This window comes from Bos javanicus, chromosome 21, assembly GCF_032452875.1.
Source record: "Bos javanicus breed banteng chromosome 21, ARS-OSU_banteng_1.0, whole genome shotgun sequence".
Lineage (NCBI taxonomy): Eukaryota > Metazoa > Chordata > Mammalia > Artiodactyla > Bovidae > Bos > Bos javanicus.
The window spans coordinates 68,391,623-68,499,465 of record NC_083888.1 but is presented as its reverse complement, the minus strand read 5'-3'; the positions used below and the strand labels follow the sequence as shown (position 1 = coordinate 68,499,465).

General features: G+C 58.6%; 2 protein-coding genes and 1 long non-coding RNA gene across 14 annotated transcripts; 1 reads left to right on the top strand and 2 right to left on the bottom strand.

Annotated features, from left to right (window-relative positions):
- Positions 1–4,201: 4,201 nt before the first annotated feature.
- ADSS1 (adenylosuccinate synthase 1) lies at positions 4,202–23,541 on the bottom strand. Of its 6 annotated transcripts, none has more exons than XM_061395535.1 (13): positions 23,269–23,525; positions 17,320–17,422; positions 14,284–14,346; positions 13,523–13,618; positions 13,251–13,317; positions 11,947–12,054; positions 11,764–11,845; positions 11,014–11,140; positions 10,378–10,532; positions 9,568–9,696; positions 8,952–9,049; positions 7,777–7,926; positions 4,202–5,768 (listed from the first exon to the last, which is right to left on the bottom strand). In XM_061395535.1, exons 1-13 carry the CDS (start codon positions 23,458–23,460, stop codon positions 5,762–5,764), a joined length of 1,377 nt encoding a protein of 458 aa, XP_061251519.1. In that variant the 5' UTR covers positions 23,461–23,525; the 3' UTR covers positions 4,202–5,761. The 6 variants fall into 6 exon arrangements, with proteins under 6 accessions (XP_061251519.1, XP_061251518.1, XP_061251520.1 ...); XM_061395534.1 differs by having other exon boundaries at positions 9,572–9,696; positions 23,269–23,524; XM_061395536.1 differs by lacking the exon at positions 4,202–5,768 and adding an exon at positions 7,340–7,705 and having other exon boundaries at positions 9,572–9,696; positions 13,523–13,573; positions 23,269–23,541.
- A 25-nt stretch (positions 23,542–23,566) lies between these two features.
- LOC133234669 (uncharacterized) lies at positions 23,567–26,913 on the top strand. Its single transcript, XR_009732242.1, has 2 exons — positions 23,567–24,879; positions 25,645–26,913. It is a non-coding gene; the product is annotated as an uncharacterized LOC133234669 (long non-coding RNA).
- On the bottom strand, positions 26,516–55,058 carry INF2 (inverted formin 2). 7 transcript variants are annotated; one of them, XM_061395524.1, is made up of 23 exons: positions 45,216–47,713; positions 42,075–42,474; positions 40,799–40,914; positions 40,564–40,723; positions 40,084–40,117; positions 39,164–39,305; positions 38,242–38,383; positions 37,364–38,080; positions 36,798–36,943; positions 36,660–36,721; positions 35,958–36,060; positions 35,777–35,862; positions 35,158–35,258; positions 34,184–34,254; positions 33,980–34,087; positions 33,586–33,656; positions 32,810–32,930; positions 32,155–32,319; positions 31,945–32,047; positions 31,660–31,821; positions 30,366–31,010; positions 29,877–29,933; positions 26,516–27,373 (listed from the first exon to the last, which is right to left on the bottom strand). In XM_061395524.1, exons 1-22 carry the CDS (start codon positions 45,795–45,797, stop codon positions 29,878–29,880), a joined length of 4,293 nt encoding a protein of 1,430 aa, XP_061251508.1. In that variant the 5' UTR covers positions 45,798–47,713; the 3' UTR covers positions 26,516–27,373; position 29,877. The 7 variants fall into 7 exon arrangements, with proteins under 7 accessions (XP_061251508.1, XP_061251509.1, XP_061251510.1 ...); XM_061395525.1 differs by having other exon boundaries at positions 26,516–29,933; positions 30,375–31,010; positions 45,216–47,712; XM_061395526.1 differs by lacking the exon at positions 29,877–29,933 and having other exon boundaries at positions 30,375–31,010; positions 45,216–47,712.
- Between the last annotated feature and the right edge of the window lie 52,785 nt (positions 55,059–107,843).

Here is a 107,843-nt window from a genome sequence, read left to right as displayed (position 1 = left end):
TATTTTTTTAACTGAAGGATAATTGCTTTACAGAATTTTGTTGTTTTCTGTCAAACATCAACATGAATCAGCCATAGGTATAACTCTGGACACTCATTTATTTCTTCCTTTAAATCACCAGTGGTCTGAGGAGGATTCACTTTTTTGGTGTTTCTTTAACTCCAGAAACATTTTGTACTGGGGTATGGCTGATTAACAGTGTTGCGGCGGTTTCAGGCGACTAGCAAAGGGGCTCTTGCCTGGAGAATCCAGGGACGGGGGAGCCTGGGGGGCTGCCGAGTATGGGGTCGCACAGAGTCGGACACGACTGACGCGACTCAGCAGCAGCAGCAGCAGAGGGACTCAGCCATACGTACACGTGTGTCCGCTCTCCCCCGGTGCCCGCTCCCGTCCAGGCTGGCGCGCAGTGTGGAGCAGAATTCCATGTGCAAACTTTTCTTTATTTCTTAATTAGGAGGAACGTCTCGCCTTCACAAGTGGGGAGTGCCTTACACTGGGCCGTTCTGGGCCCTGCTACGTCATTTGGAGCAGGGCTGAGGTCATGTTGGGCTCTGACCGGACAGTGAGGCTCCGTCCCACCCAGGCCTCTGCCGGCTGCCTGCCTGCCTGACCCTCGTCCTGCCTGCTGGCCCAGGGGCCATCCAGCATGTCCCTCTGTAGCCTGGATTTCTGGTGACAAAGCCGAGGGCCTCTATCTTACAGGACACGCCCCTCACAGCCCTGGACACTGACCCCGCCTGGAAGGAATATGGGCGGGGCCAGCCTCTGGTCCAGGTGCCCCTTCCCGCCTGGCCCGGTGGGTCTGGAAGACCAGGTCCGGAGGGGGCTTTGGCAACGTTTCCCCTGTCGTGTGGCACTATTCCTGTTAGCCATCTGCAGTAACTGTGACTGAAGAGACGCTTGATTGGTTTTATCCTAGAAATGGACGAAATTCCCAGGAATATTGTTTTTAATCTTACAGATCTTGGGAATTAAAAAAAATTTCTTTGGGTTCAGATTTGAAACTGCCTTAGACTCTTTTCAGTCACAGTAAATATTCAATAGGTGCAAAACATTGTGATTAAAAGAGAATCTTAATAGCTCTTCTATTTCAACTTAATTTTAAGAAATATTTGTGGAGGGCCTGGTCGATGTTGGATTCCTTTTCTAGAGGTGCTAGTAACAAAGCTCTCAGACTAGGGGCTTAGACAATACACATTTCTTCTCTTTAGTTCTGGGAGTTGGAAGTCCCAGATCGAGGCAGGCAGAGCTGACTTCTGAGGCGTCTTCCTCATCGCCTTCTCTTGCAAGGATATCAGTCAGACTGGATTAAGGCGAAGCCATAAGACCTCTTGAAAACTTAATTACATCCTGGTTTCTCAAAAAGTTGAAAATAGGAACTGCCCTGTGATCCAGCAATACCACTTTGATGTATACAAAGGACTGAAACCAGTGTCCTGAGGGGCTGTGCCCCGTGCTCACCACAGCATGTTTGCAGGACATGGAGACAACCGAAGTGTTCGTCCCAAGTGTGGGTGAATGAATGAAGAAATGAGTGCTATTTGGAATTACATATAATGAAATATTATTCAGCCATAAAAAAGGCTACCCTGCCAACTGGAACAGCATGAATGAACCTGGAGGACATTTTGCTAATTAAGTTAGAGAAAGACAAATATAGTAAGTACTGTGTAATTGCACTTACACGTGGAATTCAAAATCATCATAGAAGCAGAGTAGAATGGTGGTTGCTGGGCGCTGGCATTGGGGGAAATGGGGAGCTGATGGTCTGAGGGTACAGACTTCCAGTTATAAGATGAAGTTCCAGGGTTCTAATAATGTACAGCACGGTGACTCTAGTTGACAAGTATTATGTACTTGAAAGTTGCTAAAAGTAGATCCTAAATGTACTCACAGTAACAAAAACAGCAAAACGGCAATTATATGAGGTGAAGGATGTATTATCTCCTTATCATAGTTTGCAATATGTATGTGTATGAAATCATGACATTGTACACCTCAATGTTATAAAAATTAAGAAACAGAAACCTCATTTAAAAAAGAGTCAGAGGGACTTGCCTAGTGGTCCAGTGGTTAGGATTCCAGGCTCTCAATGTAGGGGGCCTGGGTTTGAACCCTGGTTGGAGAACTAGATCCCACATGCAACCAAGAGTTCAAGCATGCTGCAACTAAGACCTCGTGTGCTGCAGCTGAGGCCCAGCACAGCCAGACAGACAAATCGACATTTAAATAAAATACAATGGAGTCAGAGAAAATCCCCGGCGGTCCAGGGGTCAGGACTCTGCACTTTCACTGTCGAGGTTGAGGGTTGGGTCAGGGAACTAGGATCCCACAGGCGGCATGGTCAAAAATTTAAAAAAATAAATTGGAGCCAGGAGGCCAGAAGAGGGAGCAAGCACACCCTGTGTGTGTGCCGTGTGCTCAGTCGCTTCAGACTCTGCAACCTATGGACTGTAGCCCACCAGGCTCCTCTGTCCATGGGATTCTCCAGGCAAGAATACTGGAGCGGGTTGCCATGCCCTCCTCCAGGGGATCTTCCCGACCCAGGAATTAAACCCATATCTCTGGCATCTTCCTGCAAGGAAGAGTGTGCCTTGCGTTAATTTACTAATAGGAGGAGAAAGGAAGGATATCTCCACTCCTGGCAACAAGCCAGCCGGTGAAAGACCGCTTACATGCCAAATTCTCAGTTTCCACCGATGGACTCTGCTTAGACGGGCCCTTCCTAATTCTCCCTTCTCCTCTATTAAAGAATTGCCTCTTCTTTGTTCTCCAGACTTGCCTGTGGTTTGCCGTAGATTGCATGTTCCAAATTGCAACTCTTGGCTGTTTTCAAATAAACCCATTTTGCTGGTCTCTTTTATTGTTGTAGGTCAACAGTGTATAATTAAGGTGTGCATTATATGTGCCAATCACTTGTTCTGTGTCGACTATATCTTGATATATGTTGGATCATAAGAAAAGCAAGAGAATTCCAGAAAAAATCTACTTCTGCTTCATTGACTACACTAAAGCCTTTGACTCTGTGGAGCACAACAAACTGGAAAATTCTTCAAGAGATGGGAATACCAGACCATCTTACCTCCTGAGAAACCTGTATGCAGGTCAAGAAGCAACAGTTAGAACTGGAAACGGAACAACAGACTGCTTCCAAATAGGAAAAGGAGTACGTCAAGGCTGTATATTGTCACCCTGCTTATTTAACTTATATGTAGAGTTCAGTTCAATTCAGTTCAGTCGTTCAGTCATGTCCAACTCTTTGTGACCCCATGGACTGCAGCACGCCAGGCCTCCCTGTCCATCACCAACTCCCGGAGTTTCCTCAAACTCCTGTCCATTGAGTCGGTGATGCCATCCAACCATCTCATCCTCTGTTGTCCCCTTCTCTTTCGTCAATCTTTCCCAGGATCAGAGTCTTTTCAAATGAGTCAGTTCTTCGCATCAGGTGGCCAGAGTATTGTAGTTTCAGCTTCAGCACCAATCTTTCCAATGAATATTCAGGACTGATCTCCTTTAGGATGGACTGGTTGGATCTCCTTGAAGTCCAAGGGACTCTCAAGAGTCTTCTCCAACACCGCAGTTCAAAAGCACCAATTCTTCTGCGCTCAGCTTTCTTTATGGTCCAACTCTCACATTTATACTTGACCACTGGAAAAACCATAGCTTTGACAAGATGGACCTATGTTGGCAAAGTAATGTGTTTGCTTTTTAAGATGCTGTCTAGCTTGGTCATAACTTTTCTTCCAAGGAGCAAGCACCTTTTAATTTCATGGGTGCAGTCACCATCTGCAGTGATTTTGGAGCCCCCCAAAATAAAGTCTGTCACTGTTTCCACTCCCCATCTATTTTCCATGAAGTAATGGGACCAGATGCCATGATCTTAGTTTTCTGAATGTTGAGTTTTAAGCCAATTATTTCACTCTCCTGTTTCACTGTCATCAAGAGGCTCTTTAGTAGAGTACATCATGAGAAACGCTGGGCTGGATGAAGCACAAACTGGAATTAAGATTGCCAGGAGAAATATCAACAACCTCAGATATGCAGATGATACCACCCTTATGGCAGAGATTGAAGGGGAACTAAAGAGCCTCTTGATGAAGGCTAAAGAAGAGAGTGAAAAAGGCTTAACACTCAACATTCAAAAAACTAAGATCATGGCATCTGGTTCCATCACTTCATGGCAAACAGATGGGAAAAAATGGAAACAGTAGCAGATTTTATTTACTTGGGCTCCAAAATCACAGTGGATGGTGACTGCAGCCATGAAATAAAAGATGCTTTCTCCTTGGAAGAAAAGTTATGACCAACCTAGACAGCATCTTAAAAAGCAAAGACATTACTTTGCCAACAAAGGTCTGTCTAGTCAAAGCTATGGTTTTTCCAGTAGTCATGTATGGATGCAAGATTTGGACCATAAATAAAGAACTGATGCTTTTGAACTGTGATGCTGGAGAAGACTCTTGAGAGTCCCTTGGCCATCAAATCAGTCAGTCCTAAAGGAAATCAACCCTGAATATTCATTGGAAGGACTGATGCTGAAGCTCCAATACTTTGGCCACCTGATGCGAAGAGCCGACTCATTGGAAAAGACCCTGATGCTGGGAAGATTGAGAGGAGGAGAAGGGGGTGGCAGAGGATGAGATGGTTGGATGGCATCACTGACTCAATGGACATGAGTTTGCTCAAACCCCAGGAGATGGTGAAGGACAGGGAAGCCTGGTGTGCTGAAGTCCACAGGGTTGCAAAGAGTCAGACACAACTTAGAGTGAATAGGAACAGCAATCACATGATTGTTAATTCTTTTTAAGTCCTTGCCTCCAAATACAGTCACAGTCACAGTCTGAAGTGCTAGGAGTTGAGGTGTCCACGTGTGAATTCCAGGGGGACACAGTCTAGCCCATGACTGGTCCCACCCTCTGTGTTAGGCCCTCGGGGTGGTGTTGGGCAGAGCCAAGTGGGTCCCTGCCCTCTGGTGGGACAAATGTTACCAAAGGGGAAGTACAAGGGGCTGTGGAAGCAGAGTAAGGAGACCTACCTTGCCCAGGGTGGGGGGACACCCCAGGAAAACTGGCTGGCCGGGAACTAAACTCATGCAAAGCATCTGTGGAATGGCATAGTTTGATCTTAGAAAGTTGGACGTTCTGGAATTGAATACACATCAGATGAGGAAGGAACATGCTTTGTGTTTTCCCAGAAGAAGTGCAGCAAAGTTCCCCTTCCGACAAATGCAGAGGGGCAGGGCCGGCTGGAAGTGTTTTCGCTAAAATGTTTAATCACAGTTCCCCCAGGGTCCTACAGTTTTGAGTGCTAATCATCTCAGTTGCACAGCATGGTTGTACTACTTTGAGTGACTGTTAGATTGGGAAACAGTTTACATATAGTGCCGCTGTGTGTCCTTACGTCCACTGGAATGCACGGATGGTCAGTGTGTCCAGTCCCACCCGTTGCCATGGTGACCCGTCGCCCTTCCCCGCCCCCGGCAGAAGTGATCGTCGCTCTGCATCCCTCCCTGCAGGGCAGGCTCGCTCTGCGCACAGCCCTTTGTGTCTGGCTTTCCCCCTCAGCTGGCTGGTTCCGAGACCATCCAGGGTCCCGCACCCCTCCGTGGTCTCCTCCTCCTGTTGCTGAGTGTGCCCGTGTGCAGGTGGACCACAGTTTTTGTTGCCCTGTGGACGGGCACATGGGCTGTGCCGGGTTTCGCGCTGATGAAGGCAGGTGCTCTGAACATTCTCTTCCAAGGCTTCTTCTGGACATTCATGGGTCAGTGCCTAGGAGTGGAATGGCTCAGTGGTAGGGTGATGAACATTAACCTTCTGAGCAAAATGGCTTGAAAAACACAGTTTATCGAGCAACATCCTTGAATCACTTACTTATCTTTTCCCCACACATTCAGTTGAGACCAGTGTAAGCTCCTCTTCCCTGGGGGTCTGCTGTTGGTGCCAAGGAGAGAGGGCACCAGGTTATAATTGCTCAGACCCTCACAGCACCTGATACCGAGCGAAGGCGGCTAACCTCAGCCCCCAGCCTCCTGTCTCGGCCACACAAGGCCAAGGACGCCGGTGCAGCCGAGGATGGTGCCCTCGAGTTCGGTGTCTGTTCTGTAAAACTTCTGCAGATACTCAGACATACCGCCTGCGGCTGCCTCCGCAGGATGTGACCCAGAGCTGGAAGGGAAAAACAACTTGTACTGGAGTGAAGGATTTAGCGGCAGCTTTCTAATCTAAGTTGCAGGCGGAGCTTGCTGAGCCGGGAGTGCAGCTTTTTACACAGAACAAAGTGATTTCTCTTTCTTCTGAAAAATGCCCACTCTGGTTGATTGCCCAGAGCATGCACCCCTCTGTTGTAGCAGGATGGGATGAGACGGTCATCTGGTCACGAGAAGCACAGTCCCTGGGGGCAGGGAGGAGAGCTGGGGTCCACCTCCCCCTTCCCTAAGAGCTCACCCTGCCGCGGGGCTCTCTCCTTCCCCACCCTTGCTCTGTCGTGAAGGGAAACAATTCTCGGGAAACGCCAAGGTCCGTTTCTTCTGGTGGTTCTCACTTCTAGCCCTGCTGCCCGAGGAAGCTGGTCCACACATGTGCTCCTGCATTCTTTCAAATCACCGAAGGCCATTCTTGGCCGTTTGGAAAAGCTCACTAGCATGTGTGAAGCCATACTCCCAATATGTGGCCTGTTCACCTAACATGCTGTCACAAGAGTCTGGGGCTCCAGGGTGCAAGCCGGTGACACTGGGCCCTGCAGAACTTCCTGGGGCTGGCGGGGTCCGTGGGAAGCAAGCCGGGTTGGCACCTGCCCAGTGTCAGTGAACCCAGATGGCATCCTCAGCTCTAGAAAGTGAGGGTTTAAGCCTGGCAGACTCCTAGTCTCTCCATGTGTACAAACCCTTCTCTCTCTGAAATGATACCAAAAGGCCAATTATTTTTCTAAACTGACCACAAACTCTGAAGCGTTGAATGAGCCGAGTACGGCTTCCAGTTGAGCACAGACCTCAGTAGGGTCTCTGCAGGTTCTGCCAGCTGAAAAGCGTCTTCTTTGCCCAGGGGACACAGGGCGGGGCAGAGGCTGTCCCACTGAAAGGCAGGGACTGCCATGTGGGGAAGGGCTCTGGGGTCTAGAGCGAGTCTGTGGGGAGACGTTCCATTTTGGAAAACGTGCTTCACGCCCATGGTCCTCCTTCCCTGGGCTGCTCCCATTCTGTTGTCTGAGCAAACAAACAGCTTGGCTTCCTGACAGTGAAAACGTGAGTCACCCCGGCCGCTGATGCTGCCGAGTGGGGCCTTTCAGCAGCTAAAAGTCGAAGCAATGGTGACGAAGTCAGAAAAAGACCTGCACGGCTTACTGCTGCTCAGCGGCTGCGGGATTTGTTTATTGCTCAGTGGCTCCAGCTGCACAGGCAGCCATGCGACAGTTCATGAGCCAGAAAAGGGCTCTGGTTTGAGCTTATGTGAAATAGCAGGATTTTTAAAAATGTACATGACACTGGCCTTCAGATGTTTCAAGTTGTAGAAATCAGAGGGTTGGGCTGAAGGCTTAAAGAAAAACACAAAAGTACAGAAAATAGCTTTCAAATCTCTTTGTTCATGGCGTTGGTTCTGCCGGCCGAGGAAAGGACACGACGCGGGCCACGCCGCTGCGGTCAGCTCCGGCTTTGTCTAAAACAGCTGGATCATCGAATCTCTGGACTTGCCGACACCAACCCATTTCACTGAAAGGGGAAGGGGAGGCTCAGCCTAGGGCGAGGCCGGCGGAGGGGGTGGCTGGACACAGGGCACCCACCTGCCACGCCGACGTGGTTCTCCACGAACCGGATGTAGCTCTGGGCCTGCGGGGGGAGGTCCTCCCACTTCCGGGCGCCCGTGGTGTCCGCCTTCCACCCTGGCAGCGTCTCGTATTCCACCTCCACCTTCTGCAGGATCTCCTGGTTGGCTGCGGATATGGGCTGGGTGAGCTGCGTGCCGCCGACGTCCACACGGCCACGGGCCTGGGACCCCCAGCCCAGGGTCTGCTTGCCCCAGCGTTCGGGGGCAGAGAAGGCAAGCAGCCCTGCCTGGTTTTCTCAGGGCTGGGGGCTGGTTCTGGGATGCTTCCTGCTCCCCTTCCAGCCCAAGGGACACACCACCCTGGACACGGATTCCAGGGGACACCTCAGCTAAGGAATTCTGAGGCCCCCGCTTCTAAGGGGATTTGAGGTCCTGCAGTGTTAGGGTTCCTGAAGGATCTATGTTCCCCTCCTCAGGGCAAGGATCCCACTGGGTCTGGACTCCTGGCCTCACAGCAGACGCCAACCACCCCTGTGGTCAGAAATTGCTGGAAGGAGCTGTCCACCGCAAGTACATGCCCTGAGTCCCAGCGCTGCCCTGCTGTGTCCTCTTGGAGTTCAGAGTCAGTTGGTCTGGGGGACACTGGCCGAGAGGACACGTGGGGCTCCCACAGCCGAGAGTCTGCACACACATGCTGGGGGGCTACGGGGGCAGCTCGCCCACGGCCGCCGGTGCGGGTGGGGTCATCCGTGACCCCAGGCCAGGCACACAGGAAAACATCACTGCCTTTACGCTTTTTAGAAGGGACACTTGCTTGGTCACAGAAACTTCAGGGAGACCTTAAAAAATCTAACCAAAGACGTGTTTTCTTAGGTCAACATCATCATCCTATTTGTCCCAAGTTTTGAGCATCCACAGCCCGTGTCTGCTATTTCAGGTGAGTCCCCAGCTCCCGGGAGGTGGGCCTTGACCCTGGGGGTTCCCCAGGGTCTTGGGTTCAGGCTGGCCCCTGAGTCCCTCTGAGCTGTCCCCAGAGTGGGGACGCACAGGCCTCCGCTCGGGGTGAGAATCTGCCACGGACAGAAGTGGGAAGAGCCTCCGACACGGGCTGCCCTGCGTGCCCGACGCACACACATCGTCCCTTCCGCCCAAGACCAGCGGCCAAGGGCAGAGGGGCGGCGGCGCCCGCACCTGGGAAGTAGGGGATCCGCTTCCCGCCAAGCTTGTACGCCACGCCGACCTTGATCTCGTCCAGGGCGTCCAGGATGTCCAGTTTCGTCAAGGCCAGCCTGTCCAGAGCACAGGGAGAAGCCGAGGGCGGTCAGCCGCCGTCGCTGCTCCCGCCCAGCCCCACCCCTCGCTCCTCTGTTTGCAGGACTAGGACAGAGGATGGCAGAGCCCCGACGGTTAGGCCGGGAGCCCAGCACTGCCCCGTCCCCACGGCCCAGCAGAACAGGGGTCTGGATGAGTGCAGGCCCTCTGCTCTGGGCTTGCTCCCCGGCTCCAGGAGAACCTCTGCACTGCTTCCGGGGGCGGGCCACCCTCTGGCCTCTCGATGCCTCCTTCCCTGTCTATGCTCAAGAGCCAAGGCAGGGCCAGCCCCAAGGCACCCTGGACGGCCCTCCCCATCACCCCCCGGTGGCCTCGCTGTGTGGAAGGGTTTCCCCGGGGCGAGGTCACCCTGTGTGGGGAGGACTGTGGCCCTGAGCCCTGAGGCCCGGCTGCCCGGCTCCTGCGGGGTCTGGGGAGTTGGTCTGGGCCTCCGGGGGATGGGCACCCCGGGGGGCGGAGGGCGCCTCAGCACTACCCACGCGGTGAATCCGTTGACCATGTGGGCATATCTCAGGATCATCAGATCCAGCCAGCCGCAGCGCCGCTTCCTGCCCGTGGTCACGCCCCACTCGTGGCCGCGGCTCTGCAGCAGCTCCCCGATCTCCTGCGGGCGACAGGGAGGGCCCGGGGGCTGTGGGGATGGAGCCTGAGCCAGCTGCCCACCCCGCCCTCCTGCGGCCCCCTGACGACCACCCCTCCTCACGCCCGCTCGCTGCCCCAGGCCCTGGGCACGCCTGCCCCAGCTGAGCCTCTGACCAGGCCTGCCCTGGCCTCCTGGGCAGCTGAGAGAGGATCTACAGACCCCGAAGCTGCCCTCGAGCAGGCTGTGTGCTTATTCTGTGCTTCTTTCTCCGGGGTTCATAACCCTGTCCAGCACATCCCCTTCCTGCTCTGGCCCTCGCTTGCCTGCTCAGGACAGGAGCCTCGTGTCCCTCCAGCCTTGTGGGCACAAGGCCGGGGAGAGGAAGGCGGGGGCCGTCCTGAGCTTCCAGAGACACCCAAGAGGCTGGAGGGCAGTTTGCTGGGGAGTTTGGTGGGCGCTGCTCCACCCTGCTCTTATCCAGCTGAGACCAAACCCAGGCTCGCTCAGCCCCAGGAGGAAGGCAGCCTGGGCACCCAGGCGGGGCCAGAGAGAAGGCTCTCAGCGTCCTTCCTGAGCTGGGGGATCTGCGGGACAGCCACACGGCAGTTGGGGGGCGGCTGGAGCTGCAGCCTCAGCATCTTCTCTGCGGCCTCCCTGGTCCCTCCACCAGGCGCCCGTGGTCCCCCGGGGATGGGGACTCACGTTGATCTGCTCGGTGGGGAAGGCGCCGATGCCCACGCGTGTGGTGTAGGCCTTGACCACACCGTAGACCTCGCCTATGTTCTGGGGCGGGATGCCCAGGCCGGTGCACACGCCGCCCACTGTGCAGTTGGAGGATGTCACGAAGGGGTAGGTCCCTGCGAGACAGAACCAGCTGGGCTGCCACCCCACAGGAGCCCTGGCGAGGGGTTGCCCCAGTGGCCCCAGGGACCACCCATGGGGCGTGGCCAACACAGGGTGTGTATGAGCTGGAGGGGGTGGGGAGGGGGAGGGCCCCTCGGGTTTGGACAGTTCAGGTGGCCTCGGGGCTGGTGTGTCCCTGGGCCTGCGACAGTGGGGACAGCGGGGACTGTGGGGATAGAGGCCCAGGTGGGGCAGTCAGGGCTCCCGGGCCCAGCCAGTCTCTCCCTCATCCCCGTCCCTCACCCCTCATCCCCATCCCCGTCCCTCATCCCCAGCCTAGCCTCCCTTCGCCCTCCTGGCTGAGGTTGCAGGAACAGGGCAGTAGCACTGGTTCCCGGGCACAGAGGGCAGCCTGGCACGGAAGGCGAGCCCACCACAGCTGTCTCCTCGGCAGACAAAACAGGCAGGGCCCACGGGGCTCTGGCTGGGACGTACCGAAGTCAATGTCAAGGAGGGCTGCGTTGGCACCCTCCACGAGGATCTTCTTAGGGGGGCCATGGAGCGCCTCATACATGAAATAAACGCCATCTCGGACCATGGGGCGGATCCGCTCGGCGAAGCCCTGGAAGAAGGGGCCAGGATGCAAGAAGGGGGTCCACCCGGCTCTGGCCTCCTCCTCACAGCCTCTGGCTTCCAGCAAATTCCTGCCCAGCGAGGCCCTTGGTCTGCACGCATCCCTGTGGGTCCATCCCTGTCTACATCTAGAGCCCCAGACGAGGCTGGAGGAGCTGGGCCCTGGAGATTTCCAGAAGGGCTCCATGTGGACATCCTCCTGTCTCCCGCCTGCTCCGTCCCTCTAGCCCTGAGCTGGGACACCTCAAGCTCCTGCCCGCGATGGATGGGGCTGGCCTCTGTCCCCCAGCATGTCCATCCCACCCGCTCCGTCCCTATAGCAGTGAGCTGGGATGCCTTTGCCTCCTGCCCCAGACCGACAGGGTCTGCCTATGGCCCCCGGCATGTCCAGGGACGTTTCCTCAGAGAGGACTCAAGGGGCCAGGCCAGCGGGTGAGCCCCTGGCCTCCTGAGAAGACCGCCAACCGGGGTCCCCCACAGGAGGCCTGTGGTCCCCGAGCCCAGCCACCGGGAAATAAGGCCCCGTTCTAGGCGTGCCGCGGCAGCGTGCACAGCTGTGGAGGGACCCTCAGTGGGGCTGGGCCTGCCCGATGCCGGGGTGCTCAGCTCTACCTTGAGCCTTTTGAGTTGACCTTCAACGTCCACTTCCAAACTGGGGAACATGGACTGGTGCTGGCGTGCCAGGTTCTTGAATCTGCGGAAGCAACAGTGACTGCCACCCCGTCTGCCCAGAGCCCCGCGCCCGCCTCCCTGGCCCGGCTTCCCCCAGCCCAGGGCCGGGGACGGGTCAGGTACCGGGAGGAGAACTCGTCGAAGTCAGACAGGAGGTCGCAGATGCGGAGGCCGGTGCGGGCGGCCTTGGACGAGTAGGCCGGCCCGATCCCCTTCCGGGTCGTGCCGATGCTGTAAGACAGGCCGAGGGCCGTGAGCTTGGGGGGCCCAGGCAGGCCTGCTGGAACTGGGGGGGAGCCTGGAAACCGGGGCCCCCAGCCAGCTCTCAGCGTCCACTCCCCTAAACCAAGGTCGAGCCGGGCGATGCCCGAGGGCCCTTCCGAGCTGCAGCCCCAAGGGCCGGGCTGCCGTGGGAACCCCTGGATGCCTCTGACAGCACGCTCCAGGACTGGGAGCTACGGGGGCGGCGCGTGGGTCCAAGTCCCGGCCCTGGCCCTGCCGTGGCCCCCGAGGCCCAGTGCCCGGCGGTGCCCTCCCTGGCCCGGCTGCCTTCTGCCCAGCACTGAGGCTGGTGCTCTGGGCACCTGCCATCTCCTCAGAGCTGGAACCTGTCAGTGCCACCCTGTACCCACTGCCGACCACAGCCCAGCCCAGGTCAGCGAGCGTGGATGCTCAGCATTGCCACCTGTATGTGGCCAAGCCCTGTGTGTGCACTTGTGCATGAGCGTGTGTGTGCATGTGTGTGCGTGCATGTTCCGATGTGAGCATGTGTGCACTGCGTGTGAGCGTATGTGTGCATGTGTGTGCATGTGTGTTCCGATGTGAGCATGTGTGCACTTGCGTGTGAGCGTGTGCTGTGCCTACATGTGTGTGCGTGTGTGTCCCTCTGTACGAGTGTACACGGCCGTGTGTGTAATCTATGCACATTATGTGTGTGCGTGTGTCCCTCTGTACGAGTGTACATGGCCGTGTGTGTGTAATCTATGCACGTGCATGCACTGGTTGTGCGTGTGTGCACACGTGTGTGAGAGGCAGGATTCTGGCCTGCTTTGCTCCCATCCCGGCTTTGACACTGTCCCTGGCCCACTGCAGTGAACATCTCTGGAGAACCAGTGACTGGCCATCCAGGCGGCTAGGCAGGCTTTGGCGCCCGCTGGAGCTTCGGTCAAGGCTGGCCTGGGATTCCAGCAGGGGTGGGGGGCGCAGCAGGTGATGGACGGCACGGGCGCTCCTGGGGGTTGCCCTGGGGAGGACCGCATGGCCCTGGGAGAGGTGGCTCGCCTGAGCTTCAGGGTTGGGGAGGCGTGGGGTGAACTGACGGATGCTGTCCTCAGGGCTCCTGGTGGACGCACGCACCCCTGCACCCAACACGCCCCCAGCTCTGTGGCCGCGGACTTGGGGCGGGGGGGAGCGCAGACGCCACTCACTTCTTGCCCTCCTGGGCCTGCCGCTGCACCTCCTGGAGCCCGTCCACCGCCTGGTGAAAGTCAAACACTGCCGGCCGGGCAGGCAGGAGCATCGCGGGCGAGAGAGACAGAGGGTTACAGGGCCTCTGGGGACACCACAGGCCCCTCCCCCAGGCCTCAGCTTCTCCATCTGCCTGTGCTGGCAGTCATCCTGACCCAGCGCGGCCTTGGAGAAGGCCTGGGGGGCCCGGGGTCACTTGTTCACAGGCGGGCAGGGAGGCCCCGGGACTCACCAAGGTGGGCCCGGTCAGAGATGACGAGCCTCTTCTCCCAGTCCTTCAGGCCTGCAGACACGGCATGCGGTTGGTGACGGGCCCTCCCCCGGGGACCTGGAGACATCCACCCGTGTCCCCACGGGCGGCTGTGTCTCCTCACGGGCTCCGTACCGGCGCCTCCCAGAGCCCACATCCCGGGGCCAGGGCCTGCTGGCTCCTTTCGCGCCTGCGCTGAGCCTGGGCCCAAGGCGGAGGCTCTGTTCCGTCCAGGGCACCTCAGGGATGCAGTGTCACCCACCTGCTTCTAGACAACCACCGGGGGCCCACCTGCCCGCACGCCTGGCCAGCGGCCTTGGTCAGTGCCTGCCCGCCTCCTGCCCCTGAGCAGCCCCCAGGGACCACACCCTTCCCTGCAGGGATGTCGGCCCAACCGTCCCCAGTCTCGGGACATCAGGGTCGTAGCCCAGCCTCAGGGCTCTGTCCTGGAGAGCCCGCGTCTGCAGCTCGTGGCGTCACCGGCCCCCAGTGTCATGAAAGCTCACCTGCAACAGGGAGGCTGTGGACTGAAGCCAAAGGCTGGGCCCCTGGACTGACTGCCTGCGCTCAGGCTTCCGGTGTGAGCAAGGCCAGCAGGCCCGGGCCGGGACCCAGGGTGGAAGCCGCGCCACCCGCCCGCCTGCCACTGCCGTCGGCAGAAACCACACGGGGAGCACCGCCAGCTCGGCCGCGGGAGCATGCACGGCCCCCTGGCGGCGCGGCTCCGCGGGGACATGACCTACCTTTCTTCTCGTTCTTCTCTGCCTCTTCAAACAAGCCCGGCAAGTGGACGACCACTCCATTGCCTGAGACACATGGACACGAGATTGGATTGGGTCACAGACAGAGGGACTCCACACTTAAAACGCCGTGAAACTCACGCCCTTGCACTGACAGCTGCCTCGTTCATGATGGCTAAGATGGGGAAACAGCCCAGCTGTCCGTTAGTGGACATCAATGATGGATAAAGAAAATGTGGTACAGCCACACAACGGGATTATTATACAGCCGTGAAAAGGAAGAGCGTGCTGCCACAGGCTGCCACACAGATGGATGTAGCACACTACATAAAGTGAAGTAACTGTGGAAGTGCTCGTCGCTCAGCCGTGTCTGACTCTTTGTGACCCTGTGGATGGTAGCCAGCCGGGCTCCTCTGTCTATGGAATTCTCCAGGCAAGAATACCGGAGTGGGTAACTATTCCCTTCTCCAGGGGATCTTCCCCACCCAGGGACGGAACCTGGGTCTCCTGCATGGCAGGGCAGATGCTTTACCATCTGAGCCACCAGAGAAGCCCCCTGTGAAATAAATAATAAATAAATAAAGTGAAGTAAGTCAGACACTAAAGGCCACTCTCTGTATGACCCCCTTGTATGAAGTCCCCCCTTGTACAAGGTCCCCCCTTGTACGAGGTCCCTGGCGGAGTCAGACTCGCAGGGACAGAGGGCAGGGTGCTGGGGGCCGGGGGCGAGGGGAGGGAAAGGGGATGGAGAGCTCAGGGGGGACAGGGCTCTGCAGATGGACCTGCTGATGCTGCATGACAATACTAATGTACTTGATGCTACTGAACTGGACGGTTAAAAGTGGTTAAGATGGAAACTTTTTTTTTTTTTTTTGCCATGAGAAGGAGCTTAATAATTCTCATTAAGATGCTAAATTCCCAAGATGCAGTTCGGAAGAAATGAGTGGTTAAATTGCACGCTGGGCCAACGTTCCCCGATTGTCACATAGCTCGCTGTCAGCTGTGTGGTGGGTCGGGGTCAGCTCAGATGTGGTCAGCTCACATCTGGTCAACTCAGACCTGCCTGTCCCCTCCTAAGACTTGGCTGTCAGGCAACTGAGCTGCCCAGGCTTCTAAGAAGATTCCGCATTTCAAAAAAAATCAGTGCACAGATCTGGGGTTGCCAACTGTTTTGCCACAAAAGGGCATTTACAAAAAAAGTGTGTGGCCACTGTTTCATCAAATAGAGGGAATCTGAATACCAGAAAGGAAGTAGGGCATAAAATTTAGAAGAAAATACATGAATTTACATAAAATAAATTCTGTATTATGAAAGATGGAAAGTTTATATTATGTGTACTCTATCACAATAAAAAATGGTCCAAACAAAAGCCTTCATTTACAGAGACAGCAGATGAGGGCTGCTGGGGGAGGTGTTCAGGAGGGAGAAAGTGTCTGAGCTGGGACGGATGCACCATCCTACCCTCCCGGGGCGCATTTCATGGTGCCTAAGTTATACCTCAACAGAGCTGTCGTGCTTGATTTACACAGAAACGGGAAAGCAGGAGGTGGGGACAAACACAGCCTCCAGCTGTTTGGTCTCGGGAGCCAGGCCTCCCCATCCCCGTAAAAGTGAAGGGGGTTCTGCAGAGGGCAGGCACCAAGCCCAGCCAAGGAGGGGGCTCACCACGGCCACGAGCTCACTGGGGGCCCAGGCTGAAGCCAAGGCTGCCCCTTCCTCTGAAACCAAAGCCTGCTGGGTGGGGCCCCCGTGGCCTTCCTGGGTGGTGCGTCCCCCGGGGGGCCAGGATTGGCGGAGGGAGACAGGACACAGGTCCAGACGGGAGTGGCTCAGAGGCGGCAAGCCACACCAAGCTCGAAAGGTCATCTAAATGCCAGGAGCCTCGAGATGGCCACGGGGCGGGGCCTGGCGGGGGTGCCGCGTGAGCGCTGGCACGTCCCGCCCTTGCTGAAGGGCTCCCATCAGTGTCTGGCCGGGCTGGCCCCTGCCCATGCTCCTGGGGGCCGCTGGCCCCCATCCACCCCCGGCTCCCGGGACACCGGGCAGACTCCTCTCCCCTCCTCGCAGCGAGCGGTGCTTCCTTGGCCTGGTTCCCACCCAGTGGTGCCCAGCAGCCTCCTGGGGCAGAGACTTGGCCCCTGGGCGCGGGGTCCCTGGTGAGCTGGGGTCCTCAGCCTCCACTGGGCCCAGTCCACACCCATGGAGAAGCCCATGGGCCATGCCCTTTCCTGCTCAGCCTGACTGCCCACCACCCCCCAGATCCACTGCTGCCATAGCGTCCCTGGGCTCACACCCAGGGCTGGACCCGTGCCACCAGCGGGCACACACTCGCTGTGCCAGCCCTGCTTCCTGGGGTGGGGGGGGCCGGGCAGTGAGTCACACGTGTGGCCCTGCTCAGCGGTGGAAAAAGCCAGAAGGAAAAGTCCCCGAAGCTCCCGGAGAGTGTCCTGGAGGGGTGGGCAGGAGAGGGCGATGGGAAGGGGTGGGGGAGGGGGCTGCTCAGGGGCTAGAGGAGGGCGGGGGACAGCTGCCCATGGAGAGCCCCACGCAGACCCACAGGGAGCCAGACCCACAACGTTTGCACACTCACCCATGGGCATAACACGCACACACACTCACAGGCACGCACACATGTACACAGACTCACACACGTGACACCCACACTTGCCATACACACGCATGCACACCCACACCCTCACTCACTCACACACACGCCTACAGGCTTGCACACACACACACACCCCGGGAGTCTGAGCGCTCGGGGAGCCTCCTGCACCCTCCATCCGTCCCTCCATCCCAGGAGTGGGGAGGAGGGGGTCCTGGGCTCCGAGTGGGGCCCCGAGGCGGGGTCCCCAGATCAGAGGCCTCTGCAAGGGGTCTCGGTGGGGCTGGAACCTTGACCTTCCGGGCCCAGCCCTGCGCCCTGCTGCGTCCAGCCTGTATATGGACCCCCAGGCTCGATGACCTCCAGGCCTCTTCCACTCACATCCATGGGTTCCCGGGCTGCAGTGCAGGCGGGCGGGCAGGTGGGCACTCACCGATGAAGGACACGGCCTTGGGGTTGATGATGCCGCTGGGCAGCAGGTGGAAGTCGTACTCCTTGCCGTCCACCACCACGGTGTGGCCAGCATTGTTGCCTCCCTGGGGACAGAAACCTGATCGGCATCCACCCGGGGAAGACTGCCTGGCGCCTGGCTCACTCGGGCAGCTCTAAACGCAGGCGCTCAGGAGCCCCCTCTGCGCTGCCCGGGTGGCAGGAGTGTGAGACGCCATCTCTGCTTGGGCGTGGGGAGCCTGGTCCAGTGGCTGGCTCTGATGCATGTCTGGGGTGCCAGGGCCTGGCTGGGGCACTGGGTCCAAGAGAGAGGCCGGCCCCCACACCCAGGACCCTCTCGGGCTGACGCTCCGGGAAGGCCAGCTCAGTGAAGCCCCTGAAGCCTCCATAGGTTCAGAACCCTGCCTGCCCGCCCACAACTCCCTCTGGGGTTCCTCCTCTGATGCAGGGATGATGCAGGGAGCACGGATTCAGGCCCCGCTGCCACACAGCCTGACCTCCGAGGGGGCAGAGGGCAGGCAGGCAGCACAGCCTTTTCGGGACCAGGAGCCGGCGTGCAACAGCAGGCCTTCCCTTGGGCCTGCGCCTCCCACCTAGGAATAAAGCGGGAAAAACCATCCTGAGGCCAACTGGGGTGTGGGGGTAGCCAGGAGGAGGCCCCACGTAGGAGGGAAGCAAGACTCCAGTCCCAGGTCTGGGCTCTAGAGGCCAGTGCGGGCCCCAACGCGGGGCCCCGGAGCCAGTGAGCAGGGGCCGGGGAGGAGACACGTCCTGGCTGCTGCCCGAGGCCTCGGAGCCCCACCAGCTCACCTCCTGCAAGGCACTCACATATCCCTGGGGCCCCTCCACGGCTGGGCCCCCGCCCCCCACACCCCGCTGTCCTCCTGGCTGGCAGAGGAGGCGATGGCCACTGGCTGTGAGGGTTCCAGCACCTGCGCCCCTCAGGGCCCAGCAGAGAGACAAGCCCCACACGTGCGCGTGGTCGCTCCCTGCCTGGCCAGGCCTGGCCAAACGAGGGCCGTGTCCTCCCCCAGGGGCACCTGCTCCTTGCAGCAGGGCTGGGGAGGTTCACACACCTTCCGTCTCCCCTACGGAAAGGGCCCAGGCGGGGGTGGGGGGGACCCAGGCCGGGGCACTTTCTCCTGGACCTCCCTCACTTCACACTCGGGCAATTTAAGGAGAGCAGCCGGAGCCCGACCGCCCCTCAACGCCCCTTTCCCAGCCTCCGTCCCAGCCGCCCCCGATGGCCCTGCAGACACCAAGGGTTCCATGTGTCATGTGGATGTGCAGAGGCCTGTCTGGAATGACCCTGGGATTGGGGGGCTGGGGCAGGTTTGCCTCTAACTGACCCCTGGGGTCACTGGGGTCCCGGTGTGTGTCCTGGGGCCAGTGACCCCCAGAGGCCCCATCCTTACTCTGCCCTCACCTTGGGACACGTGCAGCGCCTCCCCGCACACGAGGTTCTCTGTGTAGTTCATGCCCCTGGTAACCTTTGCCACGTAGGTGGGGCAACCTGGCGGAGGGTGGGGGGACCCGAGATCCCAGGAAAGGAGTTTGCAGCGAGACTGGGTGGCGGGCCAACGGCCTCCCTGCAGACACTCTCCCTGTGAGCCAGGCCCGCCCCCAGCTGCGTCCTGCCTGCCGTGGCGGGGGCCTAGACACTCTGCCCTCTCCCTGGTTCTCAAGTGCCCAGTGCCAGCGTCAGCTGGGCCGAGCACACTCCACCTTCGTTTGGGGTAAACACCAGTGCCTAGGAACAGGCGCAGACCGCCGTGGGTCCCTGGGCGGCAAATGACCCCCACTGGCTACAGGGCCCAGGCACCAGGCCACGGTCCACTCCCGGAGTGTAAGCCAGCCCTGGACACTGAGCTCGGGGCCGGCTGACCTGAGGGCGCCCTTCCCGGCAGCTCTGCAGAGGTCCAGGCGACCGTCCCAGAGACCCCCGTCTGCCCTCTCCCAGGGCGTGGGTGAGGTCGGGGCAGGGATATACCACCCGTCTGTCGTCCACAGGCCGGGAGAGCTGGGGGCATGGCTGGGAAAAGCCACCTAAAGGGACAGCTGGTTCAGAGTCCCAGGCCCAGCCTGGCGGCCCCCTCAGGGCCTTTGCCCCCGGGCTGCACTGTCTCCCTGTCCCCCCAGGTGGACAGGCTCTGGAGGCTCCCATCCGTAGTGACCGGGAGCCAGCCTCACCCCTCTCTCATGCCTGGGGGGGCCTCTGCCTCCCTCCAGGTCCTCCCCTCCATGATGGAGCCTCAGGGCAGGAACAGCCAGCTCAGAGTCCCCAGGGACGCTGACACCGCCCCCACGGCCTGGCCGGGCACTCAAAGTCCCCAGTGGATGCCCCCACCAGGTGCCGCAAGTGGAGCTTTCTCGCTCAAGGACACAGCAACAGGACCAAGGCCGGCCCGCTCCGAGATCTGACCAGCCCCGACGCTTCCTGTCTCTGCAGGTGTCCTCCAGCCCACCCTCTCTGGGGCCAGCGCAGAGTGGACGAACAAGGCACAGAGGGTGGGTGTGGGCGGCAGGCCTCCGAGGCTGTGACTCTGCTCGCGGCCCTGGGCGTGGCCGCGGGCGGAGCCTCTGGGCGTGGCCGCGGGCGGAGGCGGAGCCTCTGGGCGGCCACAGAGAAGCGGGTTTTTTCAGAATCCCGCCCAGCCAGGGGTCTGCCCTCCGGGTGGAGAGCCTTGTGAACTGGCCCCCACCCCCACCGTGGTCTGGGTGAAAGCGTGGAGGTCGCGAGCCCAGGCAGTCCTCGCGCGCCTCTTTTTGGGTGTCTGCTCTCAGGGACTCTACCATCGGTTCACCCATCCGTCCATTCACCCCAAACAGAACTGCTCTGCGAGTGAGGCACCGGAGTGAGGGAGAGGGGAGGGCAGGAGCCCCAGGTGGGTGCACAGGTCTCCCCTGCTCAGGGCCACGACTGCCCAGGTGACCCTGCGGAGGCTCTCCCCCTGGAGAGGCTCCCCCTGGAGGAGGACAGGTGTCATCAGAGGCTGCACACGTGGAGGCACTACCGGGCGTCTCCCCCAGAGCCCCCGACCCGGGAGGCCCCTGGACCAGCCTGGGGTTCGGGGAGGGGGGGCGGGCATTCCCGGCCTCCCTCCCTGGGAGAGAGATCCCAGAGCACCGACAAGACACAGGACGCGGCCCCTCACCCCGCAGGAGTGAGACCACTGTGCCCTTGGTCACAGCTCCGGGGAGCTGATGGCGCCCACAGGGGCATCCCGCGCTGGACTCCTGCACCGAGCCGCCTCACTGCCCTTGGAGGGGGAAATTGTATATAAATCCTGCCCGGGTCGCCCTGAGGCCTCGGGGCCGTTGTGGGGCCCAAAGCCTGCTGAAGGCAACTCTGGAAACGGAGGGAGGGCTGGCACCGTGTCCTGGGGACAGGACGCGGCGTGGGAGGAGGCGTGACCGGGGCCCTGACAGGCAGGCCAGGCGCGTGGGCTCTCCGGTTCCCATCTGGACGGGTTAGGAGGTGGGGCAAGTCAAACAGCAGGAAGGATGCCCGCGGGCACCGCAAGAGAAAGCCCGGCGCAGGGGCGGGGTCTCCCAGGGAGTGGGCGGAGCGCGCGGCCTGCAAAGGGCGGAGGGAGCCGGAGGCGGCTCGGGGTCGCTGTCGTGCGGCTGCTGCGGGACCTGGGCCAGGAAGAGGGAGGGGGCGTTGGGTGGAGAGTGAGGGGAGAAGGGAGCCCTTGAGCCATAGGGGCCCGGAGCAGCCTCCGGACTTGCGCCCAGGCTGCAGGGGGCCTCCCGACGCCGGGGGAGGGTCGGGCCCCATCCACACGGGGAGACGGAGGCAAACAGAACAGCAGGGGGCTAAGGCCCAGGTCTCTGGACCCTAAGGAAGGTCTTGGGGGTCTTGCGGTGCATGCTGACCGCGGGCCCCAAACCCCCGAGATGGGGAGCACCGAGGGTGGCCACTGGGGGCGCCTCTGGGCAGGTGGAAAATGAGTTCCCCTGAGCCAGGCCGCTGAAGGGCTTCCCAGGTGGACCGAAGCCCAGACGGAAGACGGGCCTGCGGGCGCCGGGAGGGGGTGGCGGAAGCCGGTGCAGCGGCAGGACCAAAGTAGGGTCCCCGGGCGGCCACGGGGGTCGCGGCTGCCGCTCGGGATGACCCCAGGCCCAGGTGACAGGCCAGGCGACCCTTCTGGTCATGGGCTGGCTGGCTTCAGCCCTTCTAGACAGCCACCCAGGCAGGGCTGGGGCCCCAGCCCACCCTGTCCCCCACCCGTGACTCTGTGGCCAGCTGCCCGCTGCCCGCTGCCCTGGCCCATAGCTCCGAGATCGACCCAGTTCTGGGGCCAAGTGCTGTGTGAAGGCCACAACTCTGGGCTCCAGGCAAAAGCAGTCCTCCCAGGGTGGGGGCTGGACTCTCCCTGTGCCAACCGGAGCCCAGCGCTGGTGCCAGGCGGGTGTGGCACGCGGGAGGACCCATATGTGCGTCTTATTCTAACGGCTCAGTGGCTCTGGTCCCGTTTCCCTGCCTCACCAGCTTGTTCGGAGGCTGGAGGTGAGAAATCACGGTGGGCTCCCAGGACAGCTGGAGGCCTGCAGGGGGAGACTGGATCTCAGGGAGAAGCTGGGTCAGGGAGAGGGTGCCGTGTGGGCTCCCGCTTGGGCGGGGGGCTCCAGGCGGCTCTGCCCTTGCTTGGTCCCGCCCACGGCTCTCACAAGCAACAGGAGAGGGCAGGGCTCGGCCTGCCGACCCAGGTGGCAGAGCAGGGAGGGCCTTCCTCCAGAACCGCGTCAACAGTGGGGAGCCCGGCGGTTCCGAGGCGAGGGCCCTCACGGACACCTACCAAGCCCCGAGGTCACTTCGAGGAGGGTGGGTGAGGCTGCCCAGAGCGGGCAGGTCACACGGAGGGCCCTGGGCATCACGGCTGGAGCAGGCAGGCCCCCCGAGGGGACATGCAGCAGAAGGCTGCACCCCAGGGGCCAGGGGAAGGGGTGTGGACTTGCTCGCTGTGGCTGAGGGGCTGAGACGGTGGGAGGCTCCCGCTACTCCAGGAGGCCACAGTCGGCCTGCGAGAAGCGTCTGCCCCAGTGGGCATGCTGCCCCCCACCCCACAGTGGCGCTGAGTCCTGGGCCCCTCCTGGCAGGAGCTCAGGTGTGAGGTGCCCAGGGGGTGTCCCTTCCTCACTTCTGGCAGCCTCCCCGCATGGGGCTGTGAGCCTCAGGAGCAGTGTACCCCTCCAGGCCATCCCCTTGCACCCCGAGCGCGGCACGGCCCCGAGGGGTGCAGGAGACAACAGACGGGGTGCAGAGAGCAGCCCGCAGCGGGCAGGGGCCCTTGGGGGACAGAGCTTGTGTCTGGCGTCCTGGGTGGCACCCCCAGCCTCGGGGTCACCCTGGCCAGAAGACCCAGGCTCCTCCCTCTCCTTCTTCGGGCCCTGGCCTGCAGTCCTGCCTGGGTCTCTGCCCCCACTTGGCTGACCCTCCACGGCTCCGAGAGGCCATGCCCGCTCCCACTCTGGGCTCCAGCCGGCAGCCTCCTCCCGCACACTGACCCCTTGTGGTCAGCCAGCCCTGTCCCAGCCCTAGACAGAAGGAGGAAGTGTGGAGTCTGGGTGGCCTCCAAGCCACTGGGGATCTGGGGTCCCCGCCTCGCCCCCCACAGTGCCCGCCCCAGTGTCACACCCATGGCACACCCAACCCCCTGAGGATCGAGTGTCCCCAGCTCAGCGACTTGTATTTATAGCTCGGCCCCTGGCCCACGGGCCTGGGGGTGGGGCCGGCGGGGAAGGCGGGGTCCCTGGGGGAGACCGTGGGCGAGGGAAGACGGTCTGCCCCGAGTGGGTGGGGGTGGCGGCTGGGGAGGGTGTCCCCAGAGGGAAGGCGTCAAGGGGCGTGTTGGGGAGGGCGGGAGGGCAGGGAGGGCAGGGTCCGTCTGGCTCGGGGTGGGGGAGGGGCCCGGCGCCCGGCCCGCACCTGGCAGCGGCTGACGACGTCGGCGTCCGTGGCCAGCAGGTCCACCACCTTGCCTTTGCCCTCGTCCCCCCACTGCGCGCCCAGCACCACGGTCACCCGGGAGCCGGTGGTCGCCGCCTCGTGCTGTAGCCGCCCCCGCTTGACGCCGCCCGCGCTGGGGGGCCGATCGTTAGAGGCTCGGGTCCCGGACATGCTGGCTCGGTTCGTCCTCTGCGCTGGGCCGCGCGACAGCCCGCCGCACCCGCGCGCCGCGCCATTAAAAGGAGCCGGCCCGGGGCGGGGGGCGGGGCCGGGGCGGGCTCTCGGGCGCCGTGACGCGCCGCCTGGACCTCGGGGCCGCTGGTACCGCCCCCGCCGCCACCCGGGCCCGGTGGGGCTGAGGCTCGCGGGCCAGAGGCGCGCTCCGGGGTCCCTCCCGCGCTGCCAGGCTGGAGCGACCCGGGCATGCTCCTGGGGGCGATCGCGCTCGTCCTCCCCGTGGCGGGGCCTGGACCCGGCGAAGCCACATTTGGGGGTCCAGATCCACTCCAGGGCGGGCGTGCAATTTGCCCAAAGGGAGCTGCGTCTCTGCTTTCCACGCGGGGCGCTCTGGGCACTCACCTGCCCCGCGGTGAACTCGGGACCTCGGCCTGGCGTGGGCGCCCTCTGGTGGCCACAGAGAGGACAGCCCGTCCCCTCATCCACCCGCTCGGGCAGGGACCCCCCCCCCCCTTGCTGTCACAGGGCACCCCGGCATCAGCAGGCGGGCTCCATCCATCCAGGAGTGAGGCTGCCCTCCAGCTGCCCTCGGTTCTCAGGCTGTGGGTCCAGGGAGAAGCGACAGTGTTCTCAGGTCACCTGGCTGGCACAGGAGAGGGTGGCCACAGTGCTCACTGGCCACAGTGGGTCTCTTGGAGACCCGACTCCGAAACTTCCTTCCTGCTCCTCCTGTGCAGAGACTGGGCGCCCAGAGACGGTGCACGTGGTCTGCTGGGCTCCCGTGTTCGGGCTGAGTGCACTGTAGCCCAGCACACCCTAGGTGGACTCGGGCTTGGACATGACTGGCCCTACAAGTCATAGAAACGCCAGGGTAGGCTCCAGGGGGTAGGGGTGGTCTATGCGGCCCCTGCCCCAGGGCTGGGAGTCAGTACCTCTAGTTCCTTTCCTGGGGCATTCTTGGTACGGAGGAGTCTGGAGTCTGCCCCCTGGCCTCTGCCCAGGGCTCAGAGAGCCACCGAGCTCCCTGGGCTCCCAGGCCCGAGGCAGGGGGAGACCAGACATTCCCTGCCTGCTCTTGTCACACCCTCGTGGGGATTAGGGATTCAAGCCGGGGGGAGGGGGGATGCGCCAGCGCCCCATCCTCCCCCTCCCTCCTCCCCACGCCCCCCAGCCTCATCCCCTGGGCTCCTGGGCAGAGCCAGGCTCCGACCCTGGGCAGGTCGCTTGGCCCCTGTGTCCGAGTCCCTCTTCTCTCACACGGGGACACCACGGGTTACAGGTCGGGCGCCAGGCCTCCCTCGGTGACGGTGACAGGACGGGCAATGCTCCTACCCCCCCACCCCGGGCCACCCGCTCTGGGAATCCTCTGGAGCAGCTGCAGGCGGGCTGCGTGCAAGGCTGCAGAGGCTGAAGGTGGGTGAGCCGCGGGGTCCTGCCGGGGGCACGGCAGGGGGCGCAGGGTTTCGGGAATGCGGGAGTGGGAGGCGGGCTGTGTCCCTGCTGAGGGGCGGGACTGTGGTGGGCGGGACCGAGGGTGGGCGGGGCAGGAGGGGTGGGGGTCTCCTCTTTGTCTCAGGATGCCCACCGGGAGCCTGGAGAGGGCTTCGCTGACGTCACCTTTAGCGGGGAGGCAGTGGGGTGCTTCCCCGTCCGTCACTGGTGCTGAAGGGCCTGTGCAGGGGCTGCCACCCCGAGCCCTGCCCTGGGGAGACCCCGGGGCTCCAGGCCAGCAGGTGTGAGATGGAGGCCTGGGGGGACCAGGGGAGTGCCATGGGGGTTCAGACAGGCTCCAGAGCCAGGTGCTGGCTGAGGCACCCTCTCCCCCAGGCCCTGGTCTATGAATAGCCAGCATGCCTGCGGGTGGGGGAAGTTGGGCTTTTCTATAAACAGCCCTGTCCAGGCCGGGCAGCTGGGGCCCGGCCAGTCACACGGCCCAGCCCGAATTAGAACGCTCCCCAGCAGAAGCCCTGCAGGCGGCAGGCCTGTCCCCAAAGCGGGGCAGCACAGGGCTCCCTGTGACCTCACTGCACAGCGCACACGACGCCCCAGGACACACGCCTCTGAACCTGAGACAGGGCGGGAATGAGCGCCGGTGCAGATGCTTTGGAACAGAGTTTGGCGGGTTCTTAGGAAGTTGAATATAAAACTTGGCATGTGACCCAGCCATTCTTGTCCTAGGAATCTGTCCCTGAGCAATGAAGATGGACATGCAGAACACAGACTTTCACAGCGGCGTGGCTCACAGAGCCTTGCACGGAGGCTGCCCGAGTGTCCACGGACAGGAGAATGGACGGACAGAATGTGATGTGTCCATCCACCAGAACGCCACTCAGCCACACGAAGGAATGGCGTCCTGACACACTCCACAGCGCACACAGCACAGCTGTCTCCAAGTCACGCCAGGGGAGGTGAGCCCGTCACAGGAGGCCACGTGCTGTCCGATTCCGCTCAAGTGAAATGTCCATGGAAGGTCAACCCATAGCAACAGAAGGCAGTGCAGCGGCTGCCGGGGCCGTGGGAAGGGGGAACGCAGGAGCTTCAGGGGGAGGACGGAAGTGTTCCAAAAGTAGACCGTGACGACTGCACAGCCTTGTGAATCTGCTGGAAAGGCAGCTGCATTACACACACTTACAACAGGCAACGTTTACGCGTGTAAGTTACGGCCCCATGGGGCTATGCTCGTCTCACCACGGCGCTGGCGTCTGCTCGCCGTTCGCCCTGCCGCTCTCCCAGGTGCTCTGTGGGGGCAGCGAGGCCCCTCCATCCCTCCATCCACCTTCCTGCCAATGCAGCCCCCCACCCATCCATCCACCTGTCTATTCCTCCCTTCCTCTACCCACCTGTCCACACATCCATTCATCCACCCACCCATCTGTCCATCATCCATCCACCCACCCATCTGTCCGTCATCCATCCACCCATCCATCATCCATCCATCTGTCCATCCATCCACCCATCTGTCCATCATCCGTCCATCCACCCACATCATCACAGCCATTGTGGTCACACCACATTCACCCATGAGTTGTAAACACATCATAGTCCCTGCTGGGCTAGCCTTGTTCTTTATTGGCCAAAGTTTCTCCAGTCTTGGTAGCACACACACACAGGGTGGGGGCAGTGCAAGGGGCCCCTCGGCCTGGATCCTGGCCTCCCCTCAGCCCAGTGGGGCCTGGAGGAAGGGGCAGCAGGTGTAGGCCGGGTGTCTTGTTGATGAAGGGACCCCAAGGGCAGCCCCCTCCCCACCTCAGGGCTGGAGGTGTATGGCGGGGGTGCCAACTCCATGCGGGTTTCCCTCTTCTGAGTAGAGGGGCCTTGGCTCTCCTGTGCACAGCCAGACAGCCTGCCTCTACCCGAAGGCCCTGGGTCCCCTCACCCACCGACTTGTCCCCAGCTCGGCCACACAAAACAGTAGAAACCCACAAATCATCCCATTTCAGTTAAAAACGACTGCTTCAGCCCAACTGAGTGAGTTGGGGGCAGAGCTGTGGAGCGGGGGCTCCGGTCCTCCCTGGCTCCGCCGCTTCGGTGGGGAGGTCTGTGAGGGCCTGTCCCCAGGGGAATCTGGGAGCCAGGTCACAAGCTCAGGGTGCCCCGGACGCAGCCACTGGACCCGCCCCCTCCAGGTGGCCGGGTGGGGGCCATGGTGCATGCGGTGTGGGTCAGGGCTAGGCTGCGGCATTTAGAAAGCAGACCACGAGGGCAGGAGCGTGCAGGCAGGCCAGGGGGGCGCCAGGGGGTCCTGGCCTCAACAGCCCGAGGCTCTGAGAGGCCGCGGTGAGGCCAGGTAAGGCACGGACTCTGGGTTTCCCGGGGGCTGGCCCAGCCTGGCCTGGGGCCCCGCCCAGCAGCTCGCCCGGCAGCCCTGCCGTGGCTCCTCACTTGGCTCTGGACCTGGGCCTGAGGCCTGTGGGGAGAGGAGAGAACATGGTCAGAGCGGCCTGGCTGGGGGCCGCGGCACGGTGCCCACCCCAGAGGCCCTTTCTCTGGAGCAGCGAGGCGCCCTCAGGTGGCAGGTGCCAGCTGACCCCCAGCAGGCTGGCTCCCGTCCACCCATCGGGCCCGGGGTCGCCAGGCATGCTTCTCGCCTGAGACAGACGGGCCGGCGTGGTCTCCGTGGTCTCCTGTTTCCGAGTCCCACCCCGGCCACACTCTCCGGCCCACTATCACCAGCTCTCCCTGGGGCTCACTCGGCCACTTCCCCACCACCCCTCAGTGGGGGCCTCCTGCACTCTTTCTGCTCCATCCTCAGGGCACCAGCACCCCCGGCCCCCAATTCCTGCTCCTGTGTGCACCCAGCGCCCTCCACGCTCTCGAGTCCAGGGACCCTTGCCTGGCTGTTTCCCCCAAAGGCCCTGCTCTCCTGGCCCCCACGGACCCAGGCAGCTCGTGGGGGGTGGGCATCAGTGCTCAGAAGAGACAGACAAGAACAACCGGGGCAGAAGCAGATGGTCGGTCACTCCCGCTGGGGCCCTGCCCCACGAGGAGCCGGCAGGCAGGGCCCGGCCGGCGGGGGTGGACAGATGGAGGGGGTGCGGCTGTCCTTAAGAAAGGACCTGAGGAGGCGGCCTAAGGCCACTCATCCCGTGGGCATGGGAGCACTGCACCGTGGGCACAGACCACCCGCCCCCGACACTGCCCACCAGGGCGAGGGCAGCAGGGAAGCTCGTGGGAGGAAGGACAGGACAGAAACCAAAGTGCAGACTGAGAGCCACCCCTGGCCTCGCCCACTGGCTGCTCACTCATCCCAGAGTGAAAGCCACACTCGGGCAGCAGAGGGGCCACCGAAACCCCCAGCTGACCTCTCAACTGGTGTCCGTGCCGCTGAGCACGGGGCAGACGGGCCCGTGAGCCTCTCCCGCGGTGCTCTGGGGAGGACTTCTGTCACTGGGTGTGGGTCCTGCCCCCAACGCAATCTGGACCCGGCGGGGGAAGAACAGGATGCCCCCAAAGTGACTTGTGTCTTCAGCGTGACACAAGACGGGGGTGACTGGGTGTGCGGTCCCAGTAGGACCTCGGTCCAGAAAAGCAAAGCAACAGCCACAACGGGCAGACGGAGACGCGGGGCCGCCCTGAGGTTGCAGGGGAGGCTGGCTCGCCATCCAGGTATGTGGCGGGGAACGGCCCTGACCTGGGGACCAGGGACGAGCCCAGGGGTGGCGTGTCCTGACGACTCAAACTGGTCTGTGAAGTGCGTGGGGAGGGGGTGTGGGTGGAGAAGGAAGCAGATGTTAGTGGTTTTCCTATATTTTGCATGTTTTTGAAATTTCAAGGTGAAGAGTAGATGGTGTTCACTGGGACCTCCTTACAAAATTTCCTTCAACTTGAAGTTTTTTTCCAAACAAAAAGCGGGGAGACAAAGAGGAGCAGCCCTCCCTCCCTCCTAACCCGGGGACGAGGGGCTGGCGGGGGGAGCTCGAGGGAGCTCAGACCCCACACTAGGCTCAGTGATCTTCACCAGACAGCGGTCACATGTGGCTGCGGTCCCCAAACCCACAGAGGCACCCCCCAAGGTCCCCCACACCCAGGGCCAGCAGCTGGGGCTGCAAGGCCAGATCCTGGCCCCGAGGGCTGTGCAGGGCTCCTGTAAAGTGAAGGCAGGTGTGTCAGAGCAGAGAGCCCAGCTGGCAACCCCCCAGGGGCGACCCCTGGAGCAGAGGGAAAGGCTGTGCCTGGAGGCCAGAGCTGCCCCGGACCACACCCCTGCCCCAGCCTCCAGCACCTGCTGGACCTCGCCTCAAGTCCAGCGGGCAGGAGGTGCGTGGAGAACCAGGGCTGCCCTCATGCAGCTCCGGACCCAGCAGGGCTCCCAGTCCCCACATCCGATCATGGTCCACAGCCCAGGCCGGTGTGCGGCGAGGACCCAGGCCTGTTGCTCTGGTCACACCTGTGAGCCCTGTCAAAGACCCCAACTGGCCCGCCCACTTTCAGGGGTCCTGGGAGGCCCGGAGCCCATCACCAGGGAGTCACCTACAGACCCGTCCCTAGGTCTCCTCCCCCCTAGAAAAGAGACCTGAGCACCTCTGCAGGGGCGGGCAGCCTGCCTATCCCTCTCTGGCTCCCTGGGGATGCGTGTGGCTCGCACCAGGGCCAGAGGAGGGTGCCCTGAGGAGAGACCCGGAGAAAGGGGAGGCCCTGGGGGCGGGAGTGAGCCAGCCGCTCAGGCAGGAGGGTCTCTCTCCCACCCTCAGGGCCCTAGAGCCCCGTTCACCCGTCTGCAGGCAGCGGAGGCCCCATCTGCCCCAGGAAGAGACGAAAAGGCAGCTAAGCAAGGCTCCGAGAGGGCAGGAGGGGAAGCCGGATGCCAGGAGGGTCCCGGGGAGGGCTGGGGGAAGTGATTAGTGTTGAGGAGAGCTGGCGCAGGCCTGGCCCTGCCGCCAGTTAGTGCTGAGCGCCAGGCGGGTACCTACCTCACTGGATCACACAGAGCCTTTTTGTTTTATTATCGTCAGGGTCGGGGGCAACCTCTGCTTCCAAATAAAAGAGACACGCTCAACAGCTCGTCCCTCACGAGCGACCCTGGACTTAAGAGTCGGGGCTGGGGCCACATGGATGCCGAGTCGAAGTGCAGCCGCGCCCCAGGCCCCCCGCTGTGCCCGGCTGGGGCTGGCATCACCAGGCAGAGATAGTGTGGGTTAGGGGCGCAGCCGCCGGGCGGGGCCCTCCCAGTGCAGAGACACTGCTGTCTCTTCTGCGGCAGGTCCGGAGGGGCGGGGAATCGCCCACTCTCAGGGGCAGCGGCTGGCCTCAGGGGAGGTCCAGGCCCCGGCGTGGGATGGATGAGCTCGGACCATGTGTCGATGCCCCCAGCCCCCCTGCTCCGAAGGGTGGGGAGGGACACAGCCCCGTTGACTCGCCCGCCCAGCATCCCTGCTCCGCAGGGTGGGGAGGGACAGGACCTGAGTTACCTTCCTGGTTCCTGGAGGAGCGCTTCTTCCTCCGTTTGCCTGTGCCCTTTGACGTCCGGCCCTGAGCCCTGGGGAGGGTGCTGGACCCCGACGAGTCAGTCACGGCATCCTCGGAGAAGGACCTGTCCAGGGAGGTGTCCAGCGCAGAGTCTGGGGCTGTGAGCTCCCCGTCCCCATCCTCATCAGGGCCTGCAGCGGGGAGGCCGGCGCGGTGGCAGTGGGCAGCTGCGTCCTCCAGGCCCTCATCTGCACTGCTGGCCTCAGCCTGGCGGGCACCCAGTGTGGCCGGGGGCTCCTCAGCGTCTGGGCTCAGATCCATGGCTTTGGGGGGCTGGTCACTGAAGTCGAGGGGCTTCAGGGCTTGAGCGTCTCCCAGTACCACTGGCCAAGCCCCTGCAGGGGGTTGGGGGCCCTGGGGGTCCTCCGTGGGCAGGAAATCGCTGGCATCTGTGTACCAGGAAGAACGCCTCTCCAGGGCCCCAGGGCCACCCGTCTCTGATGAGTCTCCAGTGGGCTGGCGGCTGGTGGGAACGGCATCCGCGAGGTCCCAGCCCTGGGGCTCCCTGGCGGCTGCAGCATCCAGACCAGGCTCAGAGGTGGGGGGGCTGGCACCTCCCACGGGGTCCCTGGTGGCAGCTGTGGATGAACTACTGGTCAGTGGAGGGCACAGGCCCCACCCCCTGAGTGAACCCAACCCCCAGGGCCCTGCTCAGGATGTCCCAAGTCAATACCGCCTGTCCTGTGAAGCCCCCTCCCTGGGAAGCCTTCCCTGGTGGTTGAGTGGGTTCCCACGGGGCAGGCCTGGGCCCTGGATTCCACAGTCTGTACCCAGCGTGGGGGATCAAGGCACACTGGGCCCATGGCGATCACATATGTCACCCCTTCCCCCTGAACCCCCAAGGCAACCTGCCCAGGAGTGGAGGGTCCCACCCCAAGGCCTCGTCCCGCCTCCCCCAGCCACCTCAGAGCCCCTCTGAGCCCCAGGGCATATGTCAACGAGCCCATTGGCCCAGCTCTCCTGCCTGCCTGGGGGCCGGATGAATGGCTGTCACAGCAACCAGGGAACCCTCTGCTGCAGCAGAGATGTGTGCAAGGATCATGGGACTGAGGTGTCCCTTATCTCAGGGCAACAGGGAAGAGGGGCAGGCTCTCCTGTGCAATCAAGGAGGGCTTCCTGGAGGAAGGGAGGCACTAGGCTGCAAGGAGGGCTTCCTGGAGGAAGGGAGGCACTAGGCTGCAGGGATGGTGGGAAGGGAAGGGTGAGGGAGGGGGTGGAGGGTCTCACCAGGTGCCTTGTTCCTCGGGGGGTCGGTGGCAGCTGCCCTGCTGGCCGCCTCTGCGTCCCCTCGGCCGCGGGCCGTCTTACGCAGCTGGAAGCCCTTCCTGATGTCAGCCAGCAGGGCGTCGATGACACACACCTCTTCTTGCTTCCCGCCTCCCCTCCTGGCTGAGGAGCCCAGAGACCATCAGGGACACTGCCCAGCGTCCCCAGAGCCCCCCAACTCTCGAGGAGGGAGGAAAGGCCACAGCCCAGACTGGGTGGTCCCCAGCCACCCGCTGCCCAGCTCACCGGCCTTGCCACCCTCGCCCCGCGGCCTGCGGGCCTCCTCCTCTGCCAGCTGCTGCTTCCTCCTCTCAGCCTTGGCTGCCTGCTCCTTCCGATCCTTGTTCTCCTGCGGGACGGACGCAGCCCGTGACCCCAGGCCTCCGGCACCCCATTCCACCTGCCCTGCTCGGGGACAGCGGGGACTGCAAGCCCACCACACATCCTCCCACCCACCTTCAGGGCACGGAGGAAGAGATCCCGGAAGGTCTTCATGGTGCTGAGCGTGTCCTCCAGGGATAGCTGCTGGGTGTCCTCACACAGGTAACTAGCCAGCTCCAGCTGCTTCTGCTCGATGGCCTGGAACACCTCCTCCAGAGCCTGCGAGTCTGTGATGCTGGCCTGTGTAGAGGGGAGACGTGGGGAGGGGGGGTCACGGCCTGGGGGGCAAGGGGGCGGGGCCGGGGCTGTGGTGGGAGGGGCAGGGGCCTGCGGTGGGAGGGGTCAGGGCCTGCGAAGGGTCAGGGGTGGGCCGGGGCGGGGCTAGGGCGGGGCCAGGGTCCCACCCACTGTCACAGGAGATGCCTGCTCCGGAGCCTCTGGAGCGCTAGGTGCGGCCACAGCAGGACGGCCACTAGCTTAGGCTCTGCAGGCAGCGGTCGCCAGGGCTCTGAGGGCCAGGGGGCTGAGCCCTTCAGCCCAACGTCAGGCGAGACCCCTCAGCTGCGGAAACCGCCTGGGGGCCAGGAACAGGGGCTGTTCTGCAGGGGCCCTCGCTCTAGCTCTCTCCTCCCCAGGCTCACCCGCCCTGCTCGCGCTCCCACTTTACAGTAGACCCCAGGCCCGGCAGACACTCCAGCCCTGGAAAGGGCTGAGCCCGCCCAGCACTTGCCTGGAGGCGGTGGGAGTACTGCTCCTGCACCTCCGGGACGGAGGAGGACACTTTCCGCTCCATCTCCAGGAGCTTCTTCAGGTTAGTGCTGGACTCCGAGTGGATGGCATCCAGGTTGATCCTGAAGGCGCCAGTCAAAAGCTGCTGTCCAGCCTTGCTAGGACAGCGGGGCCCCCGAACAGCACACCCTCAGGGACAGTGGCTCCCGACAGCACACTGGCTGCCAGAGGCATGTCAGAGCTCTAGGGTGGGCTGAGCAGTGTGGGGTCAAACGCCCACCTGAGAAGGTGCTGGGCTGGTGGTGTCAGGACAGTGACCCCGACGGCTCAGCCTGCCCTCCTTGCCTGACTCTCTGCAAGGCTCAGCCTCCCCAGGACCGGAGAACCTTCCATGGTGGCATGGAGCCGGGCCAGCCAGTGCTGAGTGTGGACCCTGCCCTCAGAGCCGCCCCTGGGCTATGTGATCCCACAGACCTGATCCTACTTCCTGGGGCCTCAGCTCCCCTGACTGTACAGTGGGGGCAGCATGGACATGTCAGGAAAGTCCGCCTCGTGAGGGGGCCGTGCCGGACCAGCCCCTGGTGTGACCGTGGCTGGGTCACTCCCGGTCCCTCTAGGCTGTGCAGGGACAGGCCACAGTGGACACAAGGCCCTGTGCCGAAGGGGAGACTGTCAGGCAGCAGATCTGGGGTCCAGGGTGGGGCCCCAGCATGGGAGCAGCCCAGTTGAGCCCAGCTGCACCGGCCAGGGAGTGGGCAGGGGAGGGGAGGCACCTACCCTGCAGCTCGGGCAGGCAGCTCCAGGTCCTGGGGTAGCTGCAGGAGGTCGGGGTGGCTCTCCTCCACTTCCTGCAGCACGACGTGTCCAGTGAGGCCCACTGAGGCGACACACCCAAGGCCGCCATGCAGGCCCCACCCTCGGCAGCTCTGGTCCACGTCCCTCGGGGAAACCCCTGGCACCTTGAGCCTCCAGGGCTTCCCTTGGGCCTGACTGCAATTCTCACGGTTTTGCTGTCCCAGGGTTGGGGCGGGACGGGGGCTGGTCAGAGTGGGTGCGGGCTGCAGGGCGGGACAGTGCTGCAAAGGGGAGACCTGGGGGGCTGGGTGGGGCCCCCGGGGCCTCTGGACCTGTGTGCTGCACTCAGGAGGCACCCCGCCCCCGCCACTGGTACCTCCAGCACGTGGTGCAGCAGTGTGACCCGGCTCTGCTGGGACTTGGTCTCCGTGAGCTTCAGCAGCGTGCTTATCTTGAAGCCATCAGCATCCCCAGTGTGGCTGCCCTGTGAGGGGAGGGCAGGGAGGGAGTCCCTTGGGCTGGTGGAGGGGTGGGGGTCGGGGGTCTGGGAGCAGGGGTGGGCTGGGTGCCGTCCACTCACGTAGTTGAGGAAGTTCCCGATTTTCAGGATCAGCTGGCAGAAGACGGGCAGCCGGTGACTGGTGAGCAGGCCTGCGGGGCAAGGTCCCTTCATGCCTCCCCCTGGCCTGGCCCCCAGGCTCCGCCCAGGGTGGGACAGGGGCATGGGGCGTGAGGGAGGGGCAGGGCAGTGGAGCCCTGACCCCAGGAAGCTTGGGGCGTGCCGCCAGCAGTGCTCCCTGAACCCCAGTGCCCGTTCTGTGGGTGAAGACGCTGAGGGGACCTTCTGGAACCTGCGGCCACCTTGGCTCTCGGCTCTGTGGTCGAGGTGACAGGGACATCATCCCTGAATGCAGGCCCAGCAGAACCGGGTTATGCCTCAGCGGTCCATCCCGTCCATGTCCCTGCCACGTGGCTGTGGTGACTCCCCGGCTCCTCGCTCAGGGAAAGTGATATGTGTGTGCATGTGTGTGAAAGCATGTGCATGCATGTGTGCACCTGTGGATGCGTGAGAGCACATGCATGTACATACCTGCATGTGTGTGTGCGTGCGTGTGTGCATGCGTGCGAGAGTGTGCACATGTGTACCAAGAGCACGTGCACGCGTGAGAGCGTATGCACACGTGTACATGCGTGGGCACCTGTGTGTGATCGCACATGTATACACACGTCTGCATGTATGTGTGCATGTGTGCACCTGTGAGTGTGCATGCACGTGTCTGCATGTGTGCAAGAGCGTGTGCGTGTGCACATACGTGAGCGCGTGTGGGTGTTTCTGAGCGCATGCACGTGTGCGTGCGTGCACATATATATGTGTGGGAACGTGTGTGGGCACGTGTATGGGTGTGTGTGTGCGTGCCCACATGGCGTGTGCACACGTGACTGTGCATGCATGGCATGGCCCTCAGTACCGGGCGGTGGTCTGTGGGGAGGGGAAGCTCAGCACCCACAGGCGCTGTCCAGGGCCAGCCTGCCCAGCCCCGCATCTGCACTCACTCTCACAGGCGGCGAGCAGCAGCTGGGCCTTAGGCCGCACCATGTCCAGCACGACGGCCGTGCCCTCACACAGCAGCATGCACTCGATCCGAAGCTGGTAGCTGGGGCGGCAGAGCAGGAGTTCAGGCTCCAGTGGCCCCCATCCACCTGCCTGGGACCTGCAGGGTCCTCTCAGCTCGGAGCTGCCGGGGGTCTCATGGCCTGGCCTGGTTTAACATGCACATTCCCGGGCCAGGCCCCAGATGGGATCTGGCAGGACCGGGAGGGCTCAGCAAGAGCACTTTGGACAAGCCCCCAGGTGCCGAGGACAAGGGCAGTCACCCTCTGTGGGACAGTCCCCTCCTAGAGCAGAGGGATCACACAGGAGGGCCTGGGCCGGCCTGCAGGAGGCCACGGAGCTCTGCTCACCACCCACCCCCACGACGTCCCTGGCCTGGAGGAAGGGCTGGACCCCACAGGGCCCCTTAGAGGGCCCCGAGGCTGGGGGCTGCATCAGAGATGTTGGCCCCCACCCTTCATGGAACCCCAGGCAGGGGTCTGCACAGCCCTGCCGTCTGCTCCGGGCCCAGGCCCAGCTGCCGCCCTCGACCCCTGCCCATCCCGGGGGCTACCAGCTGACCAGGGGATGTTCAGCAGGAGGAGGTAGAACTGGTCGGCGCTGGCGAGCCTGGCCTGATCCTCCGTGAAGGAGCGCAGGTTCTCGATCTGCGGGAGGCACCCACGTGTGCTCGCTGCAGCCCGCTCACAGGAGCAGCTCTGCATGGAGGGGCCCGGGCTCACCTGTCGCCCCGCTTACTCACCTCGTGCTTCTCCGGAAGAAGCTTGAGGAGCTGCTTGAGGACCTCCACGTCAAACTTGGTGCTGTCCCCAGCCCGGATCATGGCGGTGACCTCCTCGTTGGAGCTGGAGGGGCAAGAAGGTGGGGGTGGCTGAGGACGGCACGAGCCATGGCCCTCAGCCTCCTGGGACCCTGCCTGCCTGGGATGGCCCTGGGCCCACAGCCCCACGCCGGTCACAGCAGGCTTTCTCCCTCCACCTAGGGAGTCTCAGGGCACAGAGAAGGCAGGCCACCTGCCCAGGTCACGGCTGAATGATGCACTCCCCAGCTGCCCGAGCGCCCCCTGCCTCCTTCCAGGGGGCTGCTCAGGACACAGGGTAAAGGCTCAGCGGTACCCAGTGAGCTCCCGGGCAGGGCACCTGCCGCTAGGAAGCACTCAGGGCAGGGAGGCAGGGCCAGGTCCTTGGCCTGCCGCTGCCACCACCCGTCTGTGGCTTTAGAGGATCCCTGCCACTCTTTGGGTCTCATATTCCCCAGGGAGGCTGGACTGATGGTCTTCAGGGCCCCCAGCAGAAATCCTTTGCTGCTATTATCTGACTGACTGCAGTCCCAGGGATGGGGTGTGCACTTCCCAGGGCGGCCTGCAGAGGGCACTGCTGAGCCCAAGATGGGCCAAGGCAGAGGCTGGGCTTCTTATCCAGGCATCGAGATCCTGGACGCTCACCATTTAAACTGCTTCAGGAAGATGTTGAGGTTCAGGCTCTTCTTGGAGTCCAGAAAAGTGATCTGTAAAACAGCCCCAGCCCGTCAGTACCTGGAGGGCGGCCACGGAGCCCTGTCTGAGCCCGGGCCCCATCCCTACCTCCTTGGGCTCCTTCCTGGCCGGGGCCACGGCCTGCTCCTTGGGTTTGGCCGTGGGAAAGGAGAAGAGCCGCTCGATGCTGGAGAAGTCGGGCTCCACCACCTCGGTGTCGGGGCTGCTCAACGTTGCCCACATGGAGCTGCCCTCTGTGGGTGAGGGGGCTCCAATCAGGCTCACACCTGACCCCCAAGTCCAGAGGCAGCTGGTGCAGGCCTAGAGGGCTGGCAGGAGTGCCCTGCCTAGGGCCCGGCCCAGGGCAAGCATACAGCAGGCACTTGATAAACGCCCAAAGAAGCCCTCCAGCTGATGCCATGTCGTGTGCATGCGTGCGGGTGCCCAGGGCCCCGTGTCCAGGCTGGCCGGTGACCTGGCCTCTAGCCACCCATGGCCTTGACCTTCTCTCGGCATCAGCACGCCCAGCCCCTGGGCCCACGCAGTGCAGGGCCCCAGCAGCAGAGACCTGCCAGCCTCCAGGGGGCATGTGGGAGCACAGGGGCCTGAGGGGAGACCCCTGACCTGTCCCCGCCCCCTGCTCCAGGAGGAAAGCCGTGGGGGCCGGGCCTCACCGCGGGCCACACTGGATGGCAACTTCTGCCAGTTCAGCTTCTTCATGCGCAGGGTGGGAGGGTTCACGCGCCGGTGGCGGGGGACCCAGGCCGAGCCCAGGCCGCCGTCCACCTGGGCCACGATGATCTCCTCCACGCTGCCCGCGGTAGGGGGCCAAGAGACCCCGGGCAGGGGTGGCGGCGGGGGCGGGCCCCCCAGGCCCGGGAGGGGAGGTGGGGGAGGTGGGGGCGGGCCCCCCAGGCCCGGGAGGGGCGGTGGGGGCGGTATGGTCCTAGCAGAGTTAGGCAGTGGGGGTGGCGGGGGCGGCGGGGGCGAGGGGAATGCAGCCCTCATACCCGGCAGGAGCGGGGGCGGGGGCGGCGGCGGGGGAGGGGGAGGGGGGGGAGGGGGGGGCCGCCGGGGCGCGGTTGTGGGGCCAGGGAGCGGGGGCGCCGGTGGGGGCGGGGGGCGCTCCAGCGGCTCCGGGGCTGTTGGCTGCGGTGCCGGCCCACGCTCGCCCTGGACGCTGGCGACGGGAGGGCTGCCGAGGGCCGCAGCTGGCTGCTGGCCCCCCAGGTCTGCCGTCGGGGTGCCAGAGTTTTGCGGGGAGCTGCCCCTTTGGCTTTGGCCAAAGTCGGCCTGGGTGCTCTTGTGGGCCTTGTCCAGGGAGCGGGGGTGGGGCCGGCCCTTGATGGACAGGAGGCGTTCAACCATCTCCTCCAGGGTGCACTCCTGGCCTGGGGTGGGGACATCCGGGCTTAGGATGGGGTCAGGGGCCAAGTATGGCCTCCTCCACCCGCAGGCCGAGAACCCTGTCTGCCCACCAGGCTGGGCTCGGGGAGGGGGACGCAGGCTGGGGCTGCGGGCTCGGTGCTCCTCCCCCAGCCCGCCGGCTCACCGTCCGTGGCCAGGAGCACCGCCCGGTTCACCAGGCTCTCCAGGGCCTCCCAGAGCAGCTGGCTGGAGCGCAGGCTGGGCTCCAGGTGCAGGAGGCCCTGCAGCACAGACAGCAGGTGGGCAGACGCGGGGGAGCAGCTCACCTGGGGTGGGCGAGAAGTGCGGGTCGGTGGGCCTCACCCGCAGGCCTCCCCGCGAGGGTCCCTGCGCCCCAGGTGGTGGTGGTGGAGTCGCTCGGTCGTGCCCAACTCTGCAACCCCATGGACTGTAGGCCCTGCCAGGCTCCTCCGTCCACGGGCATTTCCCAGGCAAGAATACTGGAGCGGGTTGCCATGCCCTTCTCCAGGGTATCTTCCTCACCCAGGAATTGAACCCAAGTCTTCTGCATTGCAGGTGGAGTCTTTACCTACTGAGCTACAAGGGGAGCCCCGGTAACGAGCCTGAGTTGGGGCTCCCCGATGGGCACGCTGGTGACGTCAGGGCCGGGGGACAGCGTGTGGGGTGTTAGCAGTGCCCACTGGAAGCGCCCCTGCCCAGGGTGACAGCCCAACGTCTCCAGCTGTTTTTGGACGGCCTCTGCAGACCCCGGCCCCTGGCTGAGAGCTGCCGGGTTCAAGGAAGACGGGGCCTGGGCTGAACTGGAACTCAGCTCCCTCTCAGCCTCTCACTCGTCCCAGCGTCCCCTCGGACCACCCCACAGCAGCCGGGCTGCTAGGCCCAGGACCACGCAGCCACCCTGTCCTGCTGGGTCCCCGCCCCAGGCTCCGCCTCTCCAGTCCCCTACCCGGGTCGGCTCGGGGTGTGGCTCTGGAGCTGCCTGAGGCCCAGCAGGGTGGGGTGTGAGCGGGGCAGGACATGCGGCTCCTCTGAGCCCTGCCCCCCCCCACCCCCGAGTCCTGGGAGGCGCTGCCCGCCGCGTGCACCTTGTGGAAGAGTGCGGAGAAGACCTCCTGGTGGCTGTTGATGTCGATGCCGCCGAAGGCCCGCAGCAGCTCCTCCTCGTCCTCGGCCCTGGCCTCCCTGAAGGCCTCGAGCTGGATCAGCAGGTCCCCATCCTCCAGGTCTCTGGGGTGGGGGTGGGGGAGGGCGGGGGCCAGAGTTCAGTTGGCTGCCCCCCCACGCCAGCTGCCCCTCCCTGGACAGACATGCAGACCACCCTGAGCAGGGCCTGTGGTTCCCACAGCAGGGGCGGGGGACGCTGTGGTCTGTCGGGTGGGCTTCTCCGGTCAGCTCCACGCCCCTTGGGACAGGAAGCGTGAGTTCTCACACCTGCATGTTGAGACGGCACAGCCACGCTGCATGGGGCGTGGGGCGGAGGGCAGGGGAGCACCAAGGCGCTGGCCTGAGCTGGGGTGCTGTGCCCACCGAAGCCAGCCCTGACCGGTCCTCACATCCAGCAGGCCTCTCACCACTAAGGCCAGTTCAGCACCACTCATGTCAGCTGGGAGCCTCCTCACGGGGTGGCCCCGCGCCCTCTCCCCTGGGAGGAGTGTGGTCCTGGTTAGGACCAGGATGGGGTTCTTAGCCTCACGGGCTTCTTTAAAGGTCGACTGATAAACAGAGAGTGTCCCACGCGACATCTGGGACACACACTGACAGTCTGGGTACACTCCAGTTTAACCGGGCATCCTGTATTAAACCCGGGGACCCTGGTTCTGGGGCAGCTGCTGGCCGCTGGGGGAAATTCCGCAGAATGGCCTGTGCAGTTAGGGATGGCAGGCTGGGTCCTCCCTGGGCCTGGCCCCAGGATGGGTGGGCCTGTCGGGGCTACTCCGGGAAGCCCCCCTCCCCGCCCACCTGGAGGTGCTAACTGGGAGCCGGGGGGAGGTGCGTGGGGACTCACCGCAGCCGCGTCAGGACGTCCAGCAGCTGCAGCCCTGGGAAGGGACAAGCGGATCACGGGCACGTGGAACACTTTCCCCTCCACCCTTTCCCTGGGCTCAGCCCCACCACCCACAGTGCCAGCTTGTGGATCAGGAGGGGAGCCCGCTCCCCGGGTTGCTGGAGGCACGGGGCTCTGGGAAGACCGCACTGGACACGCATGGTGCCCGGGGAACAGGCACGCCACAGCAGCAGGGCCAGGCCTGCACGTCAGCCAGCGTGCCCGCCTCCCTCCACGCGGCAGCCTTGCACCGGGATCCCTCCAGCACTACCATCCAGAGGTCCTGAGGCCCTGTGTCCTCTGAAGGGTGCAGGAGGGCAGGAGGCTTCCCAGGCCCAAGCAGAGCCTGCCCCGGGGCCCTGGAGAGGGGCGAGGGGCATCGCCCCAGAAGCGGGCAGCACAGGCCGGGTAGCCAGGGCCTGGCGCGGAGGTCAAGGTTACCGATGAACTCGCTGCGCAGCTGGGCGCGGGCGCGGACGTCCTCGGGGCCGAGGATGATGGCGTTGACCACGCTGAGCAGGGTGGCCACGTAGGGCACGTTGTCGCTGTCCGAGAGCTCACTCATGATGACGCTGAAGCGGTACTGCTGGCCGCACACTGTCTGCAGGGTAGGGGGGGCGGGCAGGGGTCAGCGTGCCCCCGGGCTCTGGCCCAGCCCCCGCCACACGTGGCTCACCTTGTAATGGTCCAGGGCGTCCAGGGTCAGCGCGTGGCCCTCTGGCGAGTAGATGCACAGGGCGGCCAGCAGCTCAAACACCTGCTTCTTGACCATCATGTTGGACGTGTCCAGAGCTGCTGGGGGAAGGGGCCTCTCAGAGGGGCTTGGGGCCCCCTCCTCCTGGTCCTGCCCTCCCCCTGCCTGCACCCGCTTCCCAGCCCAGGCTCCCACCCTACAGCTGCCAACCTGCTGGGCTGGCAGAGGCCAGGGCCCACTGCCCACATCAGGCACTGGTCTCTGGACATGCTGGCTGCCCCCAGGGCCCCCGGAAGGGGTGTGGAGGCAGGCGCAACCCCAGTCACTGGGGTTCTAATCCCGACGGCCCTCAGGTCTAAACTGGGGGCTCTTGGCCCAAGGCCCACACCGGTACCCCTCGCAGCACTGAGCCCATGTTTTCTCCAAACTTAGAGCAACCGTGTTTATGACCGACAGCCCACGAAGCCTCCTTGTCCCCGGGGGCCCCTGCCTCTCACCACATTCCTGGAGCTGGGGAAGCTCTGGGGGTGTCTCCTGGCTGACCCTGCTGAGACTAAGGCACAAAGGACTCTGCAGACGCCAACGGCCGGGCCTGGGCCGGGTGTTCTCTGGTTCACTCGCCTACATGCGCCCTGCCTGCCCTGGAACCCCATGCATCAGTGGGGGCAGCACAGTCTTGCAGGTGGAGCATGCAGTGACCACTGCCCACCAAAGGCCACCTGGGGTCTCCCCCAGGTTGGGGACTAAGTCTGGCCACAGCCTGGGGAGACTCCCTAAAAGAGGTTGACAGTGAGCCTGAGCTCAGAGAGTGAGCAGGACTGACGTGGGCACCGCAGCCTGAATGGGGGAGGAGGCGCCCCCAGGAGGCCAGTGCAGAGGTGGGGGTGGGGGTGGAGAATGATGCCAGCAGGGGACCAGACCTGAGGAGCTGAGCCCCGGCTGAGGCCGAGGAGCTTGGAACCAGGCAGAGTGGAGGGGGGCCCCCTCAGATGGACATGTGTTTCTGATCCAGGTGACTCCGATTGCCACGGTGTGGACGGGGCCCTCAAGGCCAGAGAAACCTCAGGCTGCGGCAAAGCCTGGACTAGCACCGGGCGGAAACGCAGGGGGAGTCACAGAGCGGAGCGGGCAAAGGATCACGCTGCAGTGTCCCGGCTTCAGAGTGGGCGGGCGGGGAAACTGGCCCCTCCTCCAGGAAGCCCTACCCCCTGCCCCTGGCCAGGCCCACCCTGCACGCGCACGCGCGCGCGGGCCTCACCCAGGGAGAGCTGGCGCACGTAGGCCTGGTTGCTGAGAATGTACTGGATGCCCTCCTGGGAGTTCATGACGGCTCGCACGCAGCTGACGCACGTGAGCTGCAGCAGGGCGTCGGCGATACGAGCGACGCCGCGGCCCGACAGGCGCGCCAGGGCCTCCAGCAGCAGATCCAGGCCACTCTGCTCCAGGAACTGCACCATCCAGCCACCGTCGCTGCCCTCCAGCCGCTTGCGCAGCCCCGAGTAGTTGACCACGGAGGGCACCTGCAGCAGCCGGATGCAGAGCTCGGGCTCGGCGCTCTCCAGGTTGGCCTCCGTGGGGTCCGAGTCCTGCGGCCCCAGCTTCTCCTTCAGCGCCGCCCACTTGCGCTGCGCGCCCTCCTTCACCGACATCTTGCTCAACTGCGGGCGGGAGGAGACGGCTGTGAGCCCGGGGCCTACAGGGCATCCGCGGCCCGGCGAGGCGGGGGCAGGCAGTGTCCCCTGCCCGGTGTCTCCACCTGCCGACCGAGGACTCGCCTGCTGACGCCCGGGGGACCCGCCGTGCTGGCGATCCCTCATCCCGCCAGGCCTCCTCCCCACGGGCGTCCCCTGTGCCAAGCACCTCTGACACCCATCCCGTCTCGGTCGTCATAGCAACCAAGGAGGCCGCACCCCTGCCCTCACGGTAGGCACCGAGACCCCAGGAGGCCTCACTGGCAGGAAGGCCACTGACCTCGTGGTGCTCAGGCAGCAGAAATGGTGTCTCTGGGGCTCCTTCACCTGGGCCCCAGGGTGCTCCCCTGCCCAGTGGACAGGCTCAGATGGGGATAATAGGGTGGGCGGGGACAATTCCACACCCGGGGCATTTCCAGACTGCCCACGGCACCAGGAATGTGGCTGGCTCCAGGGTCACGTGCAAGGCCCACTCGATTCCAGGCGCAACCAGGGACCTTTGGGGAGCAGCCTTGCCAGGCCCCAGCTTCTGCGGGCCTCACTTTGTCAGTCAGCGTGCAGGGGGCAGGGAGCAGCGTCCCCCAGGCCCGGGGCTCTCGGACACTGACCTGGATTCAGCTACAGGAAGTCTGATCACGGCCCAGAGAACATCCCCCAGAGGGTGGGGGGTGGCCCAGGTCAGGACATTCCCAAACATTCCCTTCTCAGACCAGAAGAGTGGGACAGGCGGGGAGTCTCTCTGTGTCATCACTGTGACTGGTTGAGCCCCTCTCCTGGGGCCCAGGGCTGTGATGTGGGCCCCCACCCGAGCCCTGGGACTGGCCCAGAGGGTCAGAGGTAGCCCAGGCTCTTCTGTGACCATGTATGGTCTTGTATTTAGCGTGTGAGCGGGGCAGCGTGGAGCTCCTGGGCTGGAGGCCCGAGGGGCAGGGCACGGCGACACCACCGCACCTCACCCGGGGGCCTCAGGCTGGCACTGCCCACTGTGACTTCTGACCTCCCACCACCCGGAGGGGGGCACGGTACACCCCCCACTTCACAGGAGGGAACTGGAAGCGGCATCCAGGGAAGTAGGGTCACGCACGTGCCCAGAGTCCCAGAGATGGAAATGGTAGAGCGAGGCTGGCCCCCAGAAGGTGGCCTGGGGCCCTTGAGAGGCTGGCACCCACTGTGGCATCACCCTAAAGGCTGCTGGCTCTGGCCAGTTACGGGGGAGACCCCGGAGGCCAGCTGGGGTCATGCGGGAGACAGGCTGAAGGGGCTAAGGGCCCAGGTGCGGCTGCCCGGCAGGGCCCGGGGTCCCCAGCACTTGCTGGTCACTCCTGGAGGCCCCTCCCACCCTGGGTGAGGGTCTTGGGTGTCCTCCCCTGTGAATTAGGAGACGGCCCGGCCGCTGGGCCAGGCAGCTGATGTTTGTCAAACGGGAGCAGAACTGAAGCTTTGCCCTCAGTTCGACGGGAACGATGCCTGTTTCCCTTCCTCCATTGATACGGAGGGATGAGCTAGCAGTGGGGAATCTGCAGCAGCAAAATAGACGTGAGGCTTTTCTTAGATAGAAATAAGACTTTCCTGATAGACAAGGAGAATAAGAAATCAGTGAACAGGCTGGGGGAAAAGCGTAAACAGGCCGAAAAGAGTTTAAAAATCTTAGTTATTCTTTAACTGTTGCCACTAACAAACACCCGTAGGTAGACCTGTCCTCAGCAGAGCTAATCACTCTCTGACTTCAGGCGAACTGTACTCTGTATCGGGCCTTATCCTCCCCCACCCTCTCTTGCTGTTGTTGCTTTAGTCGCTCCGGCGTGTCTGACTCTTTGCGATCCCATGGACTGTAGCCCGCCATGCTCCTCTGTCCATGGAATTCTCCAGGCAAGAATACTAGAGTAGGTTGCCATTTTTTTCTCCAAGGGACCTTCCCAACCCAGGGACTGAACCCTGGTCTCCTGCCTTGGCAGGTGGATTCTTTATCACTGAGCCACCAGGGAAGCCCCACACGTGTAGCATTCTACATTTCAAAAAGACGATCAGGAGTTGATAACTTCAGGGACACCAGACTTGGTGATGTCAGCTGAGTTGCCTGATGTCAGCTGTGACCATTTTGAAACTTTGCAAAAGAAGAGGAAAAGGAAAAGAAAAAAAAAGGCAAGGCCTTTACGAGGTCATGAAGCCTCCCCCTGTCCCGAGAGAGGGGCAGCGCTTCTGAGGCACTGGCCTAGTGTTTCCCTCTTGCCTGGCAAATAGTGAGCCTGCCCCTTTCTCTCCACCAAACTCTGTTTCTGCATTTCTTCTGTTTGGCATTGGTGGACAGGGAGTCAAGATTTTGGCAACACCTGAGTTTCCAGAGCCTCCCCCTACCCCTGGGGGCCTCCTGGCAGTTGAGCAGCCCCTCCTCTGTCTGCAGGGGGACCCCCATCCCTTATCCTTCCCCCTGCCCTGCAGGACCCCTGGGTCCTCCCAGGAGGCAGACTGGCTGGGGCGGCGGGGGTGCGGGGGACATTGACCACTGTGCTCCCAGCTCCAGCCCTCTCAGCAGACCCTGGCCAAGCCTCAGGTCAGGCTGCTGCAGCAGCTGGGGGGGTGGGGGTGGGGGCATGCGGGGTGTCCTTCAGCCCTCCCCCAGGGGCCCCTGCGGCCCCGGCCCTGTGCTGGACCTGGCCCGCCCCACGGCTGCAAGGTTTAACCCACCCTCCAGGCCCCCAGGCACTCACCCAGACACGCAGGACCTTCCGGCTGCCTCTGCCCACCCAGGCTGGGCCCTGCCTGGGGCCGCCCCCCGCACTCCCCTGGCTTCTCATCACTGCTGCCCACCGACGCGCCCAGCTGCCCCTCTGGGGCAGCCTCGTGGTGTGGGGGAGGGGCACTCCCACCAGCACCGTGAAGAGCCCAGCGGACAGACAGACAGACCTCTGCACACACTGCCACCGGCCGTGGGTGCCGCTGCTTAAGGAGCACCCAGAGCTGACCCTCCCTTCCTGCCCCCGCCTCCCCTGGCCCGAGGCCCTGGCTGCCTGGCACAGGCTGGGCGGACACAGCGGAACTCTCCCAGGCCAGCACTCTGGCGTCCAAGTGTGTCTCCAGCCAAGAGCCCCAGGAGTCCCCTGACGTGGAGAAACAAGCTCCCAGAGGCCACCCGGCCACCAGAGCTGCCCCTCCGGTGCCGCCCAGGTTTCCCCACACACCCCTAATTCCCAGGGCCACCGGTTCACTGCCCCGAAAGACCCCCATAGGGGAGCCCCTGGGTCTGAGGGGAGGGGAAGCACCGCTGGTGACCAGCCTGGTCTGCCCACCATCCGCCTGACCCTAGGCCCTGTGTCCTGCAGCTGAGCTGCCCTGGCTGTCCGCAACCCCCTCCACACACAGGCACTGAGCCAGTCAGAGGATGCAAAGGGCTCCACTGGCCGCGTCCCACACGGCCCAGTGAGCACGGGGCATCCAGCTGGGAGCGTGAGCTCAGCTAGGGACCCAGAGGCTGAGGTGGGTGAGTTTTCTCCCTCTGATGCCTACCAGGTTGCCAGCCTCATCCAGGGTCCACCTGGTCAGGCCCGAGGCCAAGGACATCCTCCTAGAAACATTCCCACCACTTTTCAGGATAAAGAGTGAGTACGTAAATGGACCTCAGCAGACCACATACAGAGCCCTGACCCACAGCTGCAGCCACCAGACCAGAACACCCAGCACCCCCACAGGAAGCGGCCCAGGACGCGGCCCGCTCCCTGTGGGCCAGACCTGCAGGACATCAGACCCCTATCTCTAGCGACAGCCCCGGAAGCCCTGCGACGGCCCTGGGACATCCCCCGACGGCACAGGCTTCATCAGTAACCCACAGCTTCCTGGGCTTTGTCCTCGCTTCCCAGTGAGGACAAAGCAGAGAAAGTTGGACAGGACAGGACATCGCCCAGCCACCGCGTGGGGGCCCTCATCTCCCTCAGCCGTCCAGCTCTCCCAGCCCTGCTGCCCCCATCAGGACCCGGGAAGCCCCGTCCTGTAAAGAAGCTTCCTGTACACAGAAAATAGTTTAACATAGTAATACGTGTTATATAGTCAAGGGTGTGTAGGTAGCGTTCTATGTATACAGTAACCACACGGCGGTGATTCCCTGGCTGCTGCAATTCCGAATAAACAGCTTTGCCTGTTCCCTTCTGGGTGGTGACTGAGCATCTCTGCAGAGAACACTGGAGGGACTCGAGGGAACCAACGTTTACGGCTCTCAGGAGCACAGGCTGTGGGCGACGGCCCCTGGGGACAACGCAGGGACCCTGCGTGGGAGGCAGCGAGCCGGAAGGCGGGCTGCAGCGGGTTTTCATACTGAAACTTGGGCCTGGCGGGCTCTCACGGCTGTGGTCATTCAGTCCGTGGGTGCCCGGCTCTCAGCCCTGGCCGTGCTCAGCCTCGGCCTGCCCTGTCCACCGGCTGAGCGCCCACCCTGCAGCCAGGCCGGGCGCAAAGACCAGGGCTCCGAGGGGCGGGGCCTCGGCTGTGCTCTGGGCGGAGCCGAGGCCCAGAGCGGGCGGGGGCGCAGCTCTGTTCCGGGCGGGGCCCGAGCTCAGGAATGTGTTCCCGGCGTTCAGGGCTCCCTCAGGCGAGGGCCGTGGCCAGCCCACCAAGGGCAGGGCCTGCGCAGAATTTGGAATCAGCACCGCAGGCTGAAAAAGTCTGGAGCTCCCAGGGTCCAAGTTCAAGAGGCTCAGGCCAGACCCTGTGCCTTGGGCATCTGAAAGGTCAGGTTCTTCAGCACCTCTTCTGTCCTCCAAGCAGCCCACCCCACCCCCCACCGAATCTACAGCGGACAAAGGGAAGGCCCGTTTGTAGGGAAAGCCCCCGAAGCTCTGACATTAGTGGGACGTTGCCCACAGATTCTTAGCGTTCATCTTTCTTCTTCCGTTAACGTGGGGTGTCCTCTGGGAAGGGGTCATGCCTTCCCCATCCGACTGGGGCTCTGGAAGAAAGGGTCTCCCTCTGAGCTTTCCCAGGGTCCACTCACTGATCTGGGTGTCCTGCTCACTGGCATCACCCAGCCCACACAGGTGCCACCTCCTCAGACACCCATCTGGCTCTCCTGCACATGGCCAGCCTGGCATGGTGATGCTGGCCCCTCCACCTGGGTGCCCTCATACCTGGGCAGTGGTGCTGACCAACAGGAAGCCATTACCTCTGCCTACAATAATCAAACTCTGTGTGTGTGTGTGTGTGTGTGTGTGTGTGTGTGTAGCAGACCTCAGAGACCAGCCCCTGCAGATGGAGAAGCTGAGCCGGGCACACACTGGGCTGTGTCCTGGACACGCACTGAGCTGCGGCTGGGAGGCCCTGGAGGGGTCCAGGGCCCACTGGGCTTTGGGCAGCCTGGTGGGTGGGCAGCCCAGCCATGGGACTGAGCCTCTCACCTTGTAGAAGTGGGTGGGGTTCTCTGTTCCACAGTCCCTGTTGGTGAGGGGTGCAGGGTGAGGGGGCTGGGGCTGGGGCAGGGACTAGGGCTAAGGAAGGCACCTGTGACGGGCAACGGTTGCTAGCAGCTGGGGAGACAGCTTGGGGCAGCCCTGCTGGCATCAGCACTGAGCTGGGGTGCTTCTGGGCGCAGAGCCAGCAAGACTGGGGGCGGGGGCACAGAGTGAGCTCGTCTCCCGGGGGTGGGCGGTAAACCCGCAGGAGCGGGGTTCCGGAACTGGGAGGCAGGGGCTGCCACACAATATTTTTAGCTCCTACAAAACCAAAATTTTTCCACTGCCTGGCAACTCTTGGATTACATTCCTGGCAGCTCCCTGGAGCTCAGGGGCAGCCCAGGCCCTGCCCGGTGGGAGGGGGAGCCGAGGCTGCCCTGCCGTGACTTCCTGTCTCCCTCCTTTCCAGAATCTCTGCTTCTCTGTGTCATCTTCGCCAGGCCCCGAGCCCTCTGGGGATCTCGACTGACCTGTGTGGGTCACCTGCTTTGGGCTTGTCCCAGGTAGGGAGTCCTGCAGCAGGGGGCCTCAGGGAGGAGACTGAGTGTCCGCCCACCGTCCACCCGTGCTTGGGCGCATCCCCCAGGGCCTCAGGCATGTAGGGTCCCACGGTTCCCTGGCCCATCTCCTGTCCACACAGCCCTCCTGCCCACTGCCACCCACGTCTCCAGGATGGAGTGTGAGGCCTCTGCCTCCTGAGCCTCACTGTGTGAGGAGGCTGGCTGGCCACCGCGGCACCCAGCAGCAGGAGAGAGGGACTGGGGAGGCGGGTGGGCACCAAGACGTCCAGGGCAGGGCCGAACTACGAAACAGAGACGACCACCAGGCGGCTGGTTGCACTGTGGGATTCCAACCACGTGAAATGGCGTGTGTCACACAGGACACACGCCAGATGCTAAGAGAGGCCGCATCCAGGGGGCGTACGGTCGTCTCACAGTGAGGAAGGGAGTCCGCAAGCACAGTGGCAGAAGGCGACCGGCGGCATCTCACAGGGAGACCTGGGCTCCGAGCGGCTCTGTCCCCAGCTCGGTCACCAGAGCCAGGAGCCGGCTCTACTGCGCTGTGAGCAGAGAAGGATCGGGCCCTGGGCGGGCTGCACCAGCAGTCCGGGGAGCCAGGCCGGGGCTCGGTCCCTGGTGCCCCAGGACCTGGGTCAGGTTGGGGTGACAGACAGACCTCTCTGGACCCCACCGTCCTCGTTAGGAGCAGGAGTTGGTGGGGGCCCCACAGGGCGCCCCTCGTAGGGGACTGACTCGACAGGAAACACTTGCCACTGGAGGCGGTGGGGGGTGCCGCCCCTGCGCTAGGCGCACTGGGAGGAGGGTCCACCCTGAGCTAGGCACTGCGGGTGTTGGGTTTTGGGAACGGGCTTGAGGGGATCTGGGAGTCCCCCTCCCCCAGGATGAGCCAGCTCGGGTTTGGGTGCAGGGAGAGAACAGGAAGGGTGGAGGCACCTGACACCAGGAAGCCCAGCTTTCGCTTCCACCTGCCCTGCGGGCTCACAGGGGCCACGTCTGTCCTTGCCTTCCGCTGTCACCCCCTCTCTGGGCTCAGCACTCCGGGTGCACAACAAGCCGGGCTAACAGGGAGTGTCCAGAGGCCTGGCCACCTCTGCCAGTCTCGGGTTCTGGTCAAGCTTCCGGGGGCCTGAGGCTGGAAAGATGGGGAGCGGCTCGGGGGCCGACGGGGACAGTGGTCACCACCGCCACCCTCTATCACAGAGTCAGCGGTGGCGCTTGAGGGAAGTGACGTGTGCAGGCCTGCGGTTAGAGGGTGAGGAACTTGGTGGCGCCCCAAGGGGCAAGGTGTCTGGCCACAGCGTCCACCTGCAGGCTCTGCTGGGCCGCACGCAGACCCGGGGCTCACTGCCAGCATCCCCTCTGCCCGGGTTCTCTCCCCGAAGAGCAGACACAGCTCAGGGCAGGAAGTGTAGGTCCCTCCCCTGGCCCCTGCACCCTGCAGGGAAGGCCGCTCAGGGAGGATCCGCGGAGTTGGGTAAAGGAGGGGGTCAGGCCAGCTTCAGTCACTGACCACCCTGTGCCTGTCTGGGGGTCTTGGGGTTAGACATGAAGGCCACCCACTGCCTGCCCCGGGGTCCCCCCAGCCACAGCCCCGCCTGTCCTGTATCCCCGGTCCAGGCTGCCTGCCCAGAGGAGGGAGAACAAAGCTGCAGAGTGGGGATGGGGAGGGCCCAGCCTCCAGAGCCTGGCACCACCAGGGGCTGTGGCCAGGGCCTGGGGGCAGGGGACAGCTCAGGTTCCAGATGAGACCAGGCTCTGCTGCGGACCAGCCATGTCCCTTGGGCACGGACCTCAGGACCCCTGGGCCCTGACTCCTATCTTCACCCAGGGATAAGCAGGTTGATGCCACCCCACCCCCTAATCTGCCAACAGATCCGTGGATGCCAGCTGCAAAGCAGGCCCGCCACTGCCAGAAAGGGCGGGCCCCTGCCCACTGCCACCTCCTCGGCTGGCTCACTGGGTGACGCTGAGTGGGAGGGTCACCGCCTTCCAGGGCCCCACTCAGCACTCCTGGGCCTCCCGACCCACGTGGCCGGTGCCAGCAGCCCGACTGGACCGGGCGAGCAGGATCCTGAGTGTTGGGCACAAGATGCTGCATGCTGTTCCTTGCCAGGCACCAAGGGCCAGGCCCACCCTGGACTTGGTTTTCGCATCTGTAAAATGGCCAGGATGCTGTCCAGGGACCTGGGTTGGCTGAGTCACTGCCGCCTGCAGAGGGCCGGGCCCACCTGGCCAGCTCCCCCGCTCCTCTCAGAGGTGACCGCCCAGGTCCTGGCCGTGCCTCCATCTGGACAGCCTGATCCTGCCCCCAGGGAACAGCCCGGAAGCACAGGGGCGGGGTGGTGGGCATGGGTGTCCCCAAAGTGGGCAGCAGCTGATCTGGGCACCCCGGGCTGGTGTTCTCAGGCCATTCACGCTCGTGCATGTGGGGCGGCAGAGCCAGGCGGGAAAGGGGGATGGCCAGCGCCCCCCACACCCCCTGCTCCGGGGGCCTGGGAAAGAGCAGATGTCTGCTTCCTGGCTGCTGTGCGGGCGGCCCTGCAGAGCTGTGAGTGAGCAGAAACGGGGACGCTGGTCCAGGCGCATGGGTGAAGGGAGGCAGGCTCCACACTGAGGCTGCGTCCCAGGGTCCCAGAAGACCCGGCACCAGGCCAGACGGGGAGACTGAGGCCCCCTCACCCAGCTGGGCAGGGCCCACGCTGGTATCCACGCCCGGATCCACCAGCATGGGCGAGGATCAAGGCCAAGCTGAGGGACAGAGCAGTGCCTGCCCCGCAGTGGGGTCTGCTGGGAGAGCGTGTGTACGTGGGTGTGGGGGGGGGCCACCACTGCCTGCGGGGCGAGAGGCTGGGCCTCTGCCCACAGCAGCCCAGTGCGGACTCCGAGGAGCCTGGGAAAGCACCACCCAGGGCTGTTCATGCGGCCAGAGCGGAACGGCCCTCTCCGCCTTCCCGACCCACAGTGCACAGCGCTCACCTTTGATGCTAGGTCTCAGTGGCACCATCTGCAGAAGGGGTGCAAAACACGCTCTCCCACACCTCCCTAAGCGTGTTTTCAGGCTGGCTTCCCATCTAAGGAGGGCGCCGCTCGATGGCCCCAGTCGAGCGGGCCTCCCAGCAGTGCAGGCCGCACAGCCTCTCCTGAGGGTCTGCCTTCCCTGTTGGGGTCCAGGCACAGCCTCGTGGGAGCAGGTGGTCCCCTAGTCCAGCCTCCTTCCCTATCAGGCCCCAGGGTGCTCTGATGGGGACTCAGCTTGCCAAGTCGGGGGCTGGAGGGTTCAGGACTAGCCCATGAGCAGGGGGATGCCTGAGTGGGGCCCTCAGGAGGTGCAGCTGGAAAGAGTCGGGGTGAGGGAGGGGTGGGGGGACGGGGGCTGCAGGAAAGTGGCCTCGCCCTCGCCCTTGGCCTCTCGGTCCTCAGACAGCTCAGGGGGGCCCTCCACCCATGTCTGCCCCCTCTCCCACTCCTAGGAGGGTACGCTGCTTCGAAGAACATGTGGCTCCTGGCGTCCAGCGCCGCCATCAGTCTGCAAGGGCTGCTGTGCTCTGGAGTCACACAGGGCGGTACCCCGAGGGTGGGCCAGCACCTGCCCCCCACTGCAGGCCCAGGGGCAGGGGGCGCTGCTCGGCCAGGACGAAGCTCCCCCAGCTCCCAGAGCGTCGCTGGCGGGACCCTGAGGCGGCTGTACCCACATGCCTGCTGTTCCTGTGGGGACTGCGGGGGTGACGAGGGGCAGGGGGACAGCCCGGCCTCCGGGTTCTGGATCCCCGGGCTGCCCACTTCTCTCCCCCTCGGGACAGTAGTTTCCCCATGCCCAGCATGGTGGACACCGCGCTCCAGCCCCTGTAGAGGCTGGTGCACACAGTAGGGGCTTCATTGGCACCTCTTTCCAGGACGGCGGGCACTGATCCTGTCAACCAACCACCCCGTCTTGGTCTCCTCTTCTGTGAAACACAAGCAACCCTCACCCGGGGGGCGTGATAGTCAGAGAGCAGGTGGGGACGTTCAGGCCAGTTCACCGATTCCTTTCCTCCATTCATTCGGCCCACAGACCCTCGGGCTGTGGCGGGGACTTCACCTCTGGGATCCCCCTCTGGCCGCCCTCACAAGCCAGGGGCTCGAGCCCACCTCTGGGCACACTGCTGCCTGGGTCCAGGCCAGGCCAGCTAGTCATGCCTGCACGCAGGGCCATGCCCCTCTCACCGCCCAGGATCCATCCCTCCCTCCCGCCACCTTCACGAACCAGCTCACTTTTCCAACCAGGGAGACAACTGCACTTTGACGAAAGGCAAACGGAGTCTATTCAGGGCACAGCTTCCCGGGCCCGGTTTAAGGGGGAGGTGTGTGCAATTAGCTCCGACAGCCCGTCAGCACCTCCACGCAGTGGAGGCCTCACCTGGTGGTTAACTCTCTGTCACGAAGGAGCAGAGCCTTCGGGGAACTGGCCACCTGCGTGGGTCACGGGAGGGCAGCCTCACCAGTCACCAGGGTTCACGCCAGCGCCCCCTCCACCCACACCTGCCCTGATGACCTGTCAGCTCCAAGCTGGGCACTGGCAGCTCCTGGGAGGGTGGACCTAGGCAGTGGTTGAGAGGGGCTGACGGTACCAACTGGGCTTTGAGCAGAAAGTTGGTGCTGGGCTGGACAGGGGTGGGTGGGAACGGTGTGAGGTCTCAGACTCCAGACTGGGACCGAAGGCCCTGGCAGCAGCTGCAGGAGGGCCGCAGCATACACGCCACCCCCCTGCCCCCTCCCCTGCCCTGGGCAGCCATGCCAGGGAGTCTAGGGCTTTGCTCCGGGTCCCCAACTCCTCCACTGCTGGGCGACATAGGAGGTCCAGGCCTGAGCCACTGTCCCCACTCTGTGGGTGAAGATAGGGAAACTGAGGCCCGAGAAGGCCAGAGTCCTGGCGGTTCCCATTGCCAGAGGGAGAAGGGGGAAGGGCTGGTGGGGAGGGGACTTCCCAACCCCTGATCCTGCATGGGTGTGCCCGACCTCTGGCCTTGTTCCTGATTCCTGGCTGGGGCAAGGGCTTGGCCATCACAGGGCCTCTGACTCCTGGTGTGTCTGGCTGGGGAGGGGCAGCCTGGGGCCTCAGGGGTCAGGCGGGCAAGCTGGGGGTGGGGGGCGGTACAGATTCCCTCCTGAGGTTGTGGTCACTCCCCAGGTTCTTCCCCAGGAAAGGGGTCCCAGGGTGGGTCTGGAGGAGTAGGGGCCAGACTGCCAGCCCTATTCCGGAGGACGGAGGGCAGGGCCGGGGGCTCAATCCCCCAAGGCCTGCCTGAGGGGTGCCCAGGCCCCTGCGCCCACTGCTCCCCGGCACCTACAGACCCAGCAGCTCAGCCGGGGCTGCAGGCCACCGCGTGCCCTGTGTCACCGGGGCGGCGGTCGCGAAAATGAAGTTTATTTTCCCAACTGTGGCTGATTCATGGTCAGGATGTGGCGGCCGCAAGGCGGGGGAAACCTGCCGGCACTGGATAGGGCGGCGGCCCGGCCGGCCCTCGGCCCACCACTCGCGGGCAGCGCGCGCTCGGGCGGCGTCTCCGCGCCGGGGCCGGCAGTCTGGGGCGGGGCGCGAGCCGACGGGGCCGGGGCGCCGCGGGATCCCCGCCCGGGAGCTGGGACCCAGCTGCCCTGCGCCGCGGGGCTGCGGGCCGTCCCCCGGGCTGCACACGCCGCTACCCCAACTCCGCTCCCGAGCCGCAAGCGCCCCACGGCCCCGACTCAGTTTCCCCGCGGCTCCCGGCCGGCCCAGAGGGCGCGGACTTACCGGACAGGGACGGCGGCCGAGGGCGGGGATGGGGCCAGCGTTCGGTCGGGGTCGGATGAGGGGGCCGCGGGCTGCCGGCCCACCTTGCGGCTCCGCACGGCTCGGGTTCGGGCTGGGGCTCAGGCTCAGAGGGGCGCGCGGGAGGAAGAGGAGGCGCCGCCCAGCCCCGCCCGCTGGTGGCCACGTGGGGAGCGGGCGCGGGCCCGGGGCGGAGTCTACTGGGGGGCTCCTAGAGAGGCCCCGCACACCGCTGCCCCCCGGGCGGGGCGCCCAGGGACTCTCCCCAAGCCCGTAAATACCCGCGCCACCTACGCCAGGGCTCAATCTGTTCCCGGCCCTCCCAGTTTCTCTCCTGCCGGGCGGGGGTGGCTCTGGGGGGTGGGACACACGGAGCGGGGAGTGGGGGTCCCGGGAAAGCTCTGAAAGTGGACCCCCCGCCTCAGCCCTCTCTGCCCGCCCCCCTCCCTGGGCTCCGCTGCTCCGCCCCCTCCCACAAACCTCCTGCAGGCCCCCCTGGCAGCGCGCCAGGTAACCGGCTTACCCACTGAGGCTTCCTGTCAAAGCCTGGCGGCAGGTTGACCAGCCTCCCGGGCCGTGCTCGCTGAACCCCGCGTGGGAGCCCCCTCGGGCCAGTTGACCCCGCGAACTGACGCCTGGGGTCCCCTTATGGTAGCTTGGTCTTCTGGATTCCAGAGCGTCCCCATCAGGGGGGGCCAGCCCAGGACCTGGTCCCTGGTCCCCAGCAGAGATGCGGTCTGAGTGGTCTCTGGGCCTGGACGCTGCTGGCTGCAGGCAGCAGGCCTGAGTGCCTCCCCCTCTTTCTGTCCTGCCTCATCACTCCCACAGACTAGGGTGTGGGGGGGAGGCCCGCATGGCACAGCAGGAGGCCAGCCCTTGGGGGAAGGGCAGGGGTGCCTTCAGCCCCAGGCCTGGTGGGGGAGACACCACCCTGCCCGCAGGGTCCTGCACTGGCAGGGCCTTACCTGAACTGCTGAGCTGTAGTTCCCCATCTGTTAAAGAGATGGACGGTTCGGCCTAAAGGTTACTTACTGGTGAGATGAGCGCAGTGGGTGAAACATCTGCACTGAAGGCTTGGGCTTATCAAATCTCCCCCGAGACCGCAGCCTTTGGACCCTGGGGGAGTGGGGCTGGGGGCTGAGGGCTCACAGCGGGTGGGCAGCTGGGAGCAGATCCTTCAGATAGGGGTCCAGGTGGCTTCACAGCCTTGCTCCGTCTTCTCCCTGGGGCCAAGCACACACCCCTTGGTGCCCAGCGCGCCCCTGCGGGGGCGGGGCTAAGACTGGCGGATGCAGCCCCTGCCGGTCCAGCGGCCTCAGCCCCCGGAGTCTCCTTGGCTCCGCCCTGGTGTGGGAGCAGCTTCTGGCAACAGGCCAGTGTGAAATGAGTGCCGGGCGTGCCAGGTGAGCCACCAAGGAGGGTGCACTGGCTCCTGGACACCGTAAAGCCAGGGACCTGTGCGTGTGGCGGCCGCCCGTGCCGGGACAGCCGTTCCTGGAATGCGCAAATCCTAGCTCTGCAGACGTGCTGCTGCCTGGAAGGCTGGCTGGCACCCCTGCCCGGCGCCCTGGGCCTCTCCTTGACCTCCTGAAGCTTTCCTAGCTCCCCTGAGCTGGGTTTCAGGCCTCTCCATGGTCCCTGGGATCCAGCAGTTGGCCCCTCCCGGGGGAGTGGGGGGGGGGTTGGCACTAGTCACTGACTCATGGGTCTCCCAGCCTGGCGCCTGGCTATAGCCGGTTGTGGTCAGTGGGTGTGTTTGTGGATCCAGAGGACGGAGGAGGGCAGGGGAAGACGGTGGGGAGTGACCTTCCAGCCTTCAGGCTGGGCTGGGGAGGGTGACCCAGCTGTGAGACCAGCGCTGAGCAGGGGTGTGTCCTGCGCCCCAGATCCCCAACTCTTACCCACCCGGGGGTGGGGAGCAGGCAGAGTCCTGAACCTCCCTCTCAGAGGCTGAAGAGGGAAGCCTGGCATCGGCTCGGAATCTGCGGATCGGCCACCAAGTCATCCAGTCATTACGCCCATCCACTTATCCATCCTTCCATCCATCCATCTGTCCACTCACCCACCCACTTATCCATCCAGGACTAGGTCTTCCTGGTGAGCAAGAATGGTGGGACCCAGCCCTGCTACAGAGTGGCCGTGGCACCCCGGGCAGCTGCTCTGCCTCTGGTCCTGCTGATCGGGGCCTGACCACTCTGCTCATCTCCAGAAAGGTCAGCTCTGGTGGGGCAGCGTAGGGGGTTTTGGCCCTGGATCCGCTCCTCTGCCTCAGCCCCTTTCCTCTGTAGCCCGGCAGCTCCAGCTGCTGTAACCTCAACACCCTTTCAGGGCAGGAAGTGGACATCCTCTCATGCAGGAGGATGGACCAGGGCCCATCCCTGATCTGGGGAGGGGAAGGGGGACCCTGGTGGGACGGTGGGCTGGGTTGTCAGTCAGAGGCTCTGGTAGGTCAGTGACATCTAGCCTCTTCCTTTGAGGGTCACTCACACACTCAGGAGATTTTCATCATTTGCTGATCTGCATTTGGGAACTTCCCTACTCGCTAAAATCTATTTGTAACCCTAAAATCAGTACTTGTCTCGCAATCATTTGCTGATATGCATAGACCAGCAGAATTTCTGAGTCCCCAGCTGAGGTCAGAAGGAGCCACTCTGGGCTTTTTTGTTCAATCTCACGCTGCAAACACGGCCAGTTTAGCACTCAGTCGTCCACATTTTTGTGCTTTTGGGGGAGACAGTCCTGTTTCACGTGGCCCTGGCCCAGCCCTAAATGTGTCCAGTGTCCCTAAGTGCAAGAAGGCTGGGTGTGTTTCACAGAGAAAACATGTGTGTTTGAGGAGTTTCCTGTACATGTGAGTTTCAGGGCAGCTGCCTTGGGTTCAGGGCTCCTGAACCAGTAATACAATATGTACCAAATGCAGTGTCTTTGAACAGTAAGGAAAACAGAACAAGGTCATGTATTGATTGGCTGTTATTTCAGCTGTGGTCTGAGGACCCTGACTCTGGGCTCCCCCAGGGCGATGGCTCAGTTCTCCATAGTTCAGTGTTTGTGGTGACTCTACAGACGAGAAGGAAATGGCAACCCACTCCAATATTCTTGCCTGGAAAATCCCATGGACAGAGGAGCCTGGTGGGCTGCATGCAGTCCACGGGGTTGCAAAGAGTCAGGCACGACTGAGTGGCTAACATGACAGACCAGACCCGCAATCCTTGCTGCTGCTTTAGCCACTGGGCTGTCTTTTTCAGAGATTCAGGGCCAAGCCGGGGCCTCACGGGTCTCTGATCCCGGCTGGCCTGCCTCACTGCAGCCACCCCTCGCGCCTCCAGACCCCAGGCCCCACCCCGCCACAGCCCCCTGCTCGGCCCAGAATAGCTGGCTCCATTTGGCTCCCAGCCATCCTTGAATTAGGCTCTGAGCCTCTCCTCCGTGGAGAAGAATCCGCTGGCATCTGAGCTTTCCCGTGCAGGAAGAGTTTATAGATCTCATGCAGGGGATGGGGGTGAGTGGGCGGAGGAAGGGGCTCCTGTGGCCCCTCCGCCACCCAGAGGTGCTCTGCTCCCCGAAGGCCCCGGGACACATCTCTGCCCCTGCCCGTCCTTGCCCACCCCCTTGGGGGTCTCCGCCCCTTCTGGCCCACCCCTTGCTCAGCCTCTTCCTGACCCCAGCAGAACTCTCGTTTTTTCCCTCCAGAACAGTGGGGAGGTTTAAGGGTTAGAAATAACCCCAAACCCAAGTATGATCCTCTGCACCCACCTCTCCTGCCTGCTCAGTGCCTGGTCTAAGACTCCGCTGTCTTTCCCACTCCTGCGCACTGCCCTCCCCCACCTCCCAGAGAACTCCCCCGCCAGGACCCCTCTGCAGGGATTCTCCGACTCCAGTCCTCCCCACCCTGGAAGGATCACTGTGCTCCCCTCTCCCAGGAACCATGGACCTCAGCCCTCCGTGCCCCGTCCTGTGGGGCAGCCGTCGGGCTCCCTGGCTGGACTGTGAGCTCCAGTCGGGGAGTGGCTGCGGCTCGGGGTGCCAGCAGCCCCCGAGTGTCCAGGATGTGGGGGTGGGAGGTAGGAGTGAGCTCCAGCTGCCTCCCCACCCCCAATCCTGCGTGCTCTGCCTCTGGGGCTCCCACTGCGTGTGCAGCTCCGAACCTGCCAGGCTCTCTGTGCCTGCGCGCCCTCCATCCCCCTTAGCTCTGCACCCAGCCCTCCTCTCTGTGGCTGCCTGGGTGGCACACCATTTCCTTTCGTCCATCAGGTCCTGATTACCTTGGCCATACTTTGGCCAAGTGAAAGTGAAGTCGCTCAGTCGCATCTGACTCTTAGCGACCCCATGGACTACAGCCCACCAGGCCCTCCCTCCATGGGTTTTCCAGGCAAGAGTACTGGAGTGGGGTGCCATTGCCTTCTCCGTTAACAGCGGCTAGGCATATTATATTTACTTGGAGCTGGTATACTTTGTGACAGCCTTAGTGCCCTCGGACATGGCATGCTTGGGTACTTTGGCCAAGGTAACTTAGAAAGGTAACTAGAAATCAAGCTGTAACTTGACGAGCGGCGCCGGACCGAGCACCGCGGCTCGCAGCGCTCAGGGACAGCCGATTGCTGCTTGAGCGCCCTGGGCTGGGAGGATCCGTGGGGGGTGGGGGGTGGGGGCGGGACCTCACGGTGCGCAGGGTGCTGGGTGCTAAGCCATGCCCTAAGCCCGGCACTCTCGTCCTGCCCCGAGTCTTACCCCAACCCTCTCCAGGCCACACCAGGGGAGGCAGCCAGAACCACATCTGGCACTGCAGAGGCGAGGGACAGCCACAGCGCCACGCTTTCCCTTGATGGCTATCAAGGGATGTTCTTTTTTTAACTTTTCACATTTTAAATTGTATCAATTTATTTACTGAACCCTGAACGCATTACTTAAGACCAGATTCACCAGGCTGTATAGGGGGAGGGCAGCAGCAAGACGCCCCCCTCCCTGCTTCAGCATCTGGGGAGCTCTGACCCCCGTGCTATTTCTTCCCATCTGTGGGTCCCCACCACCCGTGCCCCCCTCCCCAGGCTGGCACCTGCAAGGCACAGCTCTGTTTGCTCATTTGCTCCTGGGCCCGGCATGAGGCGCTGGGTGATGGGCAGGTAGCTGGGTGTGGATTGGCTGGCATGTGGGTGGGGAGCCCAGAAAGACCCCGCCTCACTGCCTCTGGTTCCTCCTCCACGGCTGGGCTGTGGTCCCTCCGGCTGCAGCTCGCCCCAGGGTGGGGTGTGTGTGTGTGTGTGTGTGTGTGTGTGTGTGTGTAAGCTTTCCCCAGAAGACGGACACAGGGCTCTGGGAATGGGCAGCCCCTGGCCAGGGTCCCTGCTTACCCCAGCTAACAGAGCCTGGGCCTTTCTGGTTCCCCCCACTCACCCCCCCACCTCGTGTTGGCAGAGAAGTGGCCATGTCCTCCTGCAGCCGCTGACTCAGGCCCGCGTCATCTGGAAGAGCAGCTGAAGGGGAGGGGAGTGGCGGATGGGCAGGCTTGGTGTGGGCTGGGGGCCTGCAGGGCCTGCGGGCTGGGCCCTGTGCAGCCAGGGTGTGCTGCCCGTGGGCAGAATTCCAGAGCTCTGGGCCTGTGCCGGCATGCTGGAAGCCAGGCACACCGCTGCAGACGGTGGGTGGTGGTGTCCAGCAATCCAGTCCAGGAGCCGTGTAGCCGGACGGCCCAGGCCCAGATCTGGTTTCTGCTGCTGATAAGCTGCCTGGCCTTGGCTGCTCAGAGCTGGGCCCCCTGCCCCCGTTGAGGGGGAAAGCAGTGACATTCCCACTGTGGTGGGGAGGGGTCCTCTGAGCGGTCCCCTTCCCATCTGTGCCTCTGTCAGTGTCATGAAGTGTGAGGGGGCACCCTGGCTCAAGTCCAGGGGAGGCGGTGCCAGGCAGCTTCACTGGGGCAGAGACAGTTCCTCCAGACAGGCCAGGCGGGCAAGAGGGAGCCCTGAGGCACGGGTAGATGGGCTCCAGACTAGACGTTTACTGCTGGCTCCTGTTTGCATTTCATGGGCACAAAGAAGTGCGCTTCAGGCTGGATACTTACAGCTGCAAGCATTTCCTGAGACCAGAGATGGGAGGGCTCCAGTCGAGGAATTTACAATCAACCTCTGGATTGGCCTCCAAAACAGAAGTCACAATAGAAACTGGGTCAGCAGGCATTCTTTGTCTCTTGTAAACACCCTGAGGTAATAGTCACAGCAAGAGTCAAGGGAACAGTCAGGTCAGGGACAAAGAAGGGCAAGACCCTGTTTGAGTAAAGAATTACGGGATCTCCGCTCCCCCCTTTTTGGGGCAAGGGAAACACCACACATGTGCAGAAAGTTTCCTTGTGGGTCAAAAGTCAAGGAATAACGCCAGGTCATAATGAGTTTTGCATTTCGAGACTTCGAGATCCATCTTGGTTGAGGTGAGGGTCCTACCCAGGGAGGGTCCCAGGGTAGGTCAGGTATGGAAAAAGAAATCAGAGAGTTTGCTCAGGGTAAGCAAAGACCCAGAAGAACTGACCTAAATAAATGGCCTAACGGCCTCTGTGCGGCGCACCCCTCACGGCGGGGCGCCCACACCCTTCTGTCCGGGTGCGCGCCTCTGCCTTGCTGCCAGCTCATCTCCACGGTTTCCTCTGTGTGCTCTTCCATGTATTGTTGTGCTTTGTCTCTACTAATAAACTTTGTGCCTGCATTTACAGTTTCTGCCTCTGTGATAAATGCATTGTTTTTTTTTTTTTTTTTTTTTAAACTGGGAACAAAGATCCCGGGAAAAATAGCTTCTAGCCTCTAGCCGTTGCTGGTCTGGTGGCTGCGATTCCTGGTGTTCACCCAGGATTCCCAGGTTCAATTCCTGGGCAGGTACTTAAGATCTCGTTTCACACCACCGCCCAGGCTGGCTGGTGGAGATCAGAGTCAGGGCGGAGATCGTGCAGGGTAAGAAGACGTGGGAGCAGGAAGGATTCGAAGGGACTGTTGACTGGAAGATTATTCACAGCCTGAAAGTCGAGAGTTATGTCTTATTTGGTGGGAATCTTTAGGACTTCAAGCCTGAGAGGCAGCATCTCAAGTGACCCTGAGTGAACTGCTCTGGGGGGGTGAGGGGAGGAGCCAGGTTACCTAGAAGTTTTGCAACAGAGGGTAGATAGTCTGAATGTCAAAAGATGATTGTTAATTAAAGAAACCTGTATAATCCAAGTTAAAGAATTTAGCGCTTTACTGTGTATGGGAACATGCAAGAGTCTGGGCTCACTGCAACCATTCCTTTGATCAGCACAGCAGCGGTCTGGGGCCAGGTTCCTGGGTTTTCTTTTTCGGAGTTTCCCCAGAGTGTGTGAGCTCACAGTGGGGGGCTGCAGACCCCAAGGACTGTGTCACCCTCTGTTTACAGATATGGCAGGAAATATTCCATTTCTCAAGGTTTGAGCAGGGACGGGGTGGGGGACCCTGACTTCTGGCATGAAAGATCCCAGTGGGGCAGGGCCAGGCGAGGCTGTAATGGGGGATCTGGTGGGGGTTAGACAGGCGTGCACATGTGGGAGAGTGTTGGGAGGTCAGCTTTTACTCTACAGGGGGAGAAGGCGCACCGCCTGGTGTTGGGAAGACTGGGATGAGGGTGAGGGGGGCAAACTGAAGTGTCCAGCAGCGAAGGCGGCCAGGCCCCCTGGCATTCGCTGGTGATGAAGTCAGCTTGGCCTGTGGGAACAGCTGGCAATTTACAAAGGCTGGGGACGCTCGAGAACCTGTTTCGATCATAGTCCTGCCTTCCTTTGGGGCCTCAGGCCCCGTTCAGCCCGACTGCCTAGAGAAAGGCCCCTTGGGGTGGCTAGCTCTCCCACGGGTCCTGGGCTTAAACCCATCAGAGTGACAGAGACACACCAGGCCTGGGACCCCAAGAGCTCCATGTCTCTCTGGCTGTCTCTGGATGACACACCAGGCCTGGGACCCCAAGAGCTCCATGTCTCTCTGGCTGTCTCTGGATGACACACCAGGCCTGGGACCCCAAGAGCTCCGTGTCTCTCTGGCTGTCTCTGGATGACACACCAGGCCTGGGACCCCAAGAACTCCATGTCTCTCTGGCTGTTTCTGGATGGCTCAGTGTAGCCTGGCTTCGTGGTTCACCTCACTGAGGGATGTGGGCCAGCGCCCAGGGCCCCAGAAAGTGAAGCAGGCATCCAAGTGGGCAGAGAAGACCAGGAGGCCAGCCCTGGCTGGCAGGGCCCTGAGCGCTGGACACAGGCGCCTGCGGAGGCTCACCTCCTTCACCTTCGTGTGGCTCCGCTGGCAGCTGTCACCTGTTGACTGATGGGGTCCTTGATGCTAAGGGTGCGCTCACGGCCATGGAGAGCAGGTGCCATGGCCGGACTTGGAGCCCATAGCCAGGGTCCTCCTGCCAGCACCAGCTCTACCTTGGGTTGGGCATCTCCCACCCTGGGGAGGACCATGCCCCTCTGTGCACCCCTCTCCCCTCCCCTGCACCCCTTCACATTCTCACCCCACCCACTTCCTCCCAGAGGCTGGGTTGGGACCTAGGGGTGAGGTCTGGTTGTCCTCAACCTACAGATGTAGACGTTGAGGCTGGAGCCGGAAGCAGCCCAGTCAGGAGGCCTGGGAGGGACTGCAGGACCGCACTGGAGATACCCAGTGGGCAGAGGCAGGCCTCTGGCGCAGCTCTTGGGGGCCCTTGGGGTGCAGGAAGGCCCAGGGACCCAGGAGGACACGTGAGCGTTGGTGTTCCTGGTTGGGAGGTGACCCTCAGGTCAGGTGCCGAGCCCTCCCAGAGGAGGCCTTACCTGGCTGGACGGGCCTGGGTCCTGGGCACAAGCGCAGATGGGGGACAAGCGGGGACATTCAGTGGAGGGAACCGCGTGGTCCCCTCTGGGGCCAGGTCTGCTGCTCTGGGCAGGGCGAGCTGCCCTCCTCATGGCCCACTGGCAGCTAGGACTGGAGGGGTGGGGTGAGGGTGGAGCTCCAGAAAGAGGCCTTCCAACTACAGAATTCTGTTTTCAGGGTGAGCATGCGTGTGTGCGTGCGTGTGTACATGTGTGCGCCCGCGTCCAGGCCAGGCGGGGGAGGAGGGGTGGGCTGGCAGGGCTCCTAGCGGTGGTCCAGAGGTTCCAGGCTCCCCCCAGGAGTGCCCTTGGAGGCTTCCAGGGGCAGGGCGTGGTGGGCGGCAGGACACTATCCTGAACTCAGTGTCCGCGGGGGAATTCCTGGGTGACCTGAGCGCCTCTGGCCCACATTCTCCTGGGAGGAGGCCGGCCTGTCCGCTTTCCACGCGGGCTACAGCGCGGTTCTTCATGGACCCCTGCCCATCACACCTGCTGCCTCTGGAGACCTCTAGTCCTCCTCCGCGGGGGGTCCCGCAGCCCCGCCCACCCCCCCCCGAATCCCCCGCCCACCCCCCCCGAATCCCCCGCCCACCCCCCCCCCCGCCCACCCCCCCGAATCCCCCGCCCCTTCTCGTCTCAGCCCCGCCCCTTTCCCCTCAGCCCCGCCCTCCTCTCAGCCCCGCCCCGGGAGAACCGCGCTTAGCCGGGCTCCAGGTCCCGTCTCTTCGCTGCCCCACCTCCACCCCACCCCTCCCCCACTGCGGACCCCTGGGGGGCCCAGAACAAGCCGGTCTCCCTACCACCTGGGCTTGGGGAAGTGGTACCAACAGGGGGTGGGAGAGGGCTCCGCAGGGTCAGTGCAGACTGGGGACAGGCAGCCTCCCTCTCCCTCTGCCCAGGCCTGGGGTGGGGGTCTTGGCGGGAGTTTCCCAGCTCCTCTGCCCTGCGTGCCCCAGGTGGAGCTGGGGGTCCCCGGTCCCCTGCTGGGGGAGGGGGAGGGAGGGCAGGCCGCTGTGTGGGGCTGAGGAGGCAGCTGCGTCTGAGTCATGCTCCGGAAAACGGGGGAGGCCACTCCCACCGCCATCTGTCTCCTCGGGGAGAGAAGGCGGAAGGGCTTCGGTCCCTTCTTCCCTGCCTGGCCCTGGGACGCTGCGGGTTCTTTCCAACGCCGCTCTTCCTTAGCTCCCCCGAGGGGCCCCACAAGCCAGCACGGAGGGGCATCTGATACTCAGCCAGCAAACCCAGGCCACACCAGGGGCTCCAGCCCAGGGACTTTTCAGGGACACCCTCAGCTCGGTCCAGGGACCCCAGAGCCTTCAGTGCTCTCCTGAGTCCAGCCCAGCACAGGCATGCCCCGCCCCCAGCCGTGACCGATGGCTTCTGTCCCCAGGCTGGGAAACCTCCGCTCAGAGCCTTTGAGCAGCCCCCAGCCTCCCATGCAGCTCATCCCTGAGACCATCAACCTAAGAGTGGGGAGACCCTGAAGCCCTCCTCTGGCTTCTGCATCAGCCCCTTCCCTGGGCCCGGGTCGGGGGTGGAGGGGACACCCTTTATGGCTTCCCACCGCCCCCCCCCGCCCCCCGTCCCCCTCCATTAGGCTGCACTGCTTTCCCACCCTTCTGGAATTATGGCAATTTTCCTTTGTCATGTTATGTGTGGGGCAGGGTGGGCAACTGAGGCATCGGAGGGGAAGGGGCTCCCAGATCCCCCATCTCTCTGCAGGTCGCTCCCAGCTGCAAAAGTGGGAGCTGGGCTGGGCTAGTGGGTTCTAAGGCGTGGGAATGAGGCACAGGTGCAGCGGTGACCCCTCTGTCCGATGGTGCCGGCAACTAGGGGCTGAGCTTCACCCCACCCTGGGCCATGCACCTCCTTGAGCAAGCACAGGTAGGGCCCCTTCCTGAATACACTCACCTCTCTGGGCTTCGGGGGACTGGCCAGGCAGAGGACGGTCAGGGTGATCCTTGCTGCGCCTGACTTGGGAAAGCCACTTGAAGGCAGAATGGCGCTCTGGGCCCTTAAGGCAGCTGAGGGACCCAGGGACCCAAAGGCCCCAGGGACCATGTGTGGTTCTTGTCCAGGGATGCAGAAATAGTCAAGAGCCTTTTGGGTGCCTGGGTCAGAACCCCAACCTGGTGGAAGAGAGAAGGTGGAATTGATGGGAATTGATGGACGGGAGTCATGGTGGGGGGGAGCGGGGTCAGGAGGGCCTCTCCATCCCCAGGCTCAGCTCCACCCCAGCAGCTCCTTGCCTGGATTCCTCAGAGGAAGAATCCTGGGTTTGGACTCTCTGGACAGCCTGGGTCCCACACCCGCCCTTGGCAGTCTGTGTTGAGGCACCAAGAGGGTGGGAGATGGGGTGCTGCAAATGGGAGACCTTTTCTTCGAGGCCCGGGTTCAGCAGGGCCCACTCTGCAAAGGAGGGGAGGCAGAGCTAGCTGGCAAGGTGCGCCTGCCACGGGGCCCCTCCTGACGGGTGGAGGTGGGTCTCTCTGGGAAGGTGCCGTGTCCCTGGTTCCTGACCCCTGGGTGGGAGAGGTGTATCCCTCTGGACACCAGGACGGAGGAGGCCTCAGAAGGGCTGCTGGGTGACACTGGCGGGCTTGGGCTTGGCCATGAGGGTGGTCGGCAGTCTGGGAGCAGCTCGGTGGTCTTGGGAGTTGAGAGGTCACCTTGTGTGATGGTCGAGGCTGGGAAGTCAGGGACCCCAGCAGGGCTGTGAAGCCTGCTGGCAAGTCCTGTTGCCCCTCCCCTTGTCAGGAACATCCAGTCTGTGCCCTGGCACACCAGGGTTCTGGGGCATGACAGAGGCTTCCCATGTATACATACAGAATCTGACTAGGAGGTCTCAGAGACAGGGAGGTGCATTAGAGCTGTCCCATCAGCAGACACGTCCTTTGCTCTCTGGCTCTGTCATGAGGTGCTTAAGTCTGATTCGTGTTAAACCCTTTATAGAATCCAACACCCATCCATGTATCCATCCATGTATCCATCCATCCATCCATCCATCCGTGCGTATATCATCATCTATCCGTCCATTCATCACCCATGCATGTATCTATCCGTTCATCTTTCCTTCTGCCCACCCATCCCCCCACCTATTCATCCACCCATCCATCACCTGTCTGTCAATCCATCCATTCATCCACCTACCATTCATCATCTACTTGTGGATCTACCATCCATCCACCTGCTTGACATTTACTGAAAGCTCGCCATGTGCTGGGCATGAGGTTAATATTGGTTATACCAGGTGAACAGAGGCATAGCATCACTCTCGGGTAGGGTTGCCAGCTGAAGTAAAGGGAAACACAGGAGGCTCAGTTCAATTTGAATTTCAGATAAACAACAAATACTTTACTGTAAGTACATATGCAATGTCTATGCGCATACATGAACATTTGATGTAAACATGCAATGTCTGATATAAGTATGTCCCCAATACTGCGTGGGATATACTTATACTGATACTTATTTGTTGCCTATCTGAAATTCAGACTTAACCGGGTGGTCTGTGTGTGATCTAGCAGTTCCAGCCTGAGGAGCTCTTTGAGCTGGTGAGATGAGGCAGGATGACAGATGCATCAGCGTTCCTGGTGGGAGGGCGACACCTCCTGTCCCTGAGAGTTGGGGCAAAGCTCCTTGAGGGGACGAACGCTTCCCTCTGCACAGAAGCCGTCAGCCATCAGTCCTGCCGCCCTTTGGCTGCACCTCGGTGCCTCCTCCCAACAGCGTCTCTGTCGGCAGCTCTGAGGTAAGCTCGGGTCTCGCATTATGCCATCCATGCGCCAGAGCACGGGTCCAGGGCACCCATTTCCACACGGGAGTCTCTGGGGGTGTCGGTGACTTCCTCAGATGGGCCCTCCAGTGGGCCTGATCCCCCCACCTCTCTCTCAGGCCGGGAGAATTTGGGTCCAGGAATTCCTGACGTCCTGCACTGAGTGCTCCGTGCTCCAGGAGGCCCGTGCTGCGCCCCCCACCGACCCCGCCGCCCCATTCCTTTCTGGCGCTGCTTTCTCTGCCCTTCATACTGCTGGCCAGCCCAGGTAGCAGGTGTTTATTGGGCTGGGCTTGGGTGTTTGCCCTCACCTCTTGCTACTGGATTATAATCTCCTTTTGGGAGGGGCTCAGTCTTTTTGTTACTTTATGACCTGTTCATGCCTGGCAGCCAAGACCTACAGCTACTGTGCAGGACAGGCCTCTCCTCTCTGAAAATTGTTACACTCAGTCCAGTCTGACTCTTTGCGACCCGGTGGACTGTAGCCTGCCAGGCTGCCCTGTCTGTGGGATTTCCCAGGCAAGAGTACTGGAGTAGGTTGCCATTTCCTTCTCCGGGGAATCTTCTTGACCCAGGGGTGGAACTCAGGTCCTGCACTGGCATGTAGATTCTTTACCACTGAGTCACCGGGGGAGCCCTCCTCCTTTATGGGCACTTTGAAAAATGGTCTAATGAAATCCTTAAACAAATCTATGAATGTGGTAATATCATGATCTACATTTTAAAGTTGTAAATACCAAGGCTCAGGGAGAATAAGAAACTTCCTCAGGGTGACTCAGCTGGGGACTTCAGACCAGGAGCACAAAAGCACAAATCCATCATTTTGAAAAATGCTTGTTATTAAAATATAAACTAATGCAAAAACCACAGAAAAGAAAGTTTGTGAAAGTCACTCGAAACCGTGTCAGTTAGAGGTAGCCATCATTCCATTGCTCAGTCCTATCCCAGACACCTTGCTTCACAAATTTGTCCAGCGGAAGGTTGGAGATAACTGAAAACCAGCTTGGGCTAAAGCTTTAGCGCTCTAAAATAGAATGCTGAACTTCATTTGGATTTAAGTGGAAGGACTTGCTGACTTTCAGATAAATATTTTAACAAAAGAGACTGGTTCTGAGAGAGTCATTTCCTAGGCAGGTTGATAGGAAGTCTAGGGGTCCCCAAGGAGAGAGGGGTCTGGAATTCTCAAGGAGGAAGAAAGGACAAACTTTTTTTCTTTCTCCACATTCCTTAGGATTATATACCAATAATGTATCCTGCCTAAGGACAGTCTTTGGATTCAACCTTCTGTTATTTTAAAATGTTAATTATGGAAGTAGACCTGGTCTTTACAAGGATGTATCTTGCCTGAGGACAGTGTTATCTTAAAATGTAAATTATGGGAGTAGGTCTGATGAGGTCTTTACAACCTCCAGACATTCTTTGGATTCACTAGAGAGTATATAACTTCATTGTTAACACTAGCAAGCGGGTATTCTTTCTGCCCCCTTCTGATGCCTATGTCAGAAGCTTTCTCTATCTCCTTTATACTTTAATAAAACTTTACTACACAAAAGCTCTGAGCGATCAAGCCTCGTCTCTGGCCCTGGATTGAATTCTTCTCCTCCGGGGGCCAAGAATCCCGGTGTATTCGCGTGATTCAACAACAACCTTTCATCTTGGGGGCTCATCCGGGATCCTTCAGGACAAGGTAAGGATGCTTGGAGCTTTAGTTCTTTGTTCTCCTGGTGAACACGTTTTCTGCCGTGCTTTACTAACTCTACCGTGTGCTTGTGTGAATGAATGGCATGCCCTGCGTGAAACAAGTAAGGAGCCCTGCTCTGCGGTTCCATGGTGATCTCATACTGCTTATGGCAGAAACCTGTCGGGGTGTTATACCGACCTGCCAATGCCAAGAGGCACCCAATGTCTCCTTCGGGAACCAACCAGAAATGGGCAAAGCGTGTGGACCGAACTCTCCTTTCTCGGTCAAACTTTTCGGTCTCTTTGACCATTTCATAACTCCTTGGGAATTAGAAGTACTAACCTAATCTATCGGATCATAGACTTTCAAGGGACTTGTGATCTATACTGTTACTGTGTACTGTGGCTTAGGTCCCAAACTTGAATTGGTAGTCAAGAAAGTGTCTAGCCTCGCTAGGAATCGAAAGTTCGTAAGCTAGATGGAGCTCTAGCTCCCAGAACATCTCTGAGGTTAAAGGTTACTCAGATTGGGACTGCGATGGGTTTTTTTCTTTGGTAACGCCGGCTCTTAGTGGATCAGAGGAGGCTGTTATACTGGTGTGGTGATACTTGGAAAGAACATCTCAGTTTTATGTTCGCGTCGGTCTTATTGTGGTCAGGAAATACTCAGGGTCGTGCACAGGCACTCAGGTGAAGAATGTTTCCCACAGCGGTCTTAGCTTGGGAGGCATTCCGGAAGGTTACTCTGATTCACCCCGGGTGACATCAGAGGCAAGCAAGGTTACGGGTGAAGAGCTGGACGTCAAGTAGGGATGCTATCAAGTCTACCCTGGTACATCCCCACCCCGTCTCGGTGGTAGAACCGGGAGGGACGAGTACGGCGCCTGCGTCGGTAAGGGACAGACTAAGTCTGACCAGGAAGGAAAAGCTTTTGGTGTAACGTCTGTCTACACCCCCATCTAGAGCAGGGAGGGACGCCTCCGGTAGAAAAATGGCGCTGGTCGCTTTTTTTCTCTCTTACAGATGGGAGCTAACAATTCCAGCCTCACTCCTTTGAACTGTATCCTGAAAAACTGGGATAGATTTGATCCCCAGGGCTTAAAGAAGACACACCTGGTCTTCCTATGTGATACTGCATGGCCACGGTATCCATTGGAGGCGAACGGTGGCCAGTTGGAGGGTCTCTAAAGTATAATACTGTCCTACAATTAGACCGGTTCTGTAAGGAACAAGGGAAATGGGTAGAAGTAGCATACGTGTTGCCCTGTTTCTCTCTGCGAAATATGCCAGACTTATGTCCTAAGGGTATAGATTTGGGCGTGAAACCTTCAGCTCCCTCCTGTCCTCTTACTTTGCCCCCGTACCGGGGACTCCAAACTGGGATTCAAACTGCCCACATGGAGGTCCAAACAACTCCTGTCTCAGTATGACTTCAGACTACTCTGGTTTCAGTAGAAACTCAGACCATCGAAGTAAGAGATGAGATGGAGGACAGGAGACAAAGAGAAGAGGAGAAACAGGTTTCTCCAATCTATCCCTGGGATCATATGCGCAGAGCAGCCAGAGAGACTGAGGAACAGCCACACAAGCTGTTGCCTCTTTATGAAAACACCCACCGGGAGAAATAATCAGTCTGTGAGAGTTAATAAGCCTTTTTCTTATCAAGAAATACAAAGAATCAAGGAGGATCTGGGAGACTATTTAGAGGACCCAGAAAAATATATCAGAGCTTTTAAAGGTGTTACTCTGCTTTATGACCTCACTTGGAAGGATGTGATGTATATCTTGGGACAAACACTGACTCCTGAGTCAAAGACTCGAGTTTTGGGAAAAGCGGTTGCTTGTGGAGATGAATGGCTTGGTAATGAATCAGTAGGGAAGAGGGAGAACGAGATAGCGGCCCTCCCCACTGGGAATCAGGCGGTCCCAACTATAGAACCAGACTGGGACTACAACACAGCTAAAGGAAGATGGGATCAGAGTCATTTTGTTAGATGTATTCTTGAGGGACTTAGGCAGGCGCGTTCTAAGCCTTTAAACTATGGCAAATTGGCAGACATAGAACAGGAGGAGAAGGAAGCTCCTGGTAAATTCCTAGATAGACTGAGAGAAGGCCTTCGCAGATTCACTGAGATTGATCCCGAAAGTGAAGAGGGAAAAGTGATCTTAAATGATAGATTTCTCACTCAGTCGGCTCCAGATATCCGCAGTAAGCTATTAAAACAGGCGTATGGACCAAATCAGTCTTTAGATACTCTGTTACAACTGGCTCAGACAGTCTATTATGGTAGGGAATATGAGGAAAAGAAAGGCAAAAAAAGACAAAGGAAAAGGCGGAAGCCTTCGCCGTGGCTATGAAAAACGTTCTTAAACAGCCTGAGAAAAATGCCCAGAGGGGCCCAGGTGAAAAGGGATGGGCTTGCTACTACTCTGGAAAGGAGGGGCACCTCAAGCGTGATTGCCCTCAGGCATCTAAGCCGCCCCCGGCTCCATGTCCAGTCTGCAAAGGACCACACTGGAAGAGAGACTGTCCCCAGAGGCGTAGGTCTCCGGGGTCGGACTCTCAAGACAATCAGGACTGAAGGTGCCCGGGGGTCCCCACACAAGCTCCCATCCTAATTACACCTGAGGAACCCCGGGTATTAATAGTTGTGGGGGGCCAATCCGTCGATTTCCTTTTAGATACTGGGGCAACTTATTCTGTGCTTACTGAAGCCCCTGGCCCACTTTCTTCCCGATCCGCTTCCGTAATGGGACTGTCTGGACGAGCCAAAAGGTATTATTTCAGTTATTCTTTATCTTGCAACTGGGATTCTGTGCTGTTTTCACACGAGTTTCTGATTGTGCCAGAATCTCCCTCACCCCTTTTGGGAAGGGATATACTGTGCAAGGTCCATGCCTCTGTTTTCATGAATATGGAGCCCTCCCTTTCTCTCCCTTTAGTTAAACAAAATGTAAATCCTAGAGTATGGGCTGATGGAAAATCTGTGGGTCGAACACAAAATGCTATTCCGGTAGTTGTTAAGCTCAAAGACCCACACGTGTTTCCACATAAGAAGCAGTATCCACTGAAACCTGAAGTTAAGGAAGGGTTAAAACCCATCATCGAAAATTTAAAGGAGCAGGGACTATTAATTCCCTGTAACAGTCCTTGCAATACTCCTATTTTGGGTATAAAGAAATCAAATGGTAAATGGAGACTAGTTCAAGATTTACGAATAATAAATGAGGCTGTAGTTCCTTTACACCCCGTGGTGCCTAATCCTTATACTCTATTGTCTGAAATTCCTGAACGGGACAAATATTTCTCAGTAATTGATTTAAAGGATGCCTTCTATTCAGTGCCTTTGGCGGAAGAAAGTCAATTCCTATTTGCCTTTGAAGACCCTACGCAGCCAGCTTCTCAGTTAACCTGGACAGTTTTGCCCCAGGGATTTCGTGACAGTCCTCACTGATTCGGACAAAGTTTGTCACGGGATTTACAAAACTTTAATAGCTCTGAAGCAGTGGTGTTTCAATATGTAGATGATATTTTGCTCTGTGCTGAGACAGAGGAAGCTTGTTCACGAGCCTCAGAAGATTTCTTAAACTTTCTGGCAGACTATGGTTACAAGGCATCAAGAGAAAAGGCTCAGCTTTGTCAACAATCGGTTAGATATCTGGGCCTAATCATATCAGAAGGGACTAGGGCCATAGGCCCTGAGAAAATTAAACCTATACTAAATCACCCCCTACCTATGACTTTAAGACAATTGAGAAGATTTTTGGGAATCACAGGTTCCTGTCGCATTTGGATTCCGGGTTACGGAGAACTTGCCCGGCCTTTATATAAACTTATAGCTGAAACTCAGCAGGCCCAAACCGACAAACTGCTTTGGTCTCCAGAAACTCAAAAGGCTTTTAAGGTTCTTCAGACTGCAAGCTCCAGCTCTGAGCTTGCCCACAGGGTCAGAATTTAATTTGTCACTGAAAGAAAAGGTGTGGCATTGGGAGTTTTGACACAACCCCGAGGGCCTCACCAGCAACCTATTGCTTATCTAAGCAGAAAATTAGATGTAGTTTCATGTGGGTGGCCCCACTGCCTAAGAGTAATTGGGGCAGTGGCTTTATTAACACCTGAAGCTTTAAAAATAATTAATGGACGAAACCTTACTGTACTGACTTCTCATGATGTGAGTGGAATATTAAATTCTAAGGTTAATATTTGGATGACAGACAGTAGGCTTCTTAAGTATCAGTCATTGTTAGAAGGACCAGTAACTAAGCTTAAAGTTTGTGGAAATTTAAATCCTGCCACTTTCCTTCCTGAGAAGGAAAATGAAACACCTGATCACGATTGTTCTCAATTCCTAACTTTAAACTATGCAGCTCGGGAGGATCTAAAGGATACCCCATTAGACAATCCTGACATGGAAATATTTACAGATGGCAGTTCTTTTGTTCAGGATGGAAAGCGTAAAGCAGGTTACGCCGTGGTGACTGCTGAACAGGTTTTGGAAGCAAAATCTCTCCCCCAGAGAACCAGTGCTCAGTTAGCGGAGCTTGTGGCTCTGACCCGAGCTCTAGAGTTAAACAAAGGGCAGTGGATAGGCCTGATAATCTATGTGAGTCTACTTCCGCTGACTCCAAAAATCCTGAGTCTGCCTTTGGATCCTCAAGACAATGTCTTCCTGTCCTGGGCTCACTTCTATGCTGCATTCCACAATGGGTCTAACTGCTGGGTCTGCGGAGCACTCCCCTCTTCATCAGTGGAAGGCTTCCTGTGGTGGACATCCCCACTTCAAGGAAAAGACTTTCTCCAAGTCTGTGAATACCTTCGACAACAATCACACGCGATGCCTCTTCTTCATCTGATGACATCTACCAACCCTAAAATGGACTGGTGCAACACTTTGCACTTTAACTATGGACATAATGTGACTTTTTTTTTTTTTTTTAAATTTTTACTCCCAGATGTACCTGATGACATAATGTGACTTTTAATTTTGATTCTAAATGTTTTGTTTTTACTGTTTGCTCCCTACATCTGTAATTGTATAACTGGATTTGTTTCTAGCAGCATGAAAGCTTTTAAGTTACAAATGGTTGCTCAAACTCTTGCTACTGCTGTAGCTTCCTCCAGCTACTATTTGGGGCCCCTGGATCAGATATCCTCAATATGAGGATTAGGAGAATATGTTGCCTCACCAATTTAGGGACAACGCCCCTTGTCAGCTCGGAAGCAGTTATGGAACGAAAACGACGCCCCTTTTCCCTAGGCAACATAATTCTCCTAAAAGAAAAGGGGGAATGAGAGAGTCATTTCCTAGGCAGGTTGATAGGAAGTCTAGGGGTCCCCAAGGAGAGAGGGGTCTGGAATTCTCAAGGAGGAAGAAAGGACAAACTTTTTTTCTTTCTCCACATTCCTTAGGATTATATACCAATAATGTATCCTGCCTAAGGACAGTCTTTGGATTCAACCTTCTGTTATTTTAAAATGTTAATTATGGGAGTAGACCTGGTCTTTACAAGGATGTATCTTGCCTGAGGACAGTGTTATCTTAAAATGTAAATTATGGGAGTAGGTCTGATGAGGTCTTTACAACCTCCAGACATTCTTTGGATTCACTGGAGAGTATATAACTTCATTGTTAACACTAGCAAGCGGGTACTCTTTCTGCCCCCTTCTGATGCCTATGTCAGAAGCTTTCTCTATCTCCTTTATACTTTAATAAAACTTTACTACACAAAAGCTCTGAGCGATCAAGCCTCGTCTCTGGCCCCGGATTGAATTCTTCTCCGGGGGCCAAGAATCCCGGTGTATTCGCGTGATTCAACAACAACCTTTCAGTTCCTAGAAGCGCTGCGTTTTCCATGTCATTTTTTAAATGGGGGGGGGGTCATTATTTAAAGAGATCACTTAAGCTCCATGGTAACAATAAAGGTAGGGGGTATTTGCAATGTGTGTGCAGCAAACCACAGAAGACTTACGTCCAGAATATATAAAGAAATCAAGAATGTCTGCACGTCAACAAGAGAAGGGTAGAGGACTCCACAGGAAAACGGGCAAAAAGACCTGAAGGGGCCTCCCTGTGTTCATGTACCCGCGTGACTGACAGCGATTCAGGCGTATGGAGCCCCTGGGAACACAATGGGAGGCGCCCACCCCTTTCCCTGCGCTCTCGGTGATGCCTGATGCATACACAGAAAAGTGCCCCGAGGTCAGCGGAGCTCCGCGACTTTCCATACACCGCGGACTCACCCCATAACCGCATGCACAGCAGGGGACCATCCCAGTCCCGCTCGCGGCGCCCGCGCACTCCTCCCGTCAGCGCCCCGCTCGGGAAACAGGCGTTACTGGCTTGGGTTGTTTACGCTGCGCTGGACCCAGCACCAGGTGTGACAGTCATTCGCCCCGGCTTGACCACCCGCCCCCACCGTTTTCCTGCTGCTCGGCACTCCCGGGGCTCCAGCTTTTGCCTCAGATGCTGCCTGCTCTCCACAGTCCAGTGCGTGGTTTCTGGCCGCACCCTTCTGTCGGGTAAAGCTCAGCCGTGCTCTGTGCAGGTGCTCGTTCCCTAAGGGCACCCCCACCCCCACGCCCCGCCCCAGGTTTTACCCCGCCGGTGACGGAGCCGCTTACTGCACAGAGTCTGCACAGGTGCTCGGTCGTGTCTGACTCTTTCGAGACCCCGTGGACTGTAACCTGTCAGGCTCCTCTGTCCATGGAATTCTCCAGGCAAGAATACTGGCGTGGGCTGCCATTCCCTCCTGCAGGGGACCTCACCCATCCAGGGATCAAACCTGCACCTCTCGCATCTCTTCCTGCCTTAGCAGGCAGATTCTCTACCACTGAGCCGCATGGGAAGCCCCTTACTATACATCCTTGCTCGTAACTGGACGTTTTCATCTTTATCATGTTGACCGTTCCTTGGGATTGGGATGTTCCACTGTGATTTTAAATTGCATTTCCATGATGATTCATGCGATTGGGTCACTTCTGATGCGTTTACTGATCTCTTGCCTGTTCTCTTCTGTGAAGTGTCTCTTCTCGTCTTTTTGCTCATTTTTCTATGGAGTCCTCTATTCTGCGCTTGTTGATTTGTAGACGTTCTTTATATATTTATATATTCTGGACATAAGTCTTTGGCGATTTGCTGCAAATATCCCCCACCTTTATAGGTATGGTCATTATGCATATAGCTTTATTTATATTTTTATCTTATTTTTCTGGCCATGCTGTGCAGCACGTGTGATCTAGTTCCCTGACCAGGGATCAAACCCACACCCCCTGTAGTGGAAGCATGGATCACCAGGGCAGTCCTTGACTTTATTTTTAAACTCCGTAAATGAGTGTTGTTTTGCAGTCCTTATTCATTTCAATCTGCCTACACATGTCATCCTTTTTGGTATCATTCTTCCTGCATTTTTGTGTTGGCATCTGAGATCATTTTCCTTCTGCCTAAATAAATTTCCTTTAATATTCATTTCAGTGCAGATCTGACAAAGATGGATTGTTTTAGTCTGTGTTTCTCCGAAGTCCTGATTTCATCTTCATCTCGGAAGGATGTTTTTGAAGGATACATAATTTTATTTATTTTGTGGCTGGGAGGCATGTGGGATCTTAGTTCCCCGACCAGGGATCAATTGAACCCATGCCCCCTGCATTGGCAGCATGGAGGCTCAACCTGGTGACTGCCAGGGAAGTCCCAGGGTACGGGATTTTAGATTGGCTATTTTCTTGGTTTTCAGTACCTTAGTGATATATTCCTTTGTCATCCGGCTTCCACCAGTGTTTCTTCTGGAGTCTCAGAGGCACTTTGGTGCTTGTGTGCATGTATTGGTTTTATGTCCCCTCCCCACCGCGAAGGGTGTGAATGATGCATTGCAGGGACTCTGGATTCTGTTGTGTTCTCTTTAAGATTATTAACTTTTGGTTTGTTTTCTCCTGGGGTTGAGCACTCAGACGGCCCACTGCCTCCTCTGTGGGGGTTGGTGGGAAGCTCTGTCCTGTCGCTGAGCTCCTTGGAGCGGGACCTGTGTAAGCTCAGCTCACAGACCAGCCGGAGGCTTGAGACAAGTTTATTAGGGAGTGGCCCGGGCTCCCTGTCTGTGGCTCCGTCTCTTTTCTGGGATGTGTCCTCACTTTCTAGCTGCTGTGGGCACTCTGTCCTCTGGGTCTTCCCGGCAGTAAGCCCCCATGTGCAGCGTGGCTCCAGCCACCTTGCTGCGCCCGGATGGGGCTGCCCTCTGAACCCGGACCCCCAGCTGTTCCCTCTCCCCCGGGTCGGTCCCCTATGGCGTCCGCCTGGTTCTGGCTGCTCTCTGGTGCTGCTGGACAGTTGTCTCTGTGTAGAAGTTGCAGCTGTTACCTGTGTGAGAGTTGGTCCGACCAGAGCCGCCTGGGAGCAAACCGTCTGGCAGTTATAGGGCTGGAGGAAGGCGGATCCTGCGGCCGGAGTGGCCGTGACCTGGGGCAGAAGGGGCCTCCCTGGGTGGGGACTGGCCTCTTCAGAGATTCTTCTGAGAGCTTGCAGGTCAGCCTCCTCCCAAATACAGCGACTCGATTCTGCAAATGCTTTGGAGTGGGGCTGGTGGGAGGCCGGTGATGGGTTTGAGGCCCCTGAAGTCTCTCGTTTGGCCCTTATGCTCCCCAACTGTGCAGAGTGTGGCTGATTCCTCTTCTCCTCAGCTGCTGGGGCAAACCCAGGCCTCGGCCGGGCGCCCAGACTGACAGGTGTCCCCCGGGAACGAGACGGTTGTGAACTATCTGCCCACATGGACCATTCTCCTGTCTTCAGAATTGCAGCCCATTTAGTCCTAAGGGTGCCCACAGCTCCCTGGCTCTGCTGTAGGATTTCTGTAACGAGTGTGCCTCTCTCAGCGGCTGGCTTCAGGACTGATGGCCTTCTGCATGGGACCCACCCTTTCCCCCTCAGAAGCAGACATCCAGTAATTATCTTTACTTTTTGTTATTTGCTTTCTGGTCTGCAGCTGATCATTTAGCTTCAAATCCAAAGTGGGATGATGTTCCTGATGCTGCCTCTAGGCTCGGCCTCCTTTGGGTTGTAAAGATAAAATGAGAGATTAGACAAAAAAAAAACAAAGCAAAACCTGTCAAAATCTCTGCTTTCCAGCTGGTCTTTGAACAAGCGCAAGAAAGTTTTAAAATGCGAGTGACTTTTGCCCTAGCAATCCCAATCCTGGGACTATATCTCAAGGCAGGAGTTTAGAATGTGCTCAGAGATCAAGCTGCCCTGGTGTTTATGGCAGTACTACTTAGAATGCTCCCTTTCACGGGTCACAGCCTTGTCCTGGCAAAGGGGATTGCGTAACATGAGCCATGAACCATGTGGTCCATGCAGGGCCACCCGAGGCAGATGGGACCGAGTGAAGACTTCTGACAGAATGCGGTCTTCTGCAAGACTGATCGCAAACCCCTCCAGTACTTTTAGCTGAGGACCCCATGAATAGTACGAAAAGCAAGAAGATGACCCTGGAAGATGAGCGCCCCCCAGGTTGAAAGAGGCCCAACATGCGAATGGGAAAGTGTGTGTGTGTTAGCTGCTCACTTGTGTCTGACTCGCTGTGACCCCATGGTCTGTAGCTCACCAGGCTCCTCTGTCCGTGGAATTCTCCAGGCCAGAATACTGGAGTGGGTTGCCATTTCCTTCTCCAGGGGATCTTCCCAACCCAGGGATCGAACTCAGGTCTCCTGCATTGCAGGCAGATGCTTTACCATCTGAGCCACCAGGAAACAGTAGAAGTGACAAATAGATCCAAGGGATTAGATTTGGTAGTTGAAGTGCCTGAAGAACTATGGATGGAGGTTCATAACACTGAAGGTTGTGACCAAAACCACCCCAAAGAAAAAGAAATGCAAGAAGGCAAAGTGGTGTCTGAGGAGGCCTTACAAATAGCTGAGAAAAGAAGAAAAGGCGAGGGAAAAAGGGAAAGATAAAGCCAACTGAATGCAGAGTTCCAGAGAATAGCAAAGAGAGATAAGAAAGTCTTCTTAAATGAACACTGTAAAGAAGCAGAGGAAAACAACAGAATGGGAAAGACCAGAGATCTCTTCAAGAAAATTAGAGATACCAAGGGAATATTTCATGCAAAGATGGACACAATAAAGAACAGACTATGTAAGGACCTAATAGAGGCAGAAGAGAGTAAGGAGAGGTGGCAAAAATACACAGAAGGACTATACAAAAACGGTCTTAGTGACCCAGGTAATCACAATGGTGTGATCACTCACCCACAGCCAGACATTCTGGAGTGTGAAGTCAAGTGGGCCTTAGCAAGCATCACTACAAATAAAGCTGGTGCAGGTGATGGAATTGCAGCTGAGCTATTTCAAATCCTAAAAGATTTTAGGATTTAGGATTTTAGGATCCTAATAGGATTTGAAAATCCTAAAAGACTATTAAAGTGCTGCATTCAATATGCCAGCAAATTTGGAAAACTCAACAGTGGCCACAGGACTGCAAAAGGTCAGTTTTCATTCCAAATCCAAAGAATGGCAATGCCAGAAAATGCTCAAACTACTGCACAGTTGCACCCATCTCACACGCTAGGAGGGTTATGCTCAAAATCCTTCAAGCCAGGCTTCAGCAGTATGTGAACTTAGAACTTCCAGGTGTATAAGCTGGATTTAGAAAAGTCAGGGGAACCAGGGATCAAGTTGCCAACATTCATTGGATCATGGAGAAAGCAATGGAGTTACTAGAAAAACATTTACTTCTGCTTCATTGACTACACTAAAGCCTTTGACTGTGTGGATCACAACAAGTCGTAGAAAATTCTTCAAGAGATAGGAATACCAGACCACCTCACCTATGTCCTGAGACACTTATATGGAGGTCAAGAAGCATCAGTTAAAAGTTTACATGGGACAACTGACTGGTTCAAAATTGGGAAAGGAGTATGTCAAGGCTGTATATTGTCACCCTGCTTATTTAACTTCTATGCAGAGTACATCATGAGAAATGCCAGGCTGGATGAAGCACAAGATGGTATCAAGATTGCTGGGAGAAATATCAATAACCTCAGATATGCAGATGGCACCACCCTTATGGCAGAAAGTGAAGAGGACCTAAAGAGCCTCTTGGTGAAGGTGAAAGAGGAGAATGAAAAAGCTGACTTGAACCTCAACACTGAAAAAATTAAATGGCATCTGACCCCATCACTTCATGGCAAATAGAAGGGAAAGAGTGGAGCAGCGGCAGATTTTATTTTCTTGGGCTCCAGTATCACTGTGGACCATGACTACAGCCATGAAATTAAAAGACACTTGCTCCTTGAAAGAAATGTTATGACAAACCCAGACAGTGTGTTGAAAAGCAGAGAGATCACTTTGCCGACAAAAGTCCGTCTAGTCAAAGCTGTGGTTTTCCCAGTGGTCATGTATGGATGTGAGAGTTGGGCCATAAAGAAGGCTGAACACCAAAGAATTGATGCTTTTGAACTGTGGTGCTTGAGAAGACGCTTTAGAGTCCCTTGGACTGCAAGGAGATCAAACCAGTCAATCCTAAAGGAAATCAGTCCTGAATATTCATTGGAAGGACTGATGCTAAAGCTGAAGCTCCAATTCTTTGGCAACCTGATGTGAAGAGCCAACTCATTGGAAAAGACCCTGATGCTGGGAAAGGTTGAAGGCAGGAGGAAAAGAGGTAACAGAGGATGAGACAGTTGGATGGCATCGCTGACTCAATGGACATGAGTTTGAGTAAGCTCTGGGAGATGGTGAAGGAAGGGAAGCCTGGTGTGCTGCAGTCCAGGGAATTGCAAAGAGTTGGACAGGACTGAGATACTGAACAGCAACAACTGAGAGTGTTGAAAGAAAAGCCCCAGAACGGTAAGTAACTTGTTGAAAAAGATTTTGGTTTATGCACAGTATGAAGTGTGTAGTTGTTAAAAAAAAAATGGTGGCAGACATAGTAGAAACACACTCAGGCTTTACTCTTGATAGAAGTTTGCAGGCTTCAAGGCCCGTGTGTGGTCTGAGGTCGTCATGTACGCGTCCCCGCTGGAGAGAGGAGTCTGGCTAGGCCAGTGTGCCTGCTCTCCCAGCCATGGGCTCAGACATTCACTACCTCCACAAGGCACAGACATTCACTGTCTTCTGGTCGCCTGTATTTTCTGGTTTTTTAAACAACTCTTTTTTGATTCTGTGCTTCTGAAGTATGCTTTACATACAGTAAAATGTGTTGACCCAATTGTGCAGTTTGATGACTTTTGACAAATACATGGCCCTGTATAACCCTCACCCAGATCAAGGCGAGTTTCCACCCCCAGAGTCCCCTGTGCCTCCTTCTGGCGTCGCGTGACTGTGGGTGAACAGTGATTGGAGAAGCCGTGTTTGCAGCTCAGGGAGGCGTGTCCACGTTATCCTTGTCTCCTGGACCTTGCGGCCTGGGCCCTGCAGCAGGAGGGACCCGCCCTGCACCCCCTGCCCCGCCTGCCCGAGGCTGCCCTCCCTCCAGCTCCCATGTCAGCCTGGGGTCACCTGGCCGAGGGACAGAAGGCCTATTGTACCACGAGCGTCCTCTGCCCTGTAGAGGGGGTGGGAGGGGGCGGGAGGCTGCGTTCCTGGGGTGGGGCGGCACGTCCTCTGAGTCAGCCAGAGTCAGCCCTGCCAGGACCCAGCTGGGGCTGCAGGGGCCTCAGGGCAGGCGAGGGCGGGCTGACTTAGGAGAGGAGTTCGGTCTGGGGGCAAAGTGTGGAGCCGCCCTGGGGGCTGCAGTGGCCTCAGGGATGTTGCGGCCAAGATCCCACAACTGCGTGGCTTAAATCCCAGCTGCTTTTCTCTAGGAAGACCTCTCCCCTCGGGGGACAGGCCCTCGTCTTCTCAGTGTGCACACAGGGGAGGGACCTTGAGCTTTGTGTCTGTTCCTCTTCTTGTAAGGACACCAGCCCTGCCGAGTCGGGGCTGCCCTCCCGACTTCACAGCTCCATCTCCAAATACAGTCTCATGGGGGCTGGAACTCCACTGATGAAGCTGGGGGACATGGTTCAGCCCACGACACTCGGGCACTGGGCCGGGGCCTACGGGGTGTGCAGCCATGCTCTTCTGTCCTGGAGGGGAGTCCTGGTGGGGGGGTCCTGGGCTCCTTCTCCCCTCCCTTGCCAGGTGCCATCCCCGGTTCTGCCAGCCCAGTCCTCCCACACCCGGGGCTGCTCTCTGCCCAGCCCAGCCCCCCAGTTGCAGCGGCGCTGGCCTTGGAGGTGCCTGGTCCTCGGGGAGGAAGGGGGGACAGGAGGGGGGTTTCCACCTGCCGCTGGAGACCCTGATTGCGTACACCCGCAGCAGGATTGCAGCTCAGGACTGCAGTCACAGTGAGAAGGAGAATGGCACCTGCTAAGCTCTGGGCTCTGATTTGTTTATTGAGGGCCCTGCCCTGGATTCCCTTCCCGATCTCCCAGTTAATCCGGTTGTGGAAAATGCCCCACAGCAGGCGTGGGAGGAGGGCGTGAAGTTAACGTGTGTGTGCATGTGTGTGTGTTGGGAGGGGGTGGTCTCAGCCGCGCTCCCGGTGCATCAGGCCCCCTCAGCAGGCCCCCTTATCTATGCCCAGGCCCTGCTGCAGGATGGGGGCACTTCACCCTTGCGGTCCTGTCTGGGCAAGTGCCTGGAACTAGCTGCAGGGGCCTGCTGTGCGGAGGCACAGACATCGTTAGCTGGCGAAGCTTCAGACGGCACAAGAGGGGCCACAGCCTTGACCATGCAGGTACCCCCAGAGCCTGTCTTCCCCATCCTGTCTGGATTCATGGTTTAGGCGGGCTCCTCCTCCGTCAACTCCAGGAAACCACAGAAAGCAGGAAGGATGGACGTAGGGGAAAGTAAACACCAAGCAAGACCCCAGGGAAGCCCCTGAGAAAGAGGTCAGCTCCATGGGGGTGGGGGCAGCGGGCAGTGGGAGCAAGGCCTTTGCGGGCATGCCCTTCAAGGGCACGCGTGGCCAGGCTGCGGGGGCGGGGAGCTGTTATCACATGGTTGGTTCTCCTGACACCACGCTTCCGAAGTCAACTCATTCAGACGACAGACTTGATCAGTCTCTTAGGAAACATGGAGGGTTTTGGAAGCTCTGCGCCAGAAATGGGACAAAGCCTGAACGTGTATGTGTTTCTCTGATTATCAGAAGTCACAACATCGCAGGTGGGCGCGTCACTGCCCTCCCTGGACTCTGGGGCCGGCGAGCAGCAGGGGCAGCCCTACGGAGCCAGGACACGACTTCAGGAAGCGGTGCCAGCTTCCCACAATGCCCCCGGAGTCAGGCACTACGGTTGGAACAGGTGGGCCAAGAGTGTGAAATGCGCCTAAGATTAAACTGGATCTAGTGGGGTTAGGCGGAGAAGGCAATGGCACCCCACTACAGTACTCTTGCCTGGAAAATCCCATGGACGGAGGAGCCTGGTAGGCTGCAGTCCACGGGGTCACTAAGAGTCGGACACGACTGAGAGACTTCACTTTCACTTTTCACTTTCATGCATTGGAGAAGGAAATGGCAACCCACTCCAGTGTTCTTGCCTGGAGAATCCCAGGGACAGGGGAGCCTGGTGGGCTGCCGTCTGTGGGGTCACACAGAGTCGGACACAACTGAAGCGACTTAGCAGCAGCAGCAGCAGTAGTGGGGTTAGGAGGAGAGTGTCAATAAGAAGCGAGCACAAAATCATGAGAGAAAGACCGGAGTGGAGACGTTAGGTGTGACGGCTATGACTGTCAACGTGAATCAGACCACAGAGAGGACAGAGAGCAGGATGGATGCGGCCGAGCCCACGGGCAGGTTGCAGGGCTGGGAAAGCATCAGAGAGGCAGAAACTGTGGGGAGCCAAGATCGGGAAATACACACGGAGGGCAGAGGGGAGATGCCGGCCCCGGGACCCAGGAGTCCAGGTGGGGTGGGGAACATCTGAAAACACAGGAGACGTTTTCGGGATCCGAGCTGGAAGGATTCAAGGGCTCAGATGCTGATGGGGGAGGTAAGGGAGTCCAGGCATGTTTCTGTTTCCAAATATTGGAGACAAAAAGAAAATTCTAGCAGTTTCCCCCAAAGAGAAGAAGGCTTCTAACCAAAGAGCACAAGTCAGGTTGATATCCGGTGTCCTGACAGCAACTATGATGCGTGGAGTGGAGCCGAGTCTGCAGAAGGAAAGCGCTGTGGACCCAGGAGCGCGCGTGAGGGGAGGACAGCGAACTCAGCCACAAAACGGAAGGAAGCTTGCTCCATGACTCGCCCCCCACCCCTCGCCCCTGCCCCGGGAAGCCTGCTTGCAGGGAGCGGTCAGTGGGGACGGAAAGGAATCAGGGACGGTGTCCCCCCCCACCCCTCAAGGCGCCGGGAAGGAGGGACCCCGCCCCGGGCTCAGATGACCATCGCCTGAGAACACTTCGGGCTGGAGGAAGAGGAGCCGGCTGGTCTCAGCCTCAGGTGCAAACTGTTACCAACTTGCTGAGCTGGGCCGCGTTGAGGATGGAATTCAGGGCGTCCGTGAACTTGGATGGGAAACGTCCCACCTTTTATTTTTGCAGTGTGTGCTCAGTCGCTCAGCCATGTCTGACTCTTTGCGGCCCCATGGGCTTTAGCCCTCCAGGCTCCTCTGTCCGCGGGATTCTCCAGGCAAGAACACTGGAGTGGGTTGCCATTTTCTTCTCCGGGGATCTTCCCGACCCAGGGATCACATCTGGGTCTCTCACGTCTCCCACGCGGGCAGGCGGGTTCTTCCCCAGCAGCGCCACCTGGGAAGCCCCTCCCTTGCCGAAGCTGAGTGCTCACCTGTGCCGGCAGGAAGAGCCCCCTCCCCACCTGGGGTCCAGGGTCTCAGAAGCACTGGTTGGGGTTTCAATACTGGTGGTCATGAGACCCGTCTTTGGGTCTCCATTAATACACCAGCGAGAAGCCTCATCCGTCACTGCATAAGCAGCTACACCTGCTGCTGTTTCGGCAGCTGCATTTCAGTGTAAGTGGTTTGCTCTGCGGCACGAAGCCTTTTATTTTACACATTTACAAATCGTGTGCTGGGAAGGGACCCCGCAGGCTTCCCCAAAGGGGCGGAGAAGGCTCACCCCGCCCCCCACACCCCAGGGGTTGGTCAACTGCCCTGCAGGGCCTCTGCAAGTCGTGGGGAGGCTCCGTGCCTCAGTTTCCCCATCTGTAAAATGGGGGGAACGGAGGGCAGGTGAGTCGGCACTTCTCAAGTTCCCCACGCGACAGCACTCCTGGCCGCTTCGGGACTGCCAGGTGGAGAGGAAATCAGACGCTCTTAGGAGTAAATGGTGTTCACAGCACGTGCCAAGATCCGCAGGATCCAGCTGCGCGGTCCTTAGAGAGAAGCTGATGAAACACAATAGTCTCCAGATCAGAGGAGGTCTGTGCACAGCGCTGCCATTGCAGACGATGAATCTGAAGACCTGGGGGGGGAGCGGGCATACGTGAGACACGTGAAGGACTAAGACCGGCCCGAGAGGAAAGAGGGAGCTTGAGTACAAATCAGCGCTAAGGAAGCGGAAATGGCGGGCAGACTGCCAGCCCGCCCAAGACCTACCCAGGCCCAGCCGGCTCTACAGGGGACTCAACCAAACTTTACAGGATCAGTTGATTCCTTTTCTGGATAAATTGTCTCAGAAAAGAGAAAGATGAAAGAAGCACAAGCAAGGTTGCCCAGCTCCAGTCACGAGGCCAGGATGAACCCTGACTCTAAAACCAGGTATAGGTATGAAGCGATGCCCGCGAAGCTCCCTGTGAGCGTAGGCTGAAAGCCCCGGTACTGCTGCTGCTGCTAAGTCACTTCAGTCGTGTCCGACTCTTGCTAGTGGCTCACTAATAGGGCTGGGCTCCTGGCTGCCTCATCCTGCCCGCTGCAGCCTCTGGCCTTGGTCTTGGCCTGGGAGCCTGGCCGGAAAGCCCCTCGGTGGACTTCAAGCTCTGCAACTTCTCATGAGCTGAGCTGGGGTGGGTGGGCCCTGGTTGGAGCTGGGGGTGGGGAACAGGAGGGAGGGGGCTGGCTCCCCACTCCTTTCTTGTTCCGGATCTTGTAGGGGATGGGTCTCAATGATGCCGTAGTAAATGCGATTAAAAAAAAATGGCCTGTTTATTTTAGAATAGTTTTAAGAGTTACAGAAAAGGTGCAAAAATAGCACAGAATTCTGTCTACCCTGTGCCGAATGTTCCCCTAACGTTAACATCTCACCTTAAAGAGACGTTTGTCATGACCAGGGAACCAGTATCGATACCTCACTGTTAACTGAAGTCTCTGCTTTGTTCAGGCTTCCGAGGTTTATACGGCAGAGCACTCTGCCGTCCATGCGGACCCCACACTGCCCTGGCCACTCTGTGGGGAGACCGTTCTCACACTTGCCCTGACCCGGACGCCCTTGAGGAAGACTTGGAAGGTATTTTGTAGAATGGCCCTCAAGTGGGGTTAGTCTGATGTCTTCCTCATGGTTACCCTGTGGTCACCGGCTTGGGGAGCAAGCGTACAGAGGGAATGAGCCATTTCCACCACTTCTCTTCATGGGGACTCAGTGTCACTGTGACGTGTGACCTGGGACATTGGTCCCGATTATCAGGCTGAGGTGTGCTTCTCAGAGGTCTCCTTGGTTGAGTGCCTCTCTCCCCACTTTGCACACTGTCCTCTGGAAGGAGGCCACGCTGCAGCCACCCGAGGGCTGGGGGGTCGCCTTCTGCCTCCTTGAGCTTCTACATAAACCATGTGGAATTCTTCTGCAGGTGTGACCCAGCTCAGGTTCAGCTGCTTGTCACTCAAGAATTCCAAACTGAGAGACAAGGGATTCTTGTCTCTCAAATTCCAAACTGGGGAAGAGGAAAGACAGCCGTGCTGGGGAAGCCGGCTGACCCGGTGAGAAGGTGGACTCACTGCCCAGTGAACCAGCGACCCCTTTCCCAGCTTTGCTCGGAGATCACCTGGGGAAAAGAGGGAGGAGATACTCGTCTCTCTCACCCAGCTGTACACAGCTGGCACTTGGCCTTGTGACTGGGATGTTGGCTGAGCCTTACATCTCCGGTCAGCTGGTCCTTCTGGTTCCCACCGGCCTGAGGTCCGCGTGCTTGTGGGCGGCACGCAGTTAACTGCTCCCACCTGGTGGGGGTTTCAGCGTCTGCCAAACAGCTCAAAAGACACGGCTAAGGCAGTCATGCATCGTCCTTGAAGAACCAAAGGCCCTAGACTTTCTTTAGCGACTAAACTATTACTATTATTTTGTCTTGTTTGTTTTCCTTTCTTTTTGTATTTTCTCACGTCTCTGATTAAATTTAGCCTTTGGAACTTGGGGAAGGCCTAGGAGGCAACAGGAAGCATGCAGAGGATGTGGGGGAGACGCAATTTCTGTCCCGGGAAGGCCGCTTGCTTGCACAGGGCGATCTGTATCTTGTCTTCTGTTGTTTATTCGATCATGGGTTCATATGGCTGTGTACTTTGGGTGTTTATTTTATGCTTCGGATCAGAACCCTGCACTGTTTATTCTATTGCTCAAATTGTTCCAGTCTTGGTCGCTGGGAGCCCTTTGGCTGTCTCTTGTGTCTGGGACATGCTTGGAGCTTGCTGACGCTTTCCTGGCATGACAGGGAGCTGCAGGTTCTCTGGGATGTTCTTTGCCCCAGCCCTAGAATCAGCCATTTCTCTAGGGAGCCCTGGTTCCTCCTGCTGGAGAATCCTGTTAGAAACTGAGATCTGGGCCCTGGTGAGGGGCTGCTTGCTGCTGGGATGTTGCTGCTTCTCAGCCCTCTCGGCTGACACAGCAGGGAAAACACGTGTGTGCTAACCGGTGTACACGCACACATATGTGCATGTGTCCACACGTGCCCACCTGCATCTCTGATGACTACACTCAAGTTCCTGCTCCTGCTGGCGTCTCCACCTCAGATCCATCAACACACGGTTGTTCTGAACTCCTCTTCCTGCTCATCTGAAAATCCCCACCCAGCAGTGGACGCTGGCCCCCACCCACCTCCCACTCATGTCCTTATCACACTCCAGCACACGGAGACTCACTTCCTCATCAGACTCCAGCACATGGAGACTCACCTCCTCATCACACTCCAGCACACGGAGACTCACTTCCTCATCAGACTCCAGCACACGGAGACTCACTTCCTCATCAGACTCCAGCACACGGAGACTCACTTCCTCATCAGACTCCAGCACACGGAGACTCACTTCCTCATCAGACTCCAGCACACGGAGACTCACTTCCTCATCACACTCCAGCACACGGGGACTCACCTCCTCATCAGACTCCAGCACACGGGGACTCACCTCCTCATCATACTCCAGCACACGGAGACTCACTTCCACCTCACACGCCAGCACATGGAGACTCACTGCCTCATCACACTCCAGCACACGGAGACTCACTTCCATCTCACACGCCAGCACACGGGGACTCACCTCCTCATCACACTCCAGCACACGGAGACTCACTTCCACCTCACACGCCAGCACACGGAGACTCACCGCCTCATCACACTCCAGCACACGGAGACTCACTTCCATCTCACACGCCAGCACACGGGGACTCACCTCCTCATCACACTCCAGCACACGGAGACTCACTCCAGCACACACGGAGACTCACCGCCTCATCACACTCCAGCACACGGAGACTCACTGCCTCATCACACGCCAGCACATGGAGACTCACTTCCACCTCACACGCCAGCACACAGGGACTCACCGCCTCATCACACTCCAGCACTCGGAGACTCACCGACTCATCACACACTGGCACGCGGAGACTCACCGCCTCATCACACGCCGGCACGCGGACACTCACCGCCTCATCACACGCCGGCACGCGGAGAGTGGCTTCAGGACTGAACCCTGTGGAAACAACCGTGCTCAGGCGCGGTCTTGTCTTTACTTTGTCTTAGTTTTTGTTGTCGTTCAGTCGCGCAGTCGTGTCCAACCCTTTTGTGACCCCATGGACTGCAGCACGCCAGGCCTCCCTGCCATCACCAACTCCCGGAGCTTGCTCAACTCATGTCCATCGAGTCGGTGATGCCATCCAACCGTCTCATCCTCTGTCGTCCCCTTCTCCTCCTGCCTTCCATCTCTCCCAGCGTCAGGGTCTTTTCCAAGGAGTCAGTTCTTCACATCAGGTGACCAGAGTATTGGAACTTCAGCTTCAGCATCAGTCCTTTCAATTCTGGCTTGATTTCCTTTAGAATTGGTTTGATCTCCTTGCAGTCCAAGGAAGTCTCAAGAGTTTTCTCTGACACCACAATTTGAAAGCATCAGTTCTTGCCTGCTTTATGTTCCAGCTTTCACATCCATGCCTGACTACTGGAAAAACCGTAGCTTTGGCTATATGGACCTTTGTTGATAAAATAATGTCTCTATTTTTTAATATGCTATCTAGGTTTGTTGTAGTTTTTCTTCCAAGGAGCAAGAGTCTTTTAATTTCATGGCTGCAGTCACCGTCCACAGTGAATTTAAAGTTTCTATCTTTATCTTTTGTCTGTCCCCACCCTCAGAATAGACCGTGAAACATGCTCTGTGCTTTGCCTGATCAACCTCCCTCTTGCTAAGCCACCACTCTGTTTACCTAAATATACCTTTGTGGTGGGCTTTCAGTGAATTTATCAAGTCAGGAGTATTTCCTTTGGCTTTATTCCTAATTTGCTGAGAGACTTTTGAAAAAGTCACAACTAAGTATTAAATCTTTACTTAAATCTTAAATGTCATAAATAGGTGTTAAGTCAGTGCTCTCTCTGCATAACCTGAGAGAATTATATGCTTTTTGTCCTGTAATCTAATCTTACGGGATTTGCATTAATCTGTTTCTGATATTGGACCTTCCTCAAAATCCCCAGAGACCTTAGATCTCTCAGGGTCCCAGAGGAAAGAGGTTTGCATTCAGATTAAGTACACTGCAGGAGAGCATAGTTGAGGGGCAGTCTATAAAGGTGTGGCAGGGTGGGGACTCCCAAGGGCAAGTGCTCCTACAGGTCGGCCAGCATGGTGGGGATAGAGGATTCTGGAACCCGAGAGGAAAGTGTCGTCAAGAGAGGGACACCTGGAGAGGAGCCCGGAGCCTCCTGAAGTGCTGTCTTGGGTGGGGAGGCAGGTGGGGCTGCAGAATTCCCTGGGGTGGCAGCAGTGGGGTGGGGTGTGTGTCAACAGGCTCGCTGGGGTCCCTTGAAGGGGGATCTATAACCTCAGGGCAGCTCACGAGGTCCCAGTTTTCTGACTTACTGTGGCGTACCTGGGGAGGAAGCCCCTGCCTCCAGGAGGAGGCCTGGTGGTCTGGGTGCCCTGGAGCTGTGGGCCTCTGGGTGCCCTATGGGTGGGTGGGGCCCCAGTCGGGAGCTGCAGAGGGCGGGCTCGGGGCAGGCGGTGGGGCTCAGGGCAGGGGGTGGGGCTCGGGGCAGGGGAAGGACCATGCCTGCACAGGCCTGGACAGCCTGTCTCACTTTGCAGCCTGTGATCTGGTTGAGACATGGGTGCTACCCAGGACTGGACCACCCAGGGCTCCCACCAGAACCCGGGACCCACATGTGCTGGGTGCCGGAGGTGCTGGGCTGCCTTGCCGCATTGCTGAGACCCTCGGGGAGCCCCAACACCGCTCCACATGCAGGGAGGATGGAGCCCCCCATCCAGCCTCCAAGAAGCCCCCTCCTTTCCTGGACTCAGCTCACCCCTCCCTGAAGGACCTTCGATTAGGCACAAACCAGAAAAGAAGATTCCAGAAACCAAATTATGATGTAATGGGACATTTTTCATATTTGGTTCTTCATACACCCTTCAAAGAACAGGATGGGAGCTTGCCCAGCCCTGCCCGATCGCAAGGTCCTGATCCCCTCCCAGGAAGGAGCCACCTCGGTGGGCTCTCTGATTTTGCATGGACATGATGACCTCACAGCTCACCCTCCAAGCCAGGACACTTTTGAGAGAGAAACAGGGCACCCCAGTGATGACTCAGGACACAGGGATGACCTGGGATCTCTGGTTGCCCTCTGCAGAGTAACTGGGTTCTGCTCTGGGCTAGTGGTAAAGAACCCGCTTGCCAATGCAGGAGACTCAAGTGACTGGGGTTCGAGTCCTGGGTCGGGAAGATCCCCTGGAGGAGGAGATGGCAACTCACTCCGGTGTTCTTTCCTGGAGAATCTACTCCATGGGGTTGCAAAGAGTTGGACACAACTGAAGCGACTTAGCACAGCTCTGGGCTGACTGGCCACGGGCGGAGTGTGGCCAAAGCTTCCATGGCAGTGATCGGGTATCTGGCTCAAGGTCTGCCGCGTGGGCAGGGCTGGGCAGGGAGGGTCACTCCATGTCGGTCCACGTGGCTTCAGCCTAGGCTGCTCGGCAGGCGGCTATAGGATCTGCTTCCGGTGGTTCACTCGCTGGTGAGCCAGGGCCTCTCTTCTGCCTTCCACTTGGGCTTCCGGGCAGCAGGGTGGCTGGTCCAGGAGTGGGTGAGCCTGGGGGATGTGGGGAGGGGCTTCCAGTCCTGGAGCATCACTTCTGCCATCACCAGGCCTGCCCAGGTCAGGGGAGGGCACAGATACTCTCCCTCCGGGCAAGGTGCTGGGAGGACGGGGCGGGGAGGGGGCACCCTGTGCAGCCACTTTTGAAAGACGCAGTCACCCAGGATGGTGGGGGCTGGCCCAGCGCCTCACAGAAGTCACTGGGTCCCTGCGGGGCAGCTGCCTCTCCGCTGTGTCCACAAGAGCTGGGAAGACGCTTCCTCCCTAAAGATGGGCTTGAGGCTGCCTCCTGTGAGGCTGTTCCTTGAGGAACCATTCGGGGGTTTCTGCGGGGTGTCCACTGGGGCCCTCTCCCCACTTTGGGTGCTGGCCCTGTGTGGTCGTGGTTCCCTTCGGTCTCAGCCTGCTGGGCCCGCCACAGATACCCAAGACTGGGGTGTAAACAGCAGAAGCGAACTTCTCACAGTCCCGGAGGCTGGAAGCCCACGGTCAAAGTGCCGGCAAGGGGGGTTTCTCCACCCGTCCCTCCACGTCCTCACGTGGCCTCCCCTCCGAGCACGCGCCCCTGTTGTCCTCCCCTTCCTGTGAGGTCCCTGTCCTGTTGGGTTAGGGCCCAACCCCATGACTGCATTTAACCTTGATGACCTCCTGAAGACCTCGTCTCCAGGTCAGGTCCCCATGGGGTGAGGGCTCCCATGTGTGGATTCTGGGGACGCAGTTCCATCCAGGACGCCCCCTTCTTCCCTCACTTCAGTCCCTCTGCTGGCTCCTAAGCTTCCGAGGGCCCAGGGCATGGTCCCTGGCGGCTTCTCTTTTCTCTGTCCGTCTACACACCCTCCCTGGGTGGCCCCATCCCGCCTGTCCATGAAGACTGCCTGCTGCTGACCCCCCCCGTCTTGGATCCCTCTCCTGAGCTCAGCCAGGCCTCCAACCTCCCATCTGCTCTCCCCATGCAAGTCAGAGGCCAGAAGAGAGCCCGCCACCCTCCTCTCCACCCAGTCCCCCACCTCTGCCGGCTTTCCCATCCCAGTAAATCACCCCAACACTCTGCTGCAGCCCCAGCCTCGGCCACACTCTGGACTCTGCCCCTCCGTTGCCCCCCACACTCAGAGGGGCCTGTCCGCTCCGTGAATCTCTCTTACATCCAGACTCTTTCCTGCCGCCCCCCACCCCCCACCCCACTCCGTGGTCCAGCGTGCTCCCTCTAGTTGGGCTCCTGCAGGTTCACCGAGAGGGTTTCTTTCTGTTACTCAAGATTTTTGCTGAAACCGAGGTTTCAACAGTCTATCAGCTCTGGAAAATCCCCAGCCTGTTACCTCTCCCCAGCATGGGTGTGTGTGCCTTCGGGGGCAGAAATCATACGTTGCTGTCTGGACTGTCTGATGGATCCTGGGGGACCTTCTCAGACCACCCTCCGGGTCACTGTTCCCTCTTCATTTGCATTAGATTTGTTGTGAAGCCAATCAACCAAGTTTCAGATTTCAATGGCTATATGTATGCTGCTGCTAAGTCGCTTCAGTCGTGTCCAACTCTGTGCGACCCCATAGACGGCAGCCCACCAGGCTCCCCCGTCCCTGGGATTCTCCAGGCAAGAACACTGGAGTGGGTTGCCATTTCCTTCTCCAATGCATGAAAGTGAAAAGTGAAAATGAAGTCGCTCAGTCATGTCCTACTCTTAGCGACCCCATGGACTGCAGCCTACCAGGCTCCTCCGTCCATGGGATTTTCCAGGCAAGAGTACTGGAGTGGGGTGCCATTGCCTTCTCCGGGCCATATATATATATATATATTTAAAAATCTGTCTGAAAATTTTTGGTAGTCTCATGTACCTTGAGAAGAAGGCAATGGCAACCCACTCCAGCACTCTTGCCTGGAGAATCCCAGGGATGGGGGAGCCTGGTTTGCAGCCCCATGGGCTGCATCCATGGGGCTGCAAAGAGTCGGACATGAGACTGAAGCGACTTAACATGCACACACAGATCCAAGAATCAGTGGGGTTCTACACAGCTGTTTTTCTTAGGTTTTAGCTTCTACCAATTTTATCCATACACATAGTATAAGAGGTCGACATGGTTTATAAGCATTTTATCTCCTTAATATTCCCCCCTCCCCAAATAACAGTCCCATCACCACCGCAGCCTGGACTCCTGGCTCCCAGGTCCTGGGTACAATGCCATGCTCCTTGTTCTAAGGTCCTGAAACTCTCTAATGCCCTGTCTGGGGGAAGGATGTGTTAGAAGTGGCACAGGACTGGGCTCTCCCCAAATGCCGTAACCCGCCACGTCCACCAGGGCAGCGGAACCAGAGCGCACGGACACCGTCCGCAGGGAGCCAGGCGTCAGGGCGGCCCTCTGCTGGTGGCAGGGAGGCCGCGCCGGCAGCTCGGGGACCGGCGCCCTCGGAGCGGGAGGAAGGGGGGAAGCAGGGGGTGTCCGGCGGGCCTGAGAACACCGAGCGCCGGGAGGACTTCCGCAGACGCTCAGGAGCAGCGCGCTCAGCAAACGCCCAGCCGCGATCGCCGCCCAGAGGCCCTGAGCCGGCAGTGCGCGGGGCTGGGGCGCAGACAGTGGAGTCCGCCGGCGCGCGAGCTCTCCGCGGAGCGAGGGCTGGGACCGCCCCAGACTGGGAAGCGGGGAGCCGGAGCCGGAAGTTAAGTCCGGAGGAGGAGGGCAGGAAGGGCCGTCCGTCGGAGGAGCAGTCCCGGCATCAGCGCCCGGGCAGCTCGGGGGTCGTGAGCGGTGCGTCTGCGCCGCTGCGGGTTCCGAGCACCCGGCACCCGTTTTATGCCGAAGTGAGCCAAAGGAAGGGCTTGTGGTCAGATCCTGACCCCGCGGAACAGCGGGCTAGCTGGAGCGTTGCAGCCCCGCGGACACGGACGGGCAGCCTGCCGCCCCCCAGACGGTGGACGCGACAGCACCCGGCCACGTCTGCCGCGCGCTCTGTGGGCTGGCGCTTGGGGGGGAAGCTTGGGCTCCGGGACCCCGCGTGGTCCATGCTTGTTTGGGTCACTGACTTTCAAAGGCCGGACTGGGGCTCAGGAACTCCTCCCAGGTGGCCGACTCCCTCGGAAGCAAGTCGGGTCCACAGTGGGGACCTCGCCACGGCTCGGTCGATTGTCCTGGCAGCAAGACGGCTGTCCTCCCCGGGGTAAGCACACCGAGAAACCAAGGGGTTTTCTTGGCAGACGGAGCAGACGCGCAGCCCAGCCTGCTGCAGTCGCTTTGTGACTTGTGACCCGGAGTCAACGCTTCACGGCCCCCCACGTTTCTGATCACAGGAGTCTGCCTGATCTTACCCTGATAAAATACGCTGTATCGATGGAACGGAGTAACAGAAATATTACTGAGCTACAGAAAAGGGTGACCTCCTGACACGTGCTACAACATGACGAACCTTGCAAAGCACCCTGAGCGGAGGAGGTCCCTCATAGGAGGCACAGACTGTAGGGCTCCGCTTGTGCGGAAGGTCAGGACAGGCAGACCGGTAGAGACAGAGGGCGTATGTCCAGAGGCTGGACCTGCGGACAGGCGTGCAGTTTCTTCCGGGCTGATGAAAATGTCCTAAGATTAGATTATGTTGATGGTTTGGTCGCACAACTTGGCAAATGCACTAACCACCCCCCTCTCCCCCGAATTGTACATTTTGATTGACTGAATTTTATGGTATGTGAATTATATCTCAATCAAAGTATTTAGGAAAGAAAGAACAGGAGCTAACATACATATAAAGGAATTCCTGGAAAAACAAAAAATCAAAACATCGGAAGAGAGCAGGTGTTAAAAATTAAAATCCAACACGACTCAGCTAGCATGAAAAGGTCTGAAACTTAAGTATTGAAAGGATTTCCATCCGCAGGGAGACTGACCCAGCATGAGATGTATTTTTGTAACATTATCGTATATCAAGAAAAAAATCCTGCAGACCGTGAGGCAAAATGCCTGAGGTCTATCAGGGGAAGAAAAATCAGATTGTCTGAGACTTTTCAAAAGCAATGGTATGCGGAGGAAAAAACTGCAGCGATCTGTTTAGGACAGTAAAGGGGCACAGCTGGGCTGTCTCGTCTGTCCAAGTAACTTGCACACACAGTGGCTGTTGACAGACCGCCTTCAACATGCAAGCGTTTAGATATTGTCCCCAGGCCTCCTCGTTAGAACCCACGGAGGGACGTGTCAGACGATGGAACAGCCAGGAGACGCGGACGTTTCCGGGGGGGGGGGGGGCCTGGAGTAGGGACTGTGTTAAATCTGTTCAGGGATACTTCCCAAAGACGGAGAAACGTTCCAAACTCACCCAGTCGTTTCCATCACACGTGTGCAGGTGTTGAGGGCACTTCCACAAGCTTCAGACACAAACAACCCGGCATCTGCTAGTGAAGGAGCTGGCAGAGCCGCCAGAGGAGGCTGACCCAGAACAGAGGCGCCTGTGAGCGGGTCAGGGACACGGAGGCGGCCAGGCGGCCCCTGGGACGGGACTCCTCTGCTCATGGCGGGGAGTGGATCGCCCGCAGGTGGGAGGTGCGGACCGGGGGCCGTCGGCATTCCCTGTGCCCAGCCTGTGGTCCTTAAACCGCCTCCTTCTGGAGCAGCCAGGGCCTCTCAGCGGGAGGAGGGGTGGACTCCAGCTCTGAAAATGAGGGAATCAGAGGCTGCAAGGAGCCATGTGGTCACCGCCCTGCTTCTGCCACTCGAGCAGGAGGGGCCCCTGTGCCCAGTTCACTGCTTCCCTGTGGCTTTTAGTTATTTCCAGGTAACTGGGCTCAGTCAGCAGGGCCCACAGTGGGGGCACCATGAGCCTCCGGGGGTGCATCCTTTGTCCTGGATCCCCCGCTCTCTGGTCCACAAGCTGCTGTTCCGACAGCTCTGTGGTCTCAGCTGGCCAGGCACCGGGCCGTCCGACTGTCTGTCCACCTCCAGGTCACCCTCCCCCAGGCAAAGGCTGGAATGTCCTGCCAGGGTCGCCCCAGTCTGAGGTCACAGGCCCCCCACCCCTAAGCTGTCAGTGTTTCCCGTCTGTAGGATCCAAGCGTCTGCAAACCGCCCACATGGTACTTTCCGTGTGGAGGATCTGGGGCTCCAAGGCCTTAAAATATCTAAGGAAATCCTGGAAGATGCCCATCCAGGTGATGGAGCTGCGGGCTGTGTGGGCAGATGGCGCCCCCAAGGCTGCTGGGCTTTGCAGGCGGATCAGATGTGGTGCAGGTGGCTGTGTGCCCTGCACAGCCCAGGGCACCACGGCACGGGGCAACACAACACGTCAGCACAGGGTCGGGCAACACAACACAGCACAGCACAACACAACACAGCACAACACAATACAACACAGCACAACACAATACATCACAGGGCAACTCAGCACAGGGCAACACAACACGTCAGCACAGGGCCGGGCAGCACTGCGTGGCACAGGGCAGCGTGGCACAGGCCCATTGTGCACAGAACCAGCTCAGGGCCCCGGGGGGGCCTAGGATGAGCCCCTAGCCCCTTGCTCCCAGGGCTGGGGCTCGTGCTGCAGGGAGCTTCAGGCAGGGGCCGGGTGTGGGGCCTCTTTGGTCAGAGGTGGCCCACAGCCCCCGGGGGCGGGGTCGATGAGGGAGGTGCCCCAAGCGCTGGGTGCCTTCCTGGCTGGGCCCAGGCTGGGGGATGCTGGGCGCCTTCCTGGCTGGGCCCAGGCTGGGGGAGCCGAGGGCAGGAGAAACACCGCGTCCTGAGCTCCTGACACTTGCAGGCGGCAGAGGTCACTTCAGCCCCCGACCTGTGAGCCTCCCGAGCAGAAGCTGTAAACAGCCCGCTCTGCAGAAGGGAGACTGCAGCCCGGGAGGCGACGAGGGCCCAGGCGGGGCTGGGCTGTGATGGAGGTGGTGGCGGGCCAGGGCTCTGGGCCTGGCTGGCTGCACCTTGGGGAGGCTGGTCCTCGGGTCCTCTGGGTCGGGGGCACCGCGCCCTGAACTGAGGGTCCGTGGGGCTCCAGACCCCCACCAGGCCCTCTCTTCCTGGGCATCGTGGCTGAGGTTCATCTGCCAGCCTAGGGTTGGAGGGTGGGCAGAAGAGACTCAGAACATACCCTGGGGGAGACTGGGATGGCGTGATGCTGGCTGGAGGGCCTGGGGGCCATGCTTAGCCCCACACTGAGCTGCTGTTACCACAGGCAGACGTGAGGCCACAGGTCAGAGGCTCGGCAGGACCACGGCGGGATCACTCAGGGCGCCTAGCTGGCCATGCCAGGGCTCCGTCCGTCACTCTGGGAAGCCTGCTCTTCCCTGAAAGGGCACGGGACCCCTCCCTGGAGCTTGGGGGCAGGAGCTCTGCAGAGAGAAGACCCAGTTCAGGACCTTATATAGTCCCTGCTCCAGCAGGGGATCTCGGGGCCTTTGTGGAGGTGCGGTCCACCCAGCTCTGGGGACCCCCTACACCCGGCCAGAGCTTCAGAAGTAGGGCCACTGAAAGCAGGGTGCTGGCCAGGCCTCCAGCCAGGAGGTGGGGAGACCACGGGCTGAGGCAGGACCACCGCAGCCCCGAGCAGATACACGGGAGGCAGGAGCACTGAGCTCTCTGATGCTGGCCCCTGCCCTCCCCAACCCCGGGCGGGTGCAAGGACCCCCCAAACCTGCCGCAAGCCCCTCCCCAGGCAGGGGCGCGGCTGCCCTCCTGTCCATTTGGGGCCCGGCGCGCCCTCTGGTGGCGAGATGGGGCATCACCTCCCCTGTCTTCTTTGGCAGGTGGTTCCAGACTGGGGGGCAGGGGTCCCTGAATCTGAATTTGTCTATATGAGCGACACCAGCCCCGGGTGGCACATGGCTCTGCGAATCAGCTGACCACAACAGTAATTTTTTTCTTTTTGGCCGTGCCATGACGCTTGTAGGATCTTAGTTCTCTGACCAAGGATTGAACCCATACACCCTGCCGTGAGACCTCAGAGTCCTAACCGCTGGACCACCAGGGAATTCCCAGGAATTTTTGGTATTGTATCTTATGTGATTTTTGGAATTGCTGTAACAAAACTCGTACATACATATATATGAAAGTGAAAGTTGCTTAGTCGTGTCCAACTCTTTGCGAACCCATGGACTATACAGTCCATGGAATTCTCCAGGCCAGAATACTGGAGTGGGTAGCCTTTCCCTTCTCCAGGGGATGTTCCCAACCCAGGGATTGAACCCAGGTCTCCTGCATTGCAGGTAGATTCTTTATATCTACATATGGGGAAAAAAGTTGCTTATTGCTAACATGCTAAATATAAGTTAAATAAGCAGGGTAACAATATACAGCAGAGTACATCATGAGAAACGCTGGGCTGGAAGAAGCACAAGCTGGAATCAAGATTGCTGGGAGAAATATCAACAACCTCAGATATGCAGATGACACCACCCTTACGGCAGAAAGTGAAGAGGAACTAAAAAGCCTCTTGATTAAAGTGAAAGAGGAGAGTGAAAAAACTGGCTTAAAGCTCAACATTCAGAAAACTAAGATCATGGCATTTGGGCCCATCACTTCATAGAAAATAGATGGGGAAACAGTGTCAGACTTTATTTTTGGGCTCCAAAATCACTGCAGATGGTGATTGCAGCCATGAAATTAAAAGACGCTTACTCCTTGGAAGGAAAGTTATGACCAACCTAGATAGCATATTCAAAAGCAGAGACATTACTTTGCAAACAAAGGTCCGTCTAGTCAAGGCTATGGTTTTTCCAGTGGTCATGTGTGGATGTGAGAGTTGGACTGTGAAGAAAGCTGCGCGCCAAAGAAATAATGCTTTTGAACTGTGGTGTTGGAGAAGACTCTTGAGAGTCCCTTGGACTGCAAGGAGATCCAACCAATCCATTCTAAAGGAGATCAGTCCTGGGTGTTCTTTGGAAGGAATGATGCTAAAGCTGAAACTCCAATACTTTGGCTACCTCATGAGAAGAGTTGACTCGTTGGAAAAGACCCTGATGCTGGGAGGGATTGGGGGCAGGAGGAGAAGGGGACGACAGAGAATGAGATGGCTGGATGGCATCACTGACTCGATGGATGTGAATCTGAGTGAACTCCGGGAGTTGGTGATGGACAGGGAGGCCTGGCGTGCTGCAATTCATGGGGTCGCAAAGAGTCGGACATGACTGAGCGACTGAACTGAACATGCTAAAAACCTAAAAAATGGGAGTAAATTTGATGCTGCGCACTGTACCTTTTTAACAATAAGTAATAACCAGTCGTGGAAACAAGAATTAAGTGGGAAAAAGCCCCATCGATTGGATCAAAAGATGCAGTTCCAACAAAAATTTACTTTCTCTGTCAGCTTTCTATTGAAATGTATAATGTAAATTATTTACACCCAAATTTGTGCTTTTGATTGTGAGCTGATAACTGTAAAAATAGCCTAATTCAAACATAAAGGTAATTAAGAGTCTTATGAAGTATAGAAAATGACATTTCAGTTTATGTATATATTTTAGTGGGTGGCCCCTGTGGGACTTGCTGGGGTCGGGTCCATCCCTTCCTTATTTTTCACAAAGATGTGCACAAAATACATTACATTAAGATAAAATTCTAAGAGCAAAGAGGAATGAAAATACAGGTAAATCAGAAAGAAATTGTGCCTATTAAAGATTCATCTTTTATCATTGATTATGGAGGGTTTCAAGTCACAAGGTTTTGTGGAATCTTTTCAGTTTCGAAAAGACTGAGCCAGCACATTTCTGAAATGTCAACGCACTGATATGTGTAACATCATGAACGAACTTCAGAAACACGCTGAATAAACGAAGCTTTACCCATGAGCGCTTCTCACAGGAAAGCGCACTCTCATTCTCTTTTGTCTTCTGTCAGAATTCCTGAGGGCTATCCACTGTCCTCAGGGAGCTGCTTTGGCTGCGTTCATGTTTTCTGGTAGGTAATGCCCTCGTTACCCACTCCAGTGTTCTTGCTTGGAGAATCCCAGGGACGGGGGAGCCTGGTGGGCTGCAGTCCATGAGGTCGAGCAGAGTCAGACACGACTGAAGCGACTTAGCAGCAGCAGTGCCCTCGTTATCAGATGTATCAAGAGTCGGTAATGGGAAGTTTCATTTTCTCTTTAACTCTGTGTGCATCCCGCCTGACACCAGCGACTCTGGCTGACGTTACCTGAGTGCTCTCTGGGCACCATACTCAGTGCTGCACTGCACTCCGTCTTCAGGACACAGAGGTGTGCAGCTGGTGGCATGGCCGTCCTTCTGCAGGTGAGGACGTGGGCTTGCCCGGCCTGCATGTGGCAGGACGGGTGGAGTGGACGCTGCTCTGTCAAGAAGTCGGAACTTTAAAAGTATCACCTGCTGTTAATTCTGTGTTTACTGCATATGTGTGATTTCTGACCTTAGGAACCGATGGAGATTTTCCGGGAGCTCTCACACATGCTCTGTTTGGCATTCGAAAGGAATGCACTTTCTTTCACGGGAATGCGAAGTCCCGTGCCTCTGTTAATTTATGGTGGTTAGCCGCTCTATTAACGCTCCTTCCCTCTACTCATGTTTTCCATCTCCCAGTTGCCGCTCGAGGTGTGTTGGTCTCCAACTGTGACTGTCATTTAGGCAAATTCTCCCTGGGTTTCCAGCAGCTTTTCTCCACACATTTTGGAGCAAAAGGTTAATAACTGTGATGTGGTCTCCTGGATGTGTCAGTCTGGCCCAGTTGGAGGCTCTGCTGTGGTCTCTGCCAAGCCTGGCATCTCATTTCTAAATTTAATTTCCTACAAGACTGTGTGTGATTCTTGCTCCTTAAGGATTTTAGAAAACAAAACAAGCATTCCCGCTTCTTTTCCCAGTAAAATAGCTCTGAGGACAGGGAGGCAGTGAGGCGCTGAGCGCTGCCTGCGCTGGGTTTGGGGGCAGGTTTTCTTGCTCCCAGACCCACTGTCCTCCAGCCCTCTCAGGAGCTACTCGGCTGGTGGACAGAGGGCTCGTGAAGAATTGGCTGGGACTCCTCTCATGGGAGCTGGGGCTTCTGATTTGATGACTTCGGTGCTCGCTGCTGCCAAGCTCAGGCGGTGTGTCTCCCAGGGCAGGGCGGCCCTGGGGAGTCCCTGGGAGGGCCTGCTGTGGGCTGGGCTTGGGAGCCTCACGGACGGGGCCGTGTTTGCCACTGGCGGCTCTGACATCACACCAGGGAAAGAAATCAGCTGTGGCCATGGTGGACAGCCTCATCTCCCCATCATTCAGGGGCCATGAGCACAGGCTCGAGATGCCAGGAACTCAGAAGTGAAGTGCTGACCCCAATTGTGTCTGGGGATGGATGGTTCACTTTAGTGTAGCTTGACTGGGCCACAGAGGGCACAGCCATCGGGTCTAACAGCACTCTGAGTGTGTCTCTGAGGGCATTTCTGGAGGCGATTAACATTTGAATCACTGAACTGAGTAAAGCAGATTGAGCTCCCCAGTGGGGGTGGGCCTCACCCAGTTGGTTGAAGCCTGATTAGTGAAAATGGTCAAGTAAGAGGGAACTTCTCCAGCCTGACTGTCTCCCAGCTGGGACATTGGTCTCCTGCCTTCTGACTCGGCTGAAGCATACACCACTGGCTTCCCTGAGTCTCCAGATTGCTGGCAGCAGAGCGGGGGCCTTGTCAGACGTCATAATTGCACAAGCCAGCTCCTTATAATAAATCTCTCTCTCCCTCTCTCCATATAGATATACGGATACAGGTGTTGTTGTTCACTTGTGACCCCATGCACTTCAGCATGCCAGACTCCTCTGTCCTCCACTATCTCCCAGAATTTGCTCAAATTCATGTCCATTGAGTCAGTGATTCCATCCAACCATCTCAGCCTGTCACCCACTTCTCCTCCTGCCCTCAATCTTTCCCAGCATCAGGGTCTTTTCTAAGGAGTCGGCTCTTTGTATCATGTGCCCAAAGTATTGGAGCTTCAGCTTCAGCATCAGTCCTTCCAATGAATATTCAGGGCTGATTTCCTTTAGGATTAACTGGTTTGATCTCCTTGCAGTCCAAGGGACTCTAAAGCGTCTTCTCCAACACCACAGTTCAAAAGCATCAATTCTTCAGCACTCAGCCTTCTTTATGGTCCAACTCTCACATCCATACATGACTACTGGAAAAACCATTAGCTTTGACTAGATGGACTTTTGCTTGCAAAGTGATGTCGCTGCTTTTCAATATACTGTCTAGATTTGTAATGGGTTATTTTCCAAGGATCAAGCATCTTTTAGTTTCATGGCTGTAGTCACCATCTGCAGTGATTTTGGAGCCGGAGAAAATAAAATCGGTCACTGCTTCCACTTTTCCCCCTTCTATTTGCCATGAAATGATGGGGCTGGATGCCGTGATCTTAGTTTTTTGAATGTTGAGTTTCAAGTCAGCTTTTTCACTCTCCTCTTTCACCTTCATCAAGAGGCTCTTCAGTTCCTCTTTGCTTTCTGACATTAGAGTGATTGTTGTCGTTCAGTTGCTCAGTTGTGTCTGACTCTTTGCGACCCCATGGACTGCAGCAGCCCAGCCCTTCCTGTCCTTCACCATCTCCTGGAGTTTGCTCAAACACATGTTCATTGAGTCGGTGATGCCATCCAACCATCTCATCCTCTGTCGCCTCCTTCTCCTCCTGCCTTCAGTATTTCCCAGCACCAGGATCTTTTCCAATGAGTTGGCTCTTCACATCAGGTGGCCAGAGTACTGGAGCTTCAGCTTCAGCATTAGTCCTTCCAATGAACATTCAGGCTTGCTTTCCTTTAGGATTGACTGGTTTGATCTCCTTGCAACCCAAGAGACTCTCAAGAGTCTTCTCCAACATCACCGTTCAAAAGCGTCAATTCTTTATGGTCCAATTCTCGCATCCATGCCTGACTACTGGAAAAACCATAGCTTTGACTACATGGACCTCTGTCAGCAAATTAATGTCTCTGCTTTTTAATAAGCTGACTAGGTTGGTCATAGCTTTTCTTCCAAGGAGCAAGCGTCTTTTAATTTCATGGCTGCAGTCACTGTCTGCATATCTGAGGTTGTTGATATTTCTCTCGGCAATCTTGATGCCAGCCTATGGTTCATCCAGCCTGGCATTTCACATGACGTACTCTGCATATAAGTTAAATAAGCAGGTTGACAAACACAGCCTTGCCTTACTCCTTTCCAAATTTTGAACCAGCTGGTTTCTCCATGTCTGGTTCTAACTACTGCTTCTTGATCCCCAGATAGGTTTCTCAGGAGACAGGTGGGTGGTCTGGTATTCTCATCTCTTTAAGAATTTCCAGTTTGTTGTGATCCACACAGTCAAAGGCTTTAGCGTAGTCAATGAAGCGTAAGTAGATGTTTTTCTGAAATTCCCTTGCTTTTCTCTATGATCCAACGAATGTTGGCAATTTGGTCTGTGGTTCCTCTGCCTTTTCCAGACCTAGTTTGCATACCTGGAAGTTCTTGGTTCATGTGCTGTGGAAGCCCGGCTTGAAGGACTTTGAGCACAGCCTTAGTAGCACGTGAGATGAGTGCGATTGTATGGTAGTTTGTCATTCTTTGGCATTTCCTCTCATTGGGACTGGAATGAAAACTGATCTTTTCCAGTCCCATGGCCACTGCTGAGTTTTCCAAATATGCTGGCATATTGAATGCAGCACTTTCACAGCATTATCTTTTAGGATTTTAAATAGCTCAACTGGGATTCCATCCCCTCCACTAGCTTTGTTTGTAGTGATGCTGTCTTTTAGGTGGAGTTTGTTACTCCCAGGCTCAGAGGAATGAGGTCACTCCTCAAGGTCACAGAGCAGTGAGCAGTAGGGTTGGAATAGACACCAGACCTCTCAGAAGTTTTACATTTCATTTGTATTTCATTAGTGGTCAGCCTTAAATTTTTTATTTTTTGACCACCCTGTGTGGCATGTGGAGTCTTAGTTCCTCCACCAGTGATTGAACCTGGGCCCCGGCAGTGGACGCACAGTCATGGCCATTGGATCAGAGATGTCCTTTAAGGTTTTAAAACAAAAGCATCAAAGTGGTTTTTCCACTCACATTGCGTTTTAATCACGTCTATTTCCTCCCTTGAACAGGACATGACACTTGGCACCTGCCGGGGACCAGCCCCGGCTGATCCAGGGAATTCGAAGTGGGGACGGCGTCGGCGAGGGTCAGGAAACAATTGCTTAATTAAACGTTAATTAAGGATATAAAGAGTAATAGAATGAGGATAGCTCAGTGAGGAAATTCAGTGGAGAAAAGAGGCTGAATAATTCAGCCAGAAGGTAAGAGAAAGAACGACATGGCGAGACCAAGTTTCGGTGAACAAGGCCCGCACTTTATTTTCCAAAGTAGTTTTTATACCTTAAGTTATGCATAGAGGATAATGGGGGAAGGGGTAGAGTCAAGCAGCAAGCCAGGCTTTCTCCCTGCAAACTTATCATATGCAAAAGTTTAGGTGATTTGCATCATCTTCTGGCCCGGAGGCCTTTTCCTCTAAAGGTGATTATTCTAAAGTCAGGCGCCAGCCTCCAAAAAGCATTAGATAAAGTTGCATTCCTACAGAGCAAAGGTGTGGTGGGCTATAACAAGAAAAAGAATTAACTCAAGGGTCCCAGGTTACAAACATTAAAGCTACTATTTACACCAATTATATTAATCAATACACTGTCAGGGACACAGCAGGTAAGGGATATGGAGACTTAGCAGCAAACATTGGCCCAACAAGTGAGAATCCTTTCACCAATACAATTTCTAATCAATCTTTTAACTGCTCAAAGGAATCTGTATTTAGACAGCTTAGAACATCTCATGCCTCTCACAGTTTGGAGGCTCTGAGCAATCACATGTGGCCGGAAAAACCTATTCAGGCAGGCTAGAGGACTTCCAAGGGAGTTTGTAAGTTGAAACACTGTCACACCCAGGAATTATTAACTGGAGCTGTAAGCTAACTCTTTTTCAGAGAGGTAGTGGGGGACAGCCCCCCGTAAAGTCAGAGGTGTAGGTGAAAGCACAAAGCAGAAAGTAGGCAGACTCTGGTTTTGGGGGTAGATTGCTCGAGAATTTCCAGGGAGACTCCTGAGGCTTGATCCCGCCTTTGCGTATGTCAAGCCTCCTTCCTCATGACCTTTGCCACGGGCGGAGCTCGCTCCCCACAGGCACCCACTTAGTCCTTTCTTTTTTCATCCTCATCTCTTTCGTTTGGCTGACTGTCTTCCAGAATTTTAGTTTCCAGCTGTTATTAATGCCTTTTACTTTAATTATCTACTATTTTAGGAATCTTTTCTTAATAATCACGTTAAACGTTATGACTGCATTGCTGATAATTATCAAGAATAATTCTGTGTTTTACGGTTTCTTTGTTCCTCATCATTCCTTCGTTTCAGTTTTTCCCTGTTTCTTGAATTTACTTTTTCATTTTGCCACTGTCGGTGTATGAGTGCTTTTGCTCTTGCATCGAGGCTCTGAGCAGTTTATTAGTCTTTCCATATCTGACAATATGATTTCCCCTTACACTTGCATCACAATTGGCCTGGGCATTGAGGAAACAAATGTTTTCCTTCCATAGATGTTTTCCTTTGGAGGACGGTTCTGCATTGTCTCCTGGTCTTTTTAGGTTGCGAAGGAGCCGTCTGCTCACCACTCAACGGGTGATCTGTTTATTTACAGAGACAGCTTTTCTTTCTCATTCCTGATGTTCAGAATATTCATCTGCGTGTACTAGGTGTGTGTCCTTTAAAGAAAAAATTATTCCATAAGTCAGACAAAGAGAATTATCATATGATATCGCTTATACCTGGAATCTAAAAAAAATAAGATACAAATGAACTTATCTACACAATAGAAACAGAGGCACAGACTCAGAGAATGAATGTACGGTCACCGGGAGGAAGAGTGGGCGGGGAGGACAGACCAGGGGGTTGGGACGATGCACACTGCTGCATTTAAAACAGACATCCCACGAGGACCTGCTGTATAGCACAGGGGGCTCTGCTCAGACTCTGTAATAACCTAAGCAGGAAATGAATCTGAAAAAGCCTGAATAGACGTGTGTATGTAAGTGAATCACTTTGCTGTACACGTCAAACAGCAAACATAACACTGTTAAACAAGTGTGCTCCAATATAAAATAGAAACCTTTTAAATTAAAAAAAGTTATTCCTGCCTGATAGGTAGCTGACCATTGCTACCAGACAGTCATGGACCAAGTCTTTGTCAAGATCAGGAAAAGTTTCTTTACTTAAAAAAGTCTAAAAAATGTTTTATGTAAAATTTTATTTTATTTTTAAAATAGGAATTTCATATCCTGAACATTTAAGGTGTAAGGCATGATGGTTTGATATACATACACACAGTGAAATGGTCACTGTGGTCAAGCTGACTGACACCATCTCCTTACTTAGTTACGATGACAGTGCGTGAAATCTCACATGACCAGGGCTCAGCACAGCCAACTGGATCACCAGGCTGTATACGCTAGTCAGCCTACAAGGAATATTTTCTCTAAAAATACTTCTCCCTGCTTCTTCTTCTTTTCGTCTTCCCCACTGTATCCGCCTGGGGCATCTGTTATACCCTAGGATCTTCCGGATCCCATCCAATACGTCTAGATCTTCTCTCACATCTCTCGTCCTTTCCCAGAAAGGTTTACTCAGCTGCAAGTGACAAGCCCCGAGGGTAAGTGGTTTAAACCACGGGACGTACGCTATAGTGCCTTGTGAACGTTTACCACTCATTCATCAAGAAGCTGAAGGATGGGGGTCCAGGGTGGGTTCAGTGGCTCTAAAGTCTGCAAGGCCCGAGGCTTTTGCATTCTCCTGTTCGGCCATCTTCAGCGTGTAGATTTGCTGCCTCTTTGTGACAATGTGGCTGCCAGAGCTCCAGCCATCAGGTTCACAAGTGTTTAAAGGCAGGAAGGAGGAGAGGCCAGGTTGGCATGTCTTTCCACGAGCCTTTCTTCTTTTGTACGACAGAAGGTTCTTGCCCAGAAACCCCTCAGCAGACTCCCAGCTGCGCGTTGTGTGACAACACTTGCTCCAAGGGACACTGGGAGAATGAAATGCTGACTTTTTTCAGACCACAGGGTAGGAGTTGGGCAAGGGGGAAAAAGCTGGTGGCTGTAACAAACAGCTAACGCCCGTTCTTGTTTCTGTCTCAGGTCCGGATAGACTTTTGTGACTACATTTCCTGGGTTCCTCCCTCAGTGCTCAGCCCAGTCTGAGCTGCTGGCCTTTCCGTGAACTTCACCCACGGACTTCATGGCAGGAGCTCTGATGCTCTTCCCTGGCGGTCCGTCTTGTCCTCTGGAATCTCGTGATCTCTCTGAACTTTCCCGTTTCCTGTGAGAACTCTATCTCCTCATGAGTTGATGTTTGTGATTTTAGGGCTTCCCTTGCACTTTGTTTGCACTCAGTCGTTCAGTCGTGTCTGACCCTTTGCGACGCCATGGAGCCCGCCAGGCTCCTCTGTCCACGGGATTCTCCAGGCAAGAATACTGGAGAGGGGTGCCGTCTCCTATTCCAGGGGATCTTCCCACCCAGGGATGGAACCCATGTCTCCTGCATCTCCTACACTGGCCGGTGGGTTCTTTATCACTGAGTCACCAGTGAGGCCTGCACTTTCTTGCTTTCCCTCAGTTCTCTGGGCTTTCTTAGTTCTGTTTGCATTTGTGAATAAAAGACCAGGCTGATTACAATGTGTTGTGAATGGTACAGCTGACACGTCAGGAGTCTGGCTGTTTTTAAGGGGGTCTTCTCTGTCTCCCCAGAGCCGTGACCTTGGTGGACACCTGCCGTGTTGGCCGCTGGATCCCCGTTTGTACAGCCTGGGGCCCTGCGCGCCTGGGGTATGACCTTGTTCACCTGGGCGGCTCTCGCCTCCCCGTAGCCTCCTTCAGCCAAGTCTCCAGGTCTCACTGGGCTCAGCCAGTGAAAACGTTGGGAGGAAAGGGGGCTCCGGTCCCATCTGGCACCTCAGGGGAGGAAGCA

Bases quoted from the DNA above. Each gene is read 5' to 3' on its own strand.
- ADSS1 (XM_061395531.1), bottom strand. From the start codon at position 23,460: ATGTCCGGGACCCGAGCCTCTAACGATCGGCCCCCCAGCGCGGGCGGC. The intron at 11,846-11,946 runs GTACCTGACCCG...TTGCTTCCGCAG, and splicing joins TTCGACGAGTTCTCCTCCCG to ATTCAAGAACCTGGCACGCC. The intron at 7,927-8,951 runs GTGCGGGCGCCG...CCATATCCGCAG, and splicing joins GCGGATCCCCTACTTCCCAG to CCAACCAGGAGATCCTGCAG.
- INF2 (XM_061395523.1), bottom strand. From the start codon at position 45,797: ATGGTGGGCAGACCAGGCTGGTCACCAGCGGTGCTTCCCCTCCCCTCA. The intron at 36,722-36,797 runs GTAGGGATGGGG...GCTGTTTTACAG, and splicing joins CCAGGAAGGAGCCCAAGGAG to ATCACTTTTCTGGACTCCAA. The intron at 35,259-35,776 runs GTCAGCTGGTAG...CTGCCGCCCCAG, and splicing joins CTCCTGCTGAACATCCCCTG to CTACCAGCTTCGGATCGAGT.